At 38.2% G+C, this 144,179-nt stretch overlaps 3 protein-coding genes across 3 annotated transcripts; 1 reads left to right on the top strand and 2 right to left on the bottom strand.

The window, feature by feature from the left end:
- Positions 1-5,291: 5,291 nt before the first annotated feature.
- LOC149083695 (nose resistant to fluoxetine protein 6-like) lies at positions 5,292-41,796 on the bottom strand. Its single transcript, XM_089234190.1, has 15 exons — positions 41,107-41,796; positions 37,891-38,138; positions 37,669-37,783; positions 31,746-31,830; positions 28,299-28,399; positions 27,452-27,628; positions 20,187-20,280; positions 18,373-18,462; positions 16,636-16,801; positions 16,434-16,513; positions 13,330-13,455; positions 13,077-13,188; positions 8,324-8,510; positions 7,172-7,314; positions 5,292-5,915 (listed from the first exon to the last, which is right to left on the bottom strand). The coding sequence occupies exons 1-15, from the start codon at positions 41,417-41,419 to the stop codon at positions 5,631-5,633; spliced, it is 2,322 nt and encodes a 773-aa protein (XP_089090316.1). The 5' UTR covers positions 41,420-41,796; the 3' UTR covers positions 5,292-5,630.
- A 22,406-nt stretch (positions 41,797-64,202) lies between these two features.
- LOC149083694 (sterol O-acyltransferase 1-like) lies at positions 64,203-98,952 on the top strand. Its single transcript, XM_089234189.1, has 13 exons — positions 64,203-64,359; positions 78,322-78,433; positions 79,097-79,159; positions 79,272-79,379; positions 81,565-81,712; positions 81,937-82,062; positions 90,398-90,473; positions 91,457-91,550; positions 93,904-94,177; positions 94,305-94,403; positions 94,545-94,674; positions 98,262-98,404; positions 98,523-98,952. The coding sequence occupies exons 2-13, from the start codon at positions 78,357-78,359 to the stop codon at positions 98,583-98,585; spliced, it is 1,401 nt and encodes a 466-aa protein (XP_089090315.1). The 5' UTR covers positions 64,203-64,359; positions 78,322-78,356; the 3' UTR covers positions 98,586-98,952.
- Positions 98,953-104,419: 5,467 nt separating this feature from the next.
- LOC149083693 (uncharacterized) lies at positions 104,420-142,439 on the bottom strand. Its single transcript, XM_089234188.1, has 10 exons — positions 142,224-142,439; positions 135,872-135,996; positions 132,921-133,078; positions 130,466-132,811; positions 128,082-128,146; positions 126,095-126,152; positions 124,996-125,042; positions 116,408-116,477; positions 111,075-111,834; positions 104,420-104,843 (listed from the first exon to the last, which is right to left on the bottom strand). The coding sequence occupies exons 1-10, from the start codon at positions 142,350-142,352 to the stop codon at positions 104,732-104,734; spliced, it is 3,870 nt and encodes a 1,289-aa protein (XP_089090314.1). The 5' UTR covers positions 142,353-142,439; the 3' UTR covers positions 104,420-104,731.
- Between the last annotated feature and the right edge of the window lie 1,740 nt (positions 142,440-144,179).

Raw genomic sequence — 144,179 nt, 5'->3', positions numbered from 1 at the left:
TGTCAGCAGGTGGACCACGCGCTAATTATTATTAATGATCTACGAATTTTGTAAAATTAATTTAAATGCCATTCTCTCTCACTGGGTCGTGTTTGATTACGATACAGACTATCAACGCGTTCATGAAATAATGAAAAAAATTAGAGTAATAAAATGCGTTCTTTCTGGAAACAAATTTCCCTCCAAGATTTATGTTCGCAACTCGAAAAGTTTGTAAGTCGGGAACAACTACATAAAATTTTTTTAGAGGGAGCCGCAAAAATTTTTTTTTTTGCATTGGGCCACGAAATTCTTCCGAGCCCGGACCTGTGTCCGATTTTGAATTTAAATATCTCAGGGAATAATGCAGTCAAAAACATGTGATTTGTTTGTTGGACTCGGAAGAGAAAGAGCAACAACTGTCTCATTGGAAATTAGAGGGGGGGGGGGGATCGTACAAAAATTTACATTTTTTATTTCGTGTATACTGTATTTTCATCCTCAAAACTCGTGCAGGGTGATTTTTGGTCATATTTTGAGAATTTTTAAAATTATAACCATACCGCTACGACGAACGGTTGATGGATAAAGGCTTTACCAACACTCCAAGGAGAAACCATTGAATCTTATAGTGGCCATAATATTACCAATAGGCAGGGCCGCAACTGGGAGGGGGGGGGGGCAGGCGAGTCTGGTGCCCCGGGCGCATTACAAAAGGGGGCGCGACTTCAACCTATCCTTCAGCATTACGGGGGGGGGGGTGGCTAAATGAGTAGTTGCCCTCGCTAACCAAGTATCCAGTTACGCAGTTGCGGCCCTGCCAATAGATATCTTATTTCTGACGAATCGCCGTTATATTGGGTACTTTTTCTTTTAGATACATTCTCAAGTTTGTAATTTACACCCGGTAGCACTTCTTTTACTTCTATGGATCAAACTACACAGTTGATCCACTAATGACACATAAAAATCATGTCCTTATTCTGTAGAACTTGGTTTTCTGCATGGGGGCCCATCTGGTCACTTCTGGCAACCAAGTGACAATTAGATCTGGTTCCGATTTTCAAGAGTAAATATGCAAATAGGTAGGTAGGAATTTTTAGCAAGGTAGTAGTTCCTCTCTCAGAAAAATAGCTTTGTATGCGGGCGTATGATAATGTTAAGACAGTCCCGGGCGGGCTTTATGAAAATTGCGAAAAGCTAATCGAAAAACTTGGCAATAATGTGAAGTCTAGTTTGCAATATTATTAGATTCTCATCTTTCGTGCCATTCTTGTGATAATGATCTTCAATTATACAATCAAGTGTTCTTACAATTTTAGGATCTTCTATCGGATGATGGATGCTGAAAAAAAATCCGTGCATTAAAAAGAAAATACCATATGATATCTTTTTGGTGGTGCCCCTTTAGTACTGATACCCTAAGCACGTGCTTATTTTGCTTAATGGTTAATCCGGCCCTGTGACTTTCTCTGGAATGAATGTTTCGAACAAATATTTAAAAATTTTTCACACGTATTTTAGTTCATTTTTTTAAGTTCATAGTATGGCTACAACATGGACCTATATCCTTGATACATTATTGAAAACGATGTGAAAGGTTGAACTTTTCAATTGTGATTCATTTCTGTGTGGCTACTCCCTCATTATATACTAATTTTTATCCGCATGAAGAGAATAAAATTAATAAAACCGCTTGCTACCACTTTTTGTGATTTTCATCACTACAAGAATGCGTATTTTGGAAGCTACAACTGAAAGTAAAAAAAACTACAGTAGAAAATTTTTAATGTTCGGAAGAGGGAGCCATAGGAATGAGAAATGGTTGAAAGGGGGCCATGGACAAAAAAAGGTTGAGAACCACTGTACTGTTGAGAACCAATGTTTACATCGTATCATCATGTATGTACGCTATACATCTTACGTTTCGTGGCATCGCTTTTTGTCTAGATCATTCCCAGAGCCCATCTGTTATAAAAACTCTGACGTTGTACTCGAGCACCTGCTTATAATCACATTATATATACTTTCTCAACTGCTATACGAAACGCCATAATTATTATTATTCATCAATATATTCATGTGTTCGAATGTATACCGCCGGTGAATCCACTAGTGCGCAACTGAACTTTGTATGTTCAAGTGAACATTGTAATTTCTCCGGACTTGATCTCATCATTAGGTCTATAATATCAATATCTAAATATGTCTCTAAAGAATGCTATGAAAAGTCCCCCCGGCTCCTTCAGTCTTGTGATATTATTAATACCAGCAATTGATCAATATCGATAATTCCCACACATATTTATAGTTCATTGGACCTGAATTTGTACATGTATCCTGTTTTTCATGTTCTATTTTCAGATTCGGACCTATGAAAAAAAACCCTTCCAACACAAGACAAGATGAGAGAAGTTGGTGTTGCAGATTGGCTGATGGTTGGGGGTCAGAGTACAGTGATGAAGGCGGATGGCTCGGGATGTTTTCGTTGGTCTCTTGCGGGCGTTTCGATCGGGCTCCTTGGCGAAGGTTTCCACGGACTTTGGGGGTGTGATTGCCGTGAGTCGGAGGCGATTAATGTTATGTGGGTACTCGGTGTGAGCCAAAATAGCCTAGGGAAAAATGTTTATGCTTAATATTGTTTGTGTACAAAATACTATATTTGTATATACCATCAACTTGTATGTACTTGGTTCAGCGTTTCTGCCATTCTTGGAACAAATACCAGAAACTGTCTTCTGACATGTAATCCTTATATTATATAACAAAGAACTTTTAGTGCCATTCCGTAGAATGTTATCTTATGAAGTTTGTTGCAATATGGCTTGGCTGTACCTGCATATACAGCATCTCTAACAGTGACCATAGGCACCAGAACCTGTGGGGGGGGGGGAGATCTGAGGCTGTTTGAGCCGTCGCAATTAGGGGAAGAGTAGGTGAGTGTGTGTATGTGTTTTCATCCTTTAAACTGACTTTCAACATTACAGGGGGGTGTCAAAATTTGTGCTTGCCCGGCTGGCCAAGCATCTAATTGCGTCTCTGCCCACCAATAAATTTGGTGAGGGGTTTGAGATTCCTCAATAATTAATGAATATGCAATGCACCACTCTCCTTCCTGCAGAAGGGCTTTTGTCCCATGTATGGAATGACTGGCAACTTTCAGCCCTCTCAATGTCTTCTTCATGTTGGTGCGTCTGCCAGTGGTGGTCTGTGATAGAAAAACTAAGATATTGCAGAAAAAAATTAGTGATTGCTATTTTTCCCTTGCAAAAACTTTATAAAAGAGGATTTTGAAAAAACTTGTGTGAATTTATTAACATGAAATGAATTTTTACTATTCTTAATTAGTTCTTCAAATGAAATCTGATTGTTTGAAAAATAAAACAATTTCAAGTCTATTATTTTTCTTTCTTGTCTCCTAAAAGCAGTGATAGCAAAAACCTGCAACAAAGCCACCAGCTACCACTGGACCCTATGCCACTGTATTACTTTATTTCTTTTTTGTGAACACTCTTCAATCCTTGTTGTATCTGCTTTGCTGTGTGCAGTATATACAGGGTGTCCCATAAAGACCACCCAAACTCTTCACAGCCAGATTCCTCGCTTGGAATACATAAAAAATGCCCATAGTTTTTAGAAAAATGCGGAAGAAAAGTATGAAGTCATACCCAGTGCTATATCAAACGATGGCTTGACGTCATTCCACGGCCCATGCGTGCATGCCTTGATATGCGCTGTGGACATTTTGAACATCTTCTTATGTAAACATATGCAAATACTCATGTTCATGTTTCCAATAATGTTTTTTTTCCTGCACTGGTTATGACGTCATACTTTTCTTTCACATTTTTCTCAAAAACTATGGGTCGTACAGGTACAGTTCTTTTGGCATTTTTTATATAGTCCAAGCAAGGAATTTGGCTGTGCAGAGTTTGGCCAGTCTTGATGGGACATCCTGTATATGTGATTAAAAATAATTTGTCTTCCTAGGAAGACAATAATTTCAATTTATTTATTCATTTTATTTAATCAAATTTCTGATTGCGCCTTTGCGATATGATTTTATACAACTTTCCATGATTGTTTATTACCCGCGCCCGTTGCACTTTGACTTTAACTTGATTAATTTAATTCTTCATTTTACATAATTTTTAATTTCCTTTCACTATATGTAATCTTTGACGTATCAATAAATAATGGTTTTGCCGGAGATGCCCTGGACCTTCCCCCTTCGGGGGGGGGGGCGCCGAAGAGCTTACGTTGCTTCTTGCGACAGAGCCTGGGTGCCTCGCGGTTTCTCCAGTCGAGGACTAGTTAGAGTGGAAGCTACAGTTTATAGCTGATTCAAAACGTGTTTCATTCTTCATAAAGAGGTTGGTTGTGGGCTTTCTTTCTTGCTACGAGGATAGAACAACGTTTTTAATATTCAGTCACATTTGGGGAAAAAAACCTGTTTAATTATTCCCTGATGAATTTTGATATTTTTAATGTTTAAAAAAAACAAAAAACTTAAAGTAACATCGTTCGAGTTTTGTCCTGTTCCAACATGAAGTGTCGTTGAAAGTCGCATCTTTTCATTCACACGTGCTGAGTCATCAGAAATTTGAAATATATGAGTAGATTTAAATTTTCTTTGCTAATATATGTGTATATATATATATTTGAAATTTGCAGGCAGAAGCAGCCACAAGAATCAGCTACGGAACAAAACACCCTCTGTATCTGGAAGTCCAAAAACTTTTGTATCAATGCCATGAAGAAATGACTCTTGAATCAGCTTTGTGAGATATGAATTGGTGTATGGAATTTGCTCAATCATTAAAAATGCTTCATCCCATATTTTCTACAGAAGCTTGTTCTGCGTTGCTTGATAGCTGGGCTGTGTCATGAACCATGATTTACATAGTATGATCATACCCTACTGGTCTTTGTGTATATTAAATTTCAGAGTGAGATGTATAAATTTGTTGTTAACTAATCAATATTTTTCCCTATGGGTGAAAGGATCCCTAATGTTTTACCCAGGACCCTCTCTTCAAGTCATAGTCATGGCCTAGACACTGGACCAGACCATGTTAATTAATTTTATACGAGTTATTTATAGTCAGTTTTAGTTTTGCGCAACTTTCTCAATGTATATATCAACTTTGTATATAGCAACTTTCTCAATGTATATATCAATTTTGTATATAGCAACTTTCTCAATGTATATCATAATCAATTCCGGCAGCATCTATTGCAAAATCTTCAACTATTATGGCAGATGCTTTGAAGATTATATTCTTCAAAGCAAAAAAATGTATAGTTTATTTCATGAATTTTTATTTTGTCTTTGGTGTCATACAAAAAATTGTTTTCCTTCTATTTAATGAATATCCATGACTCATACTTTGTTTTCTCATACTTTGAGTGAGCACAGCAATGTCATCAGCTGTCAATTTTGGTTTCACAAGGCTTCATCCTGATATAGCAACTGAGATATAGAGCAAAAATATTAATCTCTATTTTGATGGGAAAATAAAATGCTCAGCATTTTTTTAGTTGTGAAACATTTCCGATAATACACAATTATTGTTATACACACACATTCATATAGTTCTTTAGCACCAGTGGACTTTTCTCAGATTGTCACATTTGTGAAAGTTCATGGACTACAGTCGTGAATGTTCGTTATTAGAGATGATCTTTGCAGTTGCAGTAACAGTGCACAAGTTTTTCTGGTAATTATCTCTGAAACTTCCATCTTTCGTCAGTGAATTTCCATTGTATCTTATCGAGTCCCCATTTTGGAGATTTTTTTCTTTCCCAGTTCCTGGGCTTTCTCTCCTCAGTGGAAGAAACAGTGATTCCAAGTAGTTCAATGGAAGCTCAAAGGACACGTACAGGACGTATGCGACTATGAACGTCAATATCGTATAGCTGAAGATACGGATCCACTGAAAGAAAGAAGGTATATTCATTTTTGTCATTACAAATAAATATTTTTTTCATTGGTGTTTTATGATACACATATTTTCATTTGTTATAGTGGTATTATAATATTTCAACTACACATCCTGTGTACAAAATATTTCTAGTCTGGAGCTTTGAAATATCTAATTACTTGCTCTTAGGCCTTGAAATAGGACTCTAATTTGATCATGTACATTCTTGAGCATTCACCGAATGAACGAATTCTAGAGAATCGGAACATTTTCTGAAAAACTGTTCAGTTACTAGTTTGTTTCATACATTCGAAATAGAGCCTAATTCCAACTAAATTTAGCTTTTTCCTGAGAGCAAAAATAATAGCCCTTTTCCGTGAAATACAGGACACATGGTCATCCAGGGACTTTTATTTTAGGAAGTCGTCCTTTCCCTAACACATGAAATGTGCTTTAGTTTACTGCAGATTTCTTATATCCCTTCATTTCTTGCAAAGGGTGGTTTTTAAGTAATTTTACAGCATTTTTTGCTAGTGATGTTCCTTATCAACTGCTGATGTTCTGTATTTAAGATTCCAATTTCCTGTATTTTTCTTCTCGGAATATTGTCACCCACATTATAGTCAACACAAATTCTGACCGAAATTTGGATCCAATTCCTTTTACCAGGAACATCAGTGTAGTTATGCATGCAAGGCCACTACGGATAATCATCTTCTCCATATGGTAGCCAAATACTGATCTTTAATGAGAAGATTGCGCTCTTGTGTAATATTATTATCCTTTATGCTACAGATTTGCTCCGTGCTTTCGCTATAGAAAAGAGTTTGTTTCTTCATTTGCTGCTTATTGGGGATTTTTATTATGGCCTATTTTGGCATTTTTATGAACAATTGGCTATCATTTTGGTGATTTCCCATATTTTCTTGCATTTACAATTTTAATGAAGGTATAGGGGCCTTCATACCTCCTCTGAGAAGTGCCGTCTTGATGCTTGGGCCCACCCAGGCATGGCCTCAAGTGCAGAGGAGGCCCTCCGGATAATGAGATCTGGTTAAGACTTTCGAGATTAAATATGTGAATTGGTATGCAGACATTTCTAGTAAGATGGGCGTGGGATCTCAGAAAAAATCTATTTGCCTGGAGGCCCACGATGCCTCTGAGACCTATAGTCTCAATTTTCCGTATTTCTTTTGAATAAATATTGCCACCCTACATCTGTGAGGTATTGGTTGTACAAAATACTTACATAACTCGCTGAAACTTACCACTTCATAATGAGTAAATTCCAACTGCGTTCTTGCCATGCTCACGTGGAATGCTATAATGAGATAATGAGCGAGATAGGCGAAATAACCAAGTTTGCTCAGTGATCCGAAGCCTTTCCAGCAAAATATTTTACCTACAATACCTTCGTTAACAAAGAAACAGGAAAAAAGAAATGTTGAAAAATACCATTGCGACAATAGAATAAACTAATGGTGATTAATTAGCACATTGAATCGTAAACCATTTGCATCATGTCTTTAAACACGTTACTCATTTCACGAATCCAATTCAGTCAACTCATAGTAGATTCATATCACTATTCATCAACAACGAACTGGTTTTTACTAGAATGCCTTGAAATGCGTATGGCATATCTTAGTTTTTACATACAATATAATCCTTGGTGGTATTTGGTAAAGACAAGGGTGATGTCAGTAAATTATATCACATTTTAGACAATGAAATTGCAGTGCTGTATGCATTTGAACTTGTATCCAAAAACATATGAACATTGTTTGACGTTCGGCGCTAAGCGACTGTTGGCGACAGCAAACTATTCGTTTTTCTGTGAAAAGGGGACAATCATCATCGTGCTGATTATTCTGCTCTTAGTGACAAGCGACAGCAAAAATTTACGGATTGTTTCCCTTGCAGATGTAAATAGATGGTGGAAGTGGACTTTCCAGCTTCAATGCATGAATGCAAGCCGATCCGTACATTAAAATGTTTCGCCACAGAGAGCACCAATCCTACAACAGTACAAATGTTCAATCCTGACATGTCACTCACAATTTGAAGTGTAGATGGCTGCACTTGAAAATCACAACCAACAATAGATATGCACTGAGACTGTTAAGAACACACACTCACGCCATAACTCGGCAGTCAGTTGCCCATAGTGATAGAGCCAGAAATTCGGCTTGAAAAAAAGAAAGATGCCAAATGGGTTAAACTTTTCATCCAGAGAACTTTTGGATTATTTTATACTAATTTTTATTCTCATTATTTTTTATTTAATATTTCAAGAGCTTTGCATTTCCAGCTTCATTAAGCTGATCGTGGCTCTCAAAGTTATGATGAGCCTTCTCTGAATAATGATGGAAATGTCATAATTTGAAAAAAAAAAATTTTATCGTGAAGAATCACAGTACCTCCGTAACCGTAACTGCAGGCCAGAATGATCCAAGACATTCCAAAACAGAACAGACTCTTGTGTATAGCTCCGTAGATAGCTGCGTAAAGTGTATCCGCATCCTTACCTTCGTGATAAATGTAGAGCACGTACTGCGTACCAACTGTCAGTACGAATGACGCGACCCATCCGATCACCACATGGTGCTTGAAATGCAAGAAAAATAGACACATAAGTATGAAATGAACACAAGATTTATAATTCAACCAGTTAATACATTATATTTATCAAAACTATCAGCATTAATTCAATCAAGAAATATGGATAATGGCCGGTGAAAACACATTAAAATTACTAAAATTCACCGAGGAGATTGGTGATTACGCATAATCACTGATTCATCGCTTTTCCCGTAACACTAACCGGTAAAAAAATAGTTTGGGGGAATGAAATATATTCCAAAAAATTCGACAACCCAACAATGTAATGTGGATACAACCCCCCAGAGGAAATTCAAGAGAGCACTTGGTTGTGAGTAAATGTCCCCAAATTCCACTTGTGTGGAAACGACGTTGTGCGGATCTGTCTCCAAACCCTCGATTTTATGTTCTTTGTGGGGTAATAGGCATCCAAAATTATATTTTGTTTTATAAAATGTTTATACAATAATACAGAAAATTGTCTATGAACATGAATAAAAAATATAAATGAAAGTTGATGAAAATTCGGACTTGAGAGAACTTAATTCAGAATTGATGAAATTCAGAAGTAACAAAAAAGAAATTCAGAAATGATGTGAATTTGATATTAATAAAAGAAATAATTTCAGAACTCATGAAAGAAGTAATTTCAGAACTAATGAGAGAACTAATTTCAGAACTAATGAGAGAACTAATTTCAGAATCTAATGAAAGAAATAATTTCAGGACTAATGAGAGAACTAATTTCAGAATCTAATGAAAGAAATAATTTCAGGACTAATGAGAGAACTAATTTCAGAATCTAATGAAAGAAATAATTTCAGGACTAATGAGAGAACTAATTTCAGAATCTAATGAAAGAAATAATTTCAGAACTAATACAAATACAACGCCACAACAGGCAAACTGCCCAACGAGGTGGCTGACTTAAAGAACATTATGGATCACCGAGCCATTTTTTTTGGAGGCCCTACCTACTACTGCTACACCACACATGCACCCCCCCCGGGAACCCCCAACGAATCGGTACATGCGGGAATGTGCGTGTACGTGTAGTGAAACCTGACGTGAAGTTTTTTGTTTCTCTGTAATGCTTGTTATGTGTAGTGCTGCCATCTGCCACCAGTTTTTCTAACTATGAGTGAAGTGTTATGATTGAATGATTTATCGTTGTAGGACTGTTGCTCTCTGTGGCGAGACTTTTTAACGGGGAGATCGGCTCGCATTTGCGCCTTGAAGTTGGGAACCACAGAAAACCAACTTCAGCCGACCACCACTGTGGGGTTCGAACCCGGATTCTCGCATCGCGAGTCCGTCACTATAACCACTCGACCACCACAGCGGCAAAAGTGTAATTATTTGGACGTGGGTGGATTTGAACCCATGTACCCTGAACTCTTTTTTTCCCATCTCTAACTCCGTATATTACCAACCCACCACTACAATAAAAGATATAATTTCAGAACTAATGATAGAAATAATTTCAGAACTAATAAAAGATATAATTTCAGAACTAATGAAAGATATAATTTCAGAACTAATGAGAGAACTAATGAAAGATATAATTTCAGAACTAATGAGAGAACTAATGAAAGATATAATTTCAGAACTAATGAGAGAACTAATGAAAGATATAATTTCAGAACTAATGAGAGAACTAATTTCAGAACTAATAAAAGAAATAATTTCAGAACTAATGAAAGATATAATTTCAGAACTAATAAAAGATATAATTTCAGAACTAATGAAAGATATAATTTCAGAACTAATGAGAGAACTAATTTCAGAACTAATGAAAGAAATAATTTCAGAACTAATGAAAGAAATAATTTCAGAACTAATGAAAGAAGTAATTTCAGAAATAATGAGAGAACTAATTTCAGAACTAATGAAAGAAGTAATTTCAGAACAAATGAAAGAAATAATTTCAGAACTAATAAAGAAATAATTTCAGAACTAATGAAAGATATAATTTCAGAACTAATAAAAGAAATAATTTCAGAACTAATGAAAGAAATAATTTCAGAACTAATGAGAGAACTAATTTCAGAACTAATGAAAGAAGTAATTTCAGAAATAATGAAAGAGATAATTCCAGAACTAAAAATTCAGAATCAATGAAAGAAATGCGGTAGTACATGTACCAGAATTAATGAAAGGAATAATTTTAACTTTTATTTTCACTTTTTTTATCGATAAGATCCATCAGGGTATCGATGGGATTGTGAGCAAATTCTCAGATGATGTGAAGCTTATTGGGGTAGCCGGCAATCAAAGCGAAAGGGAGAGGCGTCAGACGAACTTGAATATGATTGCAGCATGGGCTAATGATTGGAGAGCATGACCTTTAGCGCTAACAAGTGCATGGTCGCTCATTTTGGTACGAGCTACTCACGTTTCACTTACGAGTTGAATGGTGGTGTTATTCCGGATGCAACTAGGATCATCGATTTGGAAATCCTCATTGACTAGCGGCTTAGGTTTCTGAACATTGTTCAGCAGTGGTTAAAAAAGCGTACAGGATGCTCGCTTTCATTCTCAGAGAGTGGTTTCTTCGCATTCTCCTAAAGTGATCTATCCACTTTTCCGGGGCTCAGTTCGTCCCGGATTCGAGTATGCCATTAGGTTTTGGAAACCATACTTAGGGGCCGTTCAAGTACTACGTCATCATCGATGGGGGGGGGGGGGGAAGGGGTTTCCCGATTTGCTGACTTTTGATGACAAGGGGGTGGGGGGGGGTTTGGATAATGCTTACGTCATCAACCACCCTTTATGAAAATATGAAATATTTTTACTGGCATCTTACTCGGTGCGACAAAAACGAGAAAAACCTTTCGATAGTTTGTGGGCACTTGAAGTAACATTACCCCCCACCCCCTTTCATAAGTGCCCTACAGAGCCGCTTTAGTGATCTCTAAATGGTTCGCGGATCCAAATAACCTGGAAATGTGTCCGGGCCGCTTAAGTGCTCTGGAAATGTGTACGGGCCGTTGAAGTGCTCTGGAACTGTGCACGCATCACTCAAATGATCCGTAATTATATGCCGTGGATCACACACACACACTTAAATAATCTGAGAATGTGCCGCGGGTAACTTGAGTGATGTAGAACTGCATTGGGGGGGCCACTTAAGTGCTCTAAAACTATGTCATTCAAGGGATCTCTAAATGTGTTACGGATCACTTAAGAGTTCCGGAACTGTGCCCCGGGTCATTTAAGTGATCTGATAATGCACCACGGGCCACTTAAATGTTCTGGAATTGTACCATGGGACACTTAAGCAATCTGTAAAAATGTGCCGCTTAGTTCGTTTTTACAAAATTAGGTTTGAGGAGGGCAGGCCGCATCAGATAACCCCCAGGACCAAAGGGCCTTTATGCGATTTATCATTATATGGCTTATAGAGGGTGGGACGCAATGAATTTATTAAAGATCAATTTTGAGTTCGTATCCCCCCCCCCCCAGTGTACGTCTCTGATCCCACCAATATGCGTTAGGATTCAGAGGGGCAGAGCTGGTGACGAGATTTTGCTGACGGGGGGGGGGGGTCAAAAATGGCTAAAAATTTGCTTACGTAATACTTGAACGGCCCCTTCCAGAGGGACATTGACTTGGTCTAGGGAATGCAGAGAAGAGCCACGTGCGCTCTTGATGTCACATGGGGCTTAAGCTGTGAAGAGAGACTTGATTGTTTGAAAATGTTTACATTAAAGAGCGTAAATGTCGGGGGGGGGGAGGGGGGGATATGATTGAAGTGTTTAAAATTTTTAACGGGATGGATGAAAATGGACCATGAATTATTAATACATAGTCAATATCAACTGCTTCTGCAAGGGGTCGCCAGTATCGATTGTTACCTGAGGATCCTGGTTCGAACCCCGTTGACGGCTGTGTTATTGATGGTCGGCTGAAGTTGGTTTTCTGCGGTTTTCCAGCTGCGAGGCGCAAATACTATCTTGGCTCCCATTTGAAAAAGTCTCTCCGCAGAGACGCAGGCAGACCTGCAACACGATATTGCCATACGTGACAAATTCAAGCATTTCCATCTTTACTTCAGAAAATGGAAAACAGATGGCAGTATAAACACGAAACAAACGCAATTCGACAACATAAATACGTTAGGGTCAGTGCCGTCTTAACGAATGAGCCCACCCGGGCACCTCAAGAGAAAAGGGGCCTCAGAAAAATAAGAAGTAGTTGAATTTTTCGAGAATTTACCAGGTAGGGCCTCGGAAAAATCACTTGGCCCAGGTGATCTTAAGACGGCCCTGGTCAGGCATAGGCGGCGATAGACTTGGAAGTCTGGGGGGGGGGCGGGCACGATGATGATGTCGATTCATCTATACATATATGCATTAGATCTGTCGACTTCACCTTTGATGCTGCCCCCCTCCCCGCCCATGTGGTTAGGATTCATACATACACGCAGAACACACGTTCCGGCATGTGCCGATTCATTAGAAATTCCGTAGTGGAATGTGTACGAGGTGCATATACGGTTAGGTAGTATTTTCTTCCAAAAGAAAAAATAAATTCAGCATCAGTGAATCACTTTAACAATCTTGAACTTACTTTTGACCATTTCAAAGTTTCTCTCTGGCTCATGTAGTAGCCTAGAAGAATGCCGATACAGAATGAAGAAACATGGCTCAGAGGATACGTGTATATAGGGCCTTCGAAATACCTGAGAGGAGGCAAAAAACTACGTATAATATCCGCATTTTTCAAATACTAATTCTGAATACCCGGGAACAACAGCCATTCAGAATCAGCTTCAAAATTAAGGACTCCTTAATTAATTATTTAATTATAAATGCGTTCTTACTCTCGTTTATGGATGTAGTATATGGCATAGGATGGCGGATATTTCCATACCCATGTAATAATCCCTAGCGCCAGATTGCACGACAGTGATACGATTATCAGCAATGCTATTCCAAACTTCTTCCACCTGGAAAAAAAAAACACGTTTTACGTGTATCAAGTTCGATTTTTATACAGTAATGTAAAATGAAGAGCCAAAAAAACTGGCACAGGCATGCGTATGCAAATAAAGAGATATGGAACCAATCAGAGTACGGCGCTGCGGTCGGCAACGCCTATATATAACACAACAAGTGTCTGGAGTAGTTGTTAGATCGGTTACTGCTGCTGCAATGACAGGTTATCGAGATTTAAGTGAGTTTGAACGTGGTGTTATAGTCGGCGCACGAGAGATGGGACATAGCATCTCCGAGGTAGCGATGGAATTTGGATTTTCACGTACGACCATTTCACGAGTGTACCGTGAATATCGGGAATCCGGTAAAAAATTAAATCTACGACATCGCTGCGGCCGGAAAAAGATCATGCAACAACGGGACTGACGAGAATCATTAAACGTGACAGACGTGCAACCCTTCCGCAAATTGCTGCAGATTTCAATGCTGGGCCATCAACAAGTGTCAGCGTGCGAACCATTCAACGAAACATCATCGATATGGGCTTTCGGAGCCGAAGGCCCACTCGCGTACCCTTGATGACTGCACGACACAAAGCTTTACGCCTCGCCTGGGCCCGACAACACCGACATTGGACTGTTGAGGACTGGAAACACGTTGCCTGGTCTGACGAGTCTCGGTTCCAATTGCTTCGAGCTGATGGACGTGTACGGGTATGGAGTCAACCTCATGAATCCATGGACCCTACATGTCAACAGGGGACTGTTCAAGCTGGTGGAGGCTGTGATGGTATGGGGCGTGTGCAGTTGGCGTGATATGGGACCCCTGATACGTCTAGATACGACTCTGACAGGTGACAGGTACGTAAGCATCCTGTCTGATCACCTGCACCCGTTCATGTCCATTGTGCATTCCGATAGACTTGAAAAATTTCAGCAGGACAATGCGACACCCCACACGTTCAGAATTGCTACAAAGTCCACTCTTCTGACTTTAGACACTTCCGCTGGCCACCTAAATCCCCAGACATGAACATTATTGAACATATCTGGGATGCCTTGAAACGTGCTGTTCAGAAGTGATCTCCACCCCCCTCTTACTGCTACGGATTTATGGACAGCCCTGCAGGATTCATGGTGTCAATTACCTCTAGCACTACTTCAGACATTAGTCGAGTCCATGCCACGTCGTGTTGCGGCACTTCTGTGGGCTTGCGGGGGCCCTACACGATATTAGGCAGGTGTACCAGTATATTTGGTTCTTCAGTGTAACTGCTACAGCCCGGATAATATGCAAATGCGTAAGTTCATATGCAATTGCGCGTGTTTTTTTTTGCACTTTTTTGTAGTTACTGCAATGAATTCATAAAATAACCGAAGAAGAAGTGCATTTGTAGCATTTTTTCCATTAATTCGCATTTTACTGTTTTTCAAGATTATTTTTTATCGTTTTATTCTTCAAATTTAATCAAATTTCTGTAATTTTATCGAGAAAATGTTTCACCATTGAGTTCTTTTTAGGGCATATTTTTGTCATTTTTATATGCATATTGTTGCACTGCTAAATGCATATTTTTTATAGTTTTACTGCATATTTTTCCTTTTTTCTTAGGTCATACTCCAGTTCTTTGATATGCGTATTTTTTGTATTTTTTCCGCATATTTTTTTCATTTATTCCGCATATTTTTGCTTATTTTTTTATTATATGCTCCCCACGTTTTTAAGACAAATAAAATTTTAATTGGTCGACGCGTTTCGGCTCTACAATGAAGAGCCGTCATCAGGACCTCGTGATCAGAAATCACACAAATGAGTCGTGGAGGGGTGATGTTTATGATTGGTCGTCCGGAGAGTTCGCCTTTGTATTTGCTGAGGCCGAGTGGCCTTTGGATGCGAATTGGGGCGCCATCTGTTGCAAAGTGTTGAAAATTCTGTCTGGACTGAGGTTAATAAAGCCTGTCAGAGCTTGGATTTAAAGTATATAGCCTTTATACTTTTATACAAAATGTTCTCTAACAAAGGCATACAACAAATAATGGCTTTCTTTGTGGTAAAATAAATAAATATCCATTTGCTATGCATTATTCACCATATTGGAATCGATATCAAAAATTTACACGATTGTTATTTCGTTTTTTCATAATGTAGTAGCGAAAGGGTTAAAAAAATAAAAATAACTTTGTATGTACCAATGTAATGCCAAGTTTTTTAAGTATAGGCTGCATGCTATTTATTCAAATCCAGTAACGTCTTAACGCGTAGACAAACAGGGACTCAGGGCCCCTTAATTAAACGGGGGGGGGGGGGAAAGATTCAAATTATTGAAAGATTTCATTGATTCTGACCATGTATTTATTCTAAAATTACTTCTTTTCATTGTCTATGAATTTTTATTAGTCCTGAAATTATTTTTCTTTTTTTCTGAAATTAATTTCAGTTTTTTTTCCTGAAATTTCCATTTTCTCTGAAATTAATTTCAGTTTTTTTTCCTGAAATTTCCATTTTTTCTGAAATTAATTTCAGTTTTTTTTCCTGAAATTTCCATTTTTCTGAAATTAATTTGTTTTTTTTCCTGAAATTTCCATTTTTTCTGAAATTAATTTCAGTTTTTTTTCCTGAAATTTCCATTTTTTCTGAAATTAATTTCAGTTTTTTTTCCTGAAATTTCCATTTTTCTGAAATTAATTTGTTTTTTTTCCTGAAATTTCCATTTTTTCTGAAATTAATTTCAGTTTTTTTTCCTGAAATTTCCATTTTTTCTGAAATTAATTTTCATTCCGTAAAAATGGGACCTGTGACATTTATTCCATAATAAACTGCCCTGGATCAGCTCCAACAGCATACCGAGGCACAGCATTCGGGAATCACTGACGTAGATCGATATCCGGGGGGGGGGTGACCCTGATAATTCCTTCCTGAATTATAAGAATCAATGAAAGAACTACAATGCAATTTCCGATCAAATTGAAATGTCAAAGCAAGAACTTACTTTGATAGAAACCAGGCAAGGATGGTTCCGACGATCGTCAGTTGCATCAGGCACGGGATGAACCAAAGATACAAGAAGTTCTATTTTGGAAACAGTGAAATTGAACGTAAAATCTTTCATGGCATATCCATTAAACAACACAGTCAATCTCATTAATGTAATTGTGAAGCTCTCACAGTACGTTAACGAGTGTGAAACTCACCTGGTCTTTTACGGCCAGGAAGTTGTTGTACATGAGCGCGTACGTCCACCACCACTTTCGAGAGTTTTCCGCGGCAAAACCGAAGATGTCCTCCCAGATCGGACCCGAACCAACCAGTGGCAAAACGATAATCAAAGCTATTATCAGCATCAATGATGGACACAATCTAACATACAAATTGAAAAACAAAACCCATACGCATATTATTATTCAACTCGAAACACACATTTGAAGGAAAATAGAGTCGGATATAATATTGTTGGAACTGTGGAAAAATATTTACCAAAGCAAAGATTTATCCCAGGGGTGGACAACTTCTCTCAGTTCAAGGGCCAACATAATGACCAGCTGCAGCTTCGCGGGCCGCACCAGGGACAACACCCCGATATATAATATAACCCGCACCAGTAAAATTACTCAGAAAACTCGCAGATTTGTGCCCGACATAAGTAATATGGTGCGAAACGGACAATTTAGTCAGTAAAACTGAATTTGAAATTTTACCCTGGGCTCCACTTTTTCATAAACTGATACATATCAATTGCTTTTCTGATTCCCAGTTGGTCGATGCAATCTTCATAAAAAATTACTGTTTCTTTTGCAAATTAGTTCTTCTAATTACATCCATAGTTTGAATTTTACAGACAAAACAAACACGAGAAATATTGCCACAATGTGGACAAAATCACTAATATTTCCGATGGGCGAGAAACAAAAGGGTTACTGTAAATTGCAATGTATTAAGATATATTTCACGAAACAAACATCGAAACATAAATATGTCAAATGAAAATTTGCATTTATAGTCTTAATTATCATAATACAATTAATTATGAGTTATAAGGAAAAACTTGATTATACAATAAAGAATAAAAGTTCAAGTAAGCTTCGTTGGAAAAACGGGACATCTTTTATGAAAAGGTCGGAGTGGAAAAAATTACGGGAAGATGAGGGACTTTCCAGTAAAATACGGGTCATATGGTCACCCTTTGATCGTGACGCATCATAAATATTCAACAAAAGAATAGAAACTTTTGTTAGCAAAACTTGGCAATTATGATGAAACTAAATGTGGATGATGGAAGAAATATTGTATAGCGTCTTTAAGGAGGATTTCTTTTAGTTGATGTAGGATTGTGAGTAACTGCAACCGACGTCCCCCACTTCATGCAAATGACCTCATATTTTGATATTGAGGTCATATTGAAAATATTTGAAAACCCACCCCCAAAATGTCGGAAAAAAATTCTCAAATTAAGCGTCGCAACTGTATGATACTGTAATGAAAGGCATTTCAGCTAATACCGGTAACTATTTTCCCTCAGAAAACATATCGAATTGGAATCAGTGATGCCCATCATTGAACAAGACCATGACCTTATAAAGCAGTTAAGTACAATAGGAAATACGGCGAAGATCGAAATTAGGTCACCTTGTGGGTGGACGGATGGATGGGCATTTACCGTAATGGAGATATTCCGAAAAGGAACGAGGAAGCACTTTGAATGCCAAACACGAATCCGTACATATCCTTTCTCTTTGTTTTTCCCAATTGCTAATAATAGAAGGATTTGGACAACGGATTAGCAATCGCATTATCCGATCTTCTCGATTTCATCATTAGTTCTGTCCGCGATTTTTTGTGTGATAAACAAAGGGATCCGTAAGAGATCTTCCATGAACTCTTTTATGAGTCCAGTTCCGGACCACAATTGATACAAAGCAATTTGAATATACCTGAGATATCGACGGACGAGCATCTTGACGACATTGACTTGCGCGTGTTCGCCTCCACGTTTGAACCTTCCGTAAACGAGTAACATTCCGCTGTAAGAAAGTAAAAAAAATTATCAAAATAATGGTGTGTAAGATTATAATGCAATGTATAGATAATTTTCAGATGAATTCAATTAATTATAATTAATATAAGGGTGGATCAAATGAAAGCCGAACAGTTGCTATAACTTGGTTTAGTTTTGTATGAGTGTGGCAAAACTTTGTGTAAACATAGAGCGGAATATTAGGAAGGCAATCCGTACTGCGCGGAATGGACTTGCCCTAGGTCAGTGGTCGGCAAACTCATTAGTCAACAGAGCCAAATATCAACAGTACAACGACTGGAGAATTTCTTTCGAGAGCCAAATTTTTTTTAAAACTTAAACTATATAGGTAGGTACATCGTTATTAACTTGATTAGGGTACTCGTAAGCTGGCCTTTGCTAAAAACGTCCTCGATCTGATTGAGGTACTTTCGCTGAGGTCGACCCCTTCAGACTCTCCCATCCACACTCGTCTTGTATATGACCGATGTTGGATGCGGATGGAGAGAGGTGGCCACGGGAGAGTCGTCATGAGAGGTGGTGGCCTGGGAGCGTCGTCTTCAGAGGTGTGGCCCCTGGGGGATGGCTCCTAAGCAGTGTTGACTGATGTTGGATGCGGATGGAGAGAGGTGGCCCAAGAGCGTCATCTTCTATGATCTGGCCGGGTAGAGGGTGACGTTCCTTAGTACGGAAAACATTGCATGCCCCCCCCCCCTCCCTCATGTTCCGAGAGGAGACTCGTGTCTTTTGCGTCTATCTGCCCCCGAGTACCTTAAAAAAAAAAAAAAAAAAAGCCTCGTTTCGACAACTTTTTCCCGAACGTCCTAGTTTCGACCCACCTGATTGGTTGCGGAAGTGTTACATGACAGCAGAGTCAGGCTTTCGGCAAAAGCCCGCAAAAAAGATACTCACTAGAGAGGGGAAAGGAACGAGAACAAAATGGCTAAAAGAAAAAAAAAATGCGTGTCTAAACGTTTTTTTCCCCCAAAAATCTGGAGTTTTTGTGAGCCCGAAAGTGGTATTTTGTGGAAGAGCCACACTCTAGAGACCAAAGAGCCGCATGTGGCTCGCGAGCCACGGTTTGCCGACCACTGCCCTAGGTAGTCGCGCCGAATCACGTGATATGTGCTGGTGGTCGGCCGACAGTGTCGTCCAACAGGCAATCGGTTGTTTTTTCATCTGCGTCTGCGGAATGTTTGCGAATAAAGAAAAGCAACGTGGTGTTGCTTTTCTTGAGCAACATTTGAAAAACACAACCGATTGCCTGTTGGACGATACTGTGATTCCGCGCTTCTACCTAGGGCAAAAGTTCTACCTTTACACAAAGTTCCATCTCACTCATTCAAAAATGAGCCAAATTAAAACATCTCTTTCATTTGATCCGCCCTTATATACTACTACTTAACCGAACATGTACCTCGTACACATTCCTCTTCGGAATTTCTAACGAATCGGCACATGCCGGAATGTGTGTTCTGAGTGTATGCTTGGCCTTAACGTATTTATTTTGTCGAGTTGCGCTTCTTTCGTGTTCACGCTGCCATCTGGTTTCCATTTTCTGAAGTAAGGATGCTTGAATTTTCATGTTTTGTCAGTATCGTGTTGTAGGCCTGCCTGCTCTCCGCGGAGAGACTTTTTGAAATGGGGGATCGGCTCGCTCACACACATTCGTGTCTTGAAGCCGGAAAACCACAGAAAACCAAGCCCTTATATACTGATCGTCATACTTACGAGAACAGGAAATAGGCGTCTATACTGACTCCCATGGATGATATCAACGTGAATTTCGGATCGTTCAGGTAATGACCGAGGTTAGTGACGTCACCTATTGGAAAATAATCGAATGATTAAAAGGTTAGTTAATTTTTCGATTCTCCAGTTCAATTTTTATTTTTTCAAGGTAAATTCCAATTTTTTCCCGAATAATGTAAGTATAGGAAAGACACAAGGGGGCTATTAATTACAATCTGAAATTCATCTATCGACTTATGGTTGAAAAATTTGTAATTGGAAAAAAAATCAATGTAATTAAATTTTTTGTATTTTTGTGTGCATAAAAGTCCGGTTAAAAGGTTATTTATTGAAATGTCATCCTCATTATTCGCTCTGGCATTGTGTGTGTAATTGATATTTTTTATTATTAAAGATCGTTTTCAATGGTAATCGTTTGTAAATTTTTAGCTATGATCCTTACAACAATGGTTTTCTAACTTTTTTTTCACAACAATGATTTTTGAAGCAATTCTTACGCAACAATTATTTTCACAATATATATCTTCTTCAATAATTTTCTTCTCACAAGCGTGTTCAACAAACATGAGATTTCGACAAATCTTTTCACACCGATGAGATTTCAGTTAAACTTTTCGCTTTAACGAGATTTCATCGAACTTTTTCCCGACAATGAAATTTTATCTAACTTTCTCGTGACAATGCAATTCTCAGCAAAGGAAAATCTCTATCTCCTCTGTAGCTTAGTGGTCAGAGCACTCGTCCGGCAATCGAGGGACCCGGTTCGACTCCCGGCAGAGATGAGTTTTTTCCTTCCTTAAAAAATTAACATCTCAAATAATAAATATCTTCACAATATCCAGTCTTCTGTATATCTTGATGAGATATCATCAAACTTTTCCACAACAATCAGTTTTCATCAAATCCACAACAATTAGATTTCAACAAACTTTTTCACGTCGATGAGATTTCGTCAGACTTTTCGCGACAATAAGATTTCAACAAAGCTTTCTATGACAATGAGATTTCAAAAAAGCTTTCTATGACAATGAGATTTCAATAAAGCTTTCTATGACAATGAGATTTCAACAAAGCTTTCTATGACAATGATATTTCAACAAAGCTTTCTATGACAATGATATTTCAACAAAGCTTTCTATGACAATTAAAAAAATTAAATCTTTTCGCTCAACCATGATGTTTAAGAAGAATTTTTGCAAGAATGATGTTTAGAAATCTTTTCACTACCATGTTTTCCTCAGTAAAGCTTCTCCAATAATATCTTTTCACAATAATAAGAATTCAACAAACTTTTTCACAACAATTAGATTTCAATAAACCTTTTCAAAGAATGAGATTTCAACAAACTTTTTCACAACAATTACACTGCTGGCCACCCAAATTGCAACACCAAGAAAGACAAGAGATATCGCAACAATATTTATTTTGTAGATAGCACGTTGACCAAGCATCAAATGATTAAATTTATAGACTTCTGTGAAGTGTGGTTCCTGCCAAAATCAGTAGCCAGAGTAGCCGCCATTGTTGGAGATCACCGCTGCCACACGCCTCGGCATTGATTCAAAGAGACTTTGGATGTGTTCTTGGGGTACAGCAGACCAAGCAGCTTCCACGCGTTGCCAAAGTTGATCTGGTGTGGCAGCTGGGGATGTAATCTGGGTCAATCGTTGAGCAACCATGGACCACATGTTTTCTATCGGCGAAAGATCCGGAGAGCGAGCTGGCCAGGGAAGCAATTCAATCTGGCGATTGACGAAGAACTTTTGGACAATGCGTGCCACGTGTGGTCGCGCATTATCCTGTTGAAATATGGCTGTGGGCAAGCCCTGAAGGTAGGGAAGGACAACTGGCTCCAACACCTCGGAGATGTAGCGCTGGCTTTTTAAAGTACCGGCAATGCGTACTAGAGGAGTGCGAGAGTGATATCCAATACCGCCCCATACCATAATACCTGGTGCAGGACCAGTGTGGTGGTGCATAACGCAGCTGTTCAGCATCCTCTCTCCACGGTGTCTCCAGACTCGAATCCGACCATCGTGGTGTTGCAGACAGAAGCGTGACTCGTCGGTAAAGACAATTTCATTCCATTGTGCCATCCACATCCTTCTTTCATCTGGAAATCAGTATGAAAGAGACTTTCTTAAGTTGGTGCTCGAAAATTTTTTGTATCAGCATGTATCAGAAGCCACTAGGGGTACTGCTATTTTGGATTTAGTTCTTACTAGTTCTGAGGATCTAGTTGAACATGTTTCGGTGGGGGAAGAGTTTTCTTCCAGTGATCATCGTATCGTCAGATTTCTCTGTAACTTTTCCTCGGGTAAGGTTGATAACAAAAGACTGGTTCCTTGTTTTCGGAGAACTAACTTTGATGTTTTGCGAAGAAGGTTAGCGGAAGTTTTCAAAGACCGGTTGGAATCAGTAGGGGTGGTAAGTCAATGGGAAGAATTTAGTACGAAGCTGTCCTCTGTTTTGCACGACGTCATACCCTTTGTTCGAAAAAAGCGTGTTTGTACATCACACCCTCTATGGTTCACGGATAGCGTGCGGAACCTTTATCTTGAAAAGAAAAGAGCATTCAGAGAGTATAAAAGTGGACGAGGTGACCTATCATTGTTTACTGATAAAAGAAGACTGTTGAAGAAAGCGATAAGGGATAGTAAAAAGCAAGTTGAATCTAGGTTGGCAGATAACATTGGCTCTGACCCAAAATCATTTTTTCGATACGTCAATAATGGATGTAAGGGGACAGTTGGCCCCCTCTCGATAGGAGGCTCAAAAGTAGAGAGCAATGTAGGCATGTGTAGTGCTTTCAATGACTTTTTCGCGTCGGTTTTTAATGGAGATAATGATATTCGATATACGGGTGTTGCATGGGGTAATAAAACGCTCAACGATATTCAAGTGGAAGACGTGGAGGTCCTAAATCTTCTAAGAAATGTATGTGCAAGCAAAGCACCAGGACCAGATGATATCTATCCCAGGGTTCTCAGGGAAGGTGCTAATGAATTGTTGGGGCCAGTCGCACAGATATACAGGAGTAGTGTTGCTGAGGGTATCGTCCCGAGAGATTGGAAACTGGCTAACGTTGTTCCGATATTTAAGAAGGGTAGTAGAGAAGTGGTGTCTAATTATCGTCCGGTGAGTTTGACGAGCTCCCTCTCGAAAATTTTGGAAATTATCATCAAAAGGCAGTTTGTGAAGTGGATAGACGAGAATAGTGTATTGTCGGATAATCAGCATGGGTTCAGGAGGGGGAAGTCATGTGTAACTAACCTCCTTTGCTTCTATGATTACGTGACTAAGGCTTTGGGTAAGAGCAAAAATGTCGACGTTGTTTACCTTGATTTCCAGAAGGCATTCGATCGGGTCCAACATGGCAAACTCTTGAAGCGTTTACACGAGATTGGAATAGGGGGCAACTTGCTGAATTGGATAGAATCGTGGTTAAGAGATAGGTCGCAACGAGTTATGGTGAACGGGGAATTCTCTGGTTGGACAGACGTCACAAGTGGAGTTCCTCAGGGAAGTGTCCTTGGCCCCATACTTTTTTCACTTTTTATCGATAAACTCGATCAGGGTATCGATGGAATTACTAGCAAATTCGCAGATGATGTGAAGCTAATGGGGGTAATCGGGAATGAAAGCGATAGGGAGTTGCTCCAGACCAACTTAAACAAGATTGCAGCATGGGCAAATGCATGGAGCATGACGTTTAGCGTAGATAAGTGCATGGTCGCTCATTTTGGTTCGAACAACCCACGGTTCTCTTACGAGTTGAATGGTGTCACTATCCCGGATGCAACTAGAGTCACCGATTTGGGAATTCTCATTGACGAGCGACTTAAGTTTTCTGAACATTGTTCAGCGGTTGTCAAAAAATCGAATAGAATGCTTGGTCTCATTTTCAAAAAGGTCTCTTCGCGTTCTCCTAAAGTCATTCTTCCGCTTTTTCGAGGCTTAGTTCGTCCTGGACTGGAGTATGCTGTAAGGTTTTGGAGACCATACCTACAGAGGGACATAGACTTGGTTGAAGGGGTGCAGAGAAGAGCTACGCGTGTCCTTATTGGCACACAGGGCTTGAGTTATGAAGAAAGACTTCATTTTTTGAATATGTTTACATTGGATGAACGCAGGTGTCGAGGAGATATGATCGAAGTGTTCAAAATTTTCAATGGGATGGATAGGATGGACCATGAACTTTTAGTACACCGCCAATCGACTGCTTTTACAAGGGGACACCAGTATCGATTGGTGAGGGACAATGCAAGGTTATGGTGTCGCAGGGAATTTTTCTCCAATAGGGTTGTTAATAAATGGAATAGCTTACCCCCGGAGGTAGTAAATTGTAACACAATTGACACGTTTAAAAAGAAATACGATAAACATGTTGGGGTAAATCGAGAAGCTATCCATTCTTAGAATAAGACAACCATAAGTATTCTTTATGGGCATTGTATAATATTTTATCATGTGTATATATTGTTTGTAATTTGTGTTAATTGCATTTTTAATTGGGTTGCTGTATTTTTGAAACATATGACAACCATATTTTTATGGGCATCTTTTTATCAGCCACCTCGTTGGGCATTTTGCCTGTTGTGGCGTTGTATTTGTATTTGTATTTGTATTCATCGGACCATTGGCGGCGGAGACGTCTGTGGTTCTGCGTCAAGGGTAGACGAAGCAATGGACGTCTTGCGGACAGACCACTCTGCTGTAAACGGCGTCGAATGGTACGCGCAGGCACTGGATGATACGGTACAAACTGAATGTGCTGTGCCATGGTCCATGATGTGGATGAGCGATCCGTCACTGCCATACGCACAATACGCCTGTCATCACGTGAAGTGGTGCACTGAGGTGGATGCGATCGAACACGTCGGTCCGTCGTACCCTCCTGCATCCAACGATCACATATCCGCATTACAGTTGTTTGGTTTCGTCCAACACGACTACCGATTTCCCTGAAAGATAATCCACAATCTCGGTAGGCCACTATCCTTCCTCTGTCGAACTCGGATACTTGATCAAAAGATGATCGCTGTTTTCTACGAGGCATAATTGATCGTTTTTTTGAAAAAACCACAAGAAAAACACAATTGCCGTACTTCCAATCGTCGAAATCTCCAAGCCTTAAATAGCGCTTTGAAGTGGCGCCACAGGCGCGCGTGATGTGCGTCTGCGCTGAAATTCTAATCATTTGCATATCTCACCTCCGCTAATGCATGTTGTAAATTTCATATTATTTGCATGCATCCTTCAGGGTGTTGCATTTACGGTGGCCAGCAGTGTAGATTTCAACAAACTTTTTCAAAGAATGAGATTTCAACAAACCTTTTCAAAGAATGAGATTTCAACAAACTTTTTCACAACAATTAGATTTCAACAAACCTTTTCACAACAATTAGATTTCAACAAACCTTTTCAAAGAATGAGATTTCAACAAACCTTTTCAAAGAATGAGGTTTCAAAAACCTTTCCATAGCAATTAAATTTTATCAAACATTTTCGCAACAATGAGATTTCAACAAACCTTTTCACCAGAAGGAAATTTCAACAAACTTTCCATAACGATAAGATTTCAACAAACTTTCCATAACGATAAGATTTCAACAAACTTTCCATAACAATGAAATTTTAATGAATTTTTCCACACCGACAAGATTTCAACATAACTTTCCGTAACAATGAAATGACAACAACGCGTGACTCCAACAAAGCTTTCTGCCAGTTGAAAATGAATAATGGTACAAGTTCTTTTCAACATTACCCTTCTAAAAAATGCCTTTTCAAGGATCAAGAAAATGAAAATGTACACACATACAACGTCTATATACAGTATTACCCATTGAACTGCATCAATTCACTTACCGCAATTTAATTCATTTTTTAGTTCTGATTGCCCAACAATTACATCGAAAAGGTCTGCAGCATTTAATTGACGCATTTTTCAACTTTAAAACAGACAGGTTGAAAACTTTGAAATTCTTTTAGCACCTCCCTCGAAGGAAAAAAATATCCACTAATTTCTGCTTTTCTTGAAACGGTATTTATTTCTCTCATTAACGTTCGAGCCGCCATGATGGTTACCTTGGATACGGTTTGTATGTCCCTCAAAACCACCGAAGGAGGAAAATAACACGTGTGATACTGTTAACCCCATCGTAATGTTTGTTATACACATGTTAAATTAATAAAATATATTTCTATATGTAACGATTTTATACCTTTGAAAAAAATATGGTACTGGTCCGTGTGAGGTCCGAAAATTTGGTGATCGCTGTTTCAAAGGACCTTGGTTCGAGAATCATACAAATAGACCGAAATTGAATTTTTATACGTAGTACAGTAGAACTTGGTTAATTCAAATTTTCGATAATTGCAACTCTCACGAACTTCCCTTCAGTTTTCCATTTAATTTAATGTTAAAATTTCTTGTTTAATTCGAATTTATTTTCTCGAATGTTTTGGATACTAATTCCTAGTTTGAGGGAAAAAAACCATGACTTTAGTATGAGCAAATTGAGTTTGGACAAATTCTACAAGAAGCCAGACTTTGCTTTTCTGTTAAACAACAAATTTTTGAACATAAAAAGAAAAAAAGTTTGAAATTCTGTTTTTCTCTACTTTTTTGAGTATTATTAAGCAAAACCATCTACTCTTCCGTACTTGCTTTGTTGTTGTTAATAATTTAGTGTCCATTTTAACATTGCTCAGCTGGAGTGCATTGAGAATGTGTACCACTTAATACCGATTATGTTGTTCAAGTTATGGATCAAGGTGTACCATTCGAAATCTCTGAATCTTTTTATTGTCATTGAGAGTGGAAAAAGTACAAATTTTGTAGGAATTTCTTTTCCTTGATAGCATATGAATGATACGCAAAATTTGGGAAACAGTTTCTTAACGGATGATCATTAATTATTTCCGTAAATCAGGCTTTGAGCCATAGTCAGATAGTCAGGAAATTATTCAGTGATGCTGATTCCAGTACAGCAGCTTTACTAATTATTACAATTTGGGAAGCAATTTCGTAACTGATGATAAAAATTGTAATAATTGATAATTATTATCTTATGTGAATGTTGATGATTAAGTTGCAATTTGCGGTCATTATACTGATCGAGGATAGATTAATTAGATAATTCGAACTTTTTTTTTCTCCAGTGACTTTGGACTTCGAATTAACCAAGTTCGACTGTAATTGCAACTGATTTTTAGGAAATATACGAATCGTTACTTACGAGAGAAATAGGCGAAAAAAGGCAGCAGGTACGTGTGATAGGTGATGACCAGGAAAGTACCGAGGACGTACATGCCATTGATGCAGGATATCTCGCCGACTGGATCCTTTCGTTCGTTCAACAGCAACCTGGTGTTGTTATACATGGAGAAGGCCTGCACGAACTTCACCACTGCGTCTGAATGGAAAGATTCACATTCGTAATTGTATTTCAGAAACGAATCGGATTAATAGGAAAAACATTAAATAGCTTCACTCTTGACGTGAGAAGAATTTTACATTTGTTTTTAAAATCTAGACTGCGTAAATCTGTTTGAAAAATTTCCGATTCCTGTCTAAAATTTTCCATGTAATCGACTTTTGGGAAGAGGCAAAGATGTCCTCTCCACTTGTTGATAAAAGATATGCAGGAAACTGGTTGTTGCGTAAATATTATGATTGGAAAGAAAATTCACATTTGCCTCTACTGGGACTCTAACCCAGTCCGGACGAATGCGCTACCACTACGCTACAGCAGCAATGAAAAATTTCTCTTTTGGAGTGAATATGCTGAACGGCACCATTCAATGTACGGTGACAGCAAATCTGCTAATGCCTCGTAAACGACACATCAAGACCCCCTCAGTTCCCTGCATGTCTAGTATTAACAAGTGGGAATGACATCTTTGTCTCTACATTATATGTCGCCATCTAAATAGCCTTGATGTCGTTTACGAGCCATCAGCTGATTGCTGTCCCTGTCCATTGCACGGTACCGTTCGGCACTCCAAGTATGAAATTTAATTAACAAATTATAAATTAAAATATTTTATATTGAAGGGTTGTAAAGAGAAATATAGCACACTCACTCCTGTTTTCTCTCTCCATCTCAGACGAGTCCCTTATGTACAAGACACCTTCTAAAGACGTGCACAGGATCACCAAGCCTGCTATGAATCCAAGCACAGCCCTGAATGGATTAGATTTCAACCAAAAAATTTGTCCATAAATACAGAGACATTACGCACTTATTAACAGAGAACATTAAGTACTTGAAAAATTATAAGTTAAATATTTATTATTATTTTCTTAGAGCAGGGGTTAACCGATGGGTCACGACCCAAACTTGGATCACCGAGGCTTCCTAGATGGGTCGTTCAAATCCACTAACAGTCAGATTCTTGAGCTATGGGTCACGACCCAAACGTGATTCGCAGGAGATTCCGAGGTGGGCCGTAAAAATCCACTTATAGCCACGGATTCTTAAGCTACCACTACTACTAAACCACTCATGCACCTCGTTCATATTCCTCTATGGAATTTCCAGCGAATGACCGCATGTTGGAATTTGTTGTGAACCTAAGTTTGTTACTGTTTAATGCTTGTCATAGTGATGCCACCAACCATCTATTTTTTGAACTACGAGTGAACTGTGATTTATTGAATATTTGTACCGTTGTTGGCCTGTTGCTCTCCGTGGCGAGACTTTCAAACGGGGATTCTTGAGCTATGGGGTAACGACCGAAACTCGATTCACAGGGTTTTTTTTTCCGAGATGGTTCGTACAAATCCACTTACAGCCTTGTTATAAATGCACCTATTTCTTCACTGGTTTCACTAATTTCGAAAAATAAGTGGTCCCTATAGTAGGACTATTGTTGTTAGTTTTGGGTCACGGCTGGAAAGGGTTAAGAACCCTGTCTTAGAGTTTCGGCTTTGAAATCATCTCTATACGTACATTGTATTTAAAAAAAAGTTCTTATACTTTTACTTTATACTTTCTTATATTTTTTCTCATACTTTTGACTTTACCTACTCCTTAACTTTTGAACTGTTGATAATAGAGACAAAGTTCAAATGGAGACAATAAAGGGACTAAAGTTTCCTAATGAAGTAGAAATCTAAGGTATATGAATATAATTTATTACATAACATAAAAATATGAATCGTGAGAATACATATTTTATTCTTAATACGGTCCCTCTTATTTACACCGTTATTATTGGGAAATTTTTCATCATTTTTAAAATACTTCATGGTATATTACTGCATGGCTTTTCGAAGCAAAGGCTAATGGCAACTATACTTTTCGCAAACAATAGTTTTTCACGGCAAAAGATTTTAACATTACTTTCCACAGAAATGGCTTTCGACAATGCCCTCCGCGAAATTACTTTCGGCAATGCCTTCCACAGAAATGGCTTTCGACAATGCCCTCCGCGAAATTACTTTCGGCAATGCCTTCCACAGAAATGGCTTTCGGCAATGCTTTCCGGAAACGGCTTTCGGCAATGCTTTCCGGAAACGGCTTTCGGCAATGCTTTCCGGAAACGGCTTTCGGCAATGCTTTCCGGAAACGGCTTTCGACAATACTTTATTCAAAAATAGCTTTCAACAATGCTTTATGCAAAAATGGCTTTCGACAATGCTTTATGCAAAAATGGCTTTCGACAATGCTTTATGCAAAAATGGCTTTCGACAATGCTTTATGCAAATATGGCTTTCGACAATGCTTTATGCAAATATGGCTTTCGACAATGCTTTTCGCAGAAACGGCTTTGTTGAAGTATATCTTTGTATTAAGGTATCCGACTACGTTCAAATAGTCATTTCGGAAGAAAATATCAATTTTTTTATTCTCATTTTTTATGAAAGCCATATTTATGGTGATTCCATAACATGCCATATTCTTTTTATACAGTATGAAGCTTAGAACCGAAGTTACGCGCACTTTAGCGTTGCTTTTTTTACATTAAATAATTAATCTGTGAATAAAAACGTGTTTTACGAATAATGCCGTTTTGGATATTTTACTTGAGTCTCAAACATGATTTCTAAAAATATAGTGATTGATTGCAAAATTTATTGACCGTTACAAAATTTTATTATGATATTCTGCCATATAGTACTGTGTTGTTAAGGTTACGAACTAAAAGAATCTGAGTTCTATCATACAGTATGTACAGTCGACGCTCCTTACATTCGAGCGAATGTAACCAATAGGCTTATTGGCAGTTTTTTTTTTAAAGTTTTGTAAAAGATCCTTTATCAAACTTTTCTAGTGTAATTCTGGCCTTAGGCCGGGATTATACTATAAAAGTTTTATAAAAGTTCGTTTATAAAACTTGAAAAATGCAACTAATAGGCGGATCTGTTAAGTTCGCTCGAATGTAACAGATGTGTTTATTGGTTACATTTTTCAAGTTTTATAAAAGAATTTTTATCAAAGTTTTATAGTGTAATACCAGCCTAAGACATTGATTAAAAAATAGTGATAAATGGTCATTGAAATGGTTCTTGACAATATTTCTCATTGAAATGGTTCTTGACAATATTTCTCATTGAAATGGTTCTTGACAATATTTCTCATTGAAATGGTTCTTGACTATGGATTGTCTATTCAAATAGTTTATGACAGTAGATTGCCATTGAAATAGTTACGCAATGAATTGCTATTGAAATGGTTTTTCACAATGCTTACCTCAACAACGTTCGAGAACGCTTTTTCTTGCCTCAAATGTTTTCAACAAAGCTTTCGGCAGCAATATTTCTCAACGAAACAGCTTTCTACGTCAGCTTTCAACAACACTTCACTCACAGCAATGGCTTTCTACAGCGCTTCACACAGCAACGACTTCAACAACTTTTTCACAAGGTTTTCAACAAAAAAAGTTTCACACCATTTGGGGTTTTCAATAATGTTTACTGCAGTAATTTTTGACAATGCATACCTCAACGATTCTCTGATACAAATGTTTTCGATAATACTTCCCACAACAAGGGCTTTTGACAGTGTTTACCGCAACAATTTTTGACGACGTTTTTTGCTGCAAAGGGTTTCAACAATGATTTCCACTGCATGGCTTTTCGAAGCAAAGGCAACTATACTTTTCGCAACAATAGTTTTTCATGGCTAAAGATTTTAACAACACTTTCCACAGAAATGGCTTTCGACAATGCCCTCCGCGAAATTACTTTCGGCAATGCCTTCCACAGAAATGGCTTTCGGCAATGCTTTCCGGAAACGGCTTTCGACAATGCTTTCCAGAAACGGCTTTCGACTATGCTTGATGCTAAACCATATAGTCTTAAACCGTGCTTTTCATAGTTTATGGGTTTCAACAATGTTTTTTACGAATATGATCTGAAGAAAAGGTCTCGTGGATGTTTCAACACCGTTTTCCTCGTTTCTTTAAATACAATAAAGAGTTCCTATTTTTTCCTCTTGACAACCAATTGCCAATTTTGATTGTTTATTCATACACAAGCTGAAAAATATCGAAAATAAAGAGAAATGTGTGTTTTTTTTTACTCACAAGATAATGATTTGATCCGGAGTCAAAGGTTTGACTTGATTATCCTCGCATCGTTTCACTCGGATCGGTAAATATGGTATTGGCACTTCACATCACACCATAAAAAAAAAAATATACAAATAAAGTAAAGAATTAAGATGTTAGTTGTGATGATCAGGATCTCTAATGAACATGCATAAAAATCATGTTGAAAAGGAAATTTGCAGAACCTATTACCGTATTAGGCCATTTTTTTTTTGAGAAACTATAACGTGAACTTGTTGTTGTGATTCTCATACAACTCAAAATTTCATGAAAAATTCATCGGACAAGTTCAATTTATTGCGAAAGAGGTTTCCGTGATAGATTTTTTTGTGAGAATTTCACCCAAGGTGAAGCGTCACATGTCGTTGTCTATTGTATTGTGTGACTGTTTTTTCGATGAATCCAAAATGGCCGACCTGTAATATCTAAGCTGTGATCCGGGCGGGTGGGGGCGGTATGTGGAGTTTATCGTTTCTCCCTTTTGGGGGAAAAAATAGAAAAATCAATCCTATACATACCACTAACTACTGTAATTTTTTGCTAAATAAGTTCCCCAAAAACTTTTTTTCCATCGCCCCCTTCTTCAGAAATTATTCTCTCTCATCGCCCCCCAACTCAAGTGAACCCATGGGATCCTACGTTCTACTCGTAGCTTCTATCGCCACCCCAAGACCATTCCATCGCCCACCAGGGGGGGCGATACAACCTACTGATTTAACATTGGATCCTATGGGCTTACTTGAGTTGCGGGGGGGGGCGATGAGAGGAAACAATTTCTGATGAAGGGGGCGATGGAACAAAAAGTTTGGGAGATTATGCTCTAAACCAAGGGTGCTTAACCTTATGGCCACATCATTTGAAAACGTGTCACGGGCCATTTAAGAGTTCTGGAATTGTGCAGCGGGTCATTTGAGCGATCTGGAACTGTGCCGCGAATCACTTCATGTAGAACTTCACTGCGGGTGACTTAGGTGATCTATAAATGTGCCGCTTAGTTAATTTTAAAAAATTTAGATTTGAGGTCACGGTCAACATCTGATGAGTCCAAGGGCCACATTCAGCCAGTGGGGTAATGGGTTGAGTAAGAATGCCCTAAACCAGTAGTTCTCAACCTAGGGTCATATGGCTCCCCTTAGGGGCCCTGAGATATTCTGGGGATACGGGTGAAAACCAGGTAAAAGAAGATCTATGACAGGTAGTTACTGGGCCACAGAGAGCAGCTGTGAAGAAATAAAGATTTGAAGTGAAGTATGGAGGGAAAAAATTTGACTACTACCAGGAAATACAGCAGAGCTGCCCATTAAAACCAGGTCCACCTTAACACATGGGCCCATCCAGGAATGACCCGGGGAGCTCATGCCCATGGAAGGCCTACATGATGAGATCACATACAATGATCTTCTCGAGTAAGTAGGCACGAAAACAAACTGCTATTCCCAGTTAAATATGCGACCCCAAAGCATCAGTTTGTCCGAGGACTCCCTGATGTTGAGACGGCCCTACATAGTACCCATCCCCCCCCCCACTCATAAGAAGGAAGCTTACTGAGCTCCGGCTCAGGATAGGCATGAATCCAGGGTAATACATTTGGGAGGGGCGATTTATTGTGTAGGTTCTCCCATTGGATCGTCCCATATATTATGGGACAGACAAATTTTTGCACACTGAATTTTGCTCTTGGGAAGGATGATCACCAGGCCCGTCATTTAGGGGGAGGGGGGCAACGGCCCCCTGGCTTTTGAAAATACACTAAAAAGGGTATATATATATACAAATACACTCATGTTCATAAATTAAGGATAATTCAGAATCACACGGAAATCGAAATCTTAAAGTAAAAATTTCACTTGTAGAATTATCACACACATCTGCAAGAATGATATGCAAATTTCAGGAAGCCACCAGATGATACCGATAGTACGTCACAATGACGAGAGTGTAAGAGGGGGGTATATAAGGAATGGTGGCAAAGAAGTAAAATTTTTCACAAGAGTTCTGTAAGGCGCTCAGTGCCATAAGCGAATAGTTATGACGCATGTGGATGATTTTTTACGTGGTAGAATTATCGGCCGCCTGGAATGTGGGCGTACTCAGATGGAAGTATCCGAAGAACTTGGAATTGCCCAAAGTGTCATCTCTAGGCTTTGGCAACGATTCCAAGATAACGGAAATGTCAGTAGACGTTACAGTACAGGTCGCCCCCGAGTAACAACGCCGAATGAAGACCGGTATTTGGCAGTAACTGTCAAAAGAAGCAGACGAAGCACAGCATCCGACCTGTCTCGTCAGCTATCTGCAGCCACGAGTACCACAGTTTCAAGGCAAACCGTGTACAGACGTTTGGGAGATATTGGTCTATATGCTCGCAGGCCTGTCAGATGTGTTCCGCTCACGGCAACTAACTGTCGGCAGCGATTAGCCTGGAGTAGAGAACATGCAATGTGGACATCGTCACAGTGGGCTTGCGTGATGTTTTCCGACGAGTCCAGGTTTAGCTTGCAGTCTGATTCACGTCGGACTTTCATATGGAGAACGCCAGTTACCCGTTACCACCAAGACAACATCATTGAACGACACCGTTACGGTGGTGCAGCATTGCTCGTTTTGGGTGGAATTATACTGGGTTCCAGAACAGATCTGCATGTTCAAACAGGAAAGCCCAAATTTATCGGGACATTATTCTGGAACAACATGTACGTTTGTTTAGGGGTGCCATGGGCGCAGAATTTGTGTTTACGGATGACAACGCCCGTCCTCACCGAGAAAACATCGTAAACGAATGCCTTGAATCTGAGGATATAACCCGTATGGAATGGCCAGCATTCTCACCTGACTTGAATCCGATAGAGCATGTGTGGGAACCACCTCCTACATGTGTACCAGAACTTCGGAGAGCATTGCTTGCTGAGTGGAGTGATCTTCCCCAAGATCAGATCGATAATTTGATACTCAGCATGCCTAGGCGTTGTACGGACTGTATTTCATCGCATGGGAGACATACAATGTATTAACCATCATACCAACCGTGTAATAGTAAGTTTTTGCAAAGGAGATATTTTTTACAATTGCTCCAGAGAGCAAAAATCGTAGTTTTTATGAATGGTATCTTACATACACCATCGTTTTTGTTCTTTATCTTTTGTTAAATAAATGGGCTTTATGAATAAGTAACGTTTGTTTTGTTTCTGAACCTTTATTTGCCGGAGCTGGCATTATCCTTAATTTATGGACATGAGTGTATATATATACATACAATGAGTACATGTGCTTTGCCCCCCCCCCCCCCGGAAAAAGTTGAAATGACGGCCCTGATGATCACCCCCCCTCTCCTGTCCGGATCACCGCCTGATCCACAGCTACAGATCAATTTGTATTTATAAAATTTATGTTCACTATAAATTTAGTTCAATTCAAATTCAATAAGTGGATGAGGGTAAGGGGGAGCTAAATAAGACGCGGGAAGGCCACGAGAAGAAAATATGATGCATAAGGGGGGGGGGCATTGGCCAAAAAAGGTCAGGAAACTGCTCTAAATTTTAGTTTAGAGCAGCGTTTCCTAATCTTTTGTTAGAGAAAGGCAAAGGCAATATGATCACTAGAGCCCAGATTATATGAATATTTTGCTAAAATAGGCCAAAATATGCGAATGCATATGTGCATATGCATTTGCATATTTTGGCCTTTTTTAGCATTAATGCATATAAATGCATAAAATCAAAGAATTTTCAGTATACGTGCATATTTTTGAAGGTTTATTTAACCTCATTCAATTTTTTTTTAATAATTTTTCAAATAAATATTTTTCATAATATTTCCATAACATCGGTTTTTTTCCCGCAGGTGAAATTTAATGAATTGATAGATATTTATAAAGTATTTTACGTATATTAACCGTTTTATTGTGAGGCTATTTCTAGAGAGATGTCAAAGTGTTAATTTTTTTAAAAAATAGTGTCGAAATTCTTTTGTTACTGCTATTTTCGTTATTGAGCAGCTACAACAAACGGAAAATTAAAAATTGTCTGAATGAAAATACGTAGAAGATATTTGCACATGCGGTATATGCGTATATATGAGGGGATTTTTTTCTGTGAATGAAATTCATACGCACTAAGAAATAGAAAAGATGCCTTTTAAAAACACATCTGCTTTTTTTTTACATGGTGATTTTTTTTAATGCATATTTTCTCATTTTTTTTGTACATATTTCGGACTTTTTCAAGATTTCTAGTGCTATTCTGGGGTGGTTTAATGAATATTTTTGGATTTTCAGTGCATATTTTGGCATTTTAAGTGCACATTTTGTATTTTAAGTGCACATTTTGTATTTTAAGTGCACATTTTGTATTTTAAGTGCACATTTTGTATTTTAAGTGCACATTTTGTATTTTAAGTGCACATTTTGTATTTTAAGTGCACATTTTGTATTTTAAGTGCTTATTTTTGCATTTTTAAGTGCATTTTTGCCACTTTTTAAGTGCATATAATCCGGGCTCTAATGATCACTAAAGCTCGAACCCCCTTGGCTTTTTCTCTCCAATATCAATACAGGATTCAGCTAGTAGTATTTTAATGGGTGGGCCAACGGGACTCGAGGCCAGGACTCCAAATCATTAAAGTTTTTTTCCATTTTTTATCAATATAGATGCAGGCATCCAACTTCCTGTAAAGAATGGTGATGCCATCCTTGAATAAGGTCTTCGGTCGGTGCGCTACAATGATATACTGGACAAGCTACGTAGATCTATTCATTAAGAGTAAATTGACTCGGCATGGTTTGGCGTGGTGTGTTTCCTGTCGCACCCCCTCAGGTTGCGACCATTGTTCAGGCTTGAGCAATGGCAGCTTTATGCAGCTTGCCCAATGTTCCGTTGCAGCGAACCAACAAAAGTTTTTTCTTCACGGACGGTATCTGGACCCTTTCCTTAAGAAACTGGATGCCTGTTGAATGACTGGTCTATTTTTCAATGCCATCTCGTGATCGTGGGTATACCCGGACAAGGTCCGGTGGCGTCAGGTGCGTAAGAGGGCCTTATGATTATGATATCTGGCGCTATGATCCTTGAAGGTAAGTACAGTATGTAAACTTGGCTGGTGAGTCATAATCTTAATGTGCACGGCCCGGGGACATCGTTATAACGAGATTTGGTGCCTCCCGGTAATGAGATCTTGGCAGCATGTAAATGGACTTTACATTACCTGGTTGAAAATTGGTATTTTCAACCAGGAAATGGGAATGGCCCCGCAACATCACTTTGCCCGAGGACCCTAAATACTGTTAAGGCTACCTGCCCTGCTGCGACAGGATATTCTTAACATCTATACGATCGCGGGCGTAATATTACGTCCAAACACCAGTGGAATAAATTCCAACAAGTTTTCTTTCCTTTCTCTTCACCATCTCGAAGCTTTATAGTAACCCTATCAACACGGAAGTTGCTTTTTCTTTCTGTCCTTTCTTTCTATACTCCAGTGAATGATTTTCTCATATCTACCTTATCTGTTATTCGGTTTCCTTTCACATTTTTTTCTTTCCCTTCCTTTTCCTAACGGTTAAGTTGCAGAGGTCTTCAACCTTTTTCTAGTCGCGAGCACTCCCTGTATCCATCATCAAAAGAAGAGCACTCTTTTCCGGCAATTTCGACATACCAATGCATGAAATTAGTACGATTTCAATCATAGAATGCAATTTGCACAAGGTGGTTTAGTTGGAACGTTGATCAAGCGCTCGCGAGCATGAAATGGGACGCGAGCATCGAGCACTCTTGGTGCTCGCGAGCAAGGGTACAAAATTTATCACCGATCCGTTAAATAGAGATAATCCAAATGTCTTGCCAATATCTTGTACGTGAAATGGTTAAAGGATTGAAAGACATATTAATCAGCTTCCATTTTTTACCTTGTTTGACGATTTCTTTGAGGTCATCGATGCTACAAGTCGACGGAAGGCAAACTCCGACGTAGAACTTGTTGTAGCTCGTAGCGAACGTCGTCGTGGGAAATTCCTCTATGAACTTTCAACAATAACAATCGACAATTAATTACAAACATTTCAAAAAAAGAATAAACACGATTACAATTATCAAGTGGAATGAGAGATGCGATTAGTTCTGGTACTTACTTGGGCGAATTTTCCGAAATCAGTGAGATTAATTTTGCCCAGACCGTAGTCGGCGAGGTTTTGCGTCATGGATTCGGGTATGCTGGCCTCTATGGTGCAGTACTGGCCGTGGTAGTATTCTTCCTGGACGCTCTTCGAGGGATCACCCTTTTTATTGATGCTGATGGACAGGCATTCGTCGTAAGCACCCATCAGGGCGAAGGTCCCTTGCAACATACCAAACGGTGGCTTGGCGATTGCGTCTAAAACTGAGAGAGAGAGAGAAACCTATGTCACGTTTCATACATAGTGCCTTCCATTTTGTTTTTGTGAAGGAAATTCTAAAATACATCCGAAGGATTTTCAGGTAGTCAAGCCCATAGGCGTACGCAGAATTTTCTCGAGGGGGAGGGGGTTTCAGATATTTTTCATTTCTGAGGGGGGGGGTTTACTTATTTCCCCTGCAAAATAACACTACAATTTTGGCTCGGAGGGGGGAGTAGGAACCCCAAAACTCCCCCCTTTGCGTGCGCCAATGGTCAAGCCTATTCGAAATAACTTAAAAATTTGAGTCTGTATAGTTCAACCGAAAAAATAACCTTATTTCGAATTTGTAACCTAAACGATCCAACATACAACTCAACATGAACGTTTTGTATAAACCTTCGTAAACGTAATCTTTTACGTGCTTCAAGGTAAAGAGTAGATAGCTCTTGCTTATTCCTCGATTACACGCAAGGTGTGCGTGTTGTTTATTCCCCCCCCCCCCCAGAAATGCGTTCGTGGCATAATTTCGTTCCATTCAATGATAGAAGGCGTGCGTACCTCTTGAAATGTGCTCGTAAGAGGCTTGTCTACGCATGCACATGTCCAAAAATACGAACACGAAAGTGCGTGTACTTATTGAAATGTGACGGAGTCTTGACTACCTGTATGTATGCGTACACCCAGAAATACGTACATAAAAACGTGCGTACCTTTTCGAATTCCTAGAAGGTTTTCAAATCCTTAGAAATGCGTAGAAAGCTTTGTTATACTTGTGATACGTAACTAGTATGGCAAAACCCAGACCGTAAAAAATGTCTAACAAAGCCCAGACGTAAATAGTTCCAAACAACGCTCAGACGTAAATAGTTCCAAACAACGCTCAGACATAGGCGTAAAGTTATTGGAAATATCGAGGGAAGCGAGGCCTCAAACCTAATACTTCCATAGGTTACTATGGAGATGGTGGCAAATGTTGTAGGGGCGGGGGGACGACGCTCGGAATCATGTGCAGGATACAGGTTTACACCTATGCGCTCACATCTAAATAGTGTCAAACATCTCTCGAACATTAATAGTTACAAACAAAGCTTAGATATAAATAGTAGCAAACAACGTTCCGATGTAAATAATGTGTAACAAAGCTTAGACATAAATAGGAGGCATAAACAATAAATAATTGCAAGCAACACTCACGTGAAATAGTTACAAACATTGCTCAGCCGTAAATAGTTGCAAATAAAGCTTAGACGTAAATAGTTTCAAACAACGCTCAGCTGTGAATAGCTTCAAACAGAATCTAGGCGTGAATACAGGGAACAAAGTTAGCGGTTGCTCTTTTTTTACGGTCAATGATTAAATTTTATTTTGAAGGCTTCAATAAGAACCGCTTTTTTCACGGTCATCCCCTCTTTTACGGGCGAATTTATTTATTTTTTCTCGCCGGTGTCCTTAAAAGAGGGGTTTCATTGCAGTTTCAAACAACGCTCCGTGGTAAATAGTTTTAAACAAGAGAGAGGGGGAGGGGGTAAGTATGCTGCAGCCACTTCAAAATTATCTCAGGAATTTTCCATGTATTTATTTATCAAGGCAAACTCAAACTCAATGAAGATTCTTGTTATAATGCTCTATGGCAGTATTTCCTCAACCTTTATCAGCCAAGAGGGCTCCCTCTGGACTACATTTTCATTTCGCGGCCTCCCTTTCAAAGGCGCAGGGTCCCCTGCCCTCATCCGAGAGAGCAGAGAGATCCCCCTTTCTACTTCTCCAATTGAATTTAATTAAAACTAAATTTTATAAATAAGATCGATCTCTGGAATTTCGGGTCAGGTTGCGAATCCAGAGGGGGTGAGTGATCATTCCTTCCATGAGCCGAATTATACAATAAAAATTGGTCTGCGTAAAATACGGGCGATCCAACAATCGTACACAAGAAGTCAACCTTCCTGACACATCACCCAAGGTCTGCGCCTACCCTACCTAAACCGAAAAATGTTCAATCTGACAAATATGTAAGTTGAGTTGAATACTGTATTTGTATTTACAGCTATAATTATCATAATTAAGTTATGAAAACAGCGCTTATATTCACGATTTTAGTAAACATTACAAATTCAAGTAAGCATCGTTGAAAAAACGGGACAAACGTATGAAACAATTCGGAGCAACTAAAAATACAGGAATGCCCCGTAATCATACGGAGGGTGCAGGCCCCCCCCCCGCCAAAGCGTCAAGGGTGGAGCCGACTGATCTAATATATATGGATATGTAATATATGAACTGACATCATCATCATCATGCCCCCCCCAGACTTTCAAGTCTATCTCCTCCTATGCCCGTAATACGGGACACAAGTGGCCCGCCCAATTGTTTCAGACATTTTACTGGTCTTTGGGTTCAGAAAGGTTGAGAAACACTGAACTAGACTTTTCTGGATATTATTCCGAGGTGGACTTACAAAGTAATCTGGCCTCCGCCGGGAATCGAACCCAGGCCCCTCTAGCAATGTTTGGAAATTGTGGAATGTGTACTTTTTTTTGCTCGCTATTTAACTGTGCTTTTATGCGTAACTATCTCTGAGATGTTTGGAAATTGTGGAATGCCTATGGGATGCATTTATGTAAATATTTCATTTTGCGTTTTAAACATATTGAAAATATGTTTCCCGGTGATGGATTTACGGTCAGAAGTTCCGTAGGATATGGACCGAGCCATCACACGGTTAGTTAGTTAAGCCCCTCCAGCAATCCGGGCGAGTACGCTTTAAGAGGACCCGGGTTCGATTCCCAGTAGAAACCAGACGTCTCTTTTTTTCAGAGCATATCCAGAAAAAGTCGAATAACTTTATGGATTGGACTGAGAAAAAAAAATCGTCTCACGCTCTTATTTTAATAGATTGCCATACACACGTAATTGTGAATTGTTCAAGTCCTGCATCAGTTACGAAGCTTGATGAGTTGTAAAACGACTTACGTTTCAGAGGCGCGATCTTGAGCTTCCTGACATCGACGAACAGCTTGACGAAAGTCGACATGCACTGCGTCGACAGGCGGAGGTCCGAATTCCTGACGACGTAAGGCAGGAGCCTCTTAGTTATCGATCCGATCAGGCCTTCGATAGTCTTCTCGATGTCTCTGGCGGAAAACTTGACCTCCGTCATGTTGCTACTTGCGGTCACGGCCGTCATCGCCGTCGTCGTAGTCGCCGGGACGTTCATACAACTCGCGGGCCTCGGTACCACGAGAACGCAACACACCGCACAAAACACCACAATCGACTTCATCATGGTACGGATTAAATTAGAAACGAAACTAACGCTATATATCAAATAATCGAAGAAGAACTTCTCACGCCAAGTCTTTTCCAGTATCAGTCGCCGAACCCCATAACGATATAAATCAATCTTCCAGAGTAACCCACAAATATCCAAATGGACGATGACGATACGGAATTTATCATTTACGGATCACGGAAAGTGATTTCGAGAAATGATCCGAGAAGAAACAATAGTTAATGATGGACTTCAAAATGGCTGGTCGAAAGTGTTTCGGTCCCGGGCGCGCGCGCACTCCCTTCCAAGTCCAAGACCATAATTGATAAATTGTCCGTTTCCACGATCTTTTTAAAAAGAATTGCATATTTTGAAATTGCCAAAGTTTGTTTACAAGACATAATTTCTTTCCTATAAGAGAGCGGAGGTTTTTCTTTCTTATTGGTCCGCGCGAATTGGTTACGGTTTGTTGAATCTTTTTTCTCTCATTTCAGTACACAATATTCAGGAAACAAAAGACCTACGTTACGGCTGAATTTTTTTATATTGTTATTAAGATTTCTTATTGTGTTGTGCATACGGTTTTTTTTTTTAGGGTCTTTATTGGATAAATAAATAGGATTTCTCGTCGATGACGTGCGATTAGAAAGGGCGAGACCTTGGCGTTGGTGATTTCAGAACGAGGAAAAACTCAGAAGTGAGGAATCGATTAAGAAACGCAAGAAAGAACTGGAAGTCTTCTCTTGATATTAGTCGTTTTTAATTTGATATGAGTTTTAGAATTCACAGTACGTGTGAATGATAATGTGGATTAGCAATTGAAGGCGTGAGAATACTTTAGTCAGTATTATCACGCCTTCAAAAACGATCACTTTGACTTTCAAGGACCTCGGGAAAATCAGGAATTAAAGGATTTCCTCCGACTGAGATCAAAGATCAGTACGTAATCTTTAAAAAAATTCTTTACTTTTGAGCTTGGAAAAATATTTTTCCTGAATTTTGAAAAATACTTTACTTGAGCATGAAAATACTTTACATTGAAAAACTTTACCAAGTTTGGAAAATACTTTTCTCCTGAGTGTCTTGAAAAATAATTAACTCCAGTTTGAAGAATACTTGTCACCGAGCTTTGAAGAATACTTTACCCGAGTTTTCTCAAAAATATACATTGGGGTCATTCAAGTATTACGTCATCATCGATGGGAGGTGGGGGGGGGGGGTTTGGATAATGCTTACGTCATCAACCACCCTTTATGAAAACATGAGTTGGGATTCAGAGGGGCAGAGCTGATGACGAAATTTTGCTGACAAGGGAGGGGGTTCAGAAATGGCTAAAAATTTGCTTACGTAATATTTGAACTGCCCCTTTTCTCTAGTTTAGAAAATTACCTTATTCAATTTTGAAAAATGCTTTACTCGAGCTTGGTAAATACAAATACAAAAACAAAAACAACGCCGCAACAGGCAAAACGCCCAACGAGGTGGCTGAGAAAAAGATGCCCGTAAAAACGCGCCCATACTTCTCGAGTTTGAAAAATACTTTCCCGGAGTTTGAAATTGCTTTTCCGGGGTTTTGAAAAATACTTTGCCCGAGCTTTGAACTTTTTTCTGTGTTTCAAAAAATACTTTACCCTGTCAAGGTCGGACCTGACAGGGTTCCATCCACACACTCGAAGCTGGGCTGGAAGAGATCTCTGCAACGGGATAAGTCCAGTGGCAAAGTTCTGACATTCATTCATTCATTCAGGGCTCCATCCACATGCTTGAGATGATTTTTATAATTTTTTTTGTTTTGTTTTTCCACACTGTAAAATCGCTAGAAATGGGCCCGTAACAAGTGACTTGGATCAGGTGCTGCTTGGATCCCAACAGAGATCCCAGCCTAGCACACCCCCGCTGCAGGAAGCGGGAAAGGGAGCATGACTTTACCCGAGCTTTGAGAAATACTTTACCCCCCCAACTTTAAAAACATTTTCTCCCGAGGTTTGAAAATTATTTCTCCAGTTTTGAAAAGTACTTTGTGCCAGAGCTTTAAAAAATTTATTTTTTTTTCAAGTATTGAATCATTTTCCACCTGAGCTTTCAAAAACATTTCACTCGAGCTTTATATGAATGGGAAAAAATCAATTAAATTTTTGAAATTGATCATAGTTTTCCGAAACACTATGAGATTTCTTAGAGATACTGTATACAACATTTTTTCCAGGTAATCTTTTTGTTCAATCCGTAACATATACATATTAGCTATAATACCCGGGTTTCATCAATGAGGCTTTTTTGGACCACGTGATATCTCCCTCTTTCTTTGAGGGTCATACAAACCGTGTCTAAGTTAACCAATATGGCGAATCGTTCGAAACGTAGAAATGTAAATATTTTTTTTTCCTTTTTCAAGGGGTGCTAGGTATTTCAACCCCCCCTCCCCCCATCCATCCCAATACCCAAGTTATCCATCTTCCTGTTTCAGCTTCCAAAAATGCTTAGTTAAAGCTGTGGAATTTCTACGATGTACTTTATAGGCCCATAATTAATTTTGAAACAACCTAAACTATATGAATGTTTGTAGTTGAATATCAAAAGACAATACGGAGACATTAATTTTCATGCTTGAGAAGATACAAATGAAAAGTTGAAATCAATGTTATTTCATGGATATCCAACTCAAAAGTAGGTCCGGCAATTACTTCATATTTAATCTCCTGGGCTTCGTATATCTCTAAGCGAACTCAGTATTTCAAAAATCAATAATTCAATACAATTTTTTAAATTATTGATGTGGTGGAAAATCCCACTAAATTTCCGCATTTCTACAGTGAAATCGGCAATTTTAACACTGATTTCTATGTGGATCATCCTTTGCCTGTCCCTCAAAGTGATGCTGATGATGGTTCTGCCTCATTACTGGGAGGATTAAAAATGTGGCAAACCATTATAAAGGCATGAACTATTAATACATACACTGGCAGCGTTAAAGAAGTGACAAACCATTGTAAAGGCATATACAGCACGTCTGAAACGTATTGCTAGGGAGCCACGGTAACCAAAGTAAACGTTCCGAAAGTGATTGTTGAGGCCCAAAAAACATTGTTGCCCGGCAGTTTTTTGCCCATTTGGGGCATTTGCCCTGCTCTGACGAAATTTTAAAGAAGCCTATCGTTGAAGTCGGGTCCCATTTGGTATACATGCAAAATTTAATGACGATCGATCTAAAATTGTAGATTTGTATAGAGAACACACACACACACACACAGAAAATCAATTTTATATATATAGGTATGCATTTGTTAACGCCACATCCACTTAAATTTGAAGTATCTATCTTTGGCTGCGAATACAAAGCTTTCTGATGAATATGTCTCGATAAATTTTTACCTCACTTTTTCCCCAAAAGAGTAAGAGTGTTGTCTCTCCATAGGAACACACTTTATCGCAAGCAGTTGCAGAGAGGCACGAGTGAGACTTGTTGCACAGGCTAGGGAAAAGGTTGGCCACTTTTGCCTTGTGAATCAATATTTCTCAACTTCCCATGGAATGCACCGGGAAAAGCGGGAGGGGGGGGGCCTGGATATTAGAAAATACCGAACCTAATATGAAGATTAATCTAAAAAATGTAAAAATTTTTAAATGGAGTGTCTTAACAGATTGACTACGGAAAGTTTTCCGAAGTGTTTTCAAGTTGGTCGCGAATGGTAACCAAATCACCTAACTGTCTTCCAGCATGGGCTCTCTGCGTTCCCCCATTGTTACTGCGGTCATTCTGGAGAATACTGCAGTACCTCCATTTTATTTTTTCGGTTTTAAATATGTATTAATATGAAGTAAAATAGTATATGAGAATTGAAACACTACCTCAATTCGTAGTTCTTTGATTCATGCAAACGCGATTATAGGAATTTTTCCATACTTGCAGTTCATTCACTCTTTCATTTACGAGAATTATGAAGATTCACCATTGCCGAAAAGGCATGTTGAATTTGTAGATTCTCCGTTTTGACCTCTATAATTTTTCGTGTTTTCTTTCAATTCACTGCCAAACCTTTTAAACTCATAACGTGGATCTCTGTGGGGGAGAATTCTCGGTAAATTGAGGTAAGGAGATGCATTGGGGCTATTGAAAGAGAAAACAGCGTTTAAGTCTTTTTTTTTTTCCCCTTAAGAAATCATTTCCTAAATCCTTTGTGGTAGTTTCGAGTGGAATTTCTCTCCTTTGTTGTAGTTTCTGTAATGGCTTCCTGTATTTACTCATTGAAGTTTTTCACTTTGAGACCCAATTTCTTTTTCAGCAGTATCTTCTTTCTAGCAACCCTAGATTGTTGATTTTTCCTCCATTCTTTTTCTGCTGTATATCGAAGTAGTTATGTTCAAGTCCATCTTGAATTCGCCTCATACGATCTCAATTAGGCTAATTTAGAGCCTAACTTCAATTGGATGGGAAAAGAAGATTTCTCTATGTATTGTAATGCTGGAATTCGAATCGTGTTTTCAGGGCAATGAGTAGGAGTTAGGAATGGATGCTATTTCACTTGGTCGTCCTAAACCAGTCTTAACAGCTCGTAATCAGTCGAATTATCCGGAGGCTTATGCATTTAGATGGGGGATTCGTGTTGACAGCCTCATTCAATCCACAAGGATTCCACTGTATTTGTGAGTCTGCATACAATAGAAATTTGGGTTATTTTGATGAAAAGAACTGTATACCTTCTTCTCTGTTTTGTCGTTGTTCTGTGCCAGTTATTCGTTGACTTACCTGTCATAACATGGTACTTTTACGAAGAGATCAATGGGGCTGCATGACCCTCGTTAAACTGGAGGCCTTTTCCCTAAATAACTGAAAAGCTCCATTGATTTTGAATTTTATTTCATTGATTTTGAATTTCATTTCATTGATTTTGAATTTTCATTTCATTGATTTTGAATTTCATTTCATTGATTTTGAATTTTTATTTCATTGATTTTGAATTTCATTTCATTGATTTTGAATTTTCATTTCATTGATTTTGAATTTATTTCTATGTTGAATCTCTCTCTTTCTTTAAGCACTCTGCAAAACTCAACTTTCACAAGGCCGACTTTCCCCTTTTGCAAAATATTCTTCGCGCCTATTTCCCTGATTTCGTTTCACCATCTTCCTCAAATAATGTTCATATTCTATGGAGTAAATGCAAAGCTGTTCTCGAAAAATGCAAAGCCTCTGTTCCCATCAAAAAAATACCTCTTCAAAATGTATCTTTAACCCCCTGGATCAATCGCGATATTATCCATTTAAAAATCAAAATTCACCGAAATGTCTCCAAACTTAAATTCAATAACTCCCTTTCTCTCAGAAATAAGATCTCAGTCTCTACACGTGACCTTAAAGATCTCATCCTTCGCTAAAAAAACAAATTACATTACTAACTCTTTACCTCAATACCTTAAAACTAACCCCTCAAAATTTTAGAATTTTCTTCGCCCTAAATCAGCTGGCCCGTCTTCCCTCAAAATTGATAACATCGACCTCATTTCTCACCTTGGTATCGCCACAGAATTTAATCGGGCTTTTTCCTCTGACCCCACTCCTCAGTACTCCTTTTCCAATTCATTATTCAACACTGGAGTCCTGTCTTCTTCACTAAAGCAGGCCTTCTGAACATTTTAAAAAACTGAAACCCCACTCCACTGACAACGATGGGATCCCAAGCCATATTTTCAAATTTTGCGCTGATGAAATTTCTAATTACCTTTTAATCATCTTCAACGTGTCATTAAACTCATCTAATTTGCCCTCTGATTGGAAAATTAATAAGATTATCCCAATTTTTATATAAATCAGGATCTCTTTCGAATCCCCTTAATTTCAGACCCGTCGCTATCACCTCTACTTGCTGCAAGCTTTTTGAGCTCATAGTTGCCGAGGAAATCCGCTCACACCTTGATTCAATAAAATTTTTCTCAAATCAACACGGCTTTCGATCATCTTTATCAGTAACTACCCAAATAGCTCTTTTCATACATGATTTATCAAGCAGTATCGACAAAAACGTCCAAACTGATATAATTTTCTTGGATTTCTCTAAAGCTTTTGACAGGGTGCTCCACAATAAACTTCTACTTAAACTCCAAAACCTTGGCCTATGCGTTCAACTGCTTAAATGGGTGGAAGCCTTCCTTACCAACCGCAATCAGTTTGTCTCCTTCAAGGGCTAGAACTCTCTATTTCTCCAAGTTAAGTCTGGCACGCCCCAGGGTTCAGTTCTCTCTCGCCATTATTATTTTTGATTTTTATAAACGATCTTCTTAATTCATCAATTGCCATATCAGACACTTTGCAGATGATTGTTGCATCAATTACCGTATCAGACACTTTGCAGATGATTGCATCAATTGCCATATCAGACACTTTGCAGATGATTGCAGCAATTGCCATATCAGACACTTTGCAGATGATTGCAGCAATTGCCATATCAGACACTTTGCAGATGATTGTTGCAACAATTGCCATATCAGACACTTTGCAGATGATTGCATCATCTACCAAACAGTGCACAACGAATCCAACCAAACATCTCTCCAAAAATAACTTTAACATTATATCGGAATGGTGCTCGCAATTAATTACCCCTTAATTCTTCAAAAACAGATTTTTATGAAAGTTACTCGCAAAAAGACTTCCCCACCCCTCGATACAATAACTCTTTAATCACCGAAGTTTCTAATTGTTAATTACTTGGTTGTATTTATTTCTGCCGACTCCGTTGGAATCTCCACGTTGATTATGTCTTTCATAATTGTCTCCAAAAACTCTTTTTCTCTTCGTCGGAACCTCAAAAACTCCACCCGTCACCTCAGACATCTCTGCTTCCGAACCTACACCCTTCCTGCATTCTGATATGCCTGTGAAATATGGGACCTCCCATACTCTCTTAAACATAGACAAATTAGAATGTATTCAAAATAAATCCGCCCTCTTCATTCTTAACTGTTGGTCATCCTCTGCCTCCGTCACTGAACTCAAACGCCAACTGAATATGCAACCGCTTTTCATCCGTAGATATATCTCCAGATTAATGGCCATTTTCATATTAACACTTCCAATTTTCGAACTCCAGCTCCATATTTTCAAAACGAAGTAACCATTCACAAAAATTGTCCACAGATTGTTTCAAATTTAGTTTCTTTTCTCGACAATAACCGACTGGAACAACCTCCCGCGAAACATTATTGATTGTACAACAGTTTCTGATTTCCTTTGTAACATCAATCGTCTCTGTCAAACTTCACCGCATTCCCTTGTTATAGGCCTCGGCCAAGCAATATTGTATAAATAAGAAATAAAGTAATTTTTATTTCATTTTTCCTCGATTTTTCTTCTTTGAAAATTTTCCTTTTTTTAAAAAAATCATTCCCCACTTTTTATAAATTTATTTCCCATTTTTATCTGGAATTATTACTTTCATCTAAGTTGTTTTTCATCAATTCTCCTCTAAAACTGTTTCCCATTTTTTCTCAAATTATTTCTTTCACTAATTCTGAATATTCTTGAATTCTGAAATTATTTTTCATTTTTTTTTTTCCAAAATTATTTCCTATTTTTTTCCTGAAATTGTCTTTTACTAATTCTGAATTTGCATGAATTCTGAATTTTTTTTTCAAATTTTTTTCTGAACTTATTTCAGTTTTTTTTTTCTGAAATTGCTTTTACACTTTTTATCTAAAATTTTCTTTTTCGATTGCTTTTCATTTTTATGAAATTATTTCATTTTTTTTTTTTTTTGATGAAAATAATTTCATTTTTTTTTTTTTGCTGAAATTATTTCATTTTTTTTTGCTGAAATTATTTCACATTTTCAAAAGTTATATATATACACACACACATATATTCGTTTTCTTTTCTGAAGTTATTTTTCATTTTTTTCTGAAGCTACAGTACCTCGTATATCTTTCACTAATTCTGAATTTTCATGAATTCTGATATTATTTTACACGCTTTTTTTTCGTTTCTTTCTGAATTTATAGCTTATTTTTCATTTTTCTAAAATTATTTCTCATTTTTTTCTGAAACTACAGTATATCTTTCGCTAATTCCGAATTTTCATCAATTCTGCAAAATATTTTAGCATCTTGTCTGAATTTATTTTTCATTTTTTTTCCCCAATTGCACTAATTCTGAATTTTCAGTTCTGAAATTATTTTACATTTCCACCGAAATTATTTCAATTTTTCTGCTGAGATTTTTTTTTTTTCTTCAGAAATATAACTTCTCATTTCTCATTCCGAAACTATTTCCTTTTTTTCTGAAAATATTTTCCTATTTTTCTTAAATTATTTTTAATTTTTTCGAAAATTTTCATTAATTATTAATTTATATCTTTCATCGATTCCAAAATTATCATCGATTTATCGATTTTTTGTTTAGCATGCGCATATTTTTATACAATAACATTCTATAAGCGTTTGTGATTCGGTTCTTTCCTCATAAAATATATGACAGAGAGGTTCCAGAAATGTTTGGGCCCCTGGGGCCTCGAAGTCGTAAAGACAAGACAGCCCTGCGTAAATTATAAATTTGAATACAATTCTGGTTGAGTATGTACGGAGTATTTTCCATCCTTGTGAGACGAATCAAATGAGCGTTGGCTTTTAGTAATGAAACCTCGTACAACAACAACGGGCTCCCAAGGAGTCCTCGGACCCCTGGTTGAAAGCTCTTTGTCTATGAGGGAAATTAAATAATTTCAATAATTTTTTCTTACATAAATTTCTATAGATTTTGTGGGTTTTTCTAGAGGAATCTAAGAAGAGGTTTAACTCTAACCTTCATTAAGTATCAATTTTGAAATACGTACGTTCAAATTTTCCTACATAAATTCAGGAAAAATAATCCACCAATAGAGGGCGGGACTGTAATCAATATGTCGTAAAATTTCAAAAAAACATGATGCATATGAAATTCGTAGTTTGAAGCCAAATCACGTGAGTTTTTTTTTTTTTTTTTTGGCAATTATTTGTACAGTGGCAACCTGCTTAACACGGATTTCCCTGTGGGGTATTTCTTGGAAATTTTTGCAAATTTATGGAAGGTAATTTGTATACAAACGCAGAGACATTTTTTTTCGAATAGGACGTCAAATATGTGTTGCGTTATTTTTTTTCTATTAAATATTGAGACACTGAAAAATTTCCATTATTTTCCTCAATTGTATTCAGAGTCTGATTATGGTATTGTGGAGACCCAGACCCCGTCATTAATTTCTTAACAAAAAAGGAAAACTTTTTGATTTTGTTTTCGTATGCGTGTGTGTGTGTTAAGCAATCATGGTTAATATTGTTACTTCTTGCGTCAAGAGCCAACCGACCAGAAAATTGATAGTTTGTGTATCTTTTTATATACATAAAACGGTAATTTTGATTTTTTTGGCGAATGCCTATGGCGTTCTTTTTAATATTTTCACTATATAGGGAATGCCTTTCCTTTTTTTTTTTTGCTGTATAATTTTAATGTATTTATATTAGTACTACTTTAATGGTTTTTGAGTGCATTGGAGAGAACTCAAGCTTACAAGGGAAGGTTTTTTTTCGGTTAGTGTATCGGATGTGTCATTGCTAGATCCACAGTTTCGTGCCAAATCTAAGCATTAAAATATATCGACGGTCCAGTTAAAAAAGGCAACAACTCGGAAAATTGCATTTTTGAGTTACGCACGCTATGAGAACGGTGGAGAAAATGCCTCTACATATTGCGAGACAGCAACAATTTCCAACACTGTTTATACGCTCCCGTACTGTAATTAAATCTCAGTCGATTCCCATTCAGTTCCATGCAGAGTGAATCTTTAAAATACAAATATCATAATAATAAACATAAAATTTTTAGTTGTTGTTCCCTTTTTGATCCTGGGACGTCGATATGCAGGGTAGTCCGGAAGAAACAGTTCCAAAAAAGCAGAGACAACAGAGCTTGTTTGGTCTCTGGGCAACAGAGATGATGTCGTCTCTACTCCTTCGACTCCTGCACCCGAGTGGCGTGGTGGTAAGATGCTCGTCTGTTATCACCGTGAAGGTCATGGCACCCCCACAAGGGTGGGGCTGACAGGGCTCCGGCCCGGGACGATTCCTGTCATTTTTTGATTTTTCACGCTGTAAATTTACTATGTAAGAGCCCGTGAATAGTCTGGCTAAGGAACTGTCCAAGATTCCAACGTATGGGGCCCTGCTGCAGGATGCGAGAAGACCATGGTGAAGGCTGCCTTAAGTTCCCAAGTTCGATCCCGGGGGAAGAATATAGTTAAAAAGATACTTTCCATAACGAGCTTGAAGCGATCACCGATAGATGGCACCTTCATTTCCAACCCAATTCGTTGGCATCAGTAAATTGCGTATGGTGATATGGTCGTAGTTGGTGTGTGGTTAACACTGAGCTATAAGTAAACTGGAGTGAAGACTTCCTATACAATAACACAGACGTGCGCGAGCCGACGCGGAGGAATACAAAAGTGGGCGTGACGGAGCGAAATAGGCAAAACATTGCTTATTTCAGCATGTAAACAATGGGGAAAACTTCGATCTCGAGTGTTTTTTTCAGTTGTTTCCATATTATTTCATTAGTATAGTCGTCCATCTACACATACACAAATGCTGATATCGTGTTCTGCCTATATTTGCACCAACCGATGGAGAAAATTGAAGGGAGATGGAAATAAATTTCGGTTTCATAGGTAAGTGCACATGGTTTTACATTTATATTAAAAGATGCATTGATTTTTATACTAAAATTGTAAAATTAAATGGATGTGGTTTTCATTTCGCATTCAATTTCTGTTTGATGTGCATTAATTCGAAATGACAAATTAATTTCACATCAATTTTAAACCTCATAAATATTTTTTTTTAATCGTGTAGAAATTGCTTATTACTGTTTGGGTTAGAATTTTTATGACCGAAAAACTGACGAAATATGCTTCATTAAAAATTGCATTCCATAATCCCTTGTAAATTGGGATTATTCTTGTCCTCAAGAATTCAAGAACTCCGTTCTTGTCCTCCGAAAAGAACGGCGGACCTAAACTTTTCTATTTCTGGTAAAAATAATTTTGGGAAAATAATGTGAGAATGAGGAGTGGTAAAATGCAATTAATATTATTCACATAATCAGTTTTTGCTTAAATATTAAAAGCGAAATATGCAAAATCATAAATGTATCATAATCATCAAAGTGTTATAATTATGTTAATAATATCTAATTATATACATTATGTGAATGTATTATAATATCTAATTACATTATGTGAATGTTATAATATCTAATTACATTATGTGAATGTATTATAATATATAATTACATTATGAATGTATTACAATATCTAATTACATTATGTGAATGTATATAATTATGAAACAATTATCACTGTTAAGCTACTATTACGAACAATGATTGATTGCTTCTATTGCTTTCTTGAAGCCTGGTTAATGAATACACTTTCTTTTTAAATAAAGGTCCCTTCGAAACCCAGAAGTTCTTAAAAAATTCATGGAAGCTGTGAAAAGAAAGTCTTGGCATCCAACTAAAGCATCTGTTCTTTGATGCTGAGCATTTCACAGCTGACATCTACAAGTCCTCAACGCTATTTAAAAGATGATGCTGTTCCGGTTTTGCTTTGTAAATTATTTCATAGCAAACATATAAGTGCTCTTGTGAATTGCGATTTTAATATTTCAAAATTATGCTCCGTGGACCTGTTTGTAAATTGTTTATTTAAAAACTTGTATGTGTACATTGTTGTATATAAAATGTTTGAAAAGAAATATTAAAAACTTTTTTTTCTCTCTAATTTTCATCTCATTTCTTGCATTGAAAGTTGTTTTTTCAGCAGTTAATTCGCGGAAATATTCACTGCTACGAATTTTCGAAGTGGAAGCTTTCAATAAAATGCTAAACATAATGTTACAAATGTATGTTTGTTATTGTTTTTTTATTAAAAAAAATAGTTCCTCTTAAGTTTTTGAAAAAAAGTGAGTATATTCATTTTCATAAAAAAAATTTTAAGATAAATAATGCATAATTATTGGCCGAAAAGTGAAAAAAAAAACTGGATTTACAGGTCTCGTATTTGGAATTGTCCTATTGCATTAACACGGTCAGGAAATGTTTTGCCAAAAGGGTGTGATGCGGTCGCGTAGGCGACGGCTTGCGCACAGTCCTCACTCCACTTTCCTTATGTGGTGGTTAAGTAGTCGTTTTACTCCTGTAGCCGTTAAAGGCTCCTTCCATAGATTATAGAAAAAATATTTGGAACAGTTTTCCCTGGACCACGTCTTAGAAGTTCAGAAGCTTTTTCTGGTAATATCTGCCGTCAAAGACTGTTAGTTGTAAGTGTAAATGAAACTTTTGGGTAATATCATTTGGATCCCGGCTGAAAGTTCGGAAGCTTCTACTAATGATAAGATCCACGAAAGAATACATTAGATGTGGATGTGAACGTAACTTTTTTGGAGCCATTTCCTCGGGACCACGCCTCAAAAATTCAAAAGCTTTTGCTGGTGATACCTGCCGCTGTGGTGGTCGAGTGGTCATAGTGACGGACTCACATCGCGGGGACCCGGGTTCAAGCCCCCACCGTTGTCACAATCGTTTCCTGCGTTTTGCTTGGTTTGGAAGTTGAAAGATGCTGGTTATACCTGCCATGAAAGATTAAATCAGATGTAGATGTAAAACCAATCATCTTTTCAGCCAGTTGCTCGCGAGCACCATGTTGCTGCCCGAAGCAACAGGAGTGCTCTATGCTCGTGCCCGATTTTGTGTTCGCGAGAACTTGATCAAAGCTTCAACTAAACACCTTGGGAGAATTGCATCCAAGGACTACAATTATGCAGATTTAAGAGGTACACTAATGTCCAAGTTGCCGTAAGGGTGTTCCTCGTTTAATGATGGGCATATGCAGTGCTCGCGACTCAATAAAGGTTCAAGACCCCTGATGTAAACGAAACAATTTCTCCTGGACCATGTCTCAAAAGTTCAGGAGCATTTGCTGGTAATACCTGCCATGAAAGACTGTATTAGACGCAGATATAAATGAAACTTTTGGAACATCTTCTGGGACACGCTGCAAAAGTTTCAGAAGCTTATGCTGGTGCACCTGCAATGAAAGACTGAATCAGATGTGGATGCAAAAAAATCAAACTTTTAGAACAATCCCTTCTGCACCACAGTTGAAAGTTCAGAAAGTTATACTGATAATATCAACCATAACAATTTACATTAGTTGTAGAAGCAAACGAAACTTTCGGAACAATTTCCTCTGGATCACTGCTAAAAGAATTCAAAACCCTCAACCGATGATACCAGCAGTGAAAGGTTACATTAGTAGATGTAAAAGTAGACGAAACTTTGGCAAAGTTCACTCTATACAGGGTGTTCTGTTACATCCTGTTAATGGACCGGCAAACTCAGAGGGTTGTTAGTAGGCATCAAGAGGAACAAAAATTTTAATGGAACATGGTGTTGCAAACCACGTTGAGAATGTGAAAATCCGGAAAAACGCATAGATGCTCTAGTTCACAGGAGACGAAAGGCGGATGCCAGTTGATCGTTGAATGCGTTCGTGGGTTCGCTCGCCATATCTGACGTAAGCAGTGTCGCGAAACGCATGCGCTGGGGTCATGGCTTCCACATCCTGTAGTAGGGCCCCTAGGCTGGGATCTTTTGCGGGCCCCTCGGTCAGACTTCTAACGAGCTTCTTCTGTAGAAATTTATAGCGTGAAAAGCAAAAAATTATGAGAACCATCCCGGGTGCCAGGGCTAGAGCCCTGTCAGCCCCCCCCCCATGGGGGCCATGGCTGATGTAGGATCACGCTCTGCGGACGACGTAAATTAGCGCTATCGCGGCAGTAAGCACGTGTAGCAGTTACTTGTTTGTTTCAGTGAGTATGATGATGGCTGACTACATGAACGAGGAGTACGCTGATATGCATCTGATTTACGGTCAATCAGATGCATAGGTGGAGATAGACTTGGATGTCTGGGGGGCCTGGTCATTGTTGCTGGGTGGGCACGATGATGATGATGATGATGTCAATTCATATACATTAAATAAGTCAACTCCGCCTTTGACGCAGGGGGAGCAATGCGCCCCCCCCCCGTATCACCGCCCATTATACGGCAGCCATCATGAGCAGATGGCAATGACGATGCGACGCCTGTGGGCGCACCGGAGGATCTCATAGTGCGGATTGTCGTCGCTGCAGCAGACATCAAAAGCACGCCTGGTATCTTCGAGCTCATCCGGGAATCGTTTTTACGTCGTTGTAGACTGTGCAATGACGTCAGTGGCCACCACTTCAACAACTCTTTAATTATTAATCAAATAAATCTTTTTGTAGCTATTATTGTACTTTTTGTCGTTCGATGACGTCGAAATCTGCATGCGTTTTTCGCGATTTTCACCCTCTCAACGTGGTTTGCGACACCATGTTCCATTGCAGTTTTTGTTCCTCTTGATGCCTACTAACAACCCTCTGAGTTTGCCGGTTCATTAACAGAACATCCTGTATTTTACAAAACATAATTTCTATCGCAAAAGTTATTTTAAAGACAACGATAACCATGAACATTACAGTGTCTTAAAACAAACTCTTTTTTTTGACCAGACCTTTTGAAAGTTTGGAAACAACGTTTGGATGGAAATAGATTGCAAACAACTCATGGTTGGAATTGCGGAGTAGTTTGTAAACAACTCATGGTTGGAATTGCGGAATAGTTTGCAAACAACTCATGGTCTGAATTGGGGAATAGTTTGCAAACAACTCATGGTTTACTCACGTAGACGGAAAAATCAGCAAAAAATGAATGGTAGAGAAGTTTGCAAATGACGCATGAACGAAAATAGTCCGCAAACAACTCATGGTCGGAAACAGTTTACCAAAATGAACGGTAGAAAAGTTTTGAAACAATATATGGACGGAAAAAGTTTAGAAAAAATGCATGTCAGAGAAACGATGCATGGACGCAAATAGTTTGCAAAAACGCATGCAAAGAAATAGTTTGAAAACAGCTCATGGACGGATACAGTTTGCAAACAACGCATGGACAATGCATGCAGTTTGCAATAAATGAACGATACGACTGTTTTCAAACACCGCATGGGACTGAATTAGTTTGCAAACCACTCAGATGTAGAAGTAAATAAAACTGTTCCAGCAATCATTTCTGGACCATGGCTGAAAGTTCAGAAAGTTCAACAGATAATATCAACCATAAAAGTTTACATTGGGTATAGATGGAAACGAAACTTTATATAGGAACAATTTCCTCTGAATCACAGCTAGAAAGTTCAAAAGCTTCTACTGATGACACCAGGTGGGAAAAATTACATTGGTAGATGCAAATGTAGACGAAACTTCAGCAAAATTCCTTCTATATTTTACAAAATACATAATTTCTATCCCAAAAAATATTTTGAAGGCAACGATAACCATGAACATTACAGTGTACACACTGTAAGGTACAGGGTTAACAGACCTTTTGCATCAGTTAAGACAAATTTCATGTAGTATAACTAGGGCTCGGATTTTTATGTTCGTTGCTGATAGGTTAAAAAACCTGAATTTAAACCGATCAGCAACGACGTTTCATCTTTAGAGGCATAAAAATCCGAGCCCTAATTATAACAATATAAAAACATAGTTATAACAATATTAACTATGAATAAAACTATTTATAAACTATGAAGGAAAAAATCGCGACGGAGAAAAAAATGGGGGACTGTCCCGGATACTGGACAAAATGTGGGATGTATAGTGACCATATTCACAACACTCTGTAAACTCACCCCTCCCAACAGCAAGCTCTAGATCCAACCAAGGACGTTCTTTGAAGGAAAGAGTATATTTATGCATTTTCTTTTGTTTTCACGTATTCGGGTCATTTTAATGCAAATTTTGTCAAAATATCTAACTGTCACGTAAATTAACAGAAGGAAAATGGAAACTGAAGAATTTTTTGACAATCGGAAACAAAAAATCCCAAGGTCGAATAACGCGTAAAAAAGCCGTTCAATACGTTTTTTATACGATAAGTAATTCGTACTTCCCAAAAATACTCTCACGTCCATTTTCTTTTTTCCTTTCCGCCTTTCGTAGTGAAGACATATCTAAATGATGCCATCTCGTTGCTTTTCCCTTTCATTTAGTTGAAATCAGTTGAGTAAACTGATGGAGATATAATACGATTGGGTTTTACTGAGCAATGGTGCTGAATATCAAGTAGGATAGATGACGAAAGGTGGAAAAGGCAAGACAATAGTATTCTATTTTCTCCTCCGTCAATGAGTGAAGTTGTTAAAAAAGGCAAAAAATATAAGAGGACGAAAGCACGCTTAGACAGTTCATTAGGGTCTACCCGAAGAAATCAACATGACAATGAACCCATAGTTCACATCGAGGAGAAATTATATTGATCGTTATACAAATTTATTTTCGAACCTCGAGCAGAAAAAAACCCGTTGTTTTTACATGTAGAGAAGTTTGCACGCAACGCATGGATGGAAATGGTTTTCAAAAAAAAGAACGGTAGAAAAATTTGCGAAAAATGAACTGTACAGAAATTTGCAAACAACGCGCGGACGGAAACATTTTGCCAAAAAAAAAAAAAAAAAAACTGTAGAACGTTTACAAACAACGCATGGGCGGAAATATTTTGCGGTACAGAAAGTTTGCTAAAAATGAAAGGCGCAGAAGTTTGATAAAAATGAACTGTACAGAAGCTTGCGACAAGTGAACGAAAGTTTGCGGAAAATTGAACGCTAGAATAATAGTTTGCAAGACGAAATAAAAAAGCATAGACGAAAATACTTTACAAAAAAATGCAAGGTAGAAAAATCCGTGAGCGATGCGTGTACGGAAATCGTTTGCAAAAAATAAACGGTAGAAAATTTTGCAAAAACAACGCGTATGTGTGTGTGTGTGAACGGAAATGTATGGCAAAAAATGAACGGTAGAGAAGTCTGTATACAACGCATGGGGGAAATAGTTTAGAAAAAAAGAAAGTGAACGGTAAAAGGAAATTTTTCTTTTAATAAACAAATCACAAAAACACAGACATATATACAAATACTACAAACATACACATAGGTACAAACATAAAAACACATGAATACAAACACTTTGTGACCCCAAGGGACTTTAAAGTCCTTACAAACAACGCATGGACGGAGATAATTTCCAAGAAATGGGCGGTAAAAAGTTTGCAAACAACGCATGTACGGAAAGTTCGCACAAAATGAATGGCAGAGAAGTCTGAAAATAACGCCTGAACAGAAATATAGTCACTTCAAACAACCCAGACGTGAAGAGTATAAAACAGCACAGACGTAAAAGGTTTCAAACAACACAGACGTAAAAGGTTTCAAACAACACAGACGTAAGTGGTTTCAAACAACACAGACGTAAGTGGTTTCAAACAACACAGACGTAAGTGGTTTCAAACAGCACAGACGTAAAAGGTTTCAAACAACACAGACGTAAGTGGTTTCAAACAACACAGACGTAAGTGGTTTCAAACAACACAGACGTAAGTGGTTTCAAACAACACAGACGTAAGTGGTTTCAAACAACACAGACGTGAAGAGTATCAAACAGCACAGACGCAAGTGGTACGCTCGCGCGCGTAAGTGGTTTAAGCAACACACACAGACGTAAGTATTTTTAAGCGACAGAGACGTAAACAGATTTAAAAAAAACCACTAACGTAAATATTCTCGAACAACGCTCAAGCAGACAGCAATAATTTTCCGTAGGCCACATGAAATATTTTTTAAGCAAGTTCTCAAGAGGTGATGTCGTTGGCAATAATCACCAACTCCAGTGCTTTCCGTCCCCGTCTCAGAATTCCACCAGAGCTTTTTTTTTAAAAAAATAGACTAACTACTATTGCTTACTAAAAGTAAGTAATAACTTCGATGAAGTTTTATTGTTGGAAACATAATTTCGATCCATTTATGAGTCATTAGCATATCGAATCCGAGAATATTCAAACTTATTAATTGAAACAAAACTATTGCATTAAAAGCCATGTACATACATTTCATCAAATAACTCAACCGGCAGGCATGACCATCGTTTTTTTTTTTTCATTTAAACTTTAGTATGTTTCGTAAGACGAGCTGAAAAAAATCAATCTAAACCTTCATAATCGTTCATAAGAAACTTTCTATCGTTGCTATAATATCAACTTGCACACAGCCATTAAGGTAGATTAAGACATCTGTCAAAAATTAACCTCTCTCTATCTATTCCTCCACGCACCATTTGCTGCCCACAGATGCAAAACTCTTGCTGTAACAAACTTGACTATCGACAGTGAAATCCGAAAAAGCGAGAAGCTCCAGTTCTTACATGACGCTAATTTTCCTCTATTTCTTTTTTTTAAATAAATTTAATGAACCCTTCATTAAAATGCCGAAATTCTCCGAACATAAAAAGAAACGGTTTACAGTGAAACCTTGTTATTTAGCTAAGTTAGAGAATAAATCGGGCTCTACAAAGCGTGACGTCGGATGCATTACCAGGATTTCGAAAGTATCCTGAAACGACACTCATTTTCAATGTCGTTTGTATGTTTTTATGGAGTTTTTTTTTCGTAAGAGTCGTCCAAAATGACCTATAAAATGACCGACATATTTTCGATAGCCATTCGTGATTCCACCAGGAAATGCGGATTTCGTTTCGGACAATTGATCGATCTTTTTCTTCAAGACACTTATTTTCGTGTGAGTGTGTGTGTATCAGTTGCTAATGACACGAAGGGCTCACCCGAGCCACCAAGCCAAGAAGAGTAGACGTGGTTTTTCTGAGACCCTACGTGACGATTTTTCCTGAAAATTTGTACCGATTCTCATTTTTGTGAGGCCCCGGGTCGCGCCCGGATGGGCCCATGCGTTAAGACGGCACTGCTGTAATGTAAAATACATGTACGAATATTTTTTTAGGGAAATAGGCGTTGTCACATCTATTACTACATACCAAATCAGACACGCATCTCGTAAATATTCCTTTGGGCGATTTCTAACTAATTGGTGCATGCAGGAATGAGTGGCCCTAACGTATCTGTGATGTCAGACTTTGAGTATCTCGTGTTCGAAAAGTTCTGCCATCTGTCTTCCACATTGCAGAATCCAGAATTTTCGTGTTTAAGGTCGGTCTGCTCTCTAGTGCTAGTCTACCTGGAGGAATAAACTCGTGCAATGAACCCATGGTTTATGTCAAGGACAGATTATATGGACCGCGCGTGTTTTACAGATATACTATTCAAACCTGAAATGGACATGGTTTTCTTAAGCTAATATGGCTACGAATGAGGTTTGGAAATAGCTTGCGAAAAATGAACGGTATGAAAATTTTAAAATAACGCATGAATCACCTCAACGTCATTAAACGAACTCGCTTAATGTGCGAATTTAATATTTTTCACGTCGGACATGTTTTGTTAATAAGAAATTTTGTCAGTATGAAATATTTTCGGTGTTGTATGGCAATTGGTTCATTTTCATTTATACTGAAACAAATTTTTAAGTCTACCTGTAGAATATAGGATAGAAAATGCTGGTCTAAAAGTTAGAAAGAAGATCACCGCCGTTTTAGCGTCCATTAGTTTGTTTCCCAGCATTGTTTTATTCCTAGCGGGAGGCATCTAAAGACAAAGAACATTCTTTCCATCGTGAAAAACTGTACCAGCTTAACCTGCATCAAGAAATATCCAGTTTCTGCAAGAGTCACGTGTTCAACTGCTCTGATATATCCCCCCTGCAGTTCAGACTTGACCCTGCGTGATAATTCCTTTCTAATTAGTGAAAGTGAAGGAATTTTTGAAAGGCAAACGTGCAGATGCTGTCAGATCATACTGCTCTGATTCTAGATTTATGGAAAAGAAGAATGGGATCATTACTTTAGTTCTTCGTTTTTGTGGTTGAAAAATGTAAAACTCCACAAAGAGTAAACGAATGCCTTCCTTGGTGTCAATAAGAGTTAGGTGTCTTGCGTCTTTAAAAAAAGGACACTGTTGGCTAGACATTTTTTGAAAAAGGGCATTGTTAGCTAGACATCTTTTGAAAAAGGGCATTGTTAGCTAGACATTTTTTGAAAAAGGGCATTGTTAGCTAGACATCTTTTGGGAAAGGGCATTGTTAGCTAGACATCTTTTGAAAAAGGGCATTGTTAGCTAGACAACTTTTGAAAAAGGGCATTGTTAGCTAGACAACTTTTGAAAAAGGGCATTGTTAGCTAGACATCTTTTGAAAAAGGGCATTGTTAGCTAAACATCTTTTGAAAAAAGGCATTGTTAGCTGCACATCTTTTGAAAAAGGGCATTCTTAGCGAAACATCTTTTGAAAAAGGGCATTGTTAGCTGGGCATCTTTTGAAAAAAGATATTGTTAGCTAGACATCTTTTGAAAAAGTGCATTGTTAGCTGGGCATCTTTTGTAAAAAGATATTGCTAGCTAGACATCTTTTTTGAAAAAGGGCATTGCTAGCTAGACATCTTTTTTGAAAAAGGGCATTGTTAGCTAGACATACTACGTATGCAAGGATTGGGGATTTTGTGTCAGTATGTAAGATAAAGAAAGACGTTGTTAGTTAAACATCTTTTGAAAGAAAAAAAAACAGAACACATTATTGACTAGATGTCTTTTTTTCCAGCAGCCAAATATCTTTTGAACATGAATCTGATTGCTAAGATTGTTATCGTAGCAAATCGAAAAAAAGGCATTGTTTATAACACGTCTTCAATGAGTCATTGTTCGTTAAAGGCTTTTGATTTGTGGTTTTTAAGAGAAAATTTGGGGAAAACACCGCTGGATACGGGTATTTTTCTGCATTTAGAGCTATTTTTCCCCCAACTTTCCTCCATTTTTCGGATTCGAATATCTCAGTAGAGAATATTGCCCTTAGAAACATGGATTTTTTTTGTTGGCATCAGGAGAGACAGGGCAGCAACGTTCTAATCTGGTTTTGGCGCGTGCGGGGACTGTATAAAATGTTAGTTTCATTTTATTTCAATAACTACACAACCCCCTTGAAACATAAATGACATATCCGAGTACTACACGGTATCTTTAAATTTTTTCTAATTCGAAGTATACCTCTAAGATCAACGGTTCGCTAGTAAAATGCCATAACCCCCCCGCCCCCCCCCCCACCTTGTTTTCTATGCATCCTGTATAAAAATTTAGCAATAAAATTCTGGAAAAAAAACTGTATGTGAAGATGAATATGATTTGCATCACCTTTGCTGAAAAAATTTGAACGAAGTGAATTATTCCTTCACAAAAAAAGTGAAAAAAAAATTGAAAATTTGGAAAAAAAATTAAAGATTTGCTTTGTCATTTATGTTTCTAATGTGTTTTTTGAGCGTGAAAAATGCAAAAACATGTTGAAAATTCCAAACAATGAAAGCTCGGGTGTGAAAGGGTTAAAAGAGGCGAATGTTATCGTTCAAATGACGGCAGTATCAGCTGCGTGTCTTTCATGAGAGTTGATAGTAGTTAGATGTCTTGTGTATTCCACAAAAAAAGGATATGTTGAGCCAGTGGAATTTTTTAGGGTGCAGGTCGATTTTGAACCGTTTTTGATAAGAAATAGGTCGATTGCGCTCACCCCAATTTCCAAACGACAGGTCGATTGCGCTCACCCTCGATTTCTAAAGAAACCCTTTATCTAAATCATTGTTAGACCAGATTATTTTTTTATTTGGACGGCAAGCGTCGGCAATTCCTCATACTCCTATTGTAATATGGCCCACTGTAGCATCACTGGTTGTCGGTTCCATCTGACCCAAGCATGGTACCGAAAAATTCAAGAATATGGCCTCAGTAGGGATTATAAAGATGCTAATTCTGTGGTATTTGGTCAGAACATGATAACTCCAAAATCACATTTTTGAGATATGAGCATTTTCATGGCCGATTTAAAAAACAAAAATAAAGCATACACACAAATACAAATAAAAATATCATACATCAGCATGTTGTTTAGCTGTACGTGCGTTTGCGCCTTTATCTCACTTCTAATTAGTTATAATTAGCAAGACTTTCTTTTAGGTCAAAAACCATTTTTTGGAGATATGTTCTGACCAAACACCACAGAATTGTGAAAAATCTCAGTGGTAATAACTTTTATCTCTATCTACCTTTTTTCTTTTGTGGCAAAAACTACGTTGTGCTTATATGCACTAATCATGTCTTTAATAGACAGTGACACCCCCGATCAGAGCAGTTGGTAACTTCCCCCCTCCTCCCGTCACCCACAAGGACTAAAATCAGACTGGGCGCAATCGACCTGTTGGGGGAATACATTGCAAGTCGAAACATTCCCATTTTCGGCGCAATCAACCGAGCCCCATTTTTTAGCTGGGCATCTTTTGAAAAAAAAAAAAAAAGACATTGTTATAGCTACTTGTTGTTTAAAAGAAGGTTATTGTTAGATCCGTGTCGTTTAAGACATTAATCTCTACCAAAATAAAATTGAATCAACTGCTAGTTTTTTGTGTCCTAAGACTTTCAGTGACCTACGTATACGAGGAATTTGTGCGAGCATAAAAAGATGAATAAAAGTCGTCACAAACTATTGATGCCATTCAAATTTTCCGACTCGCCAGATGTCACTGCAAAAGCTCGGTGCGAGAGCCCGCCATTATCTCCTGCAAAATAATAATGTTTGTTTGTCTTTCGTTAAAAAGTGCGGATGTTCTCGGAAGATCCCAAGGGAAGAATCACGTGACGTCATGACATTTATCAACACTTTACCAAAGTCCGTCCAAGACTATTCACGTGATACAGCGATGTTTTTCCGGTTCGAAAATGCGAAATTTCTCTTTCTATCTCAACAATTATTACGGGAAACTGTATATCCTGTTTTTATTTACTGTTATCGTTATATTAGATCGATCAAATGCTTTAGTTTTTGAGTTATTTATAATAAAGAGATAGGGTAAGTGTCCCTTTCACTTTCAATAATTTCAACAATTTTTTTATTGTTAATATTTTCCATATATAATCACAATTAAAAGCATTTTTCAAAAGCCATCGCTTTCACGGCTGTGTTAAAACATTTTTTTTAGCTTGGTGCCAGTCATATTTCAATAGATCATTTCAACGGAATATTTTCTGAATTAATTACTTGTCGTTTCAAAAGATGGAATTGTTAACCAGTGCTGTCTTAATGTATGGGCCAATCCGCCGGCCGCGGGCTTTAAATGCAAAGGGTTCCTCATAATAATGAGATTAAAATTTTCGAGAGTTAGCATCAAATTGGTTGACAAGCATGTCCAGCCAGTAGGGCCGCACCTAGGTGTGGGCAGGGGATCTGGTGTCTCGGGCGCTGGACTAGGAAGGGCCCTCCAAGTTGACACTAGTTCCTTCGAAATTACGAATTAAGGGCACCAAAACGAATACTTGAACCAGGCGGCCAAGTAAATCTCCGTTCCTAGTTGCGGCCCTATTAGTTAGTGGGGGGAGGCCTAAAAAAATCGCTTTGCACGGGGTCGTATGATGCTCTTAAGACGGACCCGCTGATAACTAAATGCCTCTAAAAAAAGGAGCATTAATAACTATAGATGTCTTTTCTCAACATCCAAGTGTCTTTGGAAAATAAACATTGTTAACGAAGAGTTTTACGAAAAAGACATTGTTTGCAAAACATATTCAATAAAATATTGTTAGCTAGGTGTCTATTAATGTAGTTAGGTATATTTCGAAAGAGTGCAACTAGACTTCTTTTGAAAAAAAAGACATTGTAAGCCTGGCGTCTTTTAAAAAAAGGGAGGATTGTTCGCATCTCGTCATTTCAAAATGTGAATGCGTTGTTGGTCCAGTATCGTTACAAAAGACGGCTCTATAAGCTTATCTTTCATGAGCGTTGTTAATAGTTGGGTGTCTTTTGAAAAAGAAAATTGTTAGAGAATTTGAGGAAAGACGTTTCTTGATAGGCATTTTTTTCAAAATAATATTGTTAGTCAGGCTTCTTTCAAGGCAAAAAAAGGCATTGTTAGCTATATATATATATAAATGTTTTCAGTAGGTCATTTTTTATGAAGCGTTTCGAATAATTAGTTGTTTACAAAACATCTTCAATAGGTCATTGTTTATTTCCGAAAGATACATGCCTGTTGAAAAAAAAAATCTAGTTAACAATGTCTCTTTTCTCAAAAGTAGGAGGCAATCAAAAAGGCATTGTTTATCAACAGGCATCTTCATTAAGTCATTGTTTATAACGCATTTCAATAGAGGTCGTTGTTAAAAACCGTCTTCAATAGTTTGTTGTTTATGAAGCGTCTTCAGTAGGCCATTGTTTATAAAGCATATTCAATACGTTATTATTTCTGAAGCATTTTCAATAATTATTTGTTTTTGCAAAGCGTCTTCAATAATTATTTGTTTACAAAGCCTTTACAATAGGTTATTGTTTACGAAATGTTTTCAGTAGGTCATTGTTTATGAAGCGTCTTCAATAGGTCATTGTTTACAAAGCGTCTTCAATAGGTCATTGTTTACAAAGCGTCTTCAATAGGTCATTGTTTATGAAGAGTTTCCAGTAATAACTATTTATATAAAGTGTCTTAAATAAGTCATTGTTAGTCGATCTTTCAATCGTGTTTCTAGTAAGGCACCTCTTAGAAGAGAACATCGTTCGGCATCTTTTAACTCTTCGAGGCACACGATTTTAAAGAAAATAAAAACCCTAGTTGTACACAGAATTTGTTTTATTATAAAACCTTAATCACAGCAACACACACCACTTACTGATGCGTTTTGATTTGTATAAATTATTTTTTCTCACTTATTTACGCATTTACCGTTGGTGCATAGCATTGCCAACTGAATGAAAAACTTTAAATAAAATATTAAACTGTATGACTATGAGTAACTTCAACTTTTCGAGTTGGGTTAAAATATATCCCAACATGCATAAAAAGCTAAGGAAAAGGTGGGACGGTTTTTAACCCACCTAGCCCCAAAGAGTTAAAAGAGGACATTGTTGGTTTCAAACGAGCACATAGTTAGCTGGGTATCTTTTAAGGCCTCAAACAGTTAGGTGTCTTGTGTCTATCAAAAAAACATTGTTGAAAAGGGCATTGTTAGATTGTTAGCTACTTGTCTTTTTAAAGGAGGACACATTTAGGCGTTGTTATTTACTCGTCGTTTCAAATGTTAGCTACGTGTTTTTGAAGAAAGACATCATCATTAGAGATGCCTATTTTGGAAAAGTACTTTACTTGTGCTAAGGCTTTTTTTAAAAAAAAAAAACTTCGTGAACTAGATGTCTTTTCCACCAGCTATGTGTCTTTTGAAAGTGGACATTGTTATCTAGACCCTTTCCGATAAGGTTGAATGTGCTAAGCATTGTTAGGCAAACGTTTTTCGTGAAAAATGTTGTTCTTAGCCTAGGGTTTTATAAGAGATAATCCATCGTCAACAAGTTATTTTCTTTATTTTCTTAAAGTTTTTGAAAACAAATAATTTATTTTATTCGATAAAGTCTAAATGAAGACATTGTTAGCTATGTGTCTTTTAAAAGAGAGCATTATTAGTTTCGTGTGTTAGACATCCGAGTCCATTATGACCTTGTTATTCAGAAAGAATATAGGTTACAGCTTCGCAGGACCATGAAGCACATTGTTATTCTTTTTGTAAATCAAACATGATTAAGCGTCTAAAAGTTAAAATACAAATACAAATACAACGCCACAACAGGCAAAATGCCCAACGAGGTGGCTGAGAAAAAGATGCCCATATATTTCAAAAATATAGCAACCCAATTAAAAATGCAATTAACAAAAATTGTAAACAATATATACACGTGATAAAATATTATACAATGCCCATAAAGAATACTTATGGTTGTCTTATTCTAAGAATGGATAGCTTCTCGATTTACCCCAACATGTTTATCGTATTTCTTTTTAAACGTGTCAATTGTGTTACAATTCACTACCTCCGGGGGTAAGCTATTCCATTTATTAACAACCCTGTTAGAGAAAAATTCCCTGCGACACCATAGCCTTGCATTGTCCCTCACCAATCGATACTGGTGTCCCCTTGTAAAAGCAGTCGATTGGCGGTGTACTAAAATGGTGTGTTCATGGTCCATCCTATCCATCCCATTGAAAATTTTGAACACTTCGATCATATCTAAATGGAGTAAAAATGGAGTAAGATGCGCCAAACAGATTGATTGGCACCTAGCCATGTTTCGCTGTTGAGGGTGTGACGCCTCTAGCCTATTGTAACGTCGGGTCACAATTATCCGAGTAATCTCGTTTCTATATCTATACATTCATCGCCTCTAGTATGGTAGCTGATAATTTTGTTCGCCACAATCGGCACAGTCCTCCTCGTATCTCATGTTTGCAGTTAAGTGTGTGTTAGCTTCAATTATTTTGTTCCAATTTTGCTGATAAAGCTCAAACTCAGCACTCTTTATCAAACACGATGTTTTTTTTTTTTGCTACACAAGTAGGACGTTGCCGTACTTGACATCCGAAACTTTTCAGAGCTCTTACTTCAATAGATTTAATTGGAGAAGAAATTTGTATAACATTGTCTAAAATTTGTCATATCTGTTGAGAGAACAGGATAACTTATGATCAGGAGAAATGGCTCTTCCTGATGAAACAATCACTAGTGTTAAAAAAACGTTGAGAACTTACCCTAACAAACTGCTTTCAGTCAGAAAATGCACCTTACATCTAGCAATAGCAGCAAAAAGCTAACAGCTACATCCAGGTATGTAAGCTTCATTGAGTCGAGACGGTCAAAAATACGAGAAATTGGCTTGTAAGATGCTGATTGCCAATGACTCACTTTCAATACTCATTGCCAATGTGTGGATGAAAGACATTGGCAATGACCATTGGAAGTGAGACAGTGGCAATGGGTATTGGAAGTGAGGCAGTGGCAAAATAAGTATTGGAAGTGAGACATTGGCGATTCGCATCGGAAATGACACATTGGCAATAAGAGTCTAAAGTGAGGCATTGGCAATGAGAATTGAAAGTGAGATATTGGGAATATGAGAATCGAAAGGGAGACATTGGCAAGGAGTATTGGAATTGATACATTGGCAAACAGGATGTGAAGTGAGACATTGGCAAACAGGATGTGAAGTGAGACATTGGCAAACAGGATGTGATGTTAGACATCGGCAAACAGGATGTGATGTTAGACATTCGCAATGAGTAGTAGAAGTGAGACATAGGCAGTGATTGTTAAAAACTAGACATTAGAAGTGAGACATTGGCAATGAGTAGTGTAAAAGAGATGATCAGGAAACACGAGAAATTGTCCCGTAAGATGTTGATTGCCAATGTCTCACTTCCAATAGTCATTTCCAATGTGTGGGTGAAAGATATTGGAAGTGAGACAGTGACAATAAGCATTGGAAGTGAGACAGTGACAATAAGTATTGGAAGTGAGACAGTGAGACAATAAGTATTGGAAGTGAGACAGTGACAATAAGTATTGGAAGTGAGACAGTGACAATCAGTATTGGAAGTGGGACAGTGACAATAAGTATTGGAAGTGGGACAGTGACAATAAGTATTGGAAGAAGAACATTAGAAATGAAACATTGCCAATAGGACGTTGGCAATGATTATTATAAGTTAGACACTGGCAAACAGAATGAAGTTAGACATTGGTAAGTAGGATGTGAATTTAGATGTTGGCAAGCAGGATGTGAAGTTAGATGTTGGCAATGAGTAGTAGAAGAGAGACACAGGCAGAGCGCGATTATTGTAAACTAGACATTGGAAGTGAGGCATTGGCAAACAGGATGCTAAGCTAGACATTGGCAAATAGGATATCAAGTTACACATTGGCAATGAGTATTGAAAGTGGCATTGGCAAACCAGATGTGAAGTGAGACATAGGAATGCGCATTGGAAATGAAACATTTTCAATGAGAATTGAAAGTGAGATATTGGCAATATGAGAATTGAAAGTGAGATATTGGCAATATGAGAACTGAAAGTGAGATATTGGCAATATGAGAATTGAAAGTGAGATATTGGCAACATGAGAATTGAAAATGAGATATTGGCAACGATTATGGAAATTAGACATTGGCAATTATTATTGGAAATTAGACATTGGCAATGATTATTGGAAATTAGACATTGGCAATGATTATTGGAAGTGAGACATAGGCAGTGATTGTTGTAAACCAGACATTGACAATGATTGTTGTAAACTAGACAATGGCAAACAATGTGAAGTTAGACGTTGGCAAACAGGATGCGAAGTTACACATTGGTAATGAATAGTGGAAGTGAGACATAGGCAGTGATTGTTGTAAACTAGACATTGGCAATGTGTGATTGTTGTAAACTAGACATTGGCAATGTGTGATTGTTGTAAACTAGACATTGGCAATATGTGATTGTTGTAAACTAGACATTGGAAGTGAGACATTGGCAATGAGTATTGGAAGTGAGACATTGGCAATGAGTATTGGAAGTGAGACATTGGCAATGAGTATTGGAAGTGACGTTGACAATGAATATCCGAAGTGACATTGGCAATATGTGATTGTTGTAAACTAGACATTGGAAGTGAGACATTGGCAATGAGTATTGGAAGTGACGTTGACAATGAATATCCGAAGTGACATTGGCAATGAGTATTAGAAGTTGAGACACTGTCAACGGGTCATATGGTCAATCTCCAATGACATCACTTTCATGCATATAGGCTGAACATTCAGCATTAGCAGACCATATATCATTGAGAAAACTGTGGAAAATAGCTATCGTAAATACATGAAATCGCCCAAAAATTGATAAACGTAAAAAAAATTGTCAATTATAGCTGAAATAGCTGAAAAATTGCGAAAAAGCGTTATTGACTCATAGACTTTTGTGTGTTTTCCTTCTTTCTTTTCCTTATTTTTTTGCCCACGCACAAACCGGTTCCTGCCGCAGCGCCACAGCCTTCGCTATAAAATATCAAAGAGGTGCAACGCTAGTCTCTTTGATGTATCGACCATCGATGGATCATCGCAATCAAAACTGTCGTTTCTCGCCGCGTAAATCATTGCAACCTGCGTGTCACTCCATTCACATACGAACACGCTCAGCGAATAACTCAAGGACAACTAATAGCGTGAGTGTGTAGATCAGGAGTGTGTAGACCTTTCAGACATTGCGGGCCAGAAAAAAAATGTCCATGAATTCCGAGGGCCAACAACTCATACTGCGGTGTCCAGATTCAAACAGTGGTGTCTTAATGGGGCCCAGGGCTCCGAATGAAACAGGAGTTGGGGGGGGGGCAATTTTATTCAAAAACTTCATCTCAAGTATATTTTTTCATTTAACATGAATTTTCTCTGAGAGAGATTCCTGAATTATTTTTTCATTAAATAATCATTTACACCAATTCTGAAATAATTTTTTTTATTATTATTATAATTATTATTAATAATAATAATTATTATTATTCCTTTCATTAATTCCGAGTTTTCATCAATTCATTCTTGAATTATTCACTCTATTTATTCTAGAAAATCAGTTCTTTATTTATTCTAGAAATATTTCTTTCATCAATTCCAGAATTGATCGTTTTTCAATGTTTTAAAACATTTTCTGAAAATGATCGGCGGGCCACGACAAAAAGCTAGAGGGCCAAATGTGACCCATGAGCCTTGCATTGAAGACCCCCTGATGTAAGCCTTTTCGTCGGCGAGCCACTGCAAACAGCTTCGAGGGCCGCATGTGGGCCCGACCTACTAAATTACACTGGTTATCTAGAAGGTCGTGATGAGGCCGCGGGACATGAGTCGAAGCCCCCCTCCCCCCATCCCGGTGTAGACGTATCTTAATCCGCGTCCTTGGTACGCACAAAACTTCCTAGAGGTACTAGGAGGCTTTGGTACGCACCACAGAAACAGCATGTGGTACATTAAAAGTACACAGTAATTTCTCACCTTGTATGTGGTAATAGCTATAACGGTCCCATCACATTGTAATTTCGCCATTGATGGCATCAAGGAAACATTAAAAGAGAGAGGAGGGACCAGTTTTTGACCTTGACTTGAAAGAAAAATTTCCCATCACTATAATTTAATTATAAAATGTGACGTAAAAAGGCTTTTGTGTGTGTGTGTGTGTGTGTGTGTAGGCAAATAATGAGCCAAGTTCCCCTACAGAGAAGGAAAGTAAATTTATATTTAAAATATTGACGGACACAAATTAACTAATTTGAGTTTATTTAAAGCCCGCCATCTCTCTCTCTCTCTCTCTCCATTTTATGGCTTCTCTTGCCCTTCGAGACTCTTTTGCAATACTCTGTTGCCAGATTTGGAAGTAAAAAGAAATACTAATAAAAACCGCAATTTTTTGTGTCAGTCAGTCAAGCGTTCGTAATGTCTAGTGTCGATGATTATCAATCTTTTGTTGTTTAATCTTCGGGTAAAACGAATAGTTTTGCGCATTGCGTGATCGCGTGCCGATCCGATGTGGGAAAAAGGCATCGTCAAAACCAAGGAATTTTACCACAAAAAAATGGAAAAGCCTTAAAACACGTGTACAAACTACGACAAGGCTTTTTCAAGGCTGTTGTGCAGTTTTTTTTTTTGTTTTGTTTTAATGAATGATTTAACGCTTCGTTTGAACGTTTGATTAATATTGGCGGTGAATTATTGGTTTTGATCGCACAATTACGTGCGATCGTTCATTACGTGTGTGAACACGATAAAACTGTGAGTGATTTTTCATGAATTTTTTACAGTGAAGAGATTGCGCGGGTTTTTTCTCTTTTTTTTGGGAATTTACGTGAGTGTTGAGAGATAATTTTTTTGTTCAATGGCTGAAATTTGTCGGTTGTGTGTTTCGAAAAAGACGCTTTGGGAATTGTGTCCAGTGGTGGCCTTGGCATTTTCACTTCAAAATATGGAAGTCACGTGGCGCCACCAGTAAAACATGAATCAAGTATAACTCTGAAAACATATAAATAAGCTTTAGTGCCACACATACTCGTAATTAAAGCCCGGATTACATGCGCTGTAAATGGAAAAATATGCACTAAAAACACTGAAATACGCACAAAAATGCTGAAATTATACATAAAAAAACGTATAAATCTATATACACTGCTGGCCACCTAAATTGCAACACCAAGAAAGGCAAGAGATATCGCAACAATATTTATTTTGTAGATAACATGTTGACCAAGCATCAAATGATTAAATTTATAGACTTCTGTGAAGTGTGGTTCCTGCCAAAATCAGTAGCCAGAGTAGCCGCCATTGTTGGAGATCACCGCTGCCACACGCCTCGGCATTGATTCAAAGAGACTTTGGATGTGTTCTTGGGGTACAGCAGACCAAGCAGCTTCCACGCGTTGCCAAAGTTGATCTGGTGTGGCAGCTGGGGATGTAATCTGGGTCAATCGTTGAGCAACCATGGACCACATGTTATCTATCGGCGAAAGATCCGGAGAGCGAGCTGGCCAGGGAAGCAATTCAATCTGGCGATTGACGAAGAACCTTTGGACAATGCGTGCCACGTGTGGTCGCGCATTATCTTGTTGAAATATGGCTGTGGGCAAGCCCTGAAGGTAAGGAAATGACAACTGGCTCCAACACCTCGGAGATGTAGCGCTGGCTTTTTAAAGTACCGGCAATGCGTACTAGAGGAGTGCGAGAGTGATATCCAATACCGCCCCATACCATAATACCCGGTGCAGGACCAGTGTGGCGGTGCATAACGCAGCTGTTCAGCATCCTCTCTCCACGGTGTCTCCAGACTCGAATCCGACCATCGTGGTGTTGCAGACAGAAGCGTGACTCGTCAGTAAAGACAATTTCATTCCATTGTGCCGTCCACATCCTTCTTTCATCGCACCATTGGCGGCGGAGACGTCTGTGGTTCTGCGTCAAGAGTAGACGAAGCAATGGACGTCTTGCGGACAGACCACTCTGCTGTAAACGGCGTCGAATGGTACGCGCAGACACTGGATTATGCTGTACAGACTGAATGTGCTGTGCTATGGTTCGTGATGTGGCTGAGCGATCCGTCACTGCCATACGCCTGTCATCACGTGAAGTGGTGCACTGAGGTGGATGCGATCGAACACGTCGGTCCGTCGTACCCTCCTGCATCCAACGATCACATATCCGCATTACAGTTGTTTGGTTTCGTCCAACACGACTACCGATTTCCCTGAAAGATAATCCACAATCTCGGTAGGCCACTATCCTTCCTCTGTCGAACTCGGATACTTGATCAAAAGATGATCGCTGTTTTCTACGAGGCATAATTGATCGTTTTTTTGAAAAAACCACAAGAAAAACACAATTGCCGTACTTCAAATCGTCGAAATCTCCAAGCCTTAAATAGCGCTTTGAAGTGGCGCCACAGGCGCGCGTGATGTGCGTCTGCGCTGAAATTCTAATCATTTGCATATCTCACCTCCGCTAATGCATGTTGTAAATTTCATATTATTTGCATGCTTCCTTCAGGGTGTTGTATTTACGGTGGCCAGCAGTGTATATATGAAATTGATTTTGTCTGTGTGTTCTCTATACAAATCTACAATTTTAAACGATCGTCGCCAAATTTTGCATATATACCAAATGGGACCTGACTTGAACGATAGGCTACTTTAAAATTTCGTCAGAGCAGGGCAGATGCCCCAAACGGGCAAAAAACTGTCGGGCAACAATGGTTTTTGGGCCTCAACAATCACTTTCAGAACGTTTACTTTGGTTACCGTGGTTCCCTAGCAATGCGTTTCAGACGTGTATATGCCTTTATAATGGTTTGCCACATTTTCAATCCTCCCAGTAATGAAGCTTTTTGAATAGACGTCAGAATCATCATCGGCGTCCCTTTGAGGGTCAGGCAAAGGATGATTCCCCCATAGAAATCAGTGGTAAAATTCGCCTCATTGAAGAAAACCCGGACAGTGCTGGGTATTATAGCTAGTATGCAAAAGTAAGGATAAATCTTCATTTAAAAATGCTAAAAGATGCATTTAAAAAAAACGAAATATGCATGAAATAAAAATATGGCTTGAAAAATTTTCAAAATCATTGGTATATCGAAAAATATACGTGAAATGGAAAAAAATATGCATTTAGAAAAAGAAAAAAATATGTACAAACAGAAAAAAATATGTACAAAAAAGGAAACATATACATAAAAAGGAAACATATGCATAAAAAGAAAAAATGTGCATAAAAAGGAAACATATGCATAAAAAGAAAAAATGTGCATTAAAAGAAAAATACGCATAGACAGAACGATATGCACAAAAATGAAAAATAAATATGCATATTAGAAAAGGCACCGAAGTATGGCCTAACCTAAAAGGAAAGAAAAATACGCTGTAAAACTATAAAATATACTCAAAAAATTAAGAACATTTATTTGGAAATGCAAAAATATGCATTTATAAGTGCCTAAAAACGACCCGAAAAGGCCTAAAGATATATATTTTTTTCAAAGTGTCTAAAATATGCATTTAAAAGAACCGAAAAAGAAGTTCTAAAATGAATAATACATAGAATATTTTCTTCAAAAAATTAAAGAAATTTGATTAAATTTGAGGAATGAAAAGTTAAAATAATCTCGTAAAAAAAACATTGTTACAATGACATCAATAGAAAAAAATATTAAAGATATGCATCGATAAAATATGCATTAACGAAAAAGCGCTAAAATATGCAATTTCATATACACTAACGCATTTTCATATAATACTTTCTCTACTCCTAATACACATTCCGGAACCTACCAATTCGCAGAGGAATCCTTATTAGGTGCATGTATGGTTAAGTAGTAGTAATGGTGGGCCTAGTATCTCCGAGGCTCACAGGGAACTTGACTTTAAGGAGGTTTCCTCCTTAAAAGATGATGAATGATGCAAAAAAAATACTGTTGTGTTCTTGTGTGTTACATGTGCTTTTTTTACTTTTATTTATTTTGTAACTCATCATTAACAACAGCTCACTTGTTGTGGTTTTTGCAGACAGGTTTTTTTTTTCTGTGTTGGTCGGGATTTTTGCACACCATTGTTTCTAGAGTTCCTTGTTGAGTAATAGAGAGATTAATTGTTGAGTTTCTAGAGTTCCTAGAGTTAGTTGTTAAGTAATTAATGTTTAGTATTATACGGTTTTTCAGCGCGTTGATTTCATTTCGTCCTAATTTGCTGAACGTTTTTCCCACGGTGGTTGTCGTTTTTGGAGACGGTCGTTTCCATTCCCGGAAATTTTTGCCAGAGCGTTTGTTTCCGTTTTCTGAAATTTTTTGCAGACAGTTGTTTCCACGTTGATAGTGGTTCTTCAAGATTGCTGCTTTAACTATTTCCATGTCGGTTGTGGTTTTTGCAGGTCGTTGTTTCCATTTCATGTGATTTTTGCAGATCGTTGTTTCCATTTCATGTGATTTTTGCAGATCGTTGTTTCCATTTCATGTGATTTTTGCAGATCGTTGTTTCCATTTCATGTGATTTTTGCAGATCGTTGTTTCCATTTGATGTGATTTTTGCAGATCATTGGTTCTTGAACACCTTTGAGATGCTATAATACAACTATACCTCCTCTATAGAAATCGTAATTGTTTCATGTTAGCCGTGTTTTTTCTTTTGGAGAGGTCGTTGTTTCCGTTTACTGAGATTCTAGCACACCGTTTTATCTGTTTGTTGAGATTATTGTTTGCAGATCATATTTTTGCATTGGATGTGATTGTTTTAAATTGTTGTTTCTGTTTGCCGAGATTTTTTGCAGACCATTTTTCCCGTTGGTTGCAATTTTCACAGATTGCTGTTTCCTTTTGCTGAAATTCAAAGACCATTGTGTTTCTAGACCTCCTTTGAGATACCCGTACACCTATACCTCCTCTGTAGGAGCCTAAATTGTTTCCCTGTTGGTTGTTTTTTTTCTCTCGTTCACTGAGATTTTTGCACGTTGTTTTTTTTTCTGTTTGCTGCGATTTTTTGCAGAACATTTTTTCCACATTTGTTGTGGTTTTTTTTTTTAATTATTGTTTCCGTTCGGTGAGATTGTTGCAGGCCATTTTTATTTGCGTTGGTTGTGTTTTTTGTAGATCGTTGTTTCTGTCTGCTGAGATTTTTTTGCAGACCCATTTCCTGAGATTTATGTTTGTGAGGTCATTGTTTCTACGTTCGTTGTGGTTTTAGCAGATTGTTGCTTTTTGCTGAAATTTTCGCAGACCATTGTTTCCTTTGTTGTCGATGTGGTTTCTGTGAGTCACTCTTTCCGTAGGTTGTGGTTTTTTTTTTTCAAAAACCATAGCCAAAAAAAATTCAATTTTTTTTTGATTAAGGGCTGACGAAATTCGAATTTCTCGTATTTTTCTCGATAAAATATTGTCAGCTCATTTATTGGTTTGCTGTCTGAGGTTCTTTTCTTCTTATCGGTCATCGTATCGGTACTGAGGCTATTGTTTTGTTGACTATATTAACGATATCCATCGCACGTAAAGGTTTTTCCCGCTTCCTTCATGGAGCTGCTGCTATAGCTCATATTCATCCGAGAAGAGGTCAAAGTTCCTTTTTTTTTTTTTCTTTAATGCCCTTGACAAGAAAAAGTCCAAATTTCTCCTATTGAGAACGTTTTGTTTCGTGTACAATCCATATCAGGTTGATCAGTCGAATTTTTTAATTGGAATTTCGGAAATTTCCTTTAAAAATGTTTCTGGAAAATTCAAATATAATTTGCATTTAGGATGGTTTTTTTTTCACTGTTAAACAAGGAAATGCAGTGTCTCGCTTCAAAAGCACAATACACAAAGATAAATATTTACTTCCGCCCCCCCCCCTTTATTGTGGCTGCTTTTTGTAGTTCGGAATTCTTCAGGAATGCCATCTTTACTGGATTGGATGTTGTGTAGTTACGTGTCTAATCGCGTGCATTGATCGAGAAATTTAGGGAAACTCACTTCCCTCTGTCTTCAACAGATGGCGTCTCTAACAGTTGCCGAAATTCCACTAATCATCCAGTACTAAGATTTTATTTGCTTTATGCATACTACATTTTTATCTGGACCAAAAGTCTTCAACCTCTCAGATAGTGTGGGCTACATTAAAAATGAAAATAGAGTTTGTGAACCATCATGTCTGTCACTAGATAAATCGAAAACTTGAGGAATAGAAGGTGACTGTCATATACAGCACCTTTACTGCGCAAAAAATCTGTCGGCAGTTTCGCTAAGCTTGTATTTTGGGCCTTCTTAGTTGTGGGTCACCTTCAAGAACCAAATTTTTGACTTCACAGAAATGTTTACGCTTTTCTTCAAACCTCTGGAAATCCTCTGTTCTATTAAAGGATGCTCTACCGACTCAATCAATGCACCACAGGAAAACATGCCAAGAAAAATAACGCTACCTGGATAATAGAAATGTGTTGCTATCTATTTATTGAACTAAAAGTGAGTGCTGTGCTGTTGTGCAATGGCAATCGCTAGTGCCGATTGCCACTCAAATCAGCGAGTCTTTGTGAAAAGAAAATTGTGTTTTTTTCTATCATAAAAAAACTAAACCCATCCAGTTGATATAACATGTCAATTTTCAACACGGAAGCTATTCCAGCAGCCATAGAATTCTTCTTCGGTGATTCAAGTGGTGATGCAGCATTAAAACCGAAACCAGACGTTTCGTCTTCCGCAGTTGAAGGCGAAATGGTTGGATTTGGTTTAATAAAAAAAAACCAGTTTATGTTTCCTCGAGCGTTAACATCGATGAAAGGACCTATTCAAATAACGTAAGGCTTTCAAACATATAAGGCTTTATCTACACGGCCGCGAACAGCATTAAATCACCTTAGATCAGTACTGGCTTCTATACTCGTTCCACATCTATGAGGCTTTGACAGTACCCTCAAAGTACATCTAATGAAAAATAGCATTTTTATATTTATTTATATTTCATATTTCAGATATAATCATCAATATTCAGGATCCACAATAAATCATGACAGAACATCCACCAAGCTCAGCAACGTTGGAGCAACGTAATGGGACGACAGTCATGAAATCGACCACAGAAAAGTAAAATAATAGTTTCAGTTTCCTTTTCTTTTTTAAGTCTTAAGAGCATACAATCATGGGATTATCCTTGATTTTGTCGAGACCAATGGACATTATAAAACTTATTAATGAGGTAATGATCCGTCTTTCAAAATATTGCATAGCGTAGGCCAGTATTTTTAAACTGCCGGGCCCTGACATCAGGCAAAACGGGTTGTGCACCGTTTAATTTTCATGCGAACCATGTACCACAAATCTGGCGATAAATCTCTGCCGATACCACGTTGTGGTTAGGAAGCGAATAGACGACTGTTTCACGGGTGATGGAACGCTCGATCTTCTTACACACTTCCATCGCACCAGCCGCCTACATAATTCAAAATGGCATCTGTGCGTACGCGTGTAAGAGATACAATTGCGCATGTGCAAAACTCCAAAACGCGCGCATTTTCAAAAGTTATTGCCAGTCATAGGCGGAATATATGAATTGACATCATCATCATCGTGCCGGCCCCCCCCCCAGACTTCCAAGTCTATCTCCGCCTATGTTGTCAGTCTGTCCCTACTTTAAAAAAAACAGCCCTTTTGGTTTGTTCGATTCAATAAAACGTATTTGCAACATCATGTTTGATTGTATTATATCCTATGTATTTTATAACATAATTATTTCGTTCATTTTTCGAGGAACGAGGAGCCCAAGAAAACTCTGCCACGTAAAGAGTTTGTTCACAGGAACTCGGTTCTTACGTAAGCATGTTCACATCCACCATAATATGGAAAAAATATACGTGAATACTTCACTGCATTACTAAGTGCTACTAAATTAAAAGTTGTTCTAAATTTCGTTTTCTTTTTTCAGTGACTTGATGGAAGTGAACCATCTACAAACCGTTTACAATATTAGTGTTGCTGTTTGTTTCCTGCTCATCTTAAACACTGTCTTGTATTATCTGGTGGATCCCCTCAAGTAAATTTCTCTCACTTTTAAAACAACTTAAAGTTATGAATGTACTAAATTGATGTGATTAATAACAGTATGTAACTAATTCTCGCAAAAAAATCTCGCCAAATATCATCAATTCCGGACGAATGTTGCTTATTTACGACCGTTATTCAATCGAACTATATTATATCCTCACAAGCACTGGTGTACGCAAAATGGGCGTTTCGAGGTTTAATACGCTCCCCTTCCGAGAAAAATAGGCGTACGATACTGCTCACAGAACAAGTCATCAGGGATAGGATCTTTGAACCAGAAAAACTGTCCTTGTGAAATCGAGGCTTCTGATCACCCATGTTTGCAGGGCAACTGTGGAGGAGGTATAGAAGCATGTTACTGCGTGTCCACGGCCCGAATTTTATACGGGGAATAGATACTGATTTTATAATAATTTCCTCATAGTTTCTGCTTTGCCTAAATTTTGAGACCCCCCCCCCCTTCCCCCAAAATCATACGATCCCACTATTCCTCAGCAGTCCGACCGAGGTCCCTGCTCTGTCTCCTGAAGAGATGTGTAGTAAGCAATTTGTCCAGATGGACGTGGACCACGGAGGTTTTTTTCTTTTTTCAAACCAAGCACAACTCAGGTCTATTGCCATAAGCAATTTACTACCTAGTGAGTTGTGCCGGAATTGTAAGTGTGTGTACCTAACTGTCTGAGTGTGTATCTAGTGTTGTGTATGATTTTTCAGTGCTGCCATCTATATCTCAGAAGTGAAGTGAATGATGTGTAGTGACTGAATATTTGTACTGTTTGTAGGCCTGTTGCTCTCTGTGGCGAGACTTTTTAACGGGGAGATCGGCTCGCATTTGCGCCTCGAAGTTGGGAACCACAGAAAACCAACTTCAGCCGACCACCACTGTGGCGACGGTGGGGCTCGAACCCGGGTCCCCGCGATGCGAGTCCGTCACTACGACCACTCGACCACCACAGCGGCGCACCAGAGGCTAATGGATACCTGAACAGGGCGGTTCCACTAACTTCAATTGCTGCAAGCTCAATCCCCACTTTCCCATAACGGAAATGGGAGGGGTGGCTATACTTGTGTACCATTTGCGTTTACATTATTTAAACAGACTTTTTTTAACTGCTTTTCAGTGATCCGGTGATTTTAGTAATCGGGCTTAATCCTGGTCTGATACGTGCCGGAATTAGTCTCCTGAATTAAATAAATAGCCATGGCCTCAACAAGGATGGGGCTCTTAGGGCTCTAGCCCGGGACGATTCTAGTATTTTGTTTCACGTTATAAGCTGATAGGGGGCCCATGGCTTGGGGCCATGTTTACAGCACAGACAATGAAGACCATCATTTATAGTTATGATTGAAACGGAGCAAAAACAAAAACCAGATTTTCCCACAAAATCGTAGCTTCCTTAAGATTGCCGCCAAACAAGGCAGCTGGGCTGCCAACAGTCACGTGACTAACACCAGGCACACGTTCGTAAGGAAACCTGTGAAGGCTTGTTCCCTCTACATCTATACCTAATCTAGGATTTCATCCAATGATTTCGATCTATTAGTAAACTTTCGGTTGATTTATTCTTATTTCCAAAGGAAGAGAAAGGTCACCTACGCCTCTTTCATTCAGAATATAAGAAATTGCATTCATATTGTTCAGGATAATGTCTCTCACAAGCACTCGAGATGGCAAAGCACGAAGCAATTCGAAGGAAAACACATATTTATTTCACAGAACAGCTATTTACACGTATTTACAAGCAGAGTTTTGACGAAACACGCTAAAAATAGCGACTTCTCTAACGTACAAGAGATCTCGTCTTCAAGAAACTCCACAGAACTCTTTACAGTTCTGTCTTGGCGGCGCTACTATATAGCAAAAGGAACCTTCCAGAACAATCTCCACGATTCTTGCGAGATTTTTACACTTCTCTTGGCGCTATAACATCGCAAAATCATCGGAGCTGTCATCAAGTCGTCAATTTGGCGAGATTTAAAGAGAAATGCATTAATAGTTATTTACAGGCGAAAAATTACTATAAATGATAAATAATGATATAAATATTTACATAATTTTCGTTATGACTATTTACATGATTTTCGTTTTATGACTATTTACATAATTTTTTCGTTATGACTATTTACATAATATTCCTTCATGACAATGATTCACTTACGTCGATTTACCCTAGATTCCAAGAAGACATGCAGCTCATGTATTGGGGAGCTGGAAAACTTCATCTATTTGCGACGATATGGCTAGGCTTGAACATGGCGTGTGTCGCTGTATATCAAGCGCTGTGCGTATGGGCCTGCAACAGGCATAAGTTTATAACAAAGGCAAGGTGAATCTCTCTTACCTATATTTTTTCGAAAATTACTAGGACGGGTTCGAGTGTATCGCATTTTTCTGAAGCATGGATGCACGAACTCCGGCCAATGTGGTCCATTCGAGGTCCTTGATATTTACAAACAAACCTGACACTTTTTCACCACAACTTTCCATGTTGGTTGCAGCATGATATGTTCGCAAATGATTTCTTCAATGGCATTTCTATTTTCAGGCCATGGATTTCTTGTTCGTAACATTCTTTGTGTTTATCATCGTCCTGATGTTTTACGCGACTCCGTACATGGTCATCAAGGTCAAACTCCCGCCCATCACTGCATTTGCCCTGTTGGCTGAAATGGTAAGCGAATTTCACAGTTTTTCAAAAATATTCTTTAGCTTGAGACCTAGCAAGAAGAACCACAATTTTTCGCGATACTTGAAACGAAAAATGTGTAGTGATTGATATGACACCCTAGTGTCAGGAAAAACTGGCTTGCAAATATAATTGCGGCCTTCTACAAAGACGCACGACCAGGGCCGGATTAACCATTAAGCAAAATAAGCACGCGCTTAGGCAGCGCCTCCTAGAGATAGAAAGCTTCTGCACTGTTTTCCATAAACGTCATTCAGACGACCTAGCAAGTTTGCCACATTTTGAAACACAGCATCCTATTTCGTTTCTTCTTATTTTGGCGTAAAATCTTCCTGATTGGCTCACAAATACCGTGAAATGATTGGAGGTGGGGCATAGAAATCGCCAATTCTGAGCCCGATCATTCTTTTCCTCACAACGATGATACTGGCGCGAGCAGGGAATTTTTTTTCCCCTGAATATATTCTGAGGGAAAATAGACTACCTACTGCAAAGCTGCATTAAGAGTAATTAACTTACAAGCGGCTTTGACCTACTGTCACAAGCAAACTGCGGAGGCCTTCTATCTCTGTAGGAGGTGTTGGCTTAGGACATCAGTACAAAAGGGGCACCACAAAAAGATTATCAAATGGTACGTTTTTTTAATGTACAATTTTTTTTCAACATCGATCATCCGATAAAAGATCCTAAAATTTTAAGAACACTTGATTGTGTAGTTGAAGACCATTATCACAAGGATGAGAAACTAATAATATTGCAAACTAGACTTCACACATTATTACTGAGTTTTTCGATTAGCTTTTCACAATTTTCATAAAGTACGCCCAGGGGCTGTCTTGACATTATCATGCGCCCACATACAAAGCGATTTTTCTGGGAGAGAGGCACTACTATACTAAGCTAAAAATTCCTACCTACCTATTTGCATATTTACTCTTGAAAATTGGAACCAGATCTAATTGTCACTTGACAACCCCGGAGAAGTGCCCAGATGGGGCCCATGCAGTAGACCAAGTTCTACAGAATAAGGATATGATTTTTGTGGGTCATTAGTAGATAAACTGTGTAGTTTGATCTATAGAAGTAAAAGAAATGCTACCAGGTGTAAATTACAAACTTGAGAATGTATCTAAAAGAAAAAATACCCAACACAACGGTGATTCATCACAAATAAGATACCTATTGGCAGGGCCGCAACTGGATACTTGGATAGCCGGAGCAAATACACATTTAGGCACCCCCCTCGTAATGCTCAGAGATAGGTTAAATGGTTGAATTTGAGCCCCCTTTTGTGATGCACCCGGGGCACCAGACCCGCCTGCTCCCCCCCACACTAGTTTCGGCCCTGCCTATTGGTAATATTATTTCCCTTCTAGATTTAATGGTTTCTCCTTGGAGTGTTGTTACAGCCTTTATCTCATCTCATCAACCGTTCGTCGTAGTGCTGTATGGTTCTAATTTTAAAAAATTCTCAGAATGCGACCAGAAATCACCCTGTACGAGTTTTGAGGATGAAAATACAGTGTACACGAAATAAAAAAATGTAAATTTTTATACGATCCCCCCTCCCCGTCCTTTAGCTTCCAATTAGACAGTTGTTGCGCTTTCTCTTCTGAGTCCAACAAACAAATTGAATGTTTTTAACTACATTATTCTCTGAGATATTTAAATTCTAAAACACGTCCGGGCTTAGGAGAATTTCGCGGCCCAATGCAAAAAAAATTTTTACGGCTCCTCTAAAAAAAGTTTTATGTAGTTGCTCCCCGACTTACAAACTTTTCGAGTTACGAACATAAATCTTGAAGGGAACATTTTTCTTCAGAAAGAACGCATTTTATTACACTCATTTTTTTTTTCATTATTTCAGGAACGCGTTGATAGTCTGTATCGTAATCAAACACGATCCATTGAGAGGGAATGACATTTAAATCAATTTTACAAAAAATTCATAAATTATTAATAATAATTAGCGTGGGTCCACCTGCTGACCACTTTATAGTGGCTCGAGATCATACTGAACAGACATGAATTTTTATCATACTTTGAAAGCGCTTCATCATCTCCTTATCAAATATACGTTGCGATTCGATGACTTTGATCATTTTTCGAATTTTTTTATTGCTGTGTTTGTTTAATTAATGTAAAATAATAGAAGTAAAGGAATCAAGTAGCTACTGGAATTCCATGCCCCCCCCCCCCACCGCAAGGGTGGGGCTGACATGCAGGATCGTCTTAAGAGCATCATCGGTCCTCGAGCCAAGGGATTTTTTTAAAGCACCTCTTCTCTTGAGGCCCGCGGAAGGCATGCGTTAAAACGGCACTGCCTAACGTTAGCACCAGGCGTCCTCCTTTTTCAGTTTTGAATATGGTAACCCTATCTGAAGACCACATAACCCGTATTTTCACATATTTGTTCGATCATCCATATTGTTCGAATGTTTTTGTGGAAAGAAATTATTATTATTTCTACATAAAAAAATCGATTATTTCAAATGTACGAATTTTGTTACCGAAATTTTCGTCTCATAAAAAAAATTTATGCTAAAAAATAAGAAAGAACTCTTTCTTTCTCTTTTTCATCATCGCGTGAGTAGTGTGAAATTTCGAGATTAGATGGCAGCATCAACAGTATATAAATCAAGCCTCAGAATTTCTGTCGTCTGCTTCTCTCCGGGTTCTTTGTTTTGAACATCTCCCTGAAAAAAATTACTGAACTAGAAGTTCAAACTGCCAATTCTGTTTGTGAGCTTAGCTTGTAGGGAACCGAACAAACTGTCTGTCGTCTGCTCGTTAAGAGGTTCTTTGTTTTGGACGTCTCCTTATGCTCAGATAAAATAACCGAACTTTCAGTTCGAATTTCCAGTTCAGTTTATGAGCTTCGTTTACAAGGAACTAAGCGGAATAAAGAATACAGTTTTTTTTACTTTAAACTTCATCATCACCACATGAGTCACTTTTAAATTTGAAACTAGATGGCAGCACATTACTACAAAGTGGAGTGTGGAAATTCACTTCTTAGGGGCCGTTCATTGCTGACTTTTAATGACAGGGAGGGGGGGGGGGATTTGGATAATGCTTGCGTCATCAACAACTCTTTATGAAAATATGAAATATTCTTAATGGCATCCTACTCGGTGAGCCGAAAACGAGAAAAACCTTTCGATAGTTTGAGGGCACTTGAAGTAACATCCCCCCCCCCCGCTATTGATAGGTGCCCTAGAGCCACTTTAATGATCTCTAAATTTTTCGCGGATCCAAGTGCTCTGGAACTGTGCCACGCATCACTCAAGTGATCCGTAATTATATGCCGCGGATCACTTAAATAATCTGAGAATGTGCCGCGGGTAACTTGAGTGATGTAGAACCGCACTGGGACCCACTTAAGTGCTCTAAAACTACGTCAGATGTCACTCAAGGGACCTCTAAATGTGTCACGGATCGCTTAAGTGTTCTGGAACTGTGTCCCGGGTCATTTAAGTGATCTGAAAATATGCCGCGGGCCGCTTAAATGTTCTGGAATTGTACCACGGAGCACTTAAGCGATCTGTAAATGTGCAGCCCCAGTTCATTTTTTACAAAATTAGGTTTGAGGAGGGCAGGCCGCATCAGATAACCCCCGGGGCCATATTTGGTCCGCGGGCAAAGGGCCTTTATGCGATTTATCATTATATGGCTTCACAATGAATTTATTAATGATAAATTTTGCGTTCATAGCCTTCAAATAACATTGAAATTAACAGAAATTGATTATAATAACATGTAAAGGTATTCTCTTCCGAAATTTCAATTAAAAAAATACATTCTTGATCGTCGGGGGCCCCTATGCCCCCCCCCCCCATCTGTGTACGTCTCTGATCCCACAATATGCGTCAGGATCCGACGGATCCAGAGCTGATGACGAAATTTTGCTGACAAGGAGGGGTGGGGGTCAAAAATGGCTAAAAAATTGCTTACGTAATACTTGAACGGCCCCTAGCGATCTTACCTGTCGTCTACTTGTTTGGAGGTCCTTTGTTTTGTTTTGGATGTTTCCTTAGGTCTTGAAAAAATAACTGAACTGGAAGTTTGATCTTTCAGGTCAGTTTATAAGGAGCAAAGCTGAATGAAGAATTTAGTTTTTTTATGCCTGAGATTTTCGTTATCACCACATAAGGCACTTCTGATTTTGAAACTAGATAGCAGCACCAACAACATTTTTAGAAATGGATGTCTTAAAGTATTCTGGAGTATTAAATTAATTTTAATTCCCTTAAAATTGTTACTTCTGAGATTCAATATCTACAGGATGTACTGACCTAGTCGGAAACGCACCCACGTCCTGCAGCAGGGGTCGCTAGGCTGGGATCTTTGTTGGGGGCCTTAGAGGCCAGATTTTTCACTGGTCCCTCGAATAAAGAATTTATAGTATGAAAAAAAAACAAAAATTATATAAGAAACTAGGCTGAAGCCCCACAGAGGCAGTGTGACCTGTGCAGTCACATGGGACACCTCTCTAGGAAAGGGTGTCAAATCCGAGTTGGAAGGTAAAAAAAAAAATTGTTGAGCTGAGAAACGTCATCCAGGGTACCAAAAATATATCCCGCGCGGGCAGAGATTCCTTTCTGTTCTCTGTCCCTGCCCATTGCTACATCAAGGCCACCTTAAGACTATCGTAGACTCGGGGCCACAACTAAAAGTTTGGTCAGCTGTGTCAAGTAAGCATTTTCGCCCCCTCTTGTAATGTTGAAGCAGAGATTTAAACGGTGAAATTTGTTCCCCCTGTGGTCCAGTACCCGATTTACCAAACCAGCCGGCTCCGCTCTGGTTGCGGCCCAGCATATAGTGCACTTAAGATGGCCCTGCGGGAGGGAGGGAGGGGGGGGGATAGAACAACAAATTCTTGATCATGTTATCCCATCTCCATCGGCCATTTTCCTCGCATTTTGCGTAGGGGGAAATCCCCCCACCTCTTCACTGTGGTCTTAGTAGTTGACTTTAATTCTTGCTTTGGCTATCATTGGCCCGTTTATATCAAAGTGGGGCTCTTAAAAACCACCACGTACTTTTACAGAAAAACGTGTCAACCAATACGTTCTAAAAACGACGTTATCATCAGGGCTGTTGCCCGAAATGCCCGGGGAATGTAAACATTTTGACGAGGCATGTATTTTTTTCACACACGTGACCTATTCTTGCATCAAAAGTATTTATTCGTGAATGTGAATTTTTGTGGATTTGTCCAGCCCTTTTTATTATCTATCCACATATTCAGAAAAGCAACCATAATCAGTGCCCTTAACCAGGGACGGTTCTCTGGCCGTGCGACCTGCATGGGGGCACCGCCAGGCAGATCGATGTGTCGATAGAAGCGAATTTTGTGTAAGTTCGTTGAATCGCCCCGCATTTCACGGGACAGGAAAATTTTCCAATATCATTCGGTTCTTACCTATCGCCCCCACCCCTGGATCCGTTCCTGCTGCGAATGGAGCGGAGGAGAATATCTTCACGATGGCCTCGAGAAAAGAGAGGCCTCACAAAAATGAGAACCGTTTCAAATTTTCGAGAATTCACAAGGTAGGGCCTCAGAAATATCACTTGGCCCGGGGGAACATGATGTTCTTTAAGACGCTTGAGCTTCCGACACATTTCTGGGGATACGTGCATCTTCTACGCACGTCTCTGTAATATTCCTACTCATTTCGAAAAAGTACGCAAGCCTTCTAAGAATTTCTGGGGGATGGGGGTAAAGGCTGCTACACGCACACTACTCTGACGTGACGTAGTCCCACGTCACGTCAGTGGCATGATGAATTCTGTAACATAGGCATGTCATCTCCAACAGATGAGTTCGTCAGTATGAAGTGTGACCTCCTCAGACACTATTACCAAACCACACATGCACCTCGTCCATATTCCTCTGCGGAACCTCTAACGAATCGGTACATGCTGGAATGTGCGTGTACGTGTAGTGAAACCTGACGTGAAGTTTGTTTCTGTGTAATGCTTGTTATGGGTAGTGCCGCCATCTGCCACCCGTTTTTCTAACTGTGCGTGAAGTGTGATGATTGAATGATTTATTGTTGTAGGCCTGTTGCTCTCTGTGGCGAGACTTTTTAATGGGGAGATCGGCTCGAAGTTGGGAGCCACAGGAGAGTGCCGTCTTAACGTATGGGCCCCCACCCGGAGGCCTCACAAAAATGAGATTTGGTTGAAATTTTCTAGGATTTACCAGGTAGGGCCTCCGAAAAGCACTTGGCCCCGGGGCCCATGATACTCTTAAGACGACCTTGCCACACAGGAAACCAACTTCAGCCGAACACCACTATGGCGACGGTGGGGTTTGAGCCCGGATTCTCGCGATGCGAGTCCATCACGATGACCACTCAACCATTACATCGGCACCTTCTCGGACACTGATGCGCATTTGACATCTGTTGCTGTCCACTAAATTGTTGAGAAGAGCTTGAGGGATTTTGTCTCATTCGTTCTTCGCGGCGGTTTTGAGTTCCTGTATGGTTCGGGGAGGGTTGTGTCTTTGAGCAATACGTCTGCCGAGTGCATCCCAGGCGTGCTCAATGGAATTTAGGTCTGGCGAATACGCAGGCCATAGCATGCGCGCAATATCTTCACTTGCTAGTGTGTCGGACTCGGAAACTTCATCTGTTCTATGCAAATGGGCATTGTTATTCATAAACAGAAAGTCTGGACCAATCGCGCCCCAGAAAAAACGGACATGATCCAGGAGCAGGCGGGTCTGGTGTCTCGGGTGCGAGGGGAAACAGCCTAATTCACCCTTTACAACAACTCTTTTAACACTACACGGGATTTTGAAGCAGAGCTCTGCTATTGTGCATGATACCTAACACACCATTACTCTTTGGCCAGAGCGATCAATTTTCTGGACATTTTCCTGAGGGTAACGAGTTCCTTGCTCTCTCTCCATAGTAGCTGATGTCCAGAATCACTGTTGATGCTGAAGTGCGATTCGTAAGAGAACATGACCAACTGAACCACTGTTGCTGATCCCAGTCGCTGTGGTGGTCGAGTGGTCATAGTGACGGACTCGCATCGCGAGGATCAAGCTTCAAGCCCCACCGGCGCCACAGTGGTGGTCGGCTGAAGTTGGTTTTCTGTGGTTTCCAACTTCAAGGCGCGAATACGAGCCGATCTCCCCGTTAAAAAGTCTCGCCACAGAGAGCAACAGGCCCACAACGTAACAAATATTCAATCACAATTCACTTCACTCACAATTTGAAGTATAGGTGGCAGCACTGAATTATCAAGCACAACACTAGCTACACACTCAGACTGTTAGGTGCATTCCCTTTGTTCCAGACTCTGCCACGAAGCTGGGCTGGAAGAGATCTCGGCAACGGGATAAGTCCGGTGGCAGAGCCCCTGGCGTTCATTCATTCATTGTTGCTGATCCCAACGAATACGATGATTACACAAACGTAAACTTCCTCGACGATGAAGTGCTCGTAGCGGAATGTATTTTACAAGCTTCCGTTCATATAAGCCAACATTATTTATTCGCCGAGAAATACCACCTTCAGTTATCTTACCCATACGCGATTGCCAGTAGCGTTAGCAAAGTCTACGGCTATACGGCCAGGAGTGGCATTTCTGTTTCTTTTCGCCTCTATACGCTGACATAGCAATCCTCTTGAGGTGTAGTGATCCTTCCACGGCATTCTAGCACTTCCACCCAGTGCCGTCTTAACGCATGGACCCACCCGGGCACGGTCCGGGGGCCTCAGGAGAAGAGGGGCCTCACAAAAAGTAGATTCGGTCGAAATTTTCTAGAATTTACGAGGTAGGGCCTCAAGAAAACCAATTGGCCCGAGGGCCCATGATGCTCTTAAGACGGCCCTGCTTCCACCCTCAGTTCTCTTCCTCGAACCAAACAGGAACTCGAATAGGAAACAGGACGAATAGGGCAAAAGTTCTCCACAGCATGCACAACAGATCTGCCAAATACTAGTCAGTGTACGAAGAGGTCATACCTCATACTCACGAGCTCATATCTGTCCTTTATTCCAGCAGAACGAGCACCTTTCGTAATTGTTAAAAATTACTGTGAGGAACATCTTTGTATTTTGCTTATCTTTTTTCACCATTCATGTGGCAATAACTGTTCCATTTTGCATAATAAAGGTAATTCAGTATGTCTATTAGACATGTGGCAAGTTTCATTTCTTTGAAGGATGTCTATCATTAGATATAACGAAAAATAGCACTGTTTTTTAGTATTTGTTAAGTGTATTTTGAGCTCTGAATCAATCCTACCAAAATCTAATGACTAAAATGTCAATTTTTCTTTAAATCTTGATTGTTCCAGGTTCGGATGTTCATGAAAATTTATTCTTTTGTGAGAGAAACTTATCCTAAGGTGAAAGAAGTGGACCAGAAGGAAGGTAAACTGAATTAGACAGATATATATTCTATTCGTGACGCAATATAATAACAAAACCTAATTAGAAATGCAAGTTACCAAATTTAGTTTCTCTGCAATTATTATGAAAATTAAGAGTGGGGGGGGGGCAGGGTCATATTAACGCATGGGCTCACCGGGACAAGGGAGGGGGTGCACATAAATACTTGCTGCTTGAATTGGATTTCAATGTAACATTCTGATATTTCTAGCATAAGTTTATTGTTCATAACCCAGCCAGCATTTCAAATTGACATATACATCCAATTAATTTCATAACTGATCAATCCCCATCATAATGAAATATAATTTATAACTCTTAATCTATTACCTAAATATTCAAAAGAAATTACACTTCTGTTGAAAATTTTTTTCCTGCACCGTCAACCGTGGTGATTTCATCTCAATTTTCAGTACTTTTTGTTGAATTTTGCTCATTTATGACGTGGACTCCTGCATTTTATTTCGGTTTGAAAAATTTTCAGTAATGGTGACGTCCCAAAAATTCGTATTCACACACTTTTCATCAAGTTAAATCAGTTATTTAGGTAAAGTTTTGTTTTGTTTTGTTTTAGTGGGACAGTTTTTGCCGGCTTGGGGTTGCTTTGTCTTTTAGGTGAAAGTCTTATTCTTTTTTCAAGAAATACTCCCTTTGAGACAAAGTCACCCTTCCAGAAAAAAGCTGAACGTGTTTAGTGTGCATTTTAACACACAACAGGTGCTGCCATCTGGAAAACACTGAATTTCGACTAGTTTGGTTTCACACATCGAAGACCTAGATGCTCTCTGTCAAATAGTTTAATTGCCAACATTTTTAACATGCAGTGTGAAACTTCATCCCTCAGACGGGATAAAATCACCTCGTGGTGGACAATCTCATCCCGGTTGACGGTACATGGAAAAAAGGAAAGCTATTGTTGAGAACTAACCCGATTTTTTGTTTCTCCTCTGAACATTTTGAATTAGGCAGTGAGAAAGCTGAAGCATTATGCCCATCGTTAAATCATTTTCTGTATTTCATGTTCGCTCCAGTATTGCTATACAGAGATTCATATCCAAGGTAAGATTGAATCTTGATATGGACTGATATAAAGGGTGGGTTATAATTGAGACATTTGTGACAATTGTGATGCCTTTTGTATATGGACTGATGCTAATGAAACAGGATGCCCCATTTGCTACCAAAATCAGAGGGGTGATAGCAGTACCGTCTTAACGCATGGGTCCACCCGGGCGCACAATTCCATTATGTACACAGGTTTTAACCTGGGATACGCTCATTGGCGAAGATCACAATGACGTCATTTAAGATCGAGGGAAATTCTAACTCCGAACCTTTCTCGTGACGTACTAGCCGAAGAGCCGAACATTACCGTTTAGCAACTTATCGCCAAACACCAGGATTCATTAAAGATCACGATATAATATTACAAAGATATAAAATTTTATAGCAACATAATATAATTATCATAATAATGATATACAATACAATATCACAACTCAAAAAAGCATGCTTCCGACTACTTTATTAATAAATGCCCCTGTAAGCCGAACTTCGTTCGGGCTCGGACGTCGCTTCGCTCCTCCGGCCGTTACACGGGGCCCCTGCCCCCGGACTGAAAATATCAACTATGTTGTCAAACCAACCGGAAATATGGCAAAACTTTTAAGTTGAAACAAGATATTCCAAAAACAGACCGCGGGTACCACTATTAAAAATAAAATTCGAGTGGGATTACATTGATATTAGAACCCACAACCTTCAACTCACAAACCCCGTACTCTAACCATTACACCGACTCGCACACACCGATTGCATCTAAAATTAGATATAAGTATTATTAAACGTTGCCAGGCAGTATATTGGCGCCAATCAACAGTCGCCGGAAAAACGCGCGCCAATAAATATGTCGCGCATGCGCATTACATCGAGTTCCGAAGTCAAGATCGGGTGTGACGATTTAGTGACGTAATAGTGATCTTAGCCAATGAGGCGCATCCCATGTTAAAAATCCTATGTACGGTATGGAATTACGCCACCCGGGCACGGCCCGGAAGCCTCAAGAGAACAGAGGCCTCACAAAAATGAGATCCGGTTGAAATTTTCTAGGATTTACCAGGTTGGGCTTCCGGAAAACCACGTAGTCCGGGGGCCCATGATACTCTTAAGACGGCCCTGGGTGATAGTACACATCAAGACGAACAATTTTTTAAATCGAATGTAGAATCACAGATACTTTTTATTTTCAGCGCATGTCAACATAAAATTTCAGCTACCAGACTGTTGGGAAGGGAAAGAAATGATATTTCATCCTCCGTAGTTACCTGTGACTGGGAAGAAGAAAGAAATTTCCCTGCCTCTCCTAGTGACGTGAGCAAGGTTGCCAGTTTGTGGCAACTTTCCAAGTAGTGTGATGCGTGTATCTCTGGAATAAGAGGGTTGCGAGCTTGGTTTCCAATGTTAAAAATCGCTTGTCTTGACATGTGAGATGGTTTTGACACTTGCGTTTTAATGCAAGACGGAGCAATAATATGTAACCAATAAGCATGTCGGCTACATTCGAGCGAGTGTAATCAATAGGCTTATTGGTTGTTTTTTCAAGTTTTGTAAAAGGTCTTCTATCAAACTTTTATAGCAAAATTTCGGCCTTGCACTATAAAAGTGTGATGAAAAATCTTTTACAAAAATTGAAAAGATAACTAACAAGCCTATTGGCTACATTCACTTGAATGTAACCAATGCGCTAATTGGTTGCAGTTTTATGAAAGAACTTTTACAAAACTATTACAGTGTAATCCTGCCTTTAGAGAAGTGCCCAGAAATCATACCTAGCCATAAAGGATATGAAAGGAGTGGTCTTATAGTTTTCCCAATTGCATATAAATCAAGAAAAAATATATTTACTGACAAAATATTGCAAAAAGTTTTCAAGACATCAGTTAGACATCAGCTTTTTTAGCTCCATCATTCACCTGGCCCTGCATAATTTCTTCCAACCATTGGGGGCCCCAGTGTCAAAGGTGGTGTCGACTGATCTAATGTATATATGAATTGACGTCATCATCATCATGCCCCCCCCCCCAGACTTCCAAGTCTATCTCCGCCTATGCTTCTAAAAAACACTGTAGAATAAAGAATTATAAAAATGTTTTTTTACGATTTCGTATTTTTTAACATGTTTTGCATTTAATGATGACATTGTCAATAATGTACAATGGATTTCGCTTATAACGCCTTTCAACAAACTGCCATGAAAAAATACTTTAAACGGGAAACCTCATTGATTTGGTAAAAGTTGGTACCATGAAAATAAGTCTTACTAAGCGTGAAAGTAACTTAAGTGGGAACGTTATGACCCTGATCTCCACTGTATTATATTATCATCTTTGCTTTCCTTTCTTACATGCAACAGATCCAAAGAACGAGAATGGAGTTTCGTTTTCCAGAACTTCATGAAAGTTATCGCTTGTATTTTCATAACTTACTGCCTCTTCCACATCTTCATCACTGACACATTCAAGAATGTTGGTCACAAGCCGTTCGACCTGCGGCAGTTGGTTTTGGTGCTTGCCGGATCCATGCTCGTAGGGTCAATTATGATGTTCCTTCTCTTCTATGCCATTCTACATTCTTGGCTAAATACGTTTGCGGAAATGTTGAGGTTCGGTGATAGACAATTCTATACCGTAAGTTATATAAAATATAACAGTATATGCAAAAAAAATAAAGTTAGCCATTTTTGTTCTGGTCTATGGATGAGTCTAGCAAACTTTACCCTATGGTACATTCTAAACTCTACTTGAAATATTTTAGGATTGGTGGAATAGCACATCTTTTTCCCAGTATTATCGAAGATGGAATGCTGTTGTGTATGACTGGCTGTACACCTACATCCATGGAGAAATGAACAGAGTAAGTTGCCGAATTCCTCTTGAATGTAAAATATAATTAATGCCAATCAAATTACCGTGCAATGATGTCTCGCAATTTGCCACAAGTTCTTTGGCTCAGATATTTAATAAAATTTGAATTTCTTTCTTCCTTTTCTTACAGATGGGCTTTAGTCGCTCTTTATCATTAGTGACAGTCTTCATTGTATCAGCTGCGGTACACGAATATGTAATTTGCTTTGCATTGGGTTTCTTTTTCCCAGCGTTAGGGATCACATATTCATTAATCGGAGGTAAGGGTAATTCTTACATATGTTACGGTAAATGTGATAAATGCGGTTATTATGCATACTTACTAAGCATTTTGTTAGGTTTGATAAATTTCCCAAAATTCATCACTTTTATCTGAGACTATGCATAGTACCCAAGCGTCGTTGGTAAATTTAATAAGTACTAAAAAATTATCACTTTTGCCTGCTATTATGCATAATACCTAAGCATCACGTTGTTGATAAACATGATAAATCATACTATATGATATACTATACACGGTAATTCATACATACGTATTGTATTTTATATCAGGGTACGATCGTAAAATTTGTTATTACATCGGTGTCCGACTGTATTCCTCACACATGCCAGACTCATTTGCAATTTTTTTTTCATATTTATCAAATTCACCAATTACACTAGGATACTATTCATAATCACAGATAAAGGTGGTAAATTTCAAATATTTATCAAATTTACCAACGATGCTTGGGTATTATGCATTTGTCGATAAAAGGATAAATTTATCAAACTTACCAAGACGATTGGTAAGTATGCATAATAACCAATTTATTACATTAACCATAACATATATATTTATATAGGGTTATCAAAATTATAAACTAATGATTTAGAGGGCTTTAAAAAGAGTTCTAATGGTCACAATGGTACGAAATTTTGACAACAGACATTTCAAATGATGGCGCAAAATCTATAGTCGGACCCGTTTATGACGAGGAGCTCATTTTCAGTGAAGATACTCATTAAAAATCTTTTCTCGCTAAATCCATTTTCAAGTAAAAAGTAATCAGAAATTAGGTGCTTATAGCAAGTATCTATAAGATTATATTGATACTAGCTGTAATACCCGGCGCTGCCCGGGTTTCTTCAATGAGGCTTTTTTGGATCACGTGATATCTCTCTCTCTTTTTCTTGAGGGACATATAAACCGTGTCCAAGTTAACCAATATGGCGACTTCCTGCGCGATTCATGAAATAAACAAATTTAGATTTACAGAAACGTAGAAATGAATATATATTTTCCTTTTTTAAGGGGCGCTAGGTATTTCGATAAACCCCCCCCCCCCCCGCCTGAACTTCAAGTTACCCATCTGCCTATTTCAGCTTCCAAAAAATGCTTAACTAAAGCTGTGGAATTTTTTCGATCCACTTTTTACGGGCTCATAACTAATTTTAAAATATCCTAACCCACATGAATTTATGCAAATAAATATCAAAAGACAATACGGAGACATTAATTTTCATGCTTGAGAAGATATAAATAAAAAGTTGAAATCAATGTTATTGCATGAATATCCACCTCAAAAGTAGGTCCGGCTAATTATGTACTTCATATTTAATCTCCTGGGCTTCGTATCTCTAAGCGAACTGAATATTTCAATTTTTAAAATTATTGATGGGACAAAAAACCCCACCAAATTTCCGCATTTCTACAGTAAAATCGGCAATTTTTACACTGATTTCTATGGGAATCATCCTTTACCTGACCCTCAAACTGATGCTGATGATGATTATGACGTCTATTCCATAAGCCTCATTACTGGGAGGATTGAAAAAGTGGCAAACCATTATAAAGGCATAAATTATTATACATGTAAAATAAATAAAATATATATGACATGAATGTCGCTCTCCACTTGTTAATACAAGATTTACAGATGACTGGATGTTGTGAAGATATTTGTTATTTGAGATGTTAATTTTTTAAGGAAGGAAAAAATATACGCTCTAGCGAAGGAAAATCTCTATCTCCTCTGTAGCTTAGTGGTCAGAGCACTCGTCCGGCAATCGAGGGACCCGGGTTCGACTCCCGGTAGAGGCAGAGATGAGTTTTTTCCTTCCTTAAAAAATTAACATCTCAAATAACAAATATCTTCACAACATCCAGTCATCTGTAAATCTTGAAATAAAATATAAATAATTAAATATAAATTTATTATACATGTACTAACAGGATTAAAGAAGTGACAAACCGTTGTAAAGGCATACACTCGTCTGAAGCATTGCTAGGGAACCACGGCAACCAAAGTAAACGTTTGGAAAGTGATTGTTGAGGCCCAAAAACCATTGTTGCCGGACAGTTTTTTGCCCATTTGGGGCATTTGCCTTGCTCTGACGAAATTTTAAAGAAGCCTATCGTTGAAGTCGGGTCCCATTTGGTATACATGCAAAATTTGGCGACGATCGATATAAAATTGTAGATTTGTATAGAGAACATACACACACACACACACACACACACACACACAGACAGACAGAAAATCAATTTTATATATATAGAAATTTTATATATATAGATTTGACCTATAAAACCTTCCGTTTAATGATTTATATTTGACTTTGACCGTGAAAACGTTTCTTTTGGACATTCCGATAATCCTTACACTTTGAACACATGGACTCTACTGAAAATTCAGCAACTGCCAAATCAACCAATTTTTTTCTATTCTGATTGGTTAGTTTCTTATCTTCATTTTCCATGCTCATTCCTTCCTTCTAGACTAGTGTTGCTGTTGGTGCACATTGGCAATAAACTTAATAAAATGTGATAAACGTTTCGTCTAAATATTTGATTGACAATCATCCTTCATCAAAGTACGGTTACATCTTCAAGGGTGGTTACAAAAAGCAATAGAATTGCTATACAATTATCATTTTGTACCAAACAAGATTCATTAATTTGCTTCTTAAATCCAGACTCATTATAAGCTGGTCTGACTGTATAAAAATAATACAAAAATTGTATGCAGCGTCGTTGTTATTTGCCACCTGGCAGTACAGTGGTTCGGGAGCTAGCCTCTGACTGTGTAGGTCCCGGTTCGAATCTCGATTCGGGTATGGATGTCTACTAACACTAAAAAAATTCCCATAGACAGATCTTGCGGGTCTCTTGGGAATGCGTAAGGATCACGTTGTTTTCCAAAGATCGCATAGCTGCTAAAAAAATAATTTTTAGAACATTCAATACGTCCTTTTTGGCCTTAAATAATAGCGTGCATATTATTTAGAGTGTCTTTATAGTCCGAATTTTGCACCATTTTTTCTATCAACCCAATCAATTAGTGATGTTCACGTTCCTTTGTAACTGGGCCATTTAATTCCATTGCCGTGATATTCCGTCACATCATAGGGGCCGTTCAAGTATTACGTAAGCCAATTTTTAGCCATTTTTGCCCTCCCCCCCCCCCCCTTGTCAGCAAAATTCCGTCATCAACTCTGCTCCTCTGAATCCTAACTCATATTTTCATAAAGGGTGGTTGATGACGTAAGCATTATCCAAACCCCCCTCTCCCCCCCTTGTCATCAAAAGTCAGCAAATCGGTAACCCCCCCCCCCCCATCGATGATGACGTAATACTTGAACTGCTTCATACGAGTTGATTGGGTGAAATCTGAGTGCACTGTTTACACATAGGGTTCAGGGTATTTAAATCAGAGTTGACTGGATTAAAATGTCTTTCAGTGCCCTCTGGGATGTGGAAGTTTAATTTCGATATCCCTGTATGCATAAATTTTATTGACAACATTACTACTTATCGAGAAAAAAAAATGTTTGAAATCATGTGACTCATTTCCCATACTTACAGTTCCAGCAGTATTTTTAACAAGAAGTCGAACAGCACAGACATGGAACACTTTCATGTGGGGCATGTTGTTTGCGGGATGGGGAGTACTCATAATGATGTACAGTTTGGAGTGGTACGCACGAAGAAATTGCCCAGCATTAGAGGTAAACACCAGACACTAAAATATATATATATTTCTTTTTTTTTTTTCATGTATGTATTTCATAATCATGACGATCCGCAATACATAACTTTTTTGTTGTGATGTTTCTCTAATTACAGGATCAAGTAATGGATATGATTGTACCGAGGTTTCTCTCATGCAGAATAATGGCCTCAACATAATGCGCTCATCATTCGTTTCAGGTGAACCAGCTGTGCTACATTTTGATTTCTAATTACACTAGGAGCGATCTATTTTTCATTTTAAAAAGACAGATTTGAGTGAGTGTGGAGAAAAAAAAGTAGCGAATAGCGAAATCTCTCATATTGTCTTTGAGATAATAGACTATGAGGACCATTTAAAAAAAAGAAGCAGCTCGATCAAATGAATGGCAGAGAAAACAAAATTAGTTTTGTAGCAAGTGACTCAAACACCAAAGAAGAAACTACTCGTTTGTGCCATGTGCGATCAAGACCAATGTACAGTATAAAGTGCCAAAATATTTGAAAATATGAATAATTTTTTTATGAATAAATACGTTATAATATATGTTATGCTTGAGAAGAATATGTAACACGTTAATTAAAACACACCACGCTTCTACTTTTCGTCCGATTGATGAAAAACAATATTGGCACACAATTGTTTCTTTAATCTAAAATTAAACATAGCACAATGTCGTACCATTTTGATCAATCTTACAAGTTTCCATTGGATTTTGTAGATCAGGGGAGATTTCCAAACTACAACGGCAGCCTTCCCTAGAGAGCCACAGGTTTACTGGAATAGGCATCAGACCTTCAAATAAAGCAACTCTCAGTAATATTGTTTTTAAGCACTGCATTGATGAAAATAATGTGTTGGAAATCCAATGAAGATTTGGGAGTCTCTACAGCAGAAAGTTTAAAAAGCCAGTTCATTTTAATCATACATGCTCAATCCATGGTCCGCGGGCCAAATGTGGCTCTCAGAGCAATCTGATGTGGCCCTTAAACTCAAACCTAATTTTGCAAAAATGAACTAAGCGGCACATTACCAGATCATTTAAGGGACCCAAGTGCAGTTCCACATCACTTAAGTGGTCCAAGGTACTTTAACAGATCCCTTGAGTGAGCTGCGGCACAGTTCGAGAGCACTTAAGTGTCATGCGGCACATTTTCAGATTACTTGAGTGACCCACGGCGCATTTACAGATTACTTAAGTGGCCCACAGTGCAAATTTTTTTTTTTTTTAACCGAGCACAACTCAGGTCTATCGCCATGGGCAATTTACTACCTAGTGAGTTGTGCCGGAAGTGTAAGTGTGTGTACCTAACAGTCTTAGTGCGTATCTAGTATTGTGTATGATTTTTCAGTGCTGCCATCTATATCTCAGAAGTGAAGTGAGTGAAGTGTAATGACTGAATATTTTTACTGTTTGTAGGACTGTTGCTCTCTGTGGCGAGACTTTTTAACGGGGAGATCGGCTCGCATTTGTGCCTCGAAGTTGGGAACCACGGAAAACCAACTTCAGCCGACCACCACTATGGCGACGGTGGGGCTCGAACCCGGGTCCCCGCGATGGAGTCCGTCACTATGACCACTCGACCACCACAGCGGCCCATAGCGCAACTGTATAGCTTGTTCCAATCTGGCACATATCTTGTCCAAAAAGACTCACGTTACACTCTTTGGGTTTCCAGACCATTCCTGTTATGACGATGTATGACCGGAGTTGGTATACAGTAAAGTAGTAGACCATTCCCGTAAGCGTGTTTCTGATTTGTAAAACCAGCCATCCACGATAGACATGACGTTTAATGGCAAAACCAGCACTCGATGCGTTCTATGACAGCGCTGTCAAACAGTCAAGTACAGCAACATATTAAAGTTCAGATGCTCTTTTTTTTTAAGCACCTTTTGTACCTCGAGCCACATCCAAACGATATTTAATTTCAGCTCATACATTTCCCAACATGGATCACAATTTAGAATTTCGATTAATGATGCGATGTGGATGTCTTCAAGTGTTCAACGGTCGGAAAATATGAACTATATAGTGACATCTATGTGCCCGAAATCTTCCGCTATTATTAATTAAATTTTATTGATAGCGACTCTTCTTGATGATGACAAGCATTTTCTTACAGATCATACTAATATTGCCAATTTTGAGTGATTTCCGTAAAATTGATTTTCTCAAAAAGGTGCAATGGACTTTTGGCCAACCCTGTACACAGTGAAACCTCGATACATCGATACTCTCTGGATGAAGAAAAGATATTATTGCAGAAAAGTTATCTAATATATTGAGAGGTAGCATCATCACTAGGCACTACCAAATTTATATTGTTGTTGGCATCACTTCCGAATCGGCCTTGTTAGTACCATGATAAAATACATTTGTAAGAAATTATTCGAAACAAAAAAGTTTTAATTGATCAGGGTTCCCAGCAAAATCTGTTTGGTCATTTTCCTGCCAAAAACTCTGGAAAAAATATATATAATTAAAAATCCTAACATTCTAAATTTTTGATTTTGGAGCTTTTTTCCCCTTTACAGAACTTTTATCAAATACTTGCATATTTCATAGGCACCGGAACCTAGGGGGCTGAGGCCATTTGAGCCCCCATCCCCACCCCAATAAATTTTGTAAGAGGGCTGTGAGCCCCCAAACCCAATAATTTCTGAAAAACAATGCACCTTCCCTCTCTTACTACGCGTTTGAGTCCTGTATATACGAGACAACCAGCAACTTTCAGCTCCCAATGTTTTCTTCATATCGGCGCCTCTGGCATATTTCCCTGATTTTGCCAAATATTTTACATTTTCCCTGCTTTCCCTTGACCACTTTTGATTCCCTGACTCTTCCTGATTTTCCAGGTCACTAGGAACCTGTTAGTTGATTAAGAAAATTCAGTTAGTTGTTTTATCCTGCAAAGTAGTTTCTCGCACAATACATTTGTTTGCTATACATAGGATGACCATATTTTCTTGAGAGAAATACGGGATATCATGATTCCAAATGCGGGAAAATACGGGACATTGCCAATTATCACAAAAAACGACGCCAAAACCAAACAAAGTTGCCAAATATTGTTGAAATTACGGAAAATCACAATGGCGGGAAATGTTGCATTACTGCGAATTGCAGTGGATTAAAATGTATTCCACGAAAAAAAAACGTTTAACAAGGCAAATGTGGGAGATTAATATCCCATATATAGTTGTAACTATCATGAAATAATTTGAGTTGAAAAATAATTTCAATCTTCGACTTCAATAAAGAATAAAAATTCAAGTAGGCTTAGTGTGAAATACGGGAAAAACCGGGACACTTTTGCCAAAAAGTCGGGACGGCCAAAAAAAGAGAAAATACAGGGACTGTCCCGGGAAATACGGGACGTATGGTCACCCTAGCTATACAGAAAGTAGCTTCATGACAACTTCATTAGGACTTTCGGACGGTATATATAGATAGGGCAAAATACCGATATTCTTAAACATCCTTTAAAGAAAAAACAGTGATGAGAAATTTTAAAATATATTGAAGGCGAGTATAAAAAATATTTTTGCTTCAAGAGGAGTTTAAAATGAGACTATAGCAGCATTTATGAACCTTGAACGGACCAATTCCGCTTAACTAATGGTGCTCGACAGTCCTTAGCTGCGGCCCTAACTACTAAAAAAAAAGTCCTTAGCTTAGAGATAGTATCAAAAAGTCCAACTACCAGCTAGCTAAAGGACTAATCGGCGCTCTACTACTTTTTTTCGAGTAAGGACCGCAGAGATAGTTCACCTCCTGGTCTGGAACAATGGCATTGTTGTTCCGCAGGCAGACTTGACTAACTAATTGAATGAAATAATATTCAGTTCATTGTTATAGTTGATATTGGCAATACCCTATGGATTCCTTATAAAAAAAAAATTAGACCTTCATACAATGTCCGATTGGGGGAAATATGGGAAATTGTAAAATTTCTAAAGCACTGAGAAATAAGGCAAATCGCCGTAGGCAAAAATGGTATTCACTGAAAAAAACTTTCATCCTGACAAGGGTGACCACATACAGACATGCCAACATTGGCTTAAAGCTTGTCAGTAGTGATGAATGTTCAGCTTTGCCATGGGGAGGGGGGGGGGGCAGGACAACATAATCGTAGTACAATAAAAAATAATCACTCAAAAAGTCAATTTTTTTTTTTAATTTAATTGAAAGTTCATTAAATACAGCACCTCATTGGCACTGGAACCTAGAAGGCTCAGGCAAGATGAGCCCGCCCCCCTCCCATATCCCGAAACAACTTCCCGAAGTCGCTTTAGTAATTCATGATGAATATTCAATGCAATCCCAACCTGCATATGCCCTTGTGGACCGTATATACGGACGAATAGCAACCCTAGTTTTCTTCCGTATCCCCCGTTTTCTTCGTATTAGAGCTCCTACGGCACCTACGATGAAGCATTCTTTCTGACACAAGTTCCGCGAGCTCGACCATGCACCAGTGCCGTCTTAACGCATGGGCCCACACGGGCACCTCAAGAAAAAGAGGGCCTCACAAAAACGAGAACCGGTTAAAATTTTCGAGAATTCATCAGGTAGGGCTTTAGAAAAATCACTTGATCAGGGGGCTAAGATGGCCCTACGATGCACTTTGCAAAAGAAGCCGGGTCCACTGCGCTGAACCACTCAATAACGTTTTTAGCCCACAACGTGCGCAGTTTTGACGGAAAACAGATTTTTGCACGTTTAGGTTCGAGTAGAGTTTAGACGCGGCTTTACAGGTTGCCTTCCGCGCACAAAACGTTTGTCTTCTCTCGAACTCTATCACATGCGTTATGGTTAAGATAATCATCGTTATGGTAAAAAAAAATTAGTAAAACACCGCAAGAAACTCAAAAAACCAGATTTTTTTCAAACGGATTTCCGTAGTATTGAGAGTGTCTCCAGTAGCTCGTAGCTCCTTAGTTCACTGCGACCGTCCATAGAAACTACTGCCAATCAGTAGCAGTTGGCAACTCTACCACATATACTGGAAATAATTGCTAACTTGATTACGGCAAAACATGGGACGCGCCAATCACCACCAAAAACGCCAAAATCACCAATTTTCGCTAAACTTCCTGAAAATTTGCCGATGAGTGGAAAATGAAGAACTACTGCGCAAATTGCAGTGAATTGAAAAAATGTTGAGCAATAAAAATATATGTGATGTGTAGGCCTATGTATAAATTATAGCCATAATTTTTAAGTTGTCAAAATTATCTCAGTTCATGATTAAAGTGAAGATTATAAATTCAAATGAGCTTCATTGATGACACAATTAAATAAAAGAAATCGAAAACCACACGAGAATATACCGTAAAGTAGAGGTAGGGACGTATGGTCACATTACTCTCAGAGTCATCTTAAGATCATCATGCCCCGCCCCCAGCAAAGCAATTTTTCTGAGGTCCCTTACATGGTGGTAATTCTTTACCTTCTAACTTACATACTTACACTAGAAAATTTCAACCAGATCTCATTTCACGAGGCCCCAGGGCCGTGTGTGGATGAGCCCATGAATTAAGACGGCACTAACTACTCTTCCTGCGAATTATAGTGGTCCATCAGATTATTTCAGCTGCTGGACCTTGGGTCCAGAACGGGTGGGAAACACTGGACTGTAGGAAATTCCAAACAAGATTCTAAAAAAAATATTGTTATAGAAGTATTTATTATTATATCGAGTATCGTTGTAGCGAGGTTTCACAGTATTATAAAAAGTTCCAAGTCCAAGAAGCTGTGGGCAACACGAGTCTTTGCTCATCAAATCCAGCAGTTGCAAAAACTTTAACAAAATTTAATAAATAAAATTATAATAATTTTATTTTTTCAAATTTTACTTTAGAGACACACTTAAAGAGCCGCGTGTGGCTCAACAGTTGCGGTTTACAGTCTCCAGGTTTTATGTTGTTCTGATGGCAGAAATAAAAAAGTGAAATTCACATGTGGTTATTTCTTTACTCTAATATACAATAAGAATAAGCCATGACGAACCTGAAGTGAGATTTATTGTAAAAATAAACTGAGTTAAGAAAAATTTAAACAAGGACGAGCATGAACGCTGCATTCACTTGATTGATATAAAAAAACACACCGAATAGATTTTTATCGATTGTTCAGCACTAATACCTATACACAAAATATTTTCATATTGCTGCTTTTTTTTTGTCACAAATATCGAAATGCATAGTTTTATGCGCAGCAATGAGATAACACATATGTTTAGTTGCAACTTTGTTGCGAAACAGAAAGCAATCAATGTCTGTATGCACACATAATTTGGACAGTTTTACAAACATATTATTAGGTAGGACTATGAGCTCTGCTTCTCCGGGTGCTCGAAGGAATCACGGGCCGAGGCTTGTACAAGTCTGAGATATCATATCGTGAAGACGAACGTTGCGAGGATTCTGATCTATAATTCACAATAGAAATGAAATTGCATGAATGACACAAAAGTGAACAAAAACTTTACTCAATTATATATGCCAGGGCTTGGCAAATTGAAGAAAAAAATTAACGTACTACCAAAAGCCATAACTATGCAAGGCTGACTGGGGCAATGCCCTCGGAGCCTGAGCTTGAGGAAGGGCCTCTAGACAAGATAATTACATATACAGAAATAACATCCAGGCCCAAACATTAACCTTATATGGTAAAATTCCTGTATAACAGTACTTAGAGACTGGAGAAAAGTATCTTTATAGATGGTATATATTTTGGGAGCGGTAGCACAGGTTGATAAGATGCTCACCTAAAGTACCAAAGGATGTTTAGAGGTATCACAAGTTCGATACCCGGTTTGCCCTTGTCAGAAACTTCCCTGATGCAGGGTACAACAGATACAGTGACATGGCCACAGAAAAAGATTGCTAGCGCAGGAAGCCCCATATTGAGGGTTAAGCACATCAACTTCTCGATGAGTATAAAAAAAAAGCTTTCCTCGTACACATAAATATAATATCCATAGAGTGCCCATGCATATGTACAAAACAAAATTTATACTCATTTCTTCAGTTTTTTTATAAAAATAATTAATTTCTTTCTCTTATGTATCATGTTGTCTTCTTTCTGCACGAACAAACAGTAATCGCTCATCATTGAAGGGGTCCCACCTGCCTTGATTCCATTAAATATTTTCAATTTTCAATTTTTATTGTCTTTGGGGGGGGGGGGCATAAGTCCCCATGCCCCCGTGTGCACCTATGATCAGCCCCAATTTAATGTGAACTGATGGCAGCGAAACTATAGAAAAACTTATTTGGAACATTGATGCATTAGTGACATTGAGTTAGCTCTATTTTTCGACTAGATGTTGTATATAAACATAAATCATGTGTTTATTTTCAGTTAAAAAAACGGAGAAAGTGGTTGCAATTAAAGATAAAATCAGTGATGTCATTCCCCAAGTTTTAGATAGCAAAAAAATATAAACATGATTTCTAGTATCATTTTATATGCATAGCCTAAATATGTAAACTGACATGAAATTGACAAGCTGTTTGAAAGAAAAGCTAAATTTTTCCATGTTAGAAAAACCTTGTAGATCAGTGTAATTTTTAATTGTGCGTGCACAGGAAATATTGATTTTTTTTCCACAATTCGGTTGCCAGATACATATAGTGCAACTCATATGAAAATTCCAGTTGAATGTTGTGAAATTCAGAAATATATATGTGATATCATGAGCTGCAATTCAAATTACTGGCTGAGAGTACCTGGATGATAGGGGATTTTGCACACACACATGAATTTGTATCTTGATTACTTTGTGTAATTTAATTATTTCAAAAATAAGCCCACAGCTTGATGCGAATGAGCAAAGACATGTGTTTGATAAGAGAAATGCTCAAACATAACACATGTAAATGACATCAAAATGAAGCAACTGAACAAAATAATCAAACGACAGAAAATAACCAAAAATACATATTTGTGGAAAATCCAGGTATCCTAGCCAGTAACTTAAATTACAGCTCACGATATCACGTATATATTTCTGAATTTTCGCAACATTCAAGTGGAATTTTTATACAAGTTGCATACTAAAAATACTCATATCTCATTGAGTAAGGAATTATCAAATTCCAAATGTCTACACATGGTATCTCATGTATAGTGCCAGATTTTCTGTGAATTTCATGAAAATTGGTTGAAAACTACGCATGTCATAAGTAGAAATGGGACAGATATTCTGTTTTGCTATTCGGCCAAATAATGCTTAGGTATTCAGTTGAATATCTGTGTCAATAATAATCACAAATTAATTAATTATATTGAATATCTGTGTGCATAATCTATGTACAATAAACTAATTTTTAAAAATTATATTAATTGGAATTTTTTCCCATAAATTAAAATTTTACTGATTATATTTTATTGTGTGGTGTGTATGCCTTTCTGCAAAAGAGGTGATGGCGGGGTGAAATTCTAAGATTGGGGAAAACATGAAATTTAAAATAGAATCCTACTACCATAAGATGGAAGTGAGCATGAATTATACACAAGTTCACTACTGAAGTTTGTACCTAGACAAGATACACAATGAGCAATTGAAAGAGTCAAAAGGGGCAAAGAAAATCCTCCCCCACAAAGAGGAAAACTAAGTTCTAAATTTTTTATGATGCATTACTAGTAATGGTTGACATTTTCTTTTAATTAGATGTACAATTGCTAATATTAAAATACAATGCAACTCATGAAATCCGATTGTCAGTATCATGCCAATGAAAATCCTCCAATTCAAACTGGAATTTTTAATTACCAGTTTTTGAATAATTATTTAAATAATAAATTTGATGATTAAAATTTAATATCAATCATTTGAAATTACCAATAAATTTTGTTTATAATCTCGACGAATTTTAAGAGAATTGTGATATTCGACCACCGAATATTCAGTATTTGGCAGCGAATATTTGGCGAAATCGATATTTGTCCCACCCCTAGTTATAAGCAAAAAGCATGCAATGAAAATTAGAATTTTTTATATCGGAAATTTATATCTTTTGTGGTGCCCGAGTGGCATGGTGGTAAGATACTCGTCTACCATCGTGAAGGTTGTTGTCTGGGTCCCGGGTTCGAACCCAAGGGAGGATATAGATAAGATATTTTCCCTAACGAACTCGAGGCGACCACCGATAGACAGCGCCTTCACTTCCAACCCATCTCACTAATGGCAGTAAATTGCAATATAGCGATACGGCCAGAGTTGGTGTTTGGTGAAATATATCTTTTGTGAATATATGGGTTTGAATCCCAGTTCAGGTATGGATGTTTACTAACACTAACAAATTCCCTGGACAGATCATAAAGATCTCTTGGGAATATGTGATGACCATGTTATTTTAATATTTTTTAAAAATTCACAAAAATGCACACAAGTATTGCATAGAGTTGGTGCAATATTTTGTGAAAGTTACAAATCATTAGCAGCTTTGTTTTTTTATCATAAAGGGTTGATTAAAAAAAAATTTTCTTATTTAATTTTTGTCCTTTTTGCCATAAATGCATTCATGACTAAATTTTCACTGCAAATTGTGAGTACAATCATAAGGTTCACGTGACCAAAATTTCAAAACAATTTGCCCAGTATTTTTCTAGAAATTTGGGAGAATGTAGAAATTCAAAAGGACTTTTGGAAATATAGCGAAATATCCTAATGTCCCAGCTTGAAAAATTTTCTGCTCCCCCCCTCCCTCCGAAACAAATCAACTGCTTGCGATTTTTGTGCCATCTTGCATTAGATGAAGAAATATAATTTCAACTTTTTACCTCTTTATGTGTTTGTTGGCAATGGATTGTTGTTTGTATGGTCAAGACCGTCTGCATGTCTCTTTTGTAAATGAAATAAATGTGTGACTACTTCCAGTTAGGTGATTCCCAGAAGTAGTGGTCTTTGCAAGAAAAGGAAAGTACTTTGTGAAAGGACAAATTAGCACGTTAAATAAATAAATATATATATAAATAAAACTAAGGATAATAATATTAATATAATCTTGGCATTAATACTAATAACAATAAAAAAGAAACCCAATCAGTTCCCTCTCTTGCCTAGGCTGCTATAACAGGAAAGTTTTTTTTTTAGGGATTTCGTGCGCTATTAGCTTCATAGAAATCCACTAATTTGTTGGTTCTCAAAGTGCCACCTGCGACTCGCTTGCCTCAGTCAGCATTTCATCTGCAGCTCCCCAGAATATTTTAATAAAGAACCGCTTCAAAGCACTGATCAGGCACACATCAGTATCAACAATTCTCCGCAACGACCCTGACACAAGCCGGTGATGTTCCTACTAGGAGCTACGATAAACACTTTGAGAACCACTGGTTTGACTTAATTTTTTTTTAATGTCAGTAGATCCTAAAGGCAAAAATATTTGCCTTTTCTACTATTTTGTTGTTGCCATTTGGTGATCAGAGAATGTGTGCAATTTATTTTTATTTTTTACATATAACTATACAATAGATAACTATAACAATGTATCTTAAAAATATTATTGCAAACATTTAGGGGATTTAAATAAGGAATCCATGTCACAGTAAACCATCACTACTACTACTTCACCAACTCCAGCCATATCACTACATCACAATTTACAGCCACTAATGAGTTGGGTTGGAAATGAAGGCGGCATCTATCTATGGTCGCTTCAAGCTCATTAGGGAAAATTTGTTATCTTCTTCACCCGGTTTCAATCTGGGAATTGGCAACAACCTTCATGGTGGTAGATAAACATCTTACTACAATGACACTTGGACGATACAATAAAAAAGTAGGTAGCACTGTTTCAGGGAAATTTCTGAAGATGATGTCACTCTCCGTTATTCATATGAGGTTTTCCACAGCTGCCTGATGTTACAGTGAATTCAGAAAAAGAAAATTCAACTGCCTTTGCAGGAAAACTAACCCACATCATCGATCATGTTAGACCACTATACTACAAAGACAACAAACCTCTTTCCTTAGAGCTTGTATGTGCTGAACAGGGCTGTACATGGACAGCCAACCCTAACTCAGCCAACAGCCCACAAATACTGACATTGCCACCAGAGGACAACTAATCTGAAGATGATGTCACTCGTTATTTGTATGAAGTTTTCCAAAGCTGGCTGATGCAAAAATTAATTCAGGAAAGAAAATCCAACTCTGCCTCTTTTAGTGAGTTCAGACCCCACTGCCGCCGCAGTGGTGGTTGGCCGAAGTTGGTTTTCTGTGGTTCCCAACTTCGAAGCACGAACACAAACCAATCCCCTTGTTGAAAAAGTCTCGCACACAGAAAGCAACAGGCCTACAACAATACATATATTCAAACATCACACTTCACTCAGAATTTGTAATATAGATTACACCACTAAGAACTCACATACAACACTATATACGCACTCACACTGTTACATACTCACACTTCCGGCACAACTCAATCGGTAGTAAATTTCCTGCAGCAATAGACCAGAGTTATGCTCAGTTTGTAGGAAAGAATGCCTATTTCAGTGTGCATAAGCTTTGAAGAAAGAGGCTTGTTGCCTTTGTAGCATAGAGGTCTAGCGCACTCACTTGTGTAATAGTACAGACCTGTGGCAGGTGGAAAAGGGCCCACCCCATTTAAATATATAAGTGCTTAATAATTTTTTTTTTCATTAAATCATTTTTTGCACCTCTGCAAATATTCAGTGTTGGCCTGAGATCATTGGAGCTTGTCATCATAGAAAAATGCTCGATGGACATGTTCATGTCGCGACAAGATGGCTGGTGTTGCCATTAGAAACATGGGACATGGATGCCTAATGGCATGGAACGAATCCATGCCATTAGGACATGGATTCGTTCCGCACAGGGGCAGTTGAGTTTTCTTTCCTGAATTCATCTTCACATCAGTTAGCTGTGGAAAATTTCTGGTTTCCACTTTTGAGCTGTAGTTGCCATATAAAAAGATGCATAAGTATATGAACGATGGACTGGTAGACATACATCTAGTGTATGAAATGGCTGAGGGCAATGCAAGAGCTACTCAATAAATCTATCGAGAATGCTTCCCTACACAGAGATTTATCAAGCCACCATTCGTTTGTACCTGTGCATTAAAATTTGTTTGATTATGAGGCATTGAGAGGTATCTAAAACTCCATTTGTAATAATGCCCAACAAATGTTTTCTCCCTTTTCTTCGTCTTGCTCATTTCTGCTTCTCATGCCTCCACCACAACTTTCTTGTGACGTTTTTGGTTATAGGTTTCAATGCAATTCTCACATTCCCCGTATTGTTATTAAATAAGTCCATGGCAGGGTACAATCTTTATTGCGTGTGCCCTGCTGTCTCTAACAGTATTTCTATTTCATAGCATATGGCAGTGGTTCTCAAATGCGGCGCTGCTGTGAGCAGTCCGTATTAATGAGCCTAGTCAATACCATGAAGCGGTTCTTTGTTAGACTATTCTGGGGAGCCATGGATACATGTCCACTAAGGCAAAGGATTGGTTGAAGACAAAAGTTTGAGAAACACTGGCTTACAGTATTGAGATTAAAGAACAAATGCTACATACCAATAAGATCAGCTGAAGAAGGTGAAAATTGCATTTAGAATTTCTAAGTGACTACTTCAATATAACTCTAAGCAAAGAGCATACTACTTGGACGTCATTCCACTTACTTAGATACACTGTTTCTCTTTGAGTTTAAATCTTTCGATTGTTCACTCACTGCATTATTCAAAGAACCCCTCCTTTCACGAACATTTCTAGTGATCTTCTCAGCACTACTGTCACTATTTTCTTGAGGCTTTTCACTCTCCGCTTCTTGAATCCTACGACTCTGTCTAGTGACAGGGACTGTGTTATTTTCGACTGGAACCTTCCCTTTTTTCGAAGTGGCTTTAACCTCAGAATATTTGTCCTTGTCCGAAAACTTGTCTTTCTTATTGGCATTTGTGACAACATTATTTGGTGTCTTGTCCACTTGGGACTGTTCCTTTTCAGATTGTGATCGAGTCCGGGTTCGTCTATCCTCTTCACTATCAGAATCATTGATTTTGGCCAATTTTAATGTTACCTTGTAGCATGGCTCAGAATCATTGGACTTCCTCCTTTTCTTTCTTTTCGATCTTGATTGAGAACTCATACTTGATATTTCTGAAATATCGGAATCAGACAGGTGAGAGTCCGAACTAGCAGCTCTTTTGGCTGATCTTGTCACTCTCGAGTTTTCCTGCCTTCTCCGGACAATGCTATCAGCAGAAACACTGCTACTCGCCTCTGAGACATCAGAGTCATGTGCTCCGAAGGTCACGTCTTCAGAAGCATTAAGTTTGCTCAGACTATTTCTCGGCTCACTAAAGATAGAAGTATATTCATCAGAGTTGTACTTGGGATTCAACTTTCTCTGTCTCGTACATTTCCTCTGACCAATGGAATCTGACAAAGAAGAAACGAGTGACAGATTAATTTGCATACATGTTTCATTCAGCAATTATAATAATATGTGACCATACTTCCTGTTCTTGAGTAAGTAGATTCTAAAGTTAGTCCTGAATATACTAAGAAATTTCATTTCATCATGGACAAATAGAAAACATTTTCACCATGTGGAAAAGAAGTTTTTGGGGCAAATTGTGTCATCGCCAGTATGAGTTCATCCCTGCACTGCTTCTCCAACACCAATGGTTGGCATCATCAGGAAGTGTCTTCATAATTGGATACTAAATTGTTTTTAGATAGAAGTCGAAGATTTTTCAACAGCTGATCAAATAGTGTGCGTTTTTTAAACACACCAGGCGCTGTTTGTTCTGATTGATTGTACTGAATATTAAAGTGCTGTCCCACCAATGGCATCTTTATGTCTAGAGATGAAGATCAGCGATTCAGAACAAACAGAGCCCGAAGGACTGCAAAAAAACATGTGCAATTAAGCACACACTGCAATTATTGGTCAGTCAGCTGTTGAAAAGTGTAGCTAGTAATAAACCTCAGAATTTAGTATCCAGTTTGTAATGGTATGGGTCCCCGGCAGGTGGAGAGAGACCATCCCCATTCAGAATAGTGCTTATTGATTGATATAATCTTAATAAATAATTATTTTTCTCACCATAATATCACAATTATCCATTATCTGTAGGAAGTCACCGACTGATATTGTGTCGTTGTCCGGAAACGCCTACCTAATTGCTTAAACTTAATGAACGTGGTTTTATGATTGCATGTCATCTTTCTGAATTGAAGAAAAGGAATTCTCAGGATATGTAAATCTAGCTTGATTGGCGGTGATTAGACACCTCTTCAGCAGCTGCCACTATAGAACATAGCTTGATTGCTTCATCTCTCAGTTAATAGTCTAGTCAAATCCCGGCTCTACCTGGGGAGTATGAGCGTCCCAGCAATAGATTAGTTCTCCCTTCGATATTTTTTCCAAATCCACTAATGCTGCTTCTTGATGTAAGGACAATCAGATATAAAAGATCAGTTGAGTCAGTTTTGAGGGCTCAGAGAGGACGTCTGGAGCATGGCCTGAACAGTACTTTCCATAGCAGAAGTCTTCAACCTTTTTCTAGTTGCAAGCACTGCCTGTACTCATTATCAAAAGAAGAGCACTCTTACACAGTGGCAGATTGAAGTCGGTGAAGGCCCTGGGCACAAAAGAAAATATTGGGCCCCTTAAATTAGAAAAAGTGTGGAGTTTTGGTATTTCGGGGCCTTTCAGAAGTCAGGGCGACCACCGTAAAATCTACCTCTGCCCTTACAGCAAGTTTGACATACGAATGCATGAAATTAGGATGATTTCAATAATTGAATGCAATGTGTACAAGTTGGTTAATTGGAACTGCTGATCAAGTGCTCGCGAGCACAAAATCGGACATGAGTATCGAGCACTCTGGGTGGTTCGGGGAGCATTGTGGTGGCCGCGAGCAATAGGTTGAAGATGCCTGTTGCATAGACTGGACGTGTTGATTTGGTAGATCATAGTTAGACGTAATGTGTGGTGATAAATTTCATTTTGTTAATTTCTAAGCTGTAAATTTAAATAGTGAATTGTTTTACATTAAAAGTAAATTGTAATGAGTTCTAAATCTCTATCCCTTATTGCATTGTTCGTGGTAATTATTGAGATTCTGATTGTGACAAGTCATTTGTCAGAAGTTAAGCAACTTGAGCACTTCTTGATGATACCAGTCATTGTTGTTGGAGAAAGAATTAAAAAAAAAATTACCTCATAATGATGCCAAGATACTCCTCTTCCAATTGACAAAGGCTCTGAAAACCTTGTTAGTTATTTTCAGAGTGCTAACGCATTGAAGAGAGAAGGAAGGCTTTCACAGCCAAAGTTCACAGGAATATTTAAACTTTTCATGTTGATGTTTTTCATCAGTAATGATGAAAAATGACACTTTGATTCCGATTTCCATGGCTTATGAAAGGCAAAAAAAAAAAAAAAAAAATTGTGGCATAACAGTCTAAAAGTTTGAATATTCCTATTAACACATTGAAAGCGGGCATCTCATTTCTCAAACATGACACAAGAGATAAGTACTTATGAAAAAGAAAAAAAGATGCAAAATCAGTGATTTTATTGAATTGTTGTTAACTTTTTTTTAGGTTTTTATTATTTTTTTAAACCAAATCTAACCCTACCTAAAAATATATCCCCATTTTTGTCACAAAACCAGGCATGTCAACATTGGCTTAAAGCTCGTCAGTAGTGATGAATTTCAGCTTTGCCATGGGGAGGGGGTACCCCCTAGGACAATATAATCATAGTACAATAAAAAATAATAAATTTTGTTTTTTTAATTTTAATTCAAAGTTCATTAAATACAGCACCTCAGCGGCACTCGAACCTAGAGCGCTCACCTCAATTATTCATGAATATTCAATGCAATCCCAGCTTGCATACACCCCTGTGTGCCGTATATACGAATGTCTAGCAACCCTAGAAACTCCCTACACCATCCCTGTTTTCTTCGTATTAGAGCTCCTACAGCACCTGCAACGAAACATTCTTTCTGACACAAGTTCCGCGAGCTCGACCATGCACTATGCAAATGAAGCTGGGTTCAGACCAGCAGTGCTAAACCATCCAAAAACCTGTTTTTAGCCCACAGTGTGGGGGCAGTTGTGACAGAAAACAGGTTTTTGCATGTTTGGGCATTGATAGTCACAACCTCTTATATAAGGTTATATAGGAGGTTGTGGTAGAGCCAACACCTTCTATAGCAGAAAGCCTCTGTGCAAAACTTGTGACGTCATGTGAAACTCAAAGCCCATCCGATTTTTTTAAACCAATTTCCGTAGTATTGAGAGTGTCTCCTGTAGCTCCGTAGTGCTCTGCGGCCATCCGTAGAGACTACGGACAATCCGTAGCAGCTGGCAACACTATAATTTCCTGTATATGAGGGGGCTGATTAGACAGAGACCTACAGTTTATGGCCAAATCCCAGTGCCAACATATTGGACATAATTACTATTTTTCATGTCTCCCAGAAGTTTGATGTGATAACCCTGTACCACTTCCTGTGGTAGCAATTTATTCACACACGTGGAGGCTCTGCGACCCCCCCCCCCATTAAAGATATATATCCATAATGATTTGCATAAAGATATATGCTACCTGCATGGGAAGAAGCACACTACAAATATGTAGGGAGAAAGATGTCCTACCCTAAAGTGGATGATGTGTACAAAGCTGACCAACACTGGATTCATAGCGAATGTTCAGCAAGTATTGATGTAGAGGTGATTCGACTAGACGTGGTTGATGATGGTTTTTTGTTTTATTTTATGTCTTATATTTGCCCTAGATCATTGGAATAAACGTTGTAACAATAGTGTCTGTTTGTTCCTTCCCCACAAATATAGAGAAATATTTCATATATTATGGTACTGGGGTAGTCAAATGGTCATGTAGATATTCCAGTAGCAGATCCTCCGATATCCTCTTCTAAGTAGTCTCATAGATACATGTGTTGGGTTGCCTGGATACAGAATCTTCTGGTATCTAGGCCAGTGTTTTTAAGAACACTGGAAGACATCCAGACTTGAAAACGGTGAATGATGAAATAAAAATGAGCAATTGCATACATGAGAAGAGGGTACGTCATCTATATGAAAAAAGAGCACACTATAAACATAAAGAAATATTTCAGAATCATAGTACTGGAGGAACAAAAAGACTAGAATGCAAAGGTACCAGCCAACCAGTTGAATAGGTATTCTAATTGAAAATACTCTGATATTCTCCTCTTAGCAGCATCACAGAAATACAGTGTTATTATGATTAAATTTCCCATCCTCTGAGTAGTTTTTTTCCTCAAAAACTGTTTGCTCAAATACAGCCAAATATCTTAATGAGATCATGAGAGAGAAAGGTTCATAAAATATTTATAAAAAATCATTCAATTTTTGACCACCAGGTAAAAAAGTTGTGTTTTTTTAATTGAAATTTCCTTTCCCCCCCCCCCCCATGAACCATATAGTATATATACCAAGTTTCAATGGAATACGTCCTCCCGAACGGATGCAACATAGTTCGGAAAGATGTCGGTACTACATTGATCTGAGCAGTGTCAGTACACTGAAACTACTCAGACCTATGTAACACCCGTTCTGGTAGACCTATTTCATTGAAATTTGGTGTATGTGTATGCTATATGGACCATGGGAAAACGCAATTTAAAAAAACTTCACTTTTTCACCTGATGGTTAGAAAATTGAACTTTTTTTTTTTACTTCATAAATCTCTCTCCCATGGTTTCATTAAAATATCCTAAAAATTTGGCTGCATTCAGATAAGGAGTTTTTGAGAAAAACTACTCAGAGTACGAAAACTTTAATTATAATCACCGTGTACATGTGCTGGCCTGGCAAACAGAGTTCTCTGGTATATTTAAGGCAAGATAAGTATCCCCATGTGAAGAGGGCTTCAGTGAAAAACATGTTAAATTTTATATTGTTTCAGCTTCACGAATGAGAATTCTGGACTTAATAAACAGTTTACCTGATGATTTTTCTCTCGATTCTTCATCGGATGCGTCTTTATTGCTTTGTGTCCTTGATAAGAAAGTATGCTGAAAATAAAAGAAATGAAAAGATCCCAATAATTAAAAAAACAAAATAACAATTTTTTTTTTTTTTTTGAATTATGAATTCCATAGACTTGTAAATCTAGTAGTCCTCCAGATGATGATTTTTAATATCTAGTGCACCCTGTCAGAGAGAGAAAGTATTTCCCTTCACAGAATGGCAACACATTCCTTCGTTTATCTTTCCATTATGTTTCCTTTAATGTGTGTCTGTAGCTCATTGGTTTAAGCAAACAAATTAAAATACATACGAACAAAAAAATTCATCTCTCTCAAAAATTTATAATTTCTCAAGTATAACTCCCAAAACTTGTTATAATTCTCTATGAATTCTTCTGAAAGAAATACATTGTAATAAAAGAAATAGGAACCCCACCATAATATATCAAACAAGCTATAATAACCGGCGCTGCCTGGGTTTCCTTTAATTTGCGGGAGGATTTATAAGCAGCAAACCATTATAAAGGCATAAACTATCATACATAATGCTGCTGGCAGCATTAAAGTAGCGACAAACCATTGTAAAGGCATATGCATGTCTTTGAAACATATTGGCAGGGAACCACGGTAACCAAACATTCCGAAAGCAATTGTTGAGGACCAGGAACCATCGTTGCCCGACAGTTTTTTGCCCATTTCGAACATTTGCCCTGCTCTGATAAACTTTAAAATTAACCTATCATTCAATACGGGCCTTGTTTGGTATATATGGAAAATTTGGTGACAATTGATTTAAAATTGTAGATTGGCATAAAGGGCATAAAGGAAACAGCTTGTTGACTAACGCCCAATTGCTCTGCGAGTTGTTTTTGTGTCTGTGTAGTATCATCTTCGTCCAACAATGCTTCCAATTCCACATCTTTTTTTTGGTGGTTTTCCATGTTCGTTGTCTGTAACATCGAAGTCGCCACTTTTGAAAAACCGAAACCATCATTCATACGATGTCTTGAGATGGAGCATGTTCACCATAAGCTTCTCGAAGTAATCGGTATGATTCAGCAGCAGTTTTCTTCAAATGAAAACAAAAAAATTAATGCTGTCCACGAATGCTCTTTGTTCAGTATAACTTTTGACATATATTGAACACAACAATACAACACTATGCACACACTTTTCCAATTTATCACTCGTGCGCATCTAACACTTGTTGATGACACAACAAAATGGCGCAGCGTCAAATCTTTATATCACAAACTGCATTGGTGCACCATCTGTTTTCTGAAATCCCCATTTCATACTTGTACACCTGGTATTTATCAGCGATGTCTGGGGATGCAAAATTTCATTGTAGGTAGAATGGATGAGAAAGAATATGAATTCGGTGACTACACCATTTCAACCTGTAAGCTTTTCGCCCATGAAGAATCAGATGCAGCTGCTTCAAATTACACAGACTTTTTTTCAGCACAGAGTATATTTGTTTTACTTTCAACCAGCTTTGACTGGGAGTGAGAGCTCTGAATTGCCACAAAAAACAGTAAAAATAATGGCCGAAAAGTTAGAATCAAAAAGATTGTAATCTCTTGTATGAGGCAAACTTGCATTTCTGCCCCCTTCACACTACAAAAAAAACTAGAAGTTTCATATTTTCAATAATGTTCAACGATCTGTCAAAAGAAGATATTGTGAGCAGAATTTGGTGCTCCCCTTTGTGGTCCAGCACCCAGAGCATCAAATCAAGTGCAAAATAATATCAGTAATGCAGAGTTAACATATCCCTAATTATATAGGGGTGGGTACAAAAAGTCATGGTTTGTACACACAAAAAATACACTACTGTACCGCAGCAACTCCAGTCAACTCCATTGACCAGTGGAGTTGGGTGAGGGATGAAGGCACCATCTATTGGTGGTTGCCCCAAGCTTGGTAGGTAAAGAACTTTTTTTTAATGTTCTCCCCCCCCCCCCCTCCGGATTCAAACTCGTGGACTTTGATGATAATCTTCATAATGGAAGACAAGCATCTTACTACTGCATCACTTGAGTGCTACAAAAAGTACACTGGCTCTATTCATGCACATTCAAATATGTGCGAGACAGAGATACACGACAGTAGGGAATTCTCAAGTTGTGTATGTCACAGTGCACCAGGGCACTGATGATAAGCACTGATTAGGGAAAGGGTGCTACGGGTGAAAAATGTTTGAGAACCCCCTGCACTACAGAGCGCTTATCCTGGAAGAAAAGCAACTTCATTGAAGAAATTAATAGTATTCAAAGTGCAATCTGAATTCATTTATGGACACTGCGGACAAATTGGCATATATGAATGTCACTATCCAAAATTACCTGTTTCGCATAATAATGTTACACAATCTCTCGATAACAGACACCCTTGCCCTTGGATCAAAAGGTTTTGTCATCTAATGAGAAGTATCCATTATGAGATAGTAACCATATATATATGAACAGGCCGGTCGGCACATTAAAAAAAATGTCCGCTAATAGGGAATGTCCACTAACAGGGAGTGTCCGTTACGAGAGGTTTTACAATGTAGCCTTCACGAATCGTTCAAGAACTTTTAGGTACCAATTGAATAGACAGATTACAGTGTCCAGAAGACTCAAAAATAAAGATCATGGAAGGAAGTTGAGCAAGAAGCATGTACCCAGTGACTGAAAGACAACCACATGATGCATTCTATAGAAAAAGGAAACCATACTATAGATTTTTTTTATATAGAAAAGGATAAGTAAATGAAAAAGAAACAATTCTGCTGTCATGTCACAAACCTAGATGTCTCGCTTGTGACTACAGATCAAACAAACAATGCAAATAAAGATAACTATTCCAACAAATCAAATGAGAAGTGCCTTTCATCATTAGCAGGCATACCACAAGCCAAACCATTCTGGTGTTTGGACTCTGAAAGTCCTGCAGGGAATACTGATAATGATGCATTCATAAATGCGATAACTGAATGTCAAAACAGGAAATTTTCTAGAAAAAGAAACTATTAGGTTGAAATTGAATAAAAGAGCATCCTTATTTATAGAGTTGCATCAAAGAACATGCTGCATGTAATTTATGATATTGTTGCAACTGTCATAAATTAAATGTTATTTTCTCTTGGCAGCAGGCTGTCGTCATTATGAAATGTTTTCCCCACCCGTTTGTGGGTGAAATCATCAACAGAACTTTGGCATCTCCTGATGATGCCAATTACTAGCATTGAGAAAACAGAAGAAAATGAATTCAAATCGATAATGGCTCTTTGCATGAGAAACTATTTTTAACACACTGTATGTCCGAACTGATGAAAAACCTATAAAATCTTTGGACAAAATCCCTGAATCCTAATATTGATGAAATATACTTTCAAGAAGGACAAAGCCCTTCCTAAGACCAAGAATGGAGCTATTCCTCTCGCTGCATCTAAGAAGAACAGTCTTGCTGTACATGGAATGATGTCACTGACATCATTATTATGCTCTAAACCAGTGGTTCTCAAATTTTTTTAATAGGGTTGCAACAAATTTTTGTGGTGATGAGGAGAGAGGAAAGAAAACAGATAGACTTGTTTGAATTCATTCCACTGGTGTTTGGGCGCAATATTATGTCCTTCATCGTAAAGTGGTTAAACTGTTTAATTTTGAGATGAAAATTTTTTGATTACCACATTTGCCAGTATGATGGGAAATAAATTACAGATTCTGAGCAATTCTTAAATATCTGGACTCTAAGAATTGATTGAAGTGGCCGGCTTGTGAACGTTGTTTCTCTGCACACATCTTAGGGTTCTATCTATTTTATTAACTCCTTTTAGATTGGTCAAGCTTCACGTTTTTTGCTATTGCAATCTTAATGCCATATTCATTCTCATAGCCACACTAAAGCTTCTAAATTAGAGACTCAAATGCAATTTGATGAGTTAAATTGAGACATGCGTACAACTGTAAAGTATTTTTTTAAGGCAAGCACAGATTTTTGTGACCCTGTGTAATGTAGAAGGAGCAGTTAAAATGTGGATTCAGCACCCTCTAGCCTTTAGTCTTGCTCCCCCCTCCCCAGTTGCAGCCCTGGGATTAAGCATGATTTTTCGGCATTCAAAAAATTTGTGAAATATTCTGAAATGAAAAAAAAAAAAATGTAGTCGAATGGAGAAAGAAAGAAAACATAAATAAAATTAAGGACCAATGAAATACTAAGAACCCTCTGAAACAAATGTATAAAAAAAATAGCTAGAAAACGACATGGATTTCACGAAATCAAGAAAACACTGATCTGCTCCATATCTAATGATAGTTCAATAGGTAAAAAGGATGGAGAATTATTTTTCTTGCCTTGAGTTGGAAAAAATCTGGCCCAACTAGCGAAGAAAACGAATATAGTGAAATTAATTATTGTAAGCATCTCATACCAGTATGATTTATAAATTTGTGAAATAAGTGTGAATGTTTGATTTTTAACAAATTTCTGATAAAGTATGTTCGAAATGTAAAAAAATTAATAATTTTTAACCCTTTAATCTGAAATTGGAAATCACTAACACCCCTCGCTCAAAATGCCATATTCATATATTTTTTAATTAAGTAGGTTTTCTCTCCGATTTTCAATAGGTGCAAACTCACTCATACATAGTTAGAAAAATTGATGACAATACTATACATAACAAACGTTACACAGAAAACATTTCATGGCAGATTCACAATACATACACTCCAACAAAGGGCCATAGCTAGCCATTCCTGTGCCCTGTGCAAGAATTTGAATTTAGGCCCATTCCAGCCCCCCCCCCCACCCTCCAAATGGGCCCTGTGTGGGTGCACCAGCCTAGTTACGGCCCTGCATGAACCAGTTCATTAGAAGTTTCGCAGAGGAATATGGACAAGGTGCATGTGTGGTTCAGTAGCAGCAGGTGCAAACTAAGGAGTGTGGGGGTGGGGGGGGGGGGAGTTTTTGTTGAGAAATCATTTTTACAAAATATCTAGGCTTCTTGATGCTAAAATAAGAGGCTTTTGCTTTTATGGAGGTGAGATATCTCGCCATTACTTCTTAAATGGTAAAACTCCCTTATTTAAAAAAACTTGATAATATATAATACAGTCAAATCTTGTTACAATGAACTCCAAGATACTCGAGAAATCACTTTGTTATAACGAAATTTCGTCATAAAGGAATTCTGTTTTTCCATTGTTCCTATGTATACTTATCTGGGGGATCAGAAAAGTGTTAGTTAATACAAGATTTTTGCTATAACGGTATTCTTTAAAATGTGATTTGACTGTATATTGAATTTATTCAATGAATCCTGGATAAACCTCGCTTTTCCTCCAACATTTAAAAATCTGGTGTCCAAATTTTATGAAAGAAAATAAACGAGAGTGTATAAAAAAACTACAAAATTATAGCAGTAGGCTAAGAATAGAGGGAGAAAAAGAAAGTGTGGGATATCACTCAGTAGAAAAGGACATGATGCAAGTCCTTTTCTACTGAGTGTGAACTTGGAAAGAAAAAACTACGGAATTTAACTTAATCATAATTTTTTTTTAAACCTCTTTGAAGAAATATTCTAGTGTTTACAAATTTCACTGACTTTCTTGTCTGATCCCTGACCACAAACTTTTCCCTTGACTTTCCAGGTTGTCCCTTTTCCTGTATATAACTGAAGCAGATTATAATCTGTCAAGATATATTTTTTCACATATTTTCTGCTAAAGCATTTCTCAATTGAAATTTTCAAGTTTTTTTTTCTTTTTATCCATCCATGACCTTCAACCTTTCATCAGTACTCAGGTGGCTACAAACGAATTTGATAATTTTGACAGACTAAGTCTCTTAGCATGTGCTAGTATGCCGCCTGGCAGTCGAGTGGTTAGGGAACTAGCTTCTCACTGTGCAGGTCTGGGTTCGAATCCCGGTTCGGCATGGATGTTTACTAATGCTAACAAATTCCCTGAACGGATCATGCTGATCCCTTGGGAATACGTGAGGATCACATTGTTATTATACTATTATTAAATTTTTTTTGTATATTTTATTTCCATCATGAGCGAGACAAAAACAATCAAACCCTGATATAATTGATGTACATGCGTATCTATCTTGCATTCAATCATGGTGTTGTTTTGACCAAGCGAGAAGCTTCTTTGAGTTGAAATAAAGAATAGACAGAATAGAATGCTATATACCTAGGAAGGACGTTAAACAAGATAATCATGGTTGGACTTCTTGAATTATGCCACTAGTGGATTCGGTAACCTTCTCTGACACCATCTTCTCTAGAAGGGGATGCTAAGCAGCTTAAGTGTCTGAAATACATATATACAAATGGGGGGGGGGGGAATTAGGTGCCAATCAAGTTTCTTAGGAGCTCTTCTTTTAAACACTATTTTTTTCCCCAACAGAAGTGGCTCAAAATAATACTTCAATTTTTTTTTTTTGATTTAGAGAGCCTTTTTACGCTGGCAGGATAGCTGACACGATTTCAGGAAATTTTGTATTGTCGTAACACTAGTTTACTGACCAGATATGATAAGTTGTCAGCCCCAATACCACTTTTTTCAGTCACCGTCGATACCTGACTCCTTGGATTTGCCAGGTCCTCTGGCATAAATTACACAACAGCAGAATTTTTTAATTGAAAAACACATCAACTGAGATTACTGAGACAGTCATCATAAGATCGCGTTTTTACACAATATCTATGATGAAAAAATTAATAAAGCCTTAGTGCAGTGGTTCTCAAACTTTTGTCCGTTGCGGCTCCCTTAGCCTAGTCAATTTTTCCTCTGCTTTCCAGAATAGTCCAACAAAGAGCTGCTTCAAAGCACTGAGAAAGGGGAACTCATCAATATTAGCAGCTTACCAAGATGTCCTAAGGAGCCGCGACACATGTGTTGAGAAACACTGCCTTATTGGAATGTATGAAGCTCTAAGCAACTACTGTATTACGGTAAACTCTAATACGTTAATTATGCTTGCGAGGAGAACACAAAAAGCTGCAAGTTACAACTTATAATACAACAAAAACTCTCAGTACATCATTTTAATTTCTGCATAAAGCATTGAATAAAAAGAAAACAAAGATAAAAAGTGGCACATTAAGATAAATATTACATTTAGAGGTGTCACAAGTGTGATACCCAATTTGTTCTTGTCTGAATCTGTCACGGAAATACAACAGAAGCAGTGATAAGATGACCACAGAACATATTGCTACCACAGGAAGTCCCTTCCCTACAGGGGACAGTGCACCAATTCTTTGGCGAGACACTTTATGGGAGAAAAAGAAAGTCGAAAGCTGATGTTCTGATTCAGCAATAAACTGTAGACTCATCTAATAACATATTGCTACCGCAGGAAGTCCCTCACCAAGGAGTAAATGCATCAACCTGTCTGCAAGGTACTATATAAGAAAAAAAAATGTCAAGCAATGACGTTCAGATTTGATAATAAACTCCACATCCCAGTCCAACTAGCTCTTGTGTATAAAAAATAACTGTGATGCAACAAAAATGGTATATGATCTATCTTGAAAATGTTTTATTCTTATGTGACTCATAAACTGGATGGGAGTATAAATTTTAGCAGTTATCTTTGAAATTTAGAGGGGGAAAAACATATACAGACACCCTGATTTAGGTCAGTAATTCCATCCAAGAATGATGACGTAAGTTAACACATTTTTCTTAGGGACAGAAAATGGCAGGCACACTGGGCCCCAACCTATAGAGGGCCCTGCAAAACCCAACTTCACACCTTTTTCTAATTTAAGGTGGGGACCAATACTTTCTTTTGTGCCTGGGGCCTCAATTAACCTCAATCTGTCTCTGCTTAGAGAGGAAAAACTTTTCAGAAGGAAAAGGGAGGTAAGATTTTTCGGATTTTCTTTATTCTTTCCAATCTATTCACTTTTTTATGAAGTTCGAAATGTTCAAATGCATCTAATTAGGAAAAAAAATAGGGTGACATAAGTCACAATATTACTACTGTATATTGTTTGCATTTTTGGCCTTGGGCAAATGGCCCACTTGTTCATGCAGAAATTGTAGTCCAGTCAGCAGAATCAGTTTGAACTTTCAAAGAAAAAAAATGTTTGACTACGTTTTGCTTAAATGGTAAAGCTTTTGAACTCTCAATGAGGAATCCCAATAACTATATTCAATATACTAAATACAGTTGGGATCTTTATACTGCCTGTTTAAAGTAATGGTAAAAAAAGAATGAGACCAATGAAGGAAAATGAGACAGAAATAAAAAATAAAATATTGAGGGTGAAGAAAAACAACAGCAATTTCTAAAGCCTTTTCTTTCAAGATGATTCTGGAAATCAGGACATTTCGAGTCTTAGCATATTTTATTTAAAAAATAAAAACACATTCAAGTATTAAGACAAAAAAAAAAAAAAAATTTTAAATGAGTGGAAAAGTTTAGTTCCAAAACAGAGAGAGGGACGCACACAGGGGTGGTATTAGTTTAAGACGATGAAAAACAAAAGGTACATCACAATATAATAAACAAAACAAATTAAATACACACAATGAACAAAACAAGGACTAACATGCGATTCAGAATCATCTTTGCTGCTTGCATCATCAGCATCACGGGCTGCAATATAACGATGAGTTCCATAAATATAATGATGAGTTCCATACAATACAAAGATATCAATTAATCAAATGATATATTTTAGGTTTCATATAATCAATACCCTAAACTACGCAGTAAATTTTGAGAATTTCAACATTGTTGGTGTTAATTATTTATGGATTGCTTTAGTAACAACAAGCAGAAATTATAAACTTTTGTATTTATATTCTAAAAGCCAAGTCATCTCGAAAGAGATGCAGTTAAGCTTTTTCCAGGCTGTGGATACTTCCTGTTACTTGGTTTAGTTATTTTTACATTGCTGTAGAAAGAAACATCTGTGCTTTGGAAAAACTTCATGGGAACTGCAAGGCTATTATTAAATTATAAATCTTTGAAAATTATGTTAACTCTAGGATTCCAGAACTTGAAGGATGATGATCGTGCTTCCGAGGAGCCCAATAATATGAGAAAATGAACCTGTATTTCATCCCAACTACATAACGAAGTCTTTTGATGGAATTTCACAAATGTGTGCATAGGAGCACTTACACCATTGCTGATGAAAAAATAAAAAAAATTAAAGCTCTTAAATATTTTGGTTTCTTATACCCTTGTGTCCAAGATGTAGTCTGAATAAACAAATACCCGATAACCATTTTTACATGCCCAAATCACATCTGGCAATAAATTTCTTCAGTTTTGAAAAAACCAAAACAAACGGTGGATCCTGCTTATACCGTTCCAACATAAAATATTTTCCAGTTTAGTACAACTTATTTTCGTGTGGTCCTAACTCTTACTAATACCCATAAAGATTTTCTGTTTCAAGCATATTCCCGCTTAATGTTTTTTCATGATGGTGTTTTGAGAAATGTTATAAGAGGGATCCACTGTATTTATCAAATCAATCAAACCCTCTTAAAAAATTGCCACAAGTTGTAACACATAGTTTAAAGGGCAACCCTGAAGATAACAAGTTTATAACATACACAATTTGCGAGGAGGGGGAAAAAAAGAACTAAGAGTTAGGGTGTAAAAAAAAATATCCCAATAAAACAATAATTTCATACATGACTCCATCATGCCATCAGCATCATTCTCTTGACTTTCTTCTATGAAGCATGCAGGCTGAAAGAAAGAAGTAATTCACTTTAACAAAATATCAATTGATAAATAAAATGTTGATGTTTTTCCGCCAATGAATCAATAAATATGAACAGAAATGTTAAAACACAAAATTAATTCATTCTTATATATAAATCGGATATAAAGTAACTTATTGAATTTGTTCCTGAAAGTCACTCATATCATAAAAAACTTTTATCTCCAAGAAAACTTTCCCATCGAAAAAAATAAAGGAAGAAAATATTAAACATATACAGTTTCGCTTAAAAATATTACAGTATATACTCGTGTATAAGCTGACCCCCCCCCCCACTTCAGGACCACCAAAACCGCAATAAATTGAAAACCCATGTATAAGCACCCCAAAAAATCAATGCATTTTAGAGAAAAAAAATTCTTATATTTTCATGCAAAATGAATAGTTTGCGGAAATTTACAATAGCAAATGATTCAAACTTTTTAATCCATTTCTTCTGAGTCTCCAAGCTTATCGTAATACATCAGATCATCATAGGGGGTGCAGCATCTTCGTTTTTATCTTCATCTGGGCTGTCATCGTCATTGTCACTTTCAAAGAGAATATCATCTGCAGTTCTGTCCATCGCATTGTTGATGCAACACTTTTTGAAGGATCGGCGGAAACAGAATTCTGCGCCTCATGTATCCATTGGCACACTAGGCCTATTTCAGGTTTCTTCAAGGCATCACTTTTTGTAGTTTCTTTATCATCAGAACTCATCCACATTCGATCCACCAATTCCTCAAATAGTCTTTGAGAGGCTTGTTGATGTTCTCATCTAAAGGCTATACAATCAATGTTAGCCACCACCAACCAATGATGTTTTCAATTTCTCTGTATCGGCTTTGACATTATCGGTTCTGTAGAGGCTTCAACATATCCCATACCAGTAATGCTGGTTTCTCGAACACTGCTACAAAAATGGCTACTGATTGTAGAGTCGATATTTTCTCATCAAAAACTGACCCGAGTATAAACCAACCCCCCCACTTGAGGAACATTTCCACAAAAAAACTCGGCTTATACATGAGTATATATGGTATATATATATATATATATCCCAACACACACAATTGCACTTCAACTCATTCAAAGCGTTCACACTTTCCTGTGTGTTAAAAGAGCTTTTTCCTCCTGAGTTGAAACATTTTTAGTGAATGTTTCTCTCTTGTAACTTGATTTGTTGCAAGTCAAAATGCTCTTAACTTAAGAGGTACCACTCTATACATTCAATGAATTTTTGAGTGAACAAAAAATAATAATAGATTTCAACGTACAGTGAAACCTTGATGTAATGATATTCTGCTGACCAAGAAAAATATCATTGTAGAGGAATTATCGTTATATCGGTGGCAACAATATAACATCAGAACAAGGGGTGCTCAACCTTTTGAGGAGTACAGGTCACTTAAGTGATCTAAGGAACAGTGCCCTAAGTTACTTAAGTGACCTGTAAATGAGTCACAGGCCACTCAAGTGATCTGAGAATGTGCCACAGGTCATATAAGTGAACTGGAAATGTATCTCAGGTCACTTAAAGTGAGGTATGGCAATAGATTTCTTCAGTTTTGAAAAACCAAAACACACAGTGGATCCTGTGTGTTTTGTACCGCCAATCACTTAAGTGATCTAGAACAGCATCCCAAGTCACTTAAGTGAAGTAATAATGTGCCGCAAGCCACTTGAGTGATTTAGAACAGCGTCCCAGGCCACTTACATGATGTGGAAATGTGCTGCAGGTCATTTAAGGATTCTGTACTCAACTTAGTTCATGCTTACAAAATTACATTTGTGGTTGTGGGCCACAGGATGAGCATGTGTGCATTAGAATATAGAAATTGCCAAAAAAAAAATATTGTTATAGCAAGTTTTCACTGTAATACTAAAAAAAAAGAAGAAAAACACAGAGTTACCTCCTCTTTCACTTTATTTTGTTGTTCAGAAACTTCAGTTTCGTCATTTTGGACAGGAATTTCATCTGGAAATGAAAGTATAATTTGATATTAATGTCTTTAGATGGTATTGTCATACACTATCTACCAATAAGTATTTGGACACCTGTGATATAAAAGAAAAACTAACTTTATTCAAAATCAATAGTTGGTAGAGCCTCCACGAGAGGCAATTACAGCGTGAACCCTCCGGGGCATACTTTCCACAAGTCCTTGTGTGACGGCTAGTGGTATTTTCTTCCACTCGGCTTGGAGAAGACATGTCAGTTCCTTCACCGATTTTGGACGGGTAGGGCACCCCTTAATTCGGCGATCCAACTCGTCCCAGAGGTTCTCGATAGGGTTCAGGTCTGGGCTCTGGGCAGGCCAGTCCATTCGATGAACCCCATTGGCACCATACCAAGCCTTGGTTAACCTCGCAGTATGACAGCTGGCATTGTCGTCCTGGAAGTAACAGGGGTCCACCCCGTAAAACTGCCACAACGTAGGAAGCACATTGTCATCCAAAATAGCGCAGTAGGCATCGGCGTTGAGCTTACCATGAATGGGGACCAAGGGTCCCAGTCCATACCAGGAGAGACACCCCCAGACCATAATTCCAACTCCGCCAAACTTGACTGTTGGCACAATGCATTCTGGCAGGAGAAGTTCTCCAGGCAGACGCCAGACCCAGACCCTGCCATCCGAACGGTAGAGGGTGAACCTTGATTCGTCGCTCCAAAGAACCCGTTTCCACTGATCTACGGTCCAATTTCGATGTGCTTTGCACCACATTAACCGAGCAACGCGGTTGGACTTTGTGATCAAAGGCTCATGGGCAGCAGCACGACCATGAAAACCAATCACATGTGCTTCCTTACGGATGGTATTCATTGAAACAATACTCCCGGATGCCTGTTGAAACTCCTCGCGGATGAGGGCCATTGGTTGGGTGCGGTTCTTCCGAATTTCTCTGGACAGCACCCGTCGGTCTCTATCTCCCAGTTTCGTTGGTCTGCCGACTCTCGGCAAATTCCGACAATCACAGCTCACCTTCCACTTCTTAATCACATAGGCCACTGTCGATTTTGGGTACTTCAGCTCGTTAGATATGTCCCTTAAGGATCTGTCATTTTTGTGATACCCAATAATTATACCTTTCTCGAAATCAGAGAGCTCCGAACTGCGTGGCATCTTGCATGCGACTAATGCCGATGTTGTTTCCTACACGATATATACCGACGGAGGGCGTGACGTATCTCAGGGCCGCAGATATCGTCATTTGCATAGGTGTCCAAATACTTATTGGTAGATAGTGTATAAGACAATTATCACATCACAGGCAAAATTGAATCTGATGGAGCATGTTAGCATGTATATACCTTAAATTTCATAGCTACCAACCTCTGAGAATGAGAATTAGGGAGATTTTAGCACTGATACATATTCCATATCAAAACCACACAGAAATAAATATAAAAGCGACCTCAGTAACAAAGTAGAGATTTTTCATTAATGAAAGTGAGAGAAATAGTTAATATTTAGAAATAGAAACATTTTCCCCTACCAATCACATGAATAATTGGAAATTCTGGGGATCAAACAATCACTAATTACCACCCGACAGTAGGTTGAAATACCCATAATTACAACACTAGGATCAAAATCAGGCCACCAAAAAAATAAAAAACAAGACGTATGTATCAGGAAAAAAGTAACACACATTATCTTGCAGATTTGGCTGAATCCCCACAGCTTTTTTGGCGAATTTCATCTTTTCTTCCTCAAAATGAAATACTTCATCATTATCTAATGTAATGGAGACAACTACACGTTTGATGTCATTTTGGGAGGAAGAAATTAGAGGCGACAGACGGTTTCCAGGTAAATTCCTTGAAAATAATTTTTTTCCCCAAAAATAGGGGGTTTTTTTTTTGCAATCATTGTAAAAATTCTGGAGACAAAATAATTTTTCAGGTATCTGAAGGATTGGGGTAGAGATTCGGGTGCCTCCAATAAAATTTGGGAGATTTGGCAGCTACGGAATTGTCATATCACACAGGCAAACAACTCACTGAAAGAGAAATTAACCAACAATGGCCAGCACTATTTATAAAGTTCAATCCCTCTCGCTCATTCGGCGTCTCATTTGGCACATGGTTGTTTTCACTCTATATCTCAATTACTCATTCAAGAATATGTGTGTTGGTGAATTTTTACCCATGAGTTTTATATGAATCATTATATTATGGGGGGGGGGGGAAATACAGACTAGAAACAATTCATCACAATGTTCATAACATGTAACGGAAAATTCATTTAGAAAATTTCATGTTTTTGTTGTACCAACAAGACTTATGCATCACCTTTTGCTGAATCACAGACATCGTCTTCAGAAGCACTCCCATCTAACGATTGGTCACTATCATCATCTTTATCTACATCCAAAGATGTCTGATCACCTACTTGAGCAACATCGGAGGGCTTTTTGAAAATGGGAGAATGCGACGACTTCTCTGAGAAAGTATCAGATTCGGGTATACTGATTTCATCTGCGCTCATCGAGTTTTCATCGTCATCTCTACCTGGTGTAGATGGAGGAGAAGGAGAGCTGACTAATTTAAACGTCCTGTCCTGTTCACTGGTTTCGGGATCTGAGAAGTAATTACTCTCTTGACTGGAGGATTCAAAATCCACCTCAAAAAGTGACGAAACATAACCAACCGATTCCGGTACTTTCTTAGCGGAAGAATCTTTAGAAATTTTATCATCGGTTTCACAAACGGGTGTAACTGGAGACTTAGGCCTTGCACCTGATGCTTTTTTTGCTGAAGAAACCGTTTTTGTGACAGCACCTGATTCGCCATCATCTGGTGAAGGCTTACTGGATTGGGGCAATTTCTTCGATGAGATCTCTGGCTCCGCAACTTCCACAGAATCCAAAATGGAGGACGTCTTATGATAATCAGCAGAAAGAGGTTTTTTGAATACCTCAGATGAAAATTTTGCAGCTGATTCAAATTTCTTGACCTCTCGCGAGGATGATGCCACATTCTTCTGATCAGGCAAGAAAGGCTTTTTGAATGATTTTGATGATTTTCTTGAGAATGAGTCAGATGAATCATCTCCCTGATCAGATGACGATGGTGAACTGGGCGTGGATGATTTTCTAGAAGACTCGTCAGATTTTGAAGTTTCTTGACTGGAAGAGTATTTCCGAACACTGTGTGATGATGGCGGTGGTGGAGAAGGTGGTCTGGACAATGATTCGGATCTTTTAGCTTCTTTACAAGATTCTTTCTTTTTTTTCGTTGTAGCATTTGATTTTTGTGTAGCAGTACTTGAACTGGACGAGGATTTACTAGGAGAAGAATCAGATGAACTGTCGTTATCACTGAAAAACGTCTTTTTCTCACTAGAGTGTTTTTTTGAGCTTTCTGACTTGCCAGAACTCCTATGACTCTCGCCATGATTTCTATCATGTGACTTACAGCTCTTCGATGAGCTGTGCTTTGATGAATGTTTATGGTCGTCACTTGCCCTCTCTGAAGACGGTGTTCTGTTCTTTGATGAGCTGTAACTTCTGTCCTTGGACGAACTGTGAGATTTGTCTTGAGACGATGATGAAGAGCTGCGATGTCTATTGTCTGATGTTTTTGAGCTAGAATACTTACTGCTTGAGCTACTCGAGGACTTTCTATCGGAACTAGAATGGCTGTGTCTTTTCTCGCCCCTGTCACTTGACTTAGATGACTGAACCTTCTTTTCGTGCGATTCTTTTGACGGAGTCCTCTCCGAATGACTCCCAGAATGGGAAACATGATCTTTCAAACTGGATGTCCTCTTTTCTTCTGAAGATTTCATCTTACTCTTTGAAGAATCCTGAGATGAACTTGTAGAAGATGATTTAGAATGGTGATGCTTTTCACTGGATGATTCTCTGCTGGATTTCATATGACTTTTACTGCTATCGTTTGTATCAGATTTCTCTTTGGTGTTACTCTGTTTTTGAGATTCCTTAGATTTTACTTTATCGGAGTTGGATGATCTATGCTTGCTGCTGTCTGATGACTTGGACTTCAAACTTGAAGATGACAATGAGGACTTCGATTTGTCATCGCTTCTAACTTTTTTTTCCTCACTTTTCTTTGCCTCATCTTTCGTCTTATCTTTCTGTTTATTTTCCGTACCTTGCTTTTCAGAAAGGCCAGTCTTCGTGGATGAACTCTTATTCTTACTGCCTTCTCCTTCTGTTTTCAATGGCGTCTGTTTGTTTTCGCCAGACTTTTGAGCACTACTTTTTTGATCAACTTTTAGTTTTGTATGGACCTTATCTGAATTAGATGAAGACGTTGAGCTTTTAACTTTTTGTTTCTCTTTAGACGGCACATTTCCTTCAGATTTGATTTTGATGTCTTCCAAGAGTTTATCTGTTTTCTTCTCTGCTGTGGTTTTACATTTTTCTTGCGTAATCAGCCGGCCATCTTTATCAGACTCTGGATTTCTTTTCTTGCCTTCACTCTGCTTCTGATTGCTGCTCACTTTGTCAAATTTCTTAAGTAAATTCTTGACAAATGTCTCTGAAGATACTGATGGTGAAGGTATTATGTTGAGTGGATTTGAACTGTCTTTAGACAAGGCTGCTTCATCGTTTCGATGTGAATTGGCTTCTGTTTTTATTTTGACGTTTTCAACGTGATTTGCTTCAAAATCTGCAACAAAAGATAATTGAAAATACATTCAATGGGATGAAATGCAGTTATATCATGAATGAATGATTTCAGTTTCAAAATAAAGTAACCGAATGAGGATGGGACATACTTTGTACAGTTTTGTATGGCTCAGGCTTTACTCCAGCAATCTTATTTTCAAAGTACATTTGCACGATTTCTCTAATTTTTGGCATGAAGACTTGATGGGTCTTGGGATTAACCACTTGGTCGACAACGTGATCGATGCCCCCACACAGCATGCCAGACCTAGTATAAATAACAAAAATTGGTTACATAATTACTATGTATCCTAATTTTTAGAAAGACAGCCAAATTCTTTTTGGATTCTTGGATTGAAGGCTTATTCTTATTTATGGGGGGAAGACATGAAAAATTTCCAATGTCAAAATGCTTAATTTGTTTTTGTGTTTTACTGTAGGGGAAAGTAGAGCAAAACCAGATAGGTAGGTCAAACCGGGCAGGGCATTATCTTTGAATCCAGTATTATGATAGGGCCTAAACCACAAGACTAGTAAATTACTGCTTTGCAGTCGGTCGAGGTGCAGCTGTGGTGGTTGAATGGTCATAGTTGAAGGACTCACATCGCGAGGACCAGGGTTCAAGCCCCACCATTGCTACAGTGGTCAGCTGAAATTTTTTTTCTGTGGTTCCCAACTTTGAGGTGCAAATGTGAGCCGATCTCCCTGTTAAAAAGTTTAGCCAAAGAGAGCAACAGGACTACAATGATACAATTATTCCATCATTACTCCACTCATAGTTAGAAAAATTGGTGGCAGCACTACAGATAACAAGCATTACACAGAAACAAACTTCACGTCAGGTTCACTACACTTATACACACACATTCCAACGTATACCAATTCATTAGAAGGTCCGCAGAGGAATATGGACGAGGTGCACGTCTGGTTTAGTAGTAGCTGGTATAGTGCTAATATAAATTAAAATTAGAAAGTTAGTGGTTACTGCGTGATTTTATCAAAATTGTTGCATGCACGCACACGTACAAAAAACACTCTGAACATCAAAATAAAAATATAATAAAGAGAAACATAATAAGCGTATACTTTGTGACGCAAGGATTTTACAATCTTTCCATCAGGTCTAGATGAGACACATAACTTGAAGTTGTTACAATGCAACAGCGTGGGTTACTATGGTATTTTAGTTGGTTACTACAGTATTGAAGTATATAGAAGCAGCTAGTGCTTTAATTCTGTCTTCACATTTGTACCGCAGTTGATAAAGCTAATGCAAATAGGTATGGTGTTCGTGTAAATGCATTGGCTTCCCCTTGCCTCAGCAACAAGGGGAAAGTGTAAACCTCTTAATTCCTGCATTAACTAGAGAGATATCACAATTATATGAAAACGACAGATGAAATAATAAAAAAAGGAAGAAATTGACAACAAAAATTGATATTGGTTCAATTCAAACCATAAAGGACACAATAGATAGCGACATGACCACAAACCTAACTTCTCCATATGAAAACTCCTAGTAACCTTGTATAAGTTTAGCCAAATGCAACAGCAGCTATAAGTAGCTATCATACATTTTTACTGAAAAATAGAGGAAGTAGTATTTTTGAATGTGTACCTGGTTTTACCCCACCCACATGGCAAAACCAGGAATTTGCATCTTTTGCAGAAAAAAAAAACATATTTAATTATGAAAAAATTGTAAACAAAAAAATTATTATACTAAGGTGTTTGAATATCCATTGAATCCTTATAGGCTAATAAAGTTTTGTGCGATTTTCTATTCACATTTCCGAAGAACATGGATTCAAAAATTTGGTATCCAGTTTTGCCCCCACCTCCCCCAATTATACAACATCCTACTCCAGGAGTTCTCAAACTGTGTGTCACCAACCTTTGTCGGGGGGTGCTGCAAAGCAGTGGCCCTGACAAAGGATTTTTTGGGACTCTTTGTTACTTCGCTGTGGGGGAGCCACAGATAAGTGTTGATCAGGGAAAGGGGTGCCATGGATGGGAAAATGTTTGTGAACCTCTGCCCTACTCTACCAACATTGCTGAAAGGGAACTGTACAATGTAGCTATACCTAACTTAGCTAATAGCTCGTGATCAATGATACTGGCCACTAGATGGCAACATACATGCTGTTTTTACCTACTGAGCATGTCTTATTACACACACACGAGGTATGTTAAGCTCCACAAAGAAAATTTCCTCACATTAAGTAAAAAATAATTGCTCACTATTAACCAAACTACAAAGTATGAAATTTGTAATGTAATTGGATGGCAAACCATGTACCGTATTAGTATGTGGATAATTTTTTGTGTGACGCAGTTGATGCTAATTATAATCAGTTCATTATAATGACCATGCTTTATAGCAACCATTCCATTACAATGAGGGTTATGAATGTCAAAATGTTTCCACACAATGACAATTCTAAGTTTTCCTTTCGATTAGATTGAATTTTAATTTTTTTAGTGCAAAAAACATCGAGGTCATGTTGCACCAAGGCAATGACCATTTCCCTTTCGATATAACATCCATTTTTAACAGAATGATGAGGGTCATCATAATGAGCATCTACTTTTAATGAGCATAACATTAAATGAATTTTTTGCCTTGATGCTTTTCACTTTCAAGTGATAGAATCAATAACAAGATAGATCAAGATAGAATCAATAACAAGATAGATCAAGATAGAATCAATAACAAGATAGATCAAGATAGAATCAATAACAAGATAGATCAAGATAGAATCAATAACAAGATAGATCAAGATAGAATCAATAACAAGATAGATCAAGATAGAATCAATAACAAGATAGATCAAGATAGAATCAATAACAAGATAGATCAAGATAGAATCAATAACAAGATAGATCAAGATAGAATCAATAACAAGATAGATCAAGATAGAATCAATAACAAGATAGATCAAGATAGAATCAATAACAAGATAGATCAAGATAGAATCAATAACAGAATTTACTATACCTATGAATGATATAACTAATGATTTGATCACCAAATACCAAGTTGGAAAAAGTTGAGACTTACTCTTCAATGCCCTTCCTTAGCTTATTTCGAAGCTCATTCTTGTTTAACTCCGGGTTCCACTCTTCGTTGGCGAGGAACTTCGTCACAAAGCCATCAACTCTCTGAGTCAAATTCTGATATGAGGGCTGCGATATAAAATATCAAACATTAACTACATTTCTTTTTACCTGGCATCATATTGTGGCGTATTAATAAATGTAGGATTCACAAAAAAAAGGAGAGGGGGAACAATTGCCCCATTTTTCTGTACTAATCCTGATGTAGATGCATATTAGTATTTTGTTTTTGCTCAATACAACACCCAGTGATATCACTCTATTATAACTATCCAATGTCCCTGAAATGCAAGTTGTTGAAGAAAATCGCTCCTCACAGAATAAAAGCACAGCCAGACCTCAGTATAATGCCACCCCCCCCCCAGATCAAATAAAAAAGGCTTCATAAACGGGGTTGACTTAGACGCAAGTATGACCAACCCGATGCTTGTGCGAACAGGGACTTTCAGAAACTGACGATATAACCGAGGTCTTACTGTATAATACTGTAGGATTCATGAATTAAATTTTTATGTACCCTCTTCCAAAATTTTTGATAGGCCTATTTGACGTGTCTGTGACATCAATGGATCTCCCTTGAATAAGTTTAGCAATGCCCTGACAAGTCATTAAATTTTTGTTTATCTCGTAACTAATCACATGATCAATATTAAGAGGGAGCTCAGCAAATCACTTGAGGACGAGAGGCAGCAAGTGATGTGTGGACACAGCATTATCTATCCTTTACCGCTGGATTGGTTTTGCATTAAAGTTGGTTGGCATTATCATTAAGGAATCAAAATTTGATGCAGCAATGTAAGGAGTCATTTCTCTAAAGAAATTTAGTACACTATATTAACACGGACTTGCTATAGTGTATGAAAAACACAAAATTAAATGTAGAGAAGGGTGAGTAAGCTTTTAATTCCCATGAATCATCTGGTATGCTTTCACTCGTCAAGGACCAGGGAACAATATAGCAATGTGATGTCACCACTTGTATCAGTTAATCAATTGCCCGGAGTTGAACATGGGTCGCTATGTAACAAGGAATACTACACACTGACCTCAAAGCAGAATGTTTTTGCATTGTTCTACAACGAACACTCAGTTCATTGTAAAAATTCTCATAATAAAATTTTCTACATAGGACGCATGTTTTTTTTCCTTGAAATTTCAACAGATTGTTCTGTGACGTACATTGCAATTTTTAGCATATTCTGCTTTAGGACACACTGACAGTATTTCATCTGAAACAGCCTGCATACAATGGAAGCTATCGATAGCAGCATCCACGGAAGTGAACTTTTCATCTGTCAACAGAGCGTGTCCGTTAATGGTTAGTAAAATACATTGAGACCTGCGTCAACGTAATTAAAAAGAAGTGTCCATTTAACAGATGTCTGTTACAAGAGGTTCCACTGTAATCTTTTTTTTCTGTGGCGATTTCCTTTCTAGCCTAATAACACTTTTCTTCCTAGCTAGCCACTTTCTTCCATATGCGTTCTTTTTTTCTGTCTGCTATTATTATTATTTCCTTAGGCTTCTACATAGGAACATTTCATTGTTGTTACATTCCTCCTTTTTTTACTGTTGGTTATCGTTTGAAAATGATGTCACCCCCCCCCCCCACCCAGAAGTCACTAGTAATAATAGGCTCTTATATGTAGCACCACATTTGAATTTAGTCTGTTAGTAGGCTATTTTAAAGTTTTTTTTTGTTCATAGATATATTGTATCGTATATGCCATTTCCATAATAGCCGTTATAGTTTTGATCCCATATGTGTTTCTATTGAACCCTGAGAGCTTTTCTTGCCCTGACGACTTTAAAATAGAGTCTGGGTTTTTATTTATATTCCAAAGAATATTTATTTTATACACATTATTTCATGGTTCAGGTTTTCATTCACGTTATTTCATGGTCCTTTTAAAAAAAATTGAATTCCCCTCACCAGCAATTTACAACAACATTTAATGAAATGCTAAGGCAGGAAAGCAGAAATTAAGGGTACAGTTATAATTTATACAGTCGACACTTGTTATAAGGACCCCACAGTATAGCAACCATTCCATTACAATGACCGATAGCATGGTCCCCACGTCCACGAGCTGGGCCCCTAGGCTATAACCTTAGACGAGGGCCTCCCAGATCAGACTTTTCACGGGCATCTCTGCAGTGAATTTATAGCATGGAAGAACAAAAAATTAGAATTGCCCCAGGTCGCAGTCCCAGCTTTGTGGGGCCCATGACTGACAGGATAACTTCCAAATGTTTTCATATACCGAATAATCTATATGTTTCTTATTTTGATATAACAACCTTCCATTAAAATATCCGTTTTTGACGTGACGATGGGGATCATTATAATGAGCATTGATTGTATTATCATCTTCTAAGAAGTTCAGCATATCGGTGGTAAAAAATTTACATACAGTACATTGAATGTTTCTTAAAAAGTCAAATTACTTTTTCCTCTTCAAAAGTTTTCCCAAAAGGTTGTTCGACTTAAAATGGATCATTACGCGAATATTTTCATGTAAATTCACATCAACCTGATTGAATTCGTGTTTTCCTTGGTTATGTATGCAAATCAAAATTGTTCAATCTTCATAATACTGGTAGAAAAATTTTTCTGCAAGTGCAAAATTGTATGTGTATTTGGTAGGACAGTATGAGAAAACAGTCGCTGTGATGATCAAGTGGTCATAATGAGAGACTTGTATCATGAGGGTCCGGGTTCGAACTCCACCATCGCCACAGTGGTGGTCGGTTGGAATTGGTTTTCTATGGTTCTAAACTTTGAGGAGCGAATGCAAGCCGATCTCCTGTTGAAAGGTCTCCCTACAGAGACCAACAGACTTACGGCGGTATAAATTTTCAACCATTACACCCAACTCATAGTTTGAAAAATAGATGGCAGCATCGTATAACAAGCATTACACAGAAACAAACTTCACATTAGGTTCACATCATGCACACTCCATCATGTACCGATTCATTAGAAGTTCTGCAGAGGAATATGGAAGAGGCGCATGAGTCGTTTAGTAGCAATAGTATGAGGAAACACGCGCTGATGTTGCACAAATACATTGCACTGTGCCTTCACCATGGATTTTATGCATCAAAACATTGAATTGATAAGTCTCCAGCACAGATCTGGATTGGATCTCATTCATAAATCCCATCGTCACTATTTTAGAGCCAATAGCAGCTGGTTTGCAATTTATTCACTTCTTTTAGCATGACGCCACAATTTTTTGGTCAGCAAGAAGTACAATCATTAGATATCACTAAAACCACCGAAGTATCAATGATGTTGGTCAATTTTTCATAAGCGTGGTCACAGCCAACGTGGCGACTTTTTAAGCATTAAGCAATCGCCGGCCAATTCAAGACGAAGAACACATACAATTGCACAACATATTCAATTTATTACATGAAATCAATCTAATATGTGGTAATGTGCGATAACAATCGAAATATGCAGAAAACTACAAAGAAATTATACACAAAAAAATTTAATTAACGAAATATGCGGTTTGCTAAAGGGTTGCCAAAACTAGAAAGCACTATTATATCAGTTTTCTTTCTTTCAAACCAGCCACAACTCAGGTCTATCGCCATGGGCAATTTACTTTGACCTTTGAAGACCGGGCACACCCCGCTTCCCATCACAGAGAGATATCGAAGCGTTCCCGAAGGATAGGTGTGTCCAGAAAGTTTTATTAAAAACAACATAACATGACCACCTCAGACGAAGGCAGCAAAATAAAATAATTTACATAAAAATTTGATCGTCACCTCCTGAAGTCATATAACAAATAAATAAAATCTAAACAATCAACGCCAATGGGCAATCAAAATTATAAACAAGATTATAAGATGGTGGTGTATAGCCGTCCATCCCATAAGAATATAGTAATCGTCAATGGATCAAATGATTGCCGATAATCTTGGAATATAAAATTTCGAATCACTGTGAATTAGTCGCAGTCATCATCGTCTAAGCAGCAAGTCGTTACCGGAATATTCACTGGAATCGTCACCGGGTGAACTAAGATCAGCACAATTCATTATAGCCGAGTAAATAACACTTAATTCGTCCTTGCCATCAATGACTTGATTCATCTCATTGCAGGTGAACTTGCTTCTGTTTTCCATTTATCGGTTACTTTTGTTGATGCCGACGTGGTCGAAGATCATATTTCCTCTTATGATCACTCACTGGGGCTCTTGCCAGTTTGAACTCGTCATCGCTCCCACCGCTCAGACGCGCACTTCCAGTTTTCTTAGTATGTATGCGGTGTAAGTTGTTATCGAGGAACAATATAATCCACCGCACCCGAGCAAGGATCATAGGGCTCTTCAAAACTCTTCTTTTGAAACACAGTCGACAGTTTTCGGGAATAGCACCAAAATGAAATTTTTTTGTATATGGGCAAGATGTCAGGTAATGTCATAAAGATCCAATCTCACCACAAGCACACATGGCGTTGTCCGACTTCTTGAAACGTTCTAGATACATCAGTAATGGGCCGTGCTCAGTTATCATAATAACTTTCTCTCTAGACCAAATAGTACCATTCCACCGGACGCGTTTATGTATCTTGTAGGTATCTTTATGTGCATTCTTGTCCCATAGCTGTTGCCACTTTTGTAACAGGTCACTTTTTAGCGCCTGTTTGATGTGACTGCGTGGTAGCAAGAGTTGTTCTTCCGTTGGGAGATTAAGAGCATCTTTGGCCAATCTGTCCACAATTTCATTCCCTGCTATTCCTGCATGGTCTTTGACCCATTTGATACTGATAGACGGATGGTTGTATAAATGCTTGCGTATTCGCCAAGTATTTTCATGTGGAGTGCGCTGATCACGAATCGCATTAATACTAGATGCGCTGTCAGTATATATCGTCGTCTGCTGATTTTGCTTAATCACCCATTCTACTGCAGCTAGTATGGCCAGAACCTCTGCCTGAAAGATGCTGTTCTCTTGATGCAACTGTCGACTCCATGCCTCTTCAACAGATCTTTCTGCATTCATAACTACGTATGCACAGGCACAGGATGCCTCTGTTTTTGAGCGGGGATGATGAAGCCAACTCCTATTGTTCCCTTCGTAGGCATCAGGTGTTATAAGAATTCCGTCCATCCAAACCTCCTTACCTAAATGCAGGATTGTAGATCGACGAGCGTCATATTCAACATATAGGCTGAGCGGAGGGTTTCCCATAGCAGTATACAGAACATCATTGGCCATAGTTCTGTATGCACCAGTTACATACAATAAGAACAGACGTTGGGCAACATCTAGTAATTTACGGAGTCTCTGTGTCGGGTTTTTATACCAGATGGCGCTTACGTATGAAATTTGCCGTTGTACAACCGATCTGTACGAAATGTTCCTAAAGTTTTGGCGTATACCCCACTTTGGACCTGCTATGCGTCTCAATTTTTACATGGCGTCTTGAGCCTTATCAATTTGTTTTGCCACATGCGTCGTGAATTTGAACTGATGGTCAATATGCACTCCAAGATATTTCATGCATTTAGATATTTGCAGTCGAACACCATTGATTCTTATGCATACTTCTACCTAGTGAGTTTTGCCAGAAGTGCAAGTGTGTGTACCTAATAGTCTGAGTGCGTATCTAGTGTCATGTTTGATTTTTCAGTGCTGCCACCTATATTTCAGGAGTGAAGTGTAATGACTGAAAAATTTTACTGTTTGTAGGTTTGCTGCTCTCTGTGGCGAGACTTTTTAACTGGAAGATCGGCTCGAAAAGTTGGGAAACACAGAAAACTAACTTCAGCCGACCATCATTGTGGTGATAGACAGTGGTGCTCGAACCCAGGTCCCTGCGATGAGATGGGATATTTCGAGGTTGTCTTTGCGCCTTGAAGTTGGGAACCGCAGAAAAACACAACTTCAGCCGACCACCACTGTGGCGCTCGAACCCGGGGTCCCCGTGATGCGAGTCCGTCACTCGACCACCACAGCAGTTAATCAAGGTTGCAAATTTTGGCGAGCTAAAAAAAATCGCCACAGTGGCGCTGACCACGCTTATGGAAAATCAACCCGTGAAGTGGCCGGCCCTGTCGCTAATTAGACACACTTCGGGCATTGACAACAACACATTCAATGAGAAATATTCAATGGAAGATGAATTTTTGGAAAATGAGTTTATAAGCTAGATAGGAATTAGAAAACAAAAAACAACTTGATGGCAATGAAAAGAATTCTCGAGAATTGATACTTTTATGAGGACATAATGTACTCGTGATAGTATATATAGTATTGTATATTGTAGATATACCTTCGTGTCAACATCGGTCAAACAATCATATCGGAACTGATCGAATATTCCTTGGGATTTAACTTGATTCACGATGTCCGCCACTAAGGATGGATCCGTCGATCTACGTTTCCATTGATTCGGATCCATTCCCGAACTTCTACCGAGCCGCGATCGCAAATCCTCGCTTCTACAAGTAGAGAAAAACAAAATGTACACAATGCTGGGTTGTAAAATGTAAACAAAAAAATTTTCCCTGCGTCAGAGTTGTTTACTCCCCGTAGTTCACAGTATTGTCATATACATCCGAATAATAAAATCAGGTGATCACCCAAAGTCTCGTACAGTCTGTTCCAATAATAACTGACCTGGATTATCGATTCAAAACTCTCTCTTTACGCTTTCGTTAAACATGCTTGAGTGGCACATTTTCAAATTGCTTGAGGGACCCGCGGTACATTTACAGATCACATAAGTAATCTGCGGCGCTATTCTAGTCCGCGACACGTTTCCACATCAACTGAAGTGCTCTCAAGGGCGTAGCCAGGAGGGGGGGGGGGACTTGGGCATGGCCCCCACATAGGGGGGGCTGACAGGGCTCTAGCCCTGGGGCCCGGGACGGTTATCATCATATTTTTACTTTTTCATGCTATAAATTAACTGCAGAAGGGGCCCGTTAAAAGTCTGACCGAGGGGCCCGCAAAAGATCCCAGCCTAGGGGCCCCGCTACAGGATGTGGGGGCCATGGACTTGGGGGTCTGGTCCCCCCCCCCCGAAATGTGAGAAAATGGCCGAAAAAAGGGAAAAAGATGGCCAAATCTATTGTTCTGTCACTTTGGTCCCCCCCCGAAATGAAAGTGGTCCCCCCCCCCGAACGAAATTTCTGGCTACGCCCCTGAGTGCTCTATATTCTTAAAAGGTTGAGTTAAAGGCCCGTTTACACGACGCAAGCACTTTAGTTGGTAACTTAATTTTTAGTTGCCAAGTACGATACAATGTATGCAGACGATAAGGGCCGTTTACACGGCTTTAAGGCCCGTTTACACGAGGCAAGCGCTTTAGTTGGTAACTTAATTTTTAGTTGCCAAGTACGATACAATGTATGCAGACGATAAGGGCCGTTTACACGGCTTTAGTTGACAAGTGCGCAAGTGCAGAAGTGATTAAGTTGGTAAGTGAGATAAAGGCCCATTTACACGAGGCAAGCGCTTTAGTTGGTAACTTAATTTTTAGTTGCCAAGTACGATACAATGTATGCAGACGATAAGGGCCGTTTACACGGCTTTAAGGCCCGTTCACACGAGGCAAGCGCTTTAGTTGGTAACTTAATTTTTAGTTGCTAAGTACGATACAATGTATGCAGACGATAAGGGCCGTTTACACGGCTTTACTTGGCAAGTGCACAAGTGATTTAGTGGTAAGTGAGATAAGAACGGTTCTATTTTTTCCGGTTAAGTAGACATATGCGCATGCGCCAGTGGGCGTGACCTGCCGCGCTGGAGGGGTCATTTTGCTCTCTCACGGAGGGGTTTATTTTGATCTCAAGCGTGAACCTGTTCATACTCCGTCGTCTCCTGAAGTTTCGCAAGAATTCCGCGGAAATATTGGATGGTGAGGTGGCCAGAGGACACAACCTTCAAGTTTGTTGAAAAATATCTTCGCCATGAATGTTTGTTGAACTATAGAAATGAAAATTACCTTAACAAACAAGCTAAAAATTATTCGATGTTGGAAAAAGCTATGAAATATTCTGTCGACGTGATGTCAGGAGTGGAAAAAAATTGAAGATTCAAAAATATATATCGGGTGGGGAGGATTTATATATTAAAAACTGGAGGGGGGGGGGAGTTTCGAATATTTCCCTCGTCCAGAACGAATTTGCTGTCATCTGTTGTAAAAATACATGATCAAATATTTAACATAAAGCTATCATCTCTATAGATTAAATTAAAAAATAATAATGATTTCGAAAATTTG

The sequence above is a fragment of the Pholcus phalangioides genome, unplaced genomic scaffold, assembly GCF_987345545.1.
Source record: "Pholcus phalangioides strain wild (caught in Gottingen) unplaced genomic scaffold, Ppha-v1.0 ptg000008l_1, whole genome shotgun sequence".
Taxonomy (NCBI): Eukaryota; Metazoa; Arthropoda; class Arachnida; order Araneae; family Pholcidae; genus Pholcus; species Pholcus phalangioides.
The sequence above is the reverse complement of the archived record's forward strand: the minus strand, read 5'-3'. Positions and strand labels throughout refer to the sequence as shown.

Coding starts and splice junctions, on each gene's coding strand:
- LOC149083695 (XM_089234190.1), bottom strand. CDS start 41,419: ATGATGAAGTCGATTGTGGTGTTTTGTGCGGTGTGTTGCGTTCTCGTG. Junction 16,514..16,635: donor TCCTGGCCGTAAAAGACCAG/GTGAGTTTCACA, acceptor TTTCCAAAATAG/AACTTCTTGTATCTTTGGTT. Junction 8,511..13,076: donor AAACTTTGAAATGGTCAAAA/GTAAGTTCAAGA, acceptor TTGCATTTCAAG/CACCATGTGGTGATCGGATG.
- LOC149083694 (XM_089234189.1), top strand. CDS start 78,357: ATGACAGAACATCCACCAAGCTCAGCAACGTTGGAGCAACGTAATGGG. Junction 78,434..79,096: donor ATGAAATCGACCACAGAAAA/GTAAAATAATAG, acceptor TCATTTTTCGAG/GAACGAGGAGCCCAAGAAAA. Junction 79,160..79,271: donor CACAGGAACTCGGTTCTTAC/GTAAGCATGTTC, acceptor TTCTTTTTTCAG/TGACTTGATGGAAGTGAACC.
- LOC149083693 (XM_089234188.1), bottom strand. CDS start 142,352: ATGGATCCGAATCAATGGAAACGTAGATCGACGGATCCATCCTTAGTG. Junction 133,079..135,871: donor CTAAGGAAGGGCATTGAAGA/GTAAGTCTCAAC, acceptor TATTTATACTAG/GTCTGGCATGCTGTGTGGGG. Junction 132,812..132,920: donor GCCATACAAAACTGTACAAA/GTATGTCCCATC, acceptor CTTTTGTTGCAG/ATTTTGAAGCAAATCACGTT.